At 36.3% G+C, this 119,286-nt stretch overlaps 17 protein-coding genes and 3 non-coding genes across 25 annotated transcripts; 6 read left to right on the top strand and 14 right to left on the bottom strand.

Moving 5' to 3' along the window:
• Nucleotides 1–2,130: 2,130 nt before the first annotated feature.
• LOC129795353 (UNC93-like protein) lies at nucleotides 2,131–44,961 on the top strand. Its single transcript, XM_055836575.1, has 9 exons — nucleotides 2,131–2,540; nucleotides 2,607–2,646; nucleotides 8,245–8,736; nucleotides 19,503–19,795; nucleotides 22,229–22,469; nucleotides 37,639–37,836; nucleotides 39,130–39,359; nucleotides 44,548–44,708; nucleotides 44,798–44,961. The coding sequence occupies exons 3-9, from the start codon at nucleotides 8,456–8,458 to the stop codon at nucleotides 44,900–44,902; spliced, it is 1,509 nt and encodes a 502-aa protein (XP_055692550.1). The 5' UTR covers nucleotides 2,131–2,540; nucleotides 2,607–2,646; nucleotides 8,245–8,455; the 3' UTR covers nucleotides 44,903–44,961.
• Nucleotides 44,962–44,977: 16 nt separating this feature from the next.
• On the bottom strand, nucleotides 44,978–45,049 carry Trnaw-cca (transfer RNA tryptophan (anticodon CCA)). The gene has a single exon. It is a non-coding gene; the product is annotated as a tRNA-Trp (tRNA).
• A 187-nt stretch (nucleotides 45,050–45,236) lies between these two features.
• Trnam-cau (transfer RNA methionine (anticodon CAU)) lies at nucleotides 45,237–45,308 on the bottom strand. Its single transcript has one exon. It is a non-coding gene; the product is annotated as a tRNA-Met (tRNA).
• A 1,046-nt stretch (nucleotides 45,309–46,354) lies between these two features.
• Trnam-cau (transfer RNA methionine (anticodon CAU)) lies at nucleotides 46,355–46,426 on the bottom strand. Its single transcript has one exon. It is a non-coding gene; the product is annotated as a tRNA-Met (tRNA).
• A 415-nt stretch (nucleotides 46,427–46,841) lies between these two features.
• LOC129795352 (transcription factor grauzone-like) lies at nucleotides 46,842–48,554 on the bottom strand. The gene has a single exon (XM_055836574.1). The coding sequence runs from the start codon at nucleotides 48,387–48,389 to the stop codon at nucleotides 46,851–46,853; it is 1,539 nt and encodes a 512-aa protein (XP_055692549.1). The 5' UTR covers nucleotides 48,390–48,554; the 3' UTR covers nucleotides 46,842–46,850.
• Nucleotides 48,555–48,758: 204 nt separating this feature from the next.
• On the bottom strand, nucleotides 48,759–50,641 carry LOC129795347 (transcription factor grauzone-like). Its single transcript, XM_055836568.1, has one exon. It carries the CDS (start codon nucleotides 50,549–50,551, stop codon nucleotides 48,860–48,862), a length of 1,692 nt encoding a protein of 563 aa, XP_055692543.1. The 5' UTR covers nucleotides 50,552–50,641; the 3' UTR covers nucleotides 48,759–48,859.
• A 502-nt stretch (nucleotides 50,642–51,143) lies between these two features.
• On the top strand, nucleotides 51,144–53,027 carry LOC129795348 (transcription factor grauzone-like). The gene has a single exon (XM_055836570.1). The coding sequence runs from the start codon at nucleotides 51,237–51,239 to the stop codon at nucleotides 52,923–52,925; it is 1,689 nt and encodes a 562-aa protein (XP_055692545.1). The 5' UTR covers nucleotides 51,144–51,236; the 3' UTR covers nucleotides 52,926–53,027.
• Nucleotides 53,028–53,353: 326 nt separating this feature from the next.
• LOC129795206 (zinc finger protein Xfin-like) lies at nucleotides 53,354–59,128 on the top strand. Its single transcript, XM_055836292.1, has 3 exons — nucleotides 53,354–55,082; nucleotides 55,160–55,210; nucleotides 57,491–59,128. Exons 1-3 carry the CDS (start codon nucleotides 53,424–53,426, stop codon nucleotides 59,120–59,122), a joined length of 3,342 nt encoding a protein of 1,113 aa, XP_055692267.1. The 5' UTR covers nucleotides 53,354–53,423; the 3' UTR covers nucleotides 59,123–59,128.
• Nucleotides 56,365–57,435, bottom strand: LOC129795371 (MICOS complex subunit MIC27). Its single transcript, XM_055836598.1, has 4 exons — nucleotides 57,366–57,435; nucleotides 57,081–57,218; nucleotides 56,849–57,015; nucleotides 56,365–56,785 (listed from the first exon to the last, which is right to left on the bottom strand). The coding sequence occupies exons 2-4, from the start codon at nucleotides 57,209–57,211 to the stop codon at nucleotides 56,421–56,423; spliced, it is 663 nt and encodes a 220-aa protein (XP_055692573.1). The 5' UTR covers nucleotides 57,212–57,218; nucleotides 57,366–57,435; the 3' UTR covers nucleotides 56,365–56,420.
• Nucleotides 59,129–59,356: 228 nt separating the features above from the next.
• On the bottom strand, nucleotides 59,357–61,246 carry LOC129795349 (transcription factor grauzone-like). The gene has a single exon (XM_055836571.1). It carries the CDS (start codon nucleotides 61,026–61,028, stop codon nucleotides 59,379–59,381), a length of 1,650 nt encoding a protein of 549 aa, XP_055692546.1. The 5' UTR covers nucleotides 61,029–61,246; the 3' UTR covers nucleotides 59,357–59,378.
• Nucleotides 61,247–63,950: 2,704 nt separating this feature from the next.
• On the top strand, nucleotides 63,951–69,640 carry LOC129795207 (transcription factor grauzone-like). The gene is made up of 4 exons (XM_055836293.1): nucleotides 63,951–65,597; nucleotides 65,993–66,187; nucleotides 66,251–67,288; nucleotides 69,224–69,640. The coding sequence occupies exons 1-4, from the start codon at nucleotides 64,026–64,028 to the stop codon at nucleotides 69,374–69,376; spliced, it is 2,958 nt and encodes a 985-aa protein (XP_055692268.1). The 5' UTR covers nucleotides 63,951–64,025; the 3' UTR covers nucleotides 69,377–69,640.
• On the top strand, nucleotides 69,407–74,567 carry LOC129795355 (uncharacterized). The gene is made up of 4 exons (XM_055836578.1): nucleotides 69,407–69,790; nucleotides 72,154–72,645; nucleotides 73,611–73,973; nucleotides 74,042–74,567. The coding sequence occupies exons 1-4, from the start codon at nucleotides 69,703–69,705 to the stop codon at nucleotides 74,467–74,469; spliced, it is 1,371 nt and encodes a 456-aa protein (XP_055692553.1). The 5' UTR covers nucleotides 69,407–69,702; the 3' UTR covers nucleotides 74,470–74,567.
• Nucleotides 74,568–75,182: 615 nt separating this feature from the next.
• On the bottom strand, nucleotides 75,183–76,314 carry LOC129795369 (uncharacterized). Its single transcript, XM_055836596.1, has 2 exons — nucleotides 75,766–76,314; nucleotides 75,183–75,436 (listed from the first exon to the last, which is right to left on the bottom strand). The coding sequence occupies exons 1-2, from the start codon at nucleotides 76,233–76,235 to the stop codon at nucleotides 75,229–75,231; spliced, it is 678 nt and encodes a 225-aa protein (XP_055692571.1). The 5' UTR covers nucleotides 76,236–76,314; the 3' UTR covers nucleotides 75,183–75,228.
• A 3,601-nt stretch (nucleotides 76,315–79,915) lies between these two features.
• LOC129795359 (salivary glue protein Sgs-3-like) lies at nucleotides 79,916–81,102 on the bottom strand. The gene has a single exon (XM_055836582.1). The coding sequence runs from the start codon at nucleotides 81,052–81,054 to the stop codon at nucleotides 80,038–80,040; it is 1,017 nt and encodes a 338-aa protein (XP_055692557.1). The 5' UTR covers nucleotides 81,055–81,102; the 3' UTR covers nucleotides 79,916–80,037.
• A 632-nt stretch (nucleotides 81,103–81,734) lies between these two features.
• Nucleotides 81,735–86,179, bottom strand: LOC129795332 (mucin-2-like). 4 transcript variants are annotated; one of them, XM_055836491.1, is made up of 3 exons: nucleotides 83,069–86,179; nucleotides 82,761–82,795; nucleotides 81,735–82,520 (listed from the first exon to the last, which is right to left on the bottom strand). In XM_055836491.1, exons 1-3 carry the CDS (start codon nucleotides 86,128–86,130, stop codon nucleotides 81,862–81,864), a joined length of 3,756 nt encoding a protein of 1,251 aa, XP_055692466.1. In that variant the 5' UTR covers nucleotides 86,131–86,179; the 3' UTR covers nucleotides 81,735–81,861. The 4 variants fall into 4 exon arrangements, with proteins under 4 accessions (XP_055692466.1, XP_055692465.1, XP_055692464.1 ...); XM_055836490.1 differs by having other exon boundaries at nucleotides 82,761–86,179; XM_055836489.1 differs by having other exon boundaries at nucleotides 82,551–86,179.
• A 979-nt stretch (nucleotides 86,180–87,158) lies between these two features.
• Nucleotides 87,159–89,508, bottom strand: LOC129795344 (mucin-2-like). Of its 3 annotated transcripts, none has more exons than XM_055836566.1 (4): nucleotides 88,803–89,508; nucleotides 88,691–88,744; nucleotides 88,192–88,629; nucleotides 87,159–88,059 (listed from the first exon to the last, which is right to left on the bottom strand). In XM_055836566.1, exons 1-4 carry the CDS (start codon nucleotides 89,227–89,229, stop codon nucleotides 87,173–87,175), a joined length of 1,806 nt encoding a protein of 601 aa, XP_055692541.1. In that variant the 5' UTR covers nucleotides 89,230–89,508; the 3' UTR covers nucleotides 87,159–87,172. The 3 variants fall into 3 exon arrangements, with proteins under 3 accessions (XP_055692541.1, XP_055692540.1, XP_055692539.1); XM_055836565.1 differs by having other exon boundaries at nucleotides 87,159–87,897; nucleotides 87,958–88,629; XM_055836564.1 differs by having other exon boundaries at nucleotides 87,159–88,629.
• A 4,529-nt stretch (nucleotides 89,509–94,037) lies between these two features.
• On the bottom strand, nucleotides 94,038–96,019 carry LOC129795364 (juvenile hormone acid O-methyltransferase-like). The gene has a single exon (XM_055836588.1). The coding sequence runs from the start codon at nucleotides 95,972–95,974 to the stop codon at nucleotides 95,114–95,116; it is 861 nt and encodes a 286-aa protein (XP_055692563.1). The 5' UTR covers nucleotides 95,975–96,019; the 3' UTR covers nucleotides 94,038–95,113.
• Nucleotides 96,020–99,033: 3,014 nt separating this feature from the next.
• On the bottom strand, nucleotides 99,034–99,891 carry LOC129795208 (juvenile hormone acid O-methyltransferase-like). The gene has a single exon (XM_055836295.1). It carries the CDS (start codon nucleotides 99,889–99,891, stop codon nucleotides 99,034–99,036), a length of 858 nt encoding a protein of 285 aa, XP_055692270.1.
• Nucleotides 99,892–107,657: 7,766 nt separating this feature from the next.
• LOC129795209 (juvenile hormone acid O-methyltransferase-like) lies at nucleotides 107,658–108,515 on the top strand. Its single transcript, XM_055836296.1, has one exon. The coding sequence runs from the start codon at nucleotides 107,658–107,660 to the stop codon at nucleotides 108,513–108,515; it is 858 nt and encodes a 285-aa protein (XP_055692271.1).
• Nucleotides 108,516–111,567: 3,052 nt separating this feature from the next.
• On the bottom strand, nucleotides 111,568–112,425 carry LOC129795210 (juvenile hormone acid O-methyltransferase-like). The gene has a single exon (XM_055836297.1). The coding sequence runs from the start codon at nucleotides 112,423–112,425 to the stop codon at nucleotides 111,568–111,570; it is 858 nt and encodes a 285-aa protein (XP_055692272.1).
• Between the last annotated feature and the right edge of the window lie 6,861 nt (nucleotides 112,426–119,286).

Here is a 119,286-nt window from a genome sequence, read left to right on the forward strand (position 1 = left end):
TAGTGCTTCCTTCCCTTTCTTTTCTTTCTACTCCACAGCTATTCCTTTCCTGCTCGGACGATTTGTGCAACTACGAGATGGAGCCAACATCAGCATCAGTGCCATCTGTAAGGCGGAGGGACAACAGTAACCACCAATGTCCATAGCTATGCGGGTCCACCAGCGAAAAATGTGCAGCTGCTAGCAGTCAGTGCCTGTGTTTGCGGAACTTCCTGTATGGGTCGGAGCCAAGATCACCAGTGCCATCTGTAGGCGGAGGGACAACGCTGAATATGGATCTGCACTGTGGATCATCAACGGCGAAAAAGTGCCAATGCTAGCAGCCAGCGCCTGCGATAGCGGAACTTCCCGTGCACCAACATCTCCGACAGGATCTTCCCTCCACCCAAACAGTCTATCGACTAGGTGTGGAGTAATCTTCCGAAAATTCTACATAAGTTGATGTAACTTGGATCAAATTGAATTTGTGAATAGTGCATGAAACATGTAAAAATTGTAGGAATGAAAATGAATAAATGAAATGAAAAAATGAAAATTTTTTATTAATTTCATTGCATTTTTTATATTATTAATTTCTTTAAGGACCTATAAAACGAAGAAACTTCAGAAACACCTTTCTTAAGAATTTTTCAAGAAAATATTTGAATTATCATTTTTTTGCTTTTTTATATTTTAGAATATTCTGTTACTTATTCACCCCTTAATACTTTAAGGGGGGTCTCTTGGGCAAATTGTTAGAAATGACATTTAATGTTTTCATTTTTCTTGCGGTTTTTCTTAAATTTTGTTTTCCGGCGTTGGCCACATTTAAAGACTTAATATTGAAGTGAAGAGTAAGAAAATCACTTTTCGTCATCTTATGTGCGACGCCATCTTGTGATTTTCCGACTCCACAGAACTGCCCTAAAACACAAAGGTAGGTTTTTCTCAGGATCTACTGAATGGATTTTGAAGGGGTAAAAAGCAAATGAAAGAGGTAGGATTAGTGAAGAATGTACCGGAACAGATTATTGAATTTAGAGACAGAAGTTGAGACAAGTCAATAACAATATTTATCTACTTTTCTCAGCTTTTGAGTCGAAATTCAAAAATTTGTTCCGGTACATTCTCCGCTAATGCTTCCTCTTTCATTTGCTTTTTACCCCATCAAAATCCATCCGATAGAACCTGAGAAAAACCTACTTTTGTGTTTTGAGGTAAAACTAAAGATGGCGTCACACCTAAGATGGCGGAAAGTGATTTTATTACTTTTAGTCTTTAAATGTGACAAAAACCGGAAAACCAAGTTTAAGAAAAACCCCAAGAAAAATAAAAACATTTAATTTCACCAGCCCTCAAAAGAGACCCCTCTTAATTCATCTTTCTTTAATTCTTCTCTTTAACAAAAACTAAACTTTTTCTCTGCTAAATGAGAAATTTTTCTCAACCAAAATAAACTTCTTAGACTAACAAAAAGGTCTTTAAAAAAGTTTGTTTGTTATGCATTTAATTGTTCAAAAAAAAGTTACAGTAAAAACGAGCCTTGACATAGGCATATAAACGAATAAAAAGTATCTTTTTTACCTGTTTTATGCGACGAATTTAATTTAAAAAAAAAGTTTTGTGTGCTTTAATCTAAAATAAATAAAGTGAAACGCAGAGAATTGCTATTTGATGGAGCTTTTATTAAAAGCTCACCATGCTATGTAGTTTATAGGCAAACACTGCACTGTGCCCTGTGGTGCCCTTGGTTACATACATAAATATTGTACCTATATTTATATAGAAATAACCATAACTTCGCAGCAGTAGCAGCAAACATGGACCATTGATGGTGATTGTGGGTGGACGGGAGGGGTGTTAATGAGGATGAAAATGGTGGCAATGAGGACCCGTTGTGGGTATTGCGGAAAAGGACATTTTTCCGTGCAATTTTCCATGTGACTTCACAGTTAATTACAAATCGCGCGAATGGTGTGAGATGAAGAAGTTTTCCCCGCAAACATATTTTACGCGGCACCTCGGTGACGGTCAAGCTGCGAATTGCTCAACATAAAAATGAAATAACTCGTTTCCACCGCGTGCGGGGAGGGCAACAAATAAACATGTTGAATAAAACTATGATTTGCATTTCGATGGTGTTGCCTCGAAGAGACGGGCGTCTTTGAGATTTTTCGAATTTATTAAATCTACTTTAATACAATTTAATTTTATTCAATTTACCACTGGCATTTCCTCCGCGAGTGCATTACAGTGAGTTGTTAAGAGACTTTTGTGTGAGATTTCTTCACTTCTTGAATATTTTCTGCTGATTTTTTTTATTCTTCGTCTTTGAAACTATTTTTTTTTTCAGTGGTGTTTGTGCTACATTTTGCGCAGTTTTTTCCTATCAAACGTCTTCAATACACTACAAAACGATCAACAAATTTTAATCAAAAGAGATTCTTTCATGAGAATTTAGTGGAAATTTTTTACCAACAAGAAATCCCTTTTTTTGTGCCAATTTAGTTTTTTTTTTAAAGTGAATTTCAAGGTGTTTAGGGATTTTTTTCGGAGCACGAGTAAGTGTGTGAGAAAACGTGGAAGATGTGGTGAACATAAAATCCAATCTCTACTGGATTTTGCAGCTGGGAAACCCTCTTGTGTAATTTTTTTCTTCCCAACAAGGTACGTTGGTAATTTCCAATATCAGCAAAATTATTTCCGCAAATGGAATTGGGAAAATATTGCCAACGAAAACTCCTTCACAACATACACAAAATGCATGTGCACAGATTCATAACAGAAGGATTGGTGGGAGGGGGAGCGAATGTTCTCCGGAAATGTGATTCAAGATTGCAAAAGTTGATTTGAAATTCAATATTCAATATTACACGACATATTTCGATGTTGTTTTCAACAACAAATTGATTGAAACTCATTCCGAGTACATTTGTTGGGAAAAGCGGGAAAAGCTCTTAAAAGAAAAGTACTTAAATAATTGGAAAGAATTTTACAAATTCTGCTATTTCATTATGTTTTTTAATTGTCCTTAAAAATAATATCTGTTCCATTAATAATATTGCATTGAGATGAAAAAGAAACAGATATTGAGGAAATTCTGCAAAGGGGCATTAATCTGTTAAAAAAAACATTCAAATATTCGAAATATTCAGATTTTGTAGAAATTCTTCATGAAATATCAGAAAACGTTCTGTTTGTAAGCTTTGTAAGCCAATTGTAATTGTAAGCTAACTCAGAACTGACGGAGAAGCATTTTCCATACCCTCTTGCGTTAGATTTTTTTTGACATGTCTATCATATTTTTTTCCGGTTAACATAACCTAACTTCTAATTTTCTTGCATAAAAAATGCGAGATTTATTAGAATATTAAAGAACAATTCCCCAAGGGGTTTTCTTTTTGATAATAAATCATTTTCTAGTCCAAGAAATCATTAAATTTCTAATTTTTAATCACAAAAGGTAAATTGAGGTTATGTTAACAAGAACATTTTTCTTCTCACCAGAAGCTAAAGTTTCTCGTGAGAAAAAGTTTTGCTTGACGAGAGAAAGAATAAATTCTACATGATTTGTCTATATGATGTGCTTAACCCTTTCGCGCTCTTTGGGTCAAATATGTTGACTGAAAATTAGAAATGCGTTAAACTTACCATAAAATGGAGCCATGAAAGACTCTTTCATTCAGCCTTATTCTCTGAGAGCAACCATAGAAAAAATATCATCATAAAAACATCGCATGTTTCACGTGGACGCGAAGGGGTTAACAAAATAGTACAATGCATAATGCACAGCTAAAAACACAAGTTGTTTACATTAGTCAGTCAAACAAAAACTTTCAGCCATTCAGCGTCCTAAAAAAACCTAATTTTCTTCCATTTCTTTACCACTGAAATAACATTTGGAATGTGATTGAGGTTATGTTTACCCCAAACATTCAAATGTTCTCCAATAAAAAACAAAATTACGCATTTTTCTTCAAATTTTGCATTAAAAACCACAAACGTAGACATTTTTATTGCCGTAAATGTGAAATTAATTAACTTAGGAGCTGAAAATAATTGAGGTTACAAAAAAATAATATAAACAAGACAGTTAGACAAATAAAAAAATTAGTAAGAGTTTGTAGACAGGAAGAGAATTTCACGTGAGGAATCTTTAATATCTTTTAGTGTTTTTATATTTCCAGTAAACAAGTTTTGCCAATAATTTGTTGAAGTATTGAGCTCAATATTGCATCAATGGAAGTCAGCACAGTTGGTCAACTGTTGATCAATCAAAGTGATAGACAATTATTGATCAATAAATAGTCAATCACATAAAATTAAAGTTGAACATGGATTTTTATTTTGGCGTAGAAAAATTGAATGCCAATTTGAAAAAGTAGATCAATCCATGATCAATATTGATTGAGTTGAAATTGTCTGTATATTGATAGTCAATATTTCTTGATCATTAATTGAGCATAAATTGATCAACTGATTGATAAAAGTAATTTTTAAGAACAATATTAGGTCAATAATTGATCAAACAATTGGTTGACTCAATCGATCCATCAATTATTGATCAACTTGATTGACTCAATTATGATTGAACCTTTATTGACTGAATAATTTGTTTACTGGGTTGTGATGAATTTTTAGCCGAAAAATTCAGTTCAAAAATTTCGAATTTAATTTTTTCTAGCAAAGTATTTATATTTCAAAGTTCTTTCTCCATAGAATCTTTAAGACAAGTCCCTAAGAAAGTTCTCATCTGCTTGTGCAATAATCCCTCAATATTTGAACAATTTCTTTGGCAAGTGAATTTCTTCACAAATACCGTTGAAGGGATAATAATTTCGTGCCAAAAAACGGATTTTCTCTCACCGAAATTCACGAAAAAAAATTCCATTAAATGGGAAAAAATGTCCCGTCATTCCAACACAATTTTCCACAACTATAGATCACTCGCTGTGTGTGAGGAGAACTATTGGCAGTGAGAAAAAAACGTTTGCGGGGGCGAAAAGGAGCATCGAAAAAAAAATTGATGACTCTGCCGGAAATATTATCGATGCGACGTGACTGCTATGCCTCGTCTCACCCACTTTATTTCCCAGGAGAGAATAAACAGATTGCAGGAAGATACAACATTCAGTAATAATTCACAAGGAAGGATTCAATTGACAGAGGGTTGGAAATTTATCTGTTTTTATGTCCTCAAAATGTTCTGAAAGACCTTTAAAGTTAATTTTGGGAAGATTTTTGAAATTTGGAATTTATGACGGTAAGTAAGGACCCCACGTTGTGGAGTACCCCGGGAGCCCCATGCTACTAAAATGTAGGCAAAATATTTTCAGACAATTTAATTCATTTTCTTTCCCACATTTTCCATGAAAGTTCACAAACTTTGCCAAACAGTGAATTTCAAGCAAATCGACTAGGAAAGAGCTTCAGTTATTCTTATCTCTCATTCCTGTACAAATGTAGCTTTTAATCCACTTTAATTCTCGAGTAAATGTGTATATATGAATTAGTAACGTTTCAATGAAAATGAGTATAAAGCAAAGAATTTCCTTTTCGTGTTGAATTATCCTTTTTTGCAGAACAATGCATTTCAATCTATTAAAATAATCCCATATAAGTCTGCAAGGTCTGACAAGACAAAGGTTCTTTTGCAAGAGAAAAAACTCCCCCAAGATTGAATCTTGTTGGATGAAGGAAGAAAAAGAGGAAACATTTGAAGTGAAAAATTAGTTTTGATGTAATTGCATTTGTGCAAACATTGCTGCTTCAGTGATAATGTTTTTCGTATCCGCAGAAACTAATTATCCCGTGTCCTTTGCAAAGGGATCCGTCCTACAGCACAGATACTTTACTTTACACACAATGAAGCATCTGCAGCATGACAAAGAAATTCTCCTTCTAAGCAGAAAGAGAGTCTCTTGTGAGACAATATGCAACAATTCACTTTACTTTTCCCTCAAGATCATGTTGGGGGTGGCGTGAGATATGAGTTTCTTTTGCAAAAGAATTCCGTGCGCACGGGGTGGGGGTTACTACAAAGCACCATCCCCAAATGAACTTTACAACGGCATTCATTGCACTTCACTCTGAGGAGGAAACTTTTGAACTTCTTGCTCATAAATTAGTGTTTTTTACAACCCTCTCGTTCGTATAAAGTGGATGTTTTGTGAGCTAGTAGTGCTTGTACTCCATTGTAAAGAATTGAGAGAAGACAACCATTATAGAGCTAAATTACTTTCTTGTGTATTTGACAAATGACAGTATTATCTGTTTGATTATCTCATTAGAAAAAGTCTCAAGATTAAGCAGATTAACTACACCGACGTGGCTTAATTAACGTATTTTATATATGCAGCCAAAAAATATCACTGTTTCATTAATTAATTAACAATAAATATTTAGTTGATTGAAGACAAAGAGCATATGCTTCACGCATAGAAAAACTTGTAAAAAACGCGATTTTTTCAATTTTATCTAATAAATTTTCATAAAAAATGGAAATTTTGAAAAAATAGTTTTTTAATGATTAAGAGAAAGCTTCAAAATGAATAAACTCCTTTCGTATTTTATTGTCATATAAGATTCAAAATCTCAATAAAAAATAATTTATTACCTATGTATATCAAATAATTCTATATTTCTTTAACTTATTTAATTTATATTTAAAATTAAATACAAAAATGATTAATTTTGAGCTTTTTTAAAGAGAAAGAAAATAAATAAATTACTGATTAATTGTAAAAAAAAAAGATGAGAAATGTTATTAAAAATGGTTTTGCTGTGGACGCCCAAGGCAGCATGAAGATAGGACAAAGTGTAACTGAGATAAATAAAGTTTGAAAAAAAAACTCGTTAGCATGGTTAAACCACGCCCTCAATATATTTCTCTTTTTAATAAAGCACTTGAGCATAAGCTTCAATCGATATATTACCTTTTATTAATTTTATTTGTGTAACTTTACCATGAAAATCTTGATAATTAATAGGATAATTTATTTCTTTCTCTCAACTATTTTTTTTTAATTATTCTAAATTTCTTTTTCTTTTGTTCTTCAATAATATCCCTTGAGACTCAAAAATGAATAAACTCCTTTTCGTTAATTAATTTATTTATTTATTCGTTTTTCTTGCAAACCTCAATGAATATAAATAGTATATAATTTTAATAATATAATCATGAAAATTAAGCGTAAAAAAAGATTATTCATCTTTAGGCAATTTTCAGATAAATTTTTAAAAAAAGAATCGAAAAGGGGACAAATGGGCCTTATTCAGCGACCAAGAAACTCTTGAAATCTTTGAATTTTGGACTGAAATTCCAAGATTTCAAGCGAATTTCAAGGGTTTCTTGGTCGCTGAATAAGACTCAATATTACAGATAATAATTTAAATAAATAAAAGTCAGATTAACTTTAGTAAAACTCGGTAAAATAATTATCAAAATATCAATAAACCACACCCCTAATTTCTTCCGATTAATTTGCAGCATGAGCATAAGCTTCAATTGATATTTTCTTTGGCTTTTCTATGAAAAGTGTGCAGCATGAGCATGAGCTCTAATTAATATTTTTTTTTAAATTTCATAATGAAAAATATTTCTTATTTTATTTAAAAACCTATCCATTGTATTTTTCACTCAAATTAATGAATAAACTCCTTTTATGCAAAATTTCCATGTAAATCTCAAGGAGTTTATTCATTTTAAGTAACAAAAATAATATAAAAAAACTAAAATAATTTTCAAAAATAAATATTTTCATCTTCTTTTCTTATTTAAAATTAAATCCCATCGGCAACAGTTAAGAAAGAATTTCCACAAAATGTTTAAGAAAATTCATTTTATGTTTGAAATTTATGCAGAAGAAGCTCAGAGCTGGAAAACTGATGACCGTTAATCTGTCTGACGCGCCCATTCATTTTGCTTTAATATGGTATGCGCCTCTTCTCGTTTTCGGGGACAAAACCAACCCCTCCTCGTCCTATGTATGAGAAGATATTTCCAGCGACAGCTATAACGATTCATCATGAGCTCTATTAGATGTACATTTTGTAGTTCCTCGTGCTCTTCTTGCTCTTCTCGGATGGAAATCCGTTTGGGAATTTGGGTCTTGTATGGTTGGGGGGGAAACGGACGACGACCGAAGCTTTGTCCCCGTCCCTGTGGCACCGACATGATATATAATTTATGGGCACAATTATTTGTCCGTCCGCATCACATCGCACATCTAAATTTTCATCATTTTCAATCTCTAAATTTTGCAGAGACAATCCTCCACGGTCAAGTGGGATACTTTGGGGTGTGCTTCAAGGAGGCACAAGGAAGGAATCTTCAGGAGGAAGGAGCAGGGGAAGAAAAGGGTCCCTTTTGAAGCACATAAAGCGTGCACAAAAACCACCAGGAGGGGTGCTAAAATCGTTGGCATAGTCGAAATAGCAGAAGGACAAAAAAAGAAGGGAGAGGAGCCCCATCAAAATGCCATCTAGAGAATTGAGCGATCCCCCGAATGGAGAGGCAAGTCGTGACGAGCATGCAACGGAAGTTATGCCCCCATTCTCGCCCCATGAGAATCTCCGCATCATCAAGAACGTGATAATATTAGGTTTCGCATTTATGGTGCACTTTACAGCATTCCATGGCACGTCGAATTTGCAGAGCTCAGTCAATTCGGACGCCTCCCTCGGTACCTTCACATTGGCTGCCATCTACGGGTCCCTCATCCTTTCCAACATCTTCCTGCCAGCAGCTGTTATTAGGTAAGTTGTGAAGCACTCCACCGTATCATCATCAATTGTTCCACCTATCCCCATTGTTAGTCACTTCTTATCGTCATTTAACCCACTCTGTAAAGAAGATAAATGATTTGGAGGGAAAATCCACATCCTTTTGCATCATCATTTTGCAAGAGTTCTCCCCAATGGATTTTCTATAGTGAAATGTCCTTAAATTTTAAGTCCACAAAGCGATGAAGGAGAAATAATGAAGATAAAATTCAAACCGAAAACATAACATCCTCAATGGAAAGGATTTTATGCATTATTCATTTTGGCGGGCGGAGGGAAGTTAATTGGAATAATTTTGCTTATAACAAACGATAAAAAGAAGGAAAAGAATTATTTAAAATTCATGAAAAACGTGGGAATTTTCCAGGAAAATCCCAGCATTAATGGACACAATAAAAATTTTATTTGAGCCAACGAATGCTCAATAATGATTGAGTCAATCAGATTGATCAATAATTGATCACTAATTACTTTACGGACCAAACTAATTTTTATTGACAATTCAATAAATGCTTAATTTTTACTCAATATATGCTCAATCATTTTTCATGCTAAATCATTGTTTTTTTTAAAGACTGATTAACAATTGAGCAATTATTGTCTACCAATCAGATTGATCTATAATTGATCATCAATGCAAAATTATATTGACTCAATATTGGGCTCAATAATCGATCAATTTTTAGGCAAATTTGGTTTACTGTGGTGGGCTCATTAGATTTAAATAAATCATAATTTCTATAAAAAAAAAGTCTTCAAGAAAAACTTTAAAATTATTTTAATACAAAATATACAAAATTAATATATTAATAGACCTCCTTCAATTATCTCCAAACTCTCCAAACATTTTTAAAAAAGAAGGTAATTAATTGTATTAGCATAAAGTTATGAAGTCATTAAATTCTAATTGCCGTGTTATGAAATTCATTAGTGCGATAATATTATTCTTTTAATGTTTTTGAAACTGCAGACTGCAGAGTGATTTTGTGACATAACAGCAACTCATTTGCAGCATTTTCTTCAAGAAGAAAAATATTTGGCGCCTTTATGAACTTCTTGGGAGTTGGAGGAAATTAAACCTTGCATGGATAAGTGCAAAAAGAGCTAAGAATTTCCTTTTTTTTCTTCTCTGGAAATAACCATTTTTTTCTTGGAAAATTGCTGTGAGAAGCATCACAAGAGAGAGTCTTCGTGCCAAATTACCCTTTTTTCGCTTTCCTCTCTTGCGATAGAGAAAATATCAAGAAAAATATACAATTTTCGAGGCCAAGAGGAGGCATTCAGCTCTTAAAATTCAATGTATCACACGATTTTTCAGGCTGTTTCAGGCTATCTATCGAGAGAAAAAAACAGGAGAGTAACGCAAAGCACCAGGATCAGGATGTTGCTATGTTGTGTTATATAGCTAATGCATATTCTTTGCATTTTTTATCAACTTTTCAGCCGCCTTTATCGAATTCATGAGACTCTCCCTCCACACGGAGATGTTCCCTATGGATGTAAATCAGCCGTTTTATTATGTAGATTTATCAGCTATATGTGTATTAACTTCCCATATAGAAAGTAGGTTATGTAAGTAGGTATAACTTCTTATCCTTCACGTCATTTTGCGGGAAAATATCCTGAGGATGGGGGGATAATCGTTTAGGGCGCAAATTAAATGCTCAAAGTTGCGGGAAAAATGAATCAATTTACTCCAACTCCAATATAGGAAAATTTAGAAAAAAAAACCTTTTTTAGATGGATTTTAAAAAGAAATAATTAGTATTGAAAGACAGAGAGGATAAAGTAAATGATTAGAGGAAATTTTATCCAAGAAATGTTAGCTGAAAAACCGTTGGAGAAATAAAATTTCAAACTCTTAAAAAATATTTATTATCATTGACAGGTCTACAAATAAATCGGTAGCCATCTCGAAAATAATGACTCATGTCATTTTAAATAATTTATAATTCTAAAAAAAAACGATTTTTGTTGAAAAAAATTAAATAACCAGAAAATCAATATATTAAAATTAACTAAAAAATATAAAAAAATAATAAATAACTAAAACTAATAGATTTGTAACATACTCTGTAGACCTGATGAAAGGGAATAAAGCCTTCGAAATGTTGGAAGGTTTTGAGAAGTTGCTAAAGGTCGTAAACCATGACCTTCCAGACTGATGAAAACGATTATTTATTTTATTAAATTTAATGCTCAAAATTTTGATAAAATTATTGGAAAATTTTTAATTAAATAACTGATTTAAAGAGAAGAAAAGAATTACAAAAACTATCCTCAAACTGAGCTCTCACACAAGACAATCTTCCTTACTTCTACAAAGAAGAATCATCCCAAAAATATTCTAAAATGTTTGCGAAATCCCCGCTAATCCTTCTTAAGAATGATAAATAATTAAATTATTATTTACCTTCATACCTTTTGTAAATTAGTTGGTATACCACAATCGTGGCATACCAAGTATTGTAATCATCGGAAAAACCGACCACCTCAGATCGGGCTCAAACTTGGTATGAGCAAGTTTTAGACTTCCCACATTACGAAAATGGTGGTGGAAAATTTTTGATCCGGCCGGCCGGCCGTCCTGCCGGCCGGCCGTCCTGCCGGTCGCCCAAACTTTGCCTTATATCTTAAGAACGGTAACAGATAGAGACTTCCGGTTTGAAGTTTTCTATAGAAATGTGGGTGTAAAATTTCATTTTTTCGCATTTTCAAAATTCAAAATGGCCGCCGTCCGCCATTTTGAAATACCGTGAACCACTTCCCTTATAGTTAGAGGTCTGAAATTTTAGTATGTTGTAGTGCTCAGTGAGATGTTTTCATCAACAATTCATACTTGACAATCGGTCAAGCCGTTTAGCAAATATGGCGGCCTAAAGCAAAAAGTGTTTTTTCAATATAACTCGAGAACGGCTTGACCGATTTTGACCATCTTGGTATCAAATGAAAAGTATTGAGAAGCCCTACAACAGTCTAGAACATTCCAAGTTTCAAAAACATCCGCAAGAGGCGCTAAAATCGAAAACAAAAATTGCCTAACTTTAAGGGGCAATATCTCCGAACATCTGTTATAGATTTCCTTTAAATTTTGATATGTTGTAGCCTGACTCAATATCTATCATCAGTCCGAAAATGAAGAAAATCTATGTCTCCGTTTAGAAGATATAGCCATTTGAAAAATTCTTGAATTTGAAAAGTTCTAAGAGCCATATCTCTTGAACAGTCTGTCCGATTTTGCTCAATTTGGTATCAAATTAAAGGTTTTGCAAAACTCTATAACTTTCCGAAACATCAGAAACCTCTAGAACCATTCCTTGTGGACAAAAAGTGCAAAAAACTGTTTTCGTAGAAGAAAAATCCGCCATTTTGTGTTCTGGAGGTGACCTTGAAATGTATCGCAATATACATCAGATTATAGCTTATTTTAATAGCTTTCCATAACTAGTCAAGAAATTTCTGTAGGTCTAATAGAACTTAAGATATAAGCATTTTAATCCGTCAAATTGCTAAATTTTACAAAAAATAGACTTTGCCTACTAATACTACTCACAAATTAAATTACAATGCATAGACTGACCCATCCGCGTTGTGGTATACCAACTCTAATAACTGGACGCGTTATGATTGACTTTTTAAGGGACTTACCCTCCTTCCCTCAAACATTTATCCAACTCCTCCACGTCCAATTTAAATCCAAATGAAATGTTAGACCCTAATCAAAGCTTTTCCAGAAGACAACGAGTGGAAACACGTGCATTCGTGGAAATTAATTTGTCTCTGGGGGCGGTGAAAATGCCTCATAAATCATGTTTTTACCTCCCTGAAACTTCTACACTTTGTGAATTTAATTGTTCCACCTTCTGTGACATGGTGGCATCATCCAGAGCGCTGAGAAATTCAAATTGAGACACTAAATTTATTACAAAAGTCTTTTCTTGTAAAACCATTTAAGCGCCATACCCGGTGTGTAGTGACCATGAGAAATGTTGAGGATGGAGTAAAAGTAGAATTGCATTTTAGCTGTGAGAGAGAACGTGTGGAATGATGTGGGTGGAAATTCCCAGAGCTGGAGACACTCAAGAGCTCAACTGAAAATGCGCTTTGATGGATTCTGCACGATTAAGTGGTGCACGTCAGTGAGCCCTTGTGACCCTCCTCGTCGCAGCATGAGCTACATGTTACGAAGGTCACAGTCACTCCGCATTTGCCATCTCATATTGGTCATTTATTCTGCAACACTTCACATCTCTTATCCCACCAGCAGAAAGGGGCTTATCATTGAGCTTTCACACACACACCCACTCTGTGAAAACTTAGCTTCTCATATCAGTAATGAGAAATATTTTGACTGCAGTTCATGAACAAAAGAGAGAAGAGTTTTGAGAGAAAAGTTTGAGAGCTTTAACAATGAGCCTTTAACATATCTGATTGAATTTCCCAATGAAGCTTTCATAAAAATCATGAATTTTATGAAACTGATGTCAAAAGTTAATTTCTTATCCGACTGAAGGTGATTAGAGAACTAATTTTGCTGTTTAAAGCAACTTTGCACGAAAACTCCACCAATTTGTCAGACCGTGGATGAAGTTTAATTGATTTATTCAATTAAATCGCAGCAAAAACCTTAATTTGAAATGCAAATAAATAAAAAGAAGAATTTAGAAGTCTCTCTGATTCTTTTCTGTCCCTACTTTTCTATTTTGTGGGTGGAGCTTCAGTGCAAAGTTGATTAAAACAGTCTATATCAGCTTTATTGGCCCATTAATAGTGAAGAGCTTCAATGTATTATTATGCCAATTTATGATTTCTTCATTAATTGATCAAGAAAAAAACGTTTTTTTTTAACGTAAAAAATTCTCCCAATGCGCTGAAGGAGTTTATTCACTTTTAGACCTGATTTAAAAATAGAAACTAGACAAGTAAAATATTGTAAAAAGTCCAAAAAAAGTTCAAAAATTTCTAATTATCCCGTGGAAAACTCGTAAAAGCTTCATAATGAAACTAAAATGAAAATTTCCCTTTTCAAAAAATCCATTTCATTGCAAGGTAAAAATGCTTTCAGCCTTTTCTTGCAACTCCAACAGATTTCTTTGTTAATCTTTCCATTTTTTAAGCAAACTCAGAAAGAGTTTTAGTTACAGAAGAATTTTTTTTTCAGGCAAAGAGTATAATAGTTAGGGCTTTAGTTAAGCTGAAGTTCCGACGAATAAACAACTTTTTTTTTGAATTGTATTACACTGCACATCATCCTTTTGAAAATCCCATTGAAGTGCAATTGAGCGAAATATGAATAGAGCTCGTTGAAAGACAAGCGAAAAAGAGAAGAAAAGGTGAAAAGTTTCAAAATTGAACGTGATATTGTGAATATTGAAGTAATATGAAATTTAGCGGAATTTCAACGCTGCAAAAATGAGATAAAATTACTTTTTGTCTCCTTCACAGCATGATAGTGCAAAAGTTTCAACAATTTTCTTATTTTCTGATAAAATTTTAGTAGTGGGAAGCTTCTTTTTGGAGTACCTATGTACATAGTTTGAGAATTTTTTGAGCATTTTTGCTTAAATCTCACACAGAATGTTCTTTGAGGTATAATGAAAAAAGGTTTCTCTAACTCTTCTGTACAAAAATTTTCGTTTTTTCTCTGTTTAATTTTAATTTCACATCCATTCTGAATGTCTGCAGGAGTTTGAAAGTTTTATGGCGTTAAGTGCAAGAAAGTGGCCATTTGGCACATTCTGCAAAAATCCCTAAAAGCATTTTTAACTCTCCAATATGCTTGAATTCACACCCCAATTCAAACCACATTAAACTTCTTTCAAATTTTAAGCTTTTTCACTGGGGTAAACATTAAATTTTATTTGTCCTCTCAATGTCCGGCAGAACTTGGATTTAAACAATTCTTCCCCATACTTATATAGTTTTTCTTGTTTTCCCGCAGGGAGGGAACAGTTAAAATCAATTTTCTGACTCTATAAGAATCAAATAAAAAACGAAATTTTTATTATATCCCGCTTTATCCTGAAACTTTTCGAATGCAATTTAATTGATTTACTCGCTTCTGTGGCTTTGAGTGAATGTGGGTGCTGAGTGGAAAATAATTTTCCGCACTCAAGTGCAGTGACTTTCCTTTAATTAATTAATTCTCCCAGACACACCTATAAACGTTCCACCACTCAAGTGAATTAAGTACACAGATCGGTTCTACTTAAGTATTATTTTACCTCCTTCCCCGTAAAATGAGCTTTCGTATTGATTGTGAGAGCTTCTCATGGTAAAATGAGTTTACAGATTTCTTAATTTAAACTATAATTGCATTGTTGTCTTAGCTTTCTTTTCTAATTTGGACTAACTCGGGTTTTGTCTTTACAATCTCTGTTAAATAAGAATTCTTTTTTCTCAAAAAAAAAATTCTTTCATCTCATAAAAATTCAATTAAATTCAATATTTTTTCTTTTGAATAAATTCATTTTATTATTGTTGAATTTAAAAATTCATTAATCTGTCTCCATTGTCGCCACAGTGGAGCTTTGAATGAGCATTTTTTAATTACCGGAAGTTGTTTGTGCTATTAGTGATATTTTCCACGTCACACCAAATGTGCATGGAATGTTTTTGGCAACCTCTGCATCATTCAATGTCCATTCACTCGATGCCAAAGAGATTAAATTATAAAAGTTCTTTTTTCGCCAGGGGGTATCCGACTCTTGTCACTCACGGTGCACTTCATGCCACTTTTTCATTGCCACTCTTGCCACTCTTGCCACTCGCGGTGCAGTCTCGCGGTACATTCTGGGCATAGTCGGTTACCCCCTGTTTTTCGCTGTTTTGCACCCTGTTGACGCATCGCTTTTTTTTCTGCTGTTGTTCATTTATTTTGGCACCCCCGCGCGTAAATGCGTATTTTATCATTGATTTTATTTGACAAGAGCAATTGTGGGGACATATAATTTTGATTTATTCTTTTGCAATTGACTAAAAACCATTTAGTTTGATGAAAAAAGATTCCGTGGAGTCCATAAAAATCACGCAGAATGTGCAATAAAATATTTGATTTCATCGACACAATTTTTTTCTGCTCTGACGTTCTTTTTTATCTCCAATTCCAGCAGAGTTTGCAGGAAAATCGAGCTATTTCAGTTAGGGGTGGGTTTGCTGTATATATTCTGTGCTATATACAATTTTTTGTGTTATCAAATTAATGATAGAGAATATTTGGAATTTTTATTGCTCTTTTTGGATATTTATAATAAAGTTTAACAAGAAGTGATTTTCCGACGTGTAGAGACAATAAAAATTTTCTGGGTTTTTCGTCAATTAAAAGGGGGGTTTTCACTCAGAAAAACTCACGTTTTTCAGAGCTTTCGACTCCGTTCGGAGCTTTCTTAAGTGGCTACAGAGAGAAGGAGTTTATTTACAAACATTTTCTACAAAAACAAGACAATTTTCCACTCATTCAAGCGTAGGGAAATTTTCCCTATCTCTGGGCGCGTCACAATTTGGCAGATCGAGAAGGAATCTCTAAATTAACAAAAAACAGAATTACTTAACATTAATAACAAGAAAACACCGGAAAATTTGAGGAAAAACCAGCTGGACGGAGCTAAACTACGTCAACAATTCACATCACAAAGAAGAAACTGTTAGTAACGGCAAATTTTTGAAATAAAATGGCTTCTCTCTGTAGCCACTGAAGGAGGCTCAGAATGGAGCCGAAAGCTCTGGAAAACATGAGTTTTTCCAGGCAAGAACCCCCATTTAACCGACGAAAAACCCGGAAAATCATTATAAAGTTTAACCTTTTTGCGTCCACGTGAAACATAGAAACATTGAAACATTCGCTCTTTTTATCGCAATATTTATTCTTCAAAAGCTTTCAGAAGAAATTTTTCAGGAAAAACGTATTTTTTCGTCTCTTCTGCGTAAATTTAATTCATTTGTAACCTTGAAAAACATTTAAATTCATAAAAATTTAGAAAATTAAAATGTTTCACGTTTAGGTCTACGTATGATCCAAATAACTCGAAAGGGTTAAAAAGTTTCTATTTTAGTCATTTTTGGAGCTTTTTTCAAAGAATTTTTGGATGTTTTATGAAAAATTTTCAAATAAGTTCTCTAAAGGGGCTAATTAACACAACTTTATTGTCGATTCTGTACTCTTCTTTCGTCCTTTTTGGTCGTATATTTTGTCTACTTCGCACTACTACAAGTCAACTAATCTCACCAATATCACATAAGGGTTGATTGGTTATTTTGTTAATATGCCAACAAGGGTAGGCCACCTGTGGGGTAATTTGTTTTCCAAAAACACCACACATTTAGGCACAATGACTGCGACGAAGGAGGGGGTAGTTAATCAATCAAGGTCCACACCAAACAGACTCCATGGTACAAGATGTACTTCAATATATTTTAATTGATAAGTCCAATCAATTTCATTTTCAGCACCAAACAAACCCCATGGGAGCCGCAAGTGTACAAGACACCGCCCCACACTACCCCACATCACCCTATTCTTCCCCCTCCCTCCGTATTATTGTGGGCTTTCAGCCGTGAAAGCTCAATGCGTGTGGGTGCGTTCACGCATCCATAAAAATTCCACATATAGCGGAGAAAAAGCTCCACTGAGGGAGGCACAGCCAAGAAGAAAAAAATCCCCGAGGAGTTCATCCAACTACAAATAACGCGGCACACCGGAAGCCTCCCTCCACCCATCCACCCCCACCAAGCAAAATTCATCGCTATAATGCGTGTTTTGTGTGAGATTAATGGCCCTTTTTGTTGCTCAAAATTGCGGATGATTTTGCACACTTCCCTCCAACCCTCGGCGGGGGTGGGAGGAAAAAAAGATCTCAAAGAAGCTTCTTTTTTTTTTGGTAAATTCAGTAACAACAAAAAAAGCTCCACATCGAAAATGTTAAATCTCTAAAATTAATTTTCTAACCTCGTCCCACGAATAAATTTATTTTTGAGTCCTTCGGAGGAGATTCAGATGGGTCCACTCACGTCAATCACGAAGCCATCGTCCCCATTAGGGGAGTGGGAGGAGACCCCAACCAACCAACCTTTTAAGTGTGACATTTAAGCCATCGATTTCACCTTTCTAATCACTTTCCCGCCGTGCAAAAAAAAAAGTATCAAAAGAACCTCATGCGAAAGGAATATAAATGGGCTTCAAGTGTGGACACAATGGTGGCGCAGGAGGATGGAGGAGTTTTGAATTTTTGATGTAGAGCACAAAAAAGAGACAAAAATACAAAATTATTCATGAGGATTCGCACGCGAAAAAGCTTCAAATTTATTGGGGTTTGTGTTGAAAGGGGGGATTTATTTGTTAAAAAGTTTGTCAAAGTTTGCAAGGAAATTTTTACGTTTTTGGTATCGTTAAAATCTTTTTAAAATTACATGGAAAAATGGTTTTGCTTTGTGGAAGATTTTTTTTCATTTTCAAATTGCTTATAAAGAAGTTTTCACAGGAAAGGAGATATTTTTTTTAAGAAAATCCAATAAAGATATTCAAGTTTGAAAAATTAATAAAAAAAATTTGAAAAAAAATGAAAATAAAAGCTAAAGAGGTTTTTTTACGTTTCTGAAAGTTCTTTTAAGATTTCTGGGGTATAATCATCCAAATATGTATTTAGCCTGATTTAATCTTTAAACTTTAAAATCTTGACTTTTAAAATTTAATTAGGACGAAAAAACAAAAGTTTCGCGTAGAAAACTTAAGTCTTTTTAAGAAAACTTTATTTTACTTCGAAAACTTAACTTTGATTAAAAAAAAAGCAAAGGCCCAGCTCAAAAAAAAGGCAACCTAATTCAGAAAACTTAAATGGATATAAAAACGTCGACCTGAGTTCTTATTCTTCTTCTGCACTTTAAATTTGTACGGCTGTTGAATTCCTTCTGGATCCATATAGACCTGAGTTATGAATTTTATTTTGGCATTAGCAGTGAATTTCACTTAAAGACAATATCGTTGAATTTTCTAACGTAACTTAATTAAATTCTAACTTAGAACTGAGGAGGGATTGTAAAAAGAATATGCTGGATGCTACTTATTCTTCCGTGAGCTTAAACCAAAGACCGTTATATCAGCAAATCCAATTGCAAAAACTACTGACAAAGACAATTATTCCATATTTTTATCCCAACAAACTCGATTTAAAATTATTTTCTCTTAATCTTTTCAACAATTATATTTTAGTAACAAATAGCTTGCACGATTTTACCAACTTTTCACAAATGATTTTTTTCTGTACCGTGGCACGAAGGTGATGTCGTACTGTAAGAACTTCTCTAAATATTGTGATATGTGAGAAAATGCCAGGAGAAAGATTTATTCCACCGTTTCTCAAATTCAAGACTCCATAAAAATTGCATATTATACTTTTCTTCTCCTAAAAGGAGCCCCTTCTCTTGTTTAACTTAGATATCTCGTGAAGTAAACGAATACATGTGATTTGAAAATAGAGAATTGTAGTTAAAGAGAAGGAAAATCGTAGGTAAAGATGCTCTAAAATAGTGAAAACTGAGCTTAAAAAGCAACAAAGGAAATGAAAATAATAAAAAATATGTGCAAAAGCAAGTAAATTATTGTTAAAGGGAATCATTCTAAATTTTTTATCCTGACCATTGAGCAGATTAACATTCACTATTGTCCTACGACATTGATATGGAAATATTCCTCATTAATTCCCAACGAATTTATTAAATGGCTTTTCTTTCTCTCTCTTTTGCAGATGGTTGGGATGCAAATGGACCATTGCTTTCTCCTTCATTGCCTACATGCCGTTTATTGCGAGCCAATTCTACCCACGTGCCTATACCCTCCTCCCAGCTGGGCTGGCGGTTGGTTTTGGCGGTGGCCCTCTGTGGTGTGCCAAGTGTACGTACCTCACCGTCGTGGCGGAGTCCTTCACGCGCTTTGGTGGCAATCGCGAGAAGACTGAGGTGGCCGTCGTGCGCTTCTTTGGGCTCTTCTTCGTCTTCTACCAAATGGCCCAGGTGTGGGGCAACTTAATTTCATCCTCAGGTAACTACCCCCATGAGAATCAGTCACCCTGCTCTCTGTGTGTTTTATCTCCCCCAAAGGAAGACGTCACCCCCATCCATCCACCCACTCACACATAAAAAAAATCTCCCCAAAAACGCAAAGTCAAGGACCGCAAAGTCCTCACAGAGTCATTCTCGTTCACAACATTTGTGTGGGGGTGGGATGAGTCAATTACAATTGTGTGCTCCTGCGTGAGTAGTAAATTGAAATGTGTGTACACCGTGACTCTTTTGGTGGCTTGACAAGGACACCACCAAAGGCTGGGTGTGTGTGTGAAAATGAGAAACACGTCCAAATTACTTTTTTTACTCATTCTTCTTCATCTCCGCCACCGCATTTCGGAGACTGTGAGTTCCATTTTCTCGCCTTCACAGCTTTTCTGAGGCACTCAAATGTATTTTGTGTGGCGGCGGGAAAGGCGAAACAATGTGGAAAAATGAGAATTAATATTAAAGAGCAAAAAAATAGGACGCAATGGACCAAAAGTTTATTATTTTAGTTTGTATACGATGGAACTTTAACTGGAGCAGAGGGAAAGAGCTCTTTTTGTATAATTTTTACACGGAATTTAATCAATTTCTTGATAAAATTGAGGTTATGTGCAAAGAGGCGTCCCCTTTGGCGAATGCAGCGCCACGCGGAGGCTAATTTGAAATTTAATTTACTCAAAAGAACGTTAAAAACAAGAAAATACTTTAGAAAGACGTTAAAAATACGAAATTCAGAACATTTATACACGTTCTTTTGCTTAAAATTTCCTTTAAACTCTCTACAAAGTTCCCTTCGTCCGGTAAAATAACCTAAAAAAATGAATAACCCCCCTTTTAGAATTCCCCAAAGTTCTTTATTTTTTTTTCGTCTCCCAAAAACTTTTCATATTTTCCCCTCGAAACTTCTTCCATTTATGCAACCGAGACCACAATCATCCACTTGCAGCAAAAAGTTTATCTTTCGTGGTACATACAAAATTTTTAAAGGATCCATGTTCCATAATCCAACAGCCAGAAGTCCTTTACAAACTCCCTTAAACTTTTGCATTTTCTTATACGAAGAATTTTTCCTCAAGCTCTCGTTTTTATTCATCACGGACAATTTTGCAACAACTTCTCGTATCCCAATTTTTTCCGCCTAATTCAACTTGAATTTACTTTTTCAAACAAAAAGGGGTGCTTATCTGGGAAAGGTTTGGGTTTTGTTTGGAAGAAGATTTTCGAATAATTATTTGAAGACTTTTTACAAATAATATCGGAAATTCTTGATGTATATCAAGGAATTAATTTAAAAAAAAATATTGAAGAATTATCTCTAAAATAAATTTTATTTCGTTCATTTTTGTGTTTCGTTCAGTTAATATTCGCTTAGTTCGTACGTTTCATTAATTTTGTAAGTTTCGTTCAGTTAAAATGCGTTTAGTTCATAAGTTTCCACTAATTTTTTGTTGTGTTTCGTACATCTGAAATGCGTTTCGTTAATTAATTAAAGTTTCGTTCATTAAAAAATCGCTTTTTTGGGAAATCATTAGAGATGATGACACCCCCTTCAGCAAATAAATAAATAAATAAAAACTCGTTTTGTTTCTTCAAAATACTTTCGTTAAATCAAAAATGTTTTTCGTTTAATTTATTTCAGTTTTGTTCATTTATTTATTTCATTTAAATAGCATTCGCTTCAAATGATTCTTTCGATTATTTAAATTTTATTTCTTGCACTTAAAATGCGTTTCGTTAATTTAATTAATGTTTCGTTCATTATTATTTTGTTTTGTTCATTCAAAATTGTTTCGTTTAATTGAAAATGCGTTTTCATTCTTCAAAAAGTTTCGTTGAGTTAAAAATGTTTTTCATTCACTTTATTTGTATGTTCGTTCATTTAAAAAGCGTTTCGTTCACTTAAAGTTCGTTAAATTCATTTAAAAAAACGTTTCGTTCATTTGTTTTTCGTTAAAATTAAATGGGTTTCTTTTAATTAAATATGTGTTCCATCCATTTTATTCACGTTTCGTTTGTCTTTTCATATCTTTGAATAGTGTATCGTTCATTTAAATTATGTTTCGTCCGAATATTTCAAAGTATTTCGCAACAGAATACGAATAAAAGGATATTTTTCTTCCAGTTACTTACCCCCTTGCTTTTGAATTCTTCCAGCGCATACGGATAACTTTCTTCCGCAAAAGTACAAGAAGAGGAAAATTTCGCATTCTAACACGAAGACTTTATTATATAATGAAAAATTCCTTGTTAATACGAATACTGTATCCATGCCCTTCCAGCCATATATGTATATTTTTTCTAGCGAAGGATAGAGAGGAAAAGCCCTTTCGTCTGGGAAGTTTTTCCGCCATCTAATGAAGCGCGATGTGGTTGAAATACAAAATTTTCTTCATTGCGTATTTTTCTTCTTCATTCCACGCAGTCTTGAGTCACTTGACGGGGGATTCCGGGGGCACATCCATCGCACCTAATTCATCTGAGCACCTCCGTGACGTGTCGGCAATTTGCGGCAGTAACTTCTGCCCCAGCACCGTGAGCGCCATGGAGAATGCCAATCTACGTCCACCTGAGCCACGGCACATCCACATCCTCTCCGGCATTTTCTTGGGGTGCATGATAGCAGCTTGCCTGGCGGTGACGTTTGGAGTGGATTCCCTGACGAGGTAAATTAATTCTGAGTCCTCTCCTCCATCCTTTTCCTGTCAATTTATTCCCCGCACAAACACCCACCTTCGCCCTTCCACCCTTTTGTGCCTCAACCTAATCTCTTAGCCTACAACACTTCCGCACATTTATTCTCAACCAAATTTTTCAAATGGTACAAAATGTGGGAAATTGTGCAAAAGAAAATCTCGAAAATTTATCCATTTTCTGCATGATAAAAACAAGTATGGAACGTATGGAATAATTAGCAGAAATATTCAGCAAAATTGTTCAATTTTGTGTGAAGAAATACAAATTGAATTTAACGGCAACATATTGCACGACATGAATGCTTCAGCGTTCATTTAAAAGCTTCAGAGAAAAAAAGAGCTTTGAATTGAACTCTTTTATTTCTTAATCGAACGCACGAAACGTTAAAATTTAATTGAATAAAATACAAATCATTAGATATCGAGGTAATTACTATAATGAATCGTTAGAAATTCAATTGAAGGAGTAAAAGTGAAGATTAACGTTAGAAACTATTATAAGTAAATAGACAAAAGTTGAGAATTCAAATAAACTCAAAATTTTAAAAGTTCAGGTACTAAAAAGCTCACTAACGTTGGAAATAGAGACTCCAGAAATTCTACAATCGTAAAAATTTTAGTAATTTATGTGTTGAAAAAGAAACGTTTGAAAATCAAGCGATTAACAACGAACTTTTCACCATTAAAAAATCAAAGAGTTAAAGGAGTTAATGTTCAAAACGTTAGAAATTTTTAAAAAAAATCGGTTAGTTCCGCTTCGAACTTTATAAAAATCTATCTTAAAATTCATTTTTAGGTTAAAACTTGAGAAAATTGAGGAATATGGAAAGAAGCGTCCCCTTTGGTGAACACAGCGCCACTTACAAGCTTGTTTGAAATATAATCAGGTTAAAAAAACGTTAAAAACATGAAATTAGTTCTGAAGAACGTTAAGAACACAAAATTGAGTATTTAGAACCTCAAAAATGATTAAAAATGATAATGTTAAAAATTCAGACATTTTTCCAATTCAAAGTCAAACATCGGGATAATTAAAAAGCCAATCGTTGGAAATAATAACTGTTTTAACATTTTTAACGTTAAAAATTTCAGGAAATACTTTTCAAGACTTTATTAATAGTTTTTCTCTTTTACTTTTCAAAATTATCCTCTCGAAATCATTTACGATAGGTTCTGAAAATTATGAAATTTTGAAAAAATTAACCCTTTAACGTCCAACGTGAAACATAAAAACATTGAAACATGCTCTCTTTTATCGCGATTTTTATTCTATGAATTTTTTTTAGAGGACTTTTCTCACTCAGAACGTCTTCTTTGACCCCTTATGCGTGAATTTGATGCATTTGTAACATGGAAAAACAATTACATTCATAAATTATTGAAAAAATAAAATGTTTCACGTTTGGGTCAGCGTATGACCCAAAAAACCTTAAAGGGTTAAGAAACATTCTTGTAATAGAGAAAATCTTTTAAACTCTTTGTTCTAAATAAGAGTAAATTCTCTCACTATAAATTTGGATTATTTTCCTATTTATTAGATCATTAGAATATTCTAAATAGATCATTAATTTTTTTTTGAATTTTGAACTTACGTTCACCAGGAAAGGACGCTTCCTGTGAACATAAGTTCAAAATTCAAAAAAGTTACAAAATACGTCGGAAAATTAAATTTAGACCATTAAAATGTTCTAAATTATATTCTTTTGCATCTACTGTATAAATCTTCATTTAAAATTGTATTTTTGCACAAATTGCATCTAGAAAATAACTTGACAATTTAATTTTGTTAAACTTCTAACAAAATTAAATTGTCAAAATTTATTTCATTTTTGGAAATTGTTGAATGTAGTATATTTATGCACAATTGGACAAAATCGGAAATAAAATGTACGGACAACCGATTGTGGGAAGTACTGGAAAATATGAAAACCCAAGAGCGAGACAAATTCTTGTCTTCATGCTCGTCTGTCCAGAGCAAGGCTGGAAGCTCCCATTCGCTTATTTTCCAATAATTTCTCTAGACTTCTCAGAGAAAAAAAAATTGATTCAGGAAGCAATAGAACATGTTCAAGAAGCTGGAGTGCGAGTTCTCGGTATTACGTTTGATGGAGCGCGAGAAAATTTAAAAGCCATGGAGAAAGGGTTCAAAGTTAATCTGAGGAACAAGAAGGAAAACTACAAAATTCAACTGGGCATGAATTCTCTAAGAGTGAAAAACTCCCGTGATAAACTTCTGAAGGCTTTTGCGCTTTAAAAGAAACGTGAAATCCGGGAAAATCTTACAGGAGTTTATCACATTGGAAGTTTTCCTCACCTTTCCCTGCAAAAAGCCTTCGGGAGTTTATCACGAGAGTTTTTCACTCTTAGCGAATACACTGGAGTCTGGGGATATCTATATCTTCCCAGACCTTTGTCATATGTTGAAGTTAATTCGCAACACATTCGCTACAAATTATTTGCTGGAAGGGAGGAAGATTATAGTTGGAAGTATGTATATATTTAGTGGATTCTCTGGAGACGAAGGACGGGGGACGGGGGTAAGAATGGGGTGCAATTTCACGGAGATAATTTGAATTTCCTCATGTATTTGTTAAATCCCTGTAAATTTGTGAGGTGGAAATGTTTTGTATGTAAAATATTTTGTGCATTCCGACTGCAAGGAGAGAAAAAAGCAAAATGTGAGTTTGGCAAAGTTATAGGAAGTGTTTTGCTTGGCCGGGAAGCAGCGGTGGGGAAAATTTAGGTATATATGTACCTGGATGGGTTATAAATCAGGCTCTGTGTGTTGTGGTTTGATATTAAGTGGTGTTGTTGATGTGGAAAAAGCGGAAAGTGAGAAATGGGGCACTCAACCATTAATATAAATTCTGCCATGACGCCACTTTTCCTCTATCCACGACCCCCCAACTGAATTTGTTTGCACGATTTTTTTTTGTTTGCATCACTTGTGTACACGCGACAGTTCACCCACACTGCTATGCTGGAGGGGTCACAATGTTTCGCTAAATGCTTGTCACAATCCATACAGATTAGAGGTGGTTTGCATTTCAAATGTAGAGAATCCTTGGGATACTTTAGTCAGTTGCGGAGTTTACTTTTTTACAAAAAAAAATCCTCTCAAGTTTTTTTTCTTCAGTTTTTCCAAAATTGAACTTTTTTTCTGTATAAAAATAGAAATACAAAATTAACCAAAAAGAAAGAGGCTATTCGAGGCTATATTTTAATCACCCAACCAACAACAAGCTGCCTAGCTCGAAGAGAGCAAAAATGAAACTTAAAATGGAGACCTAGAGAATTTTTTTTGATTGTTTTTGAAAAGTAAAATAAACTTCCCTCCTTCAAGTCTAAAAAACCTAAAAAAAATGTTTTTTTTTATAATTGCCCTTAAATTGATTCTTAGTAGGTAGTTATGAAGAAAATATCGTTTTTAAAATATTTAACTTAAATTAGATAAAAAAAAAATCCTTTCCGTAAATATGCTAGTTTGTTATATTTTGTTATATTCTGGTCTAATATTTACTGGTCATTACTATATTATTTATTTTACTCGGTTCTATTTTACTTCAATCTCTTCTTCTTAAGTCTATTTTAAATTCCTTAATTGCATTCTGTTCAATTCTGTCCGAATCTATTCTATTCTGTTATATTTTGTTATAATCTAGTCTAATATTTTCCGTATTTTCCATATTTTCTGTTCATTTTTATTTCTTTACTCGGTTCTATTTTACTTTATTATCTTCTCCTTCTAAAGTATATAATAATACTATAATAATAATAATACTTTATTTTCATTCCTACTCAATTACAATGTTCTTGTTACAAATTCAATTTGCGTTAATTACATGTAGATTTTTCGGAAGATTACTCCGCGCGAGTCCTAAGACTGTTTGGCTGGAGGGGAGAGTCCCGTCGGTGGCGATCATTGCACGGGAAGTTCCGCGATCACTTAGCGTACTGATGCTGGGCATTGGCGTTCGTTCGGCAGGCCACATAGTGTAGATCGGTTTTTACCAGCGTTGTCCCTCCGCCACCAGATGGCACTGTTGATCTTGGCTCCGACCCATATATATAGGAAGTTCCTCGAACGCAGGCACACTGTATGCAGCTGCACATTATCGCTGATTGACCGGCACACGACTACGGACACTGTCTACTTGTTGTCCTCCGCCTCACAGATGGCACTGTTAATGATGTTGGCTTCATCCCGTGTGTGCAGCAATCGTCCGAGCAGGAAAGGAATAGCTGTGGAGTAGAAAGGAAAGAAAGGGAAGGATTTTATATTCCTTAATTGCATTATGTTCTATTCTATCCGAATCTATTCTATTCTGTTATATTGTGTTATGTCCTATAATCACTCTTTTATATTCCTTTTAATTCATTCCTATTCTGTTCCTTTTATTCTAGTATATTCTACTTTAATCTGTACTCTTTAATTCTTTTGTAAATCACTCTGTTTCATACTGTTCTACGTTGTTCTAATCTATACTATTCTGTTATACTGTGTATTTTTTTCTTTTAATATTTTAAAAGTACAAAAATATCTTTAAAATGTACTGGTAAGCTGACCAAGCTTACGGGAGCTGTGTTTCTTTCAGTGTACCAATTTTGTCAGAGCAAACTAGAACGCAAATTAGTTTAAATACGCGCAAAGTCGGGAAAAGTCGAAAAGTCATCCCCTATGAAATGTTTGAAAGGCCATATCTCGAGAACGGATCCATAGATTTTCATAAATTTTTTTTTGTTTGAAAGGTCTTGAAGTCAGCTATAACATATCGAAAAATGAAAAAAATTTATGTCGCCATTTTCGAAAAATTCGAGTTCGAAATTTTCGAAAACTTTGTTTTCGATTTTAGCGCCTCTTGCGGACATTTTACGAAGTTGCAATGTTCTAGACATTTGTAGGGTTTCTCGAAACCTTTCATTTGCGCTTGAGTTGATCAAGATCGGACTTGTAGAACCCGAGATATGACATGCCAACTTTGGAAGGCTATATCTCGAGAACGGATCCATAGATTTTCTTCATTTTTGGCATGAAGCTAGATAATATGGTCAGCTACAACATATCAAAAAATGAAAAAAATTTATGTCGTCGTTTTCGAGATATTCATCGAAAACTCATCGAAAATTTTGTTTTTGATTTTTGGCCCCCTAGTGGTCACTTTTGAAACTTCGAATGTTCTAGAGAGTTGTAGGGTTTGTTGAGAGCTTTCATTTGAGCCCGGGTTGATCAAAATCGGTCAAGCCGTTTTCGAGTTATGGTCGATTTTCGATGAAAAATTGTGGCGGCCATATTGACTAAACGGCTTGGCCGATTTTCGAAAATGAGGTATCGTTGGAAAGGTATTGATGTCCCCTATAACATATAAAAATTTCAGATTTTTAGCTATTACAGGGGCCGAGATATAGGCAAAACAAAATTTTGAGGTTATTCAAAATGGCGGACGGAGGGGTGGGGAGTAAAATTTGACGTCATAATCGGATGTGTTGCGGTCGATATTTAAACTTTGCCGCTTACCGCAAGTCTCTATCTATCACCGTTCTCTTGCAAATTAGCTCTGAACTCCGGACGGACGGACGGCCGGACGGACGGCCGGCCGGCCGGAAAATTTTTTTTTGGCGCATACGTTTTTTGGAATGTGGGGACCCTAATTCGTGCTCATCCCAAGTTTGAGCCCGATCTGACGACTTTCGATTTTGCTCGGTACACAAAAGCTGTGTCTGAAAGAAACACAGCTAAAAATCGTTAAATTGTAAAACCTTATCAGAAAATTGAATTATAACCAAGAACCCTTCTGAGTTAATAGTAAAAACCACTTTAAAAAATATTGGAATTTGATTAAAATTACCACGATCTCCCCTATTTTTTGATGATTTAGTGGTAATTGGTATAATTTTATGTTCATGTTCAACATAAGGATCAATAGCATTCAACTAATGTAATCAATGAAATAACATCAAAGTGATGATGAATGATAACATTGAAGAGATAATCAATCAACTTGAACATTCACATTAATTCCTATTTAATACATAAATGAATTACGCTCATTTATTGCATAATATATATCCAATAGTACTGACTATTATCTAGCATTCTAATTGGATTGACACTCAAAATTAATTTCATTTATACGGCTATAAATTTAAAATCAGCAATAAATTCGTCACGACTGTTGCTATAAATGTTCTAGAAAATAAAAATAAAGCAAATTGTAATTAATTAAGGAATTAAATTTAATGCTTGAAATAAATACATATTTTGCGACAAATTCAGATAAATTTTATCAATAAAATTTTATTGGATTTTTCACGGTTATCAATGAGCGTTCAAATGTTCAAATGGAATTTTATTCATTTTTTTTACAGTTTATTCGTTTTATGTTTCAATTATAAAATTCATTTAACTGTAATTTATTTAACTGTAGAACTTTTTTTATGGTTGAAAAAAATTCACAAATCTTTTAGATGCCAAGAAAAATCATCCTCGATGCCCTGAAACTTCCAATAAAATTCCAGTCTTGATTTTCCAATAATTCTTCTTTAAACAGAGTAATTGACTTTATTTTAACTAAAGTTCTTTTAACCTTTGATGAAGAAATTTAACCTGCTGGCCGCCAAGACCTTGGAGCTTCCTTAGAGCGCCAAGGTGGGGTCGTTGAACGACCCCAAGAAGGAAGTCGATTTTCTCATAAACTATAAAACCGGGAACTGTCGGGTCACTACCTTTAGACTCCTTATATAGTCCTCTTGTCCCTTGCATCACAAATTCGCCACCCGGAAACACGCAGAAGAAGATATTAGGGAAAAACATTTTTCACTCCTTTTTCACACTTTCTTCGTGAGAAATTTGCCACGAAGTTGACCGCAACTGCTATTTTTTTTCACTACTTCCCCACATTCCCCTCACTTCCCGCACCGTGATAAATGGCAATATTTCTCGAATATTCTTTATTGTTTTGCACATTTATATGCTTCTAATTATGTTTTATGTTGTTTATGTTACTTATTCGCGATAATTCTGACACTGAGAAGGTAAAGTGAGAAAGTAAACACAACCCTTCAACCCCCTTCAACCATATGATTTATGATGTGACCAACTTCATTCTAAGAAATTTTCCGCAGCATGGCCGTTACACCAATTTTTGAATTCCCTTCTTCTACATTTTCCTTAATAACTTTTCTTGTGGTGGACGGATTGAGCTGAAATTTTTACACAACCTCCTCAGATAACCAAAGAACTTATTTCCAAAAGATGGGAATGGTATCTTTTATATTTATTAAGTTATAGCACGAAATATAGGGCTGGGGTCGTTCAACGACCCCGCTTGGCGGCCTAGAGGTTAATCAATTCATGGGATTTCGTTGATCCCAAATTGAAAATTAATTTCCTTCCTAATAAACTTTCTTTCTTATCTATATCCAATTATTTTCACCTTGTTTTAACAATATAATCCCCTATGAATTTAGGGGAGTGGTGGAGCTAATACCTGAATGACCTCAATCTGATATTTCGCGCTTTCTCTCCATAACTAAAGCCTCTCAACATGGGATTGTTTTTCCTTATATTTTCAAAATAATTCATGTTTTGGGATATATCGCGTAAACAAACCCCGCGAGCTTTTATCCACCCAATGCGATATTTGTGGAAATATTTCATCAGATTTTCGGATGTTGTTTAAAATTAATGCTCCACCGGCTCCACACGAGGTCATTCCCAATATTAGATGTTGACTTTCAATCCTCTTTCACTTCACCTTTTGGCGCTTTATCAGCTTTCCCCTTTTCGTGGGAAAATTCGTGATTTTCATCGTATCAGAAAAATTATTCACAAATATTTTGCTTTCTTTTTCGGCGGGTCAGAGTGCAAATTGTTGTGGTCATACCCTGAGGCTTGATTGTCTGACTCTGTGCTGAGAAAATTACCCAAAAAAAGCTCTCACGAAAGCTCACACAGAAAGTCAACTAGTCCGTGACGTGGTGTAGCAAAGTGCAATAAATTAAATGTTTCATGAATTATAACAACGTGAAGGAAACCAAGAAGATGAAGAAAAAAAAGAGAATCATTACTGCTATATACAACACCCCCCACCCACATGTACGTACATAGTACAATGAATTAGTAGGAAAAACCCCCAAAGAATAGTTGAGAGGGCGGACAAACAACTTTTTCCTCCCCAGATAGTTGGGGTTATATTTGCGGGGAGAAAGTTAAAGGAGAGAGGATCCTTCCATTAGTACGTCGGTTTTGGCCTTTCCTGACGGGGAGTTTGGGGGTTGTTTTGCCCACAACTTGCTCCACATATTTTTTTCCTTCTCTATAAGCTTCCTCTTGGTCACACACTGAATTGCTTTTCATCCTTAACTAAATATCCGCAATTTCAACGCATGGCATTCATAGGGTGGGATTGGTTGGGGTAGGACAAGAGGGTGGGGGGCGAGAAAGTGAAGGTTTTGATGGGAAAGTTCTGAGGGCGAGATAAATTGTTGAATCATAAAGTTACCTACTCACATATAAGAGCTTTTTTTTCTTTCCCTTTTCTACAATATTTATTCGTTGACTTTGAAAGTTACACGAATTGGAAATTCAATAAAATGATTGATTCAATGTAAAAATATTAGATTTTTACGACACTTTTCTGCTCTTCTTCAGCATAAAATAAATCCACACATATCGAGCACTTTGGATCTTTTTTTTTTTAATTTTTGGGAATATTTTATATTGAAATTGTTCAGAATTCGGTCAGAGGGGGATGATTAAAATGCAATTGTTTGGATTCAGCGACGTTTCGAAAATGTTTATATTCTTCTTCAGGCTCTAGGGAAAATACATCAAGTTGGACATTAGATGGCTTTTCTTCACGAAGGAAAAATTACAAGAATTAATTCAACTCACCTGCTCTCATTTCATAGAGAAAATTTTACGATTAAGAATTTTAAAAAAGAAAAATTTTAATAAATATAACAATTTATTTAAAAAAAAAAACTCTAGTGGCGTAATTTATTTTGGATTTTATAACTAAATTCCATTAGAATATCTCCTGGAGACCATTCCAATAAATTGGAAATTCCACATTTCCAATGGAAAGGTGATTTAGAATAGAATCCTTTCAAAATAAAAAAAAAAGGAATTTGATTAGAATTCTTTTGGATGTTCCAGAACTTCCAGTATGATTCTTTCTTAGAATTTACGTCTTGTACTTGTTGTAAACAGCTTTGAATACAATATTTATTAAGATAAACTAAAACTATATTTTAATCTTTTGACTGGAACGGCTCAAATTGATTCCAAAAATTGTAAAATCTATAATTCCATTGGAATTGACTGGAAAGCCTATTAGAAACATTTAATTTGTAATTGAATTCCAAGACATATTGGAAAGAAAAAGTATTAGAATAAAACAGCTGGAATTTTCGTGGAAATTCCAGAAGAGCTTCCAGTTGAACTCTTCATAAGTAATCTAAACGTTCCCAATAATGATTCGCCAAAATATTTTTTTTAATTTCAGAAATACTTCCAATAAAATTGTCTTGGAAAATTCTTTCTTCCACTGGAAAATCAAAATTTTATTCCATAATTTTCACATAATAATTAAATAACTGAGAATAATATTAGAAATTCTTAAGACATATCCAATGAATTTTCGGTGGAGAATCTGCATAAACTCCATATTTTCTCCCCAAATTACTCACCAAATTGGAATCAAGATTAAATCATTAAATGTTGAAAAATCATACAATTTTCAAAACCATTTGTTTTAACTTCCCCCACAGTCTCATGCTGGAGTATAATATTCTTAAAAGCTCCATAAACTATCTTGGATCACTTCTTGTCTTGGCAGTCGTTACATTTACGCGGATAAACTCATAAAAGTGCAGAGAATTTAATAAAAAACCATAAATCCCAAAGCATGATTTTGCATTTAAGTGAACACCCCCGTTGGCACATGGGAAAGTTGTTCGCTTTTTGCGGGGGAGTGGTGACATGAATTTCAACGAAATTTTATTACACCACCAACCCCCCTGTACTCCCCACACTGTGCCTGGAGCATATGTTGTGTGCTCAAAGTTATATTAGCGGCAGCATTCTGTTGGAAGGACCAAAAGGTCGTTGATATGGTGAATGTATTTAGGTGGAATTTATTGGAATTAATTAATTAAATTCAAGGGACGGAAAGTTCACCGGGGGCGGGGGGAGGAGCGAGAACATGAATTGATTTTCAATTGAGAACAGCCCGATTGATGGAAGTCAACGCAGTTCTCTTCCACCAAAAAGGGAAAATCGCATGAAAATCAAGTGGAGGAACTTTTCTCTTTTGCCCAGACAGCTAAAAGAGACGAAATTGTACGGAGAAAGAGGAGAAGGAGTAAATTATTCAACATTTCAACACAGAAAAGTCTTACACTAAATTCATCATCTCATGGCTTTAATTAAATTCTAAATTTAACACTTTCATCACACTTTTGAAATTGAGAAGAAAAGTAGAAGAATTTCTCAAATGAAGAATTTCACGAGAGAGTGAGAGAAACACTTATATCCTTTAACTCCTTTAAGAAGCATTTAAAGTAAATTATAGGATAAAGATTTCTCGAAGAGTATTTCGCAGAGAGCTTAAACATTGCAGAAATTCCTAGGAAAATTCCTTAAATTCTTCAGGAATTGGTGGGAAAACTAAGAGGATGGAAAACATGCTGAGAAAATAGAGCATTTGTGTGAGATAAAATTTGATAAATGGTGAAAACTTTCATTGTAAAATGCAGTGCTGCGTTTAATTTTATCTCTCTTCTCTCAATTGAATTTTTCCCACTAGTTGCAACTTAATGTGCAATAAATTATTCCCCAAAGCTTTCACTTTTTACTTAAAACTTTTATCTTTTTCGCATGTTTGGATAGAAATCTTCCGGAAAATCTGGAACAGTTTTAAGGAAAATATTGTTTTCTCTGGAAGTTAAATAAATCTAAAAGAAATATAATTCAGACAAATTTTTTGGTTGAGAAATTGCCAAGAGAAAATAAAAGATTTTTAAAAATATATCAAAAGCAATGGGGCAATGGGCAATTTATTTTAATTTTAAAATCTAAATTTTTAATTTGCAATGTTCTTTTAACTTTAAGCGAGATCCTAAAATTAATCTTAAGTACTTTGCAGACGTTTCATATGAATCTCTATTGGAAATATTAATTTTCTCCCCTGGAGAATTCGTAAAAACTCCAGTTTCTTTATAGATTAATGATTAAAAATGTGTTTTAATACCTTGGTAAACAAGAAAAAGCATTTTTTAGATTCCTACTGATTAGCCTAATGAATTTTCTGAGGAAATTTCTTGTTTCTCCACTGGAGACTTCGAAGAAAAGCACAACAAATACTCCACAACTTCTACAATTATTCTAAAAACTTAACGATTTTTTCAAAATAATAGAAGAAATTGATCTTAAAATCAATTTTAAGAGTTTTGCAGACATTTCATATGAATTTCCTGTGGAAAGCTTCCCTTTCTCCACTGGAGAATCTTTAAAAACTCCACAATTCTCTGTAATTATTTAAAGAATTCCCTAAAAAAATTCTTTCTAAATCCAGGACATTTTTAGAGATTCCCATAATTCTCCAAATTACTCCTTAATCCAAAAAATCATTTTAATGAATTTTCCTTTATTAAAAATTTTTCAATTAAACCCTTCACTGCAACAAAAAAAATCCTTTTCAAACAATTACTCTTATTTGCATTTTTTTTCCTCGGAGTAATTACTTAAAAGGAGAAGGAATTTAATTCTCTCGCAAAAAAAGCACCTCTTATGCTGCTACAACAATGCGCAAAAAGAAATATTCACAAATTTCTTACAATTTATCGCCATCGTCAAGCTTTTTTTTTCCCTTTAAAAAAAGCGGGAAAATATAAAACTTCCCTTCTGTCCATATATTTGTAACTTTTTGCCGCATGCTGGAAAATGTTTGCTATATAGAGAAAACTCGCCTATTATGGGCCAAACACAATGGAGAGAGGGGGGAGCAGGCTCTTAAAGCATGTGGGGGTGGGTGTTGGAAAAGAAATGGGCATAAAATGCTCTTGATAATAGCGGAGAGAATGAGAAAGAGAAATCTCTTCTTGTTCCATTGATAACGTCTTTTATTGTTCTTGATGAGACTCTCACACCACCCCCATGAAAGATTCATCTGGGAAAGACTTTTGCAATTTTGCTTTTATTTGCACAAGAAATGGCTTCTGATATCATAATTTAATACATCACAGAGAGCAAGTAAAAGTACAAGCAAATGTTGGAAGAGAGGACTCTTTTCCATGGAAAAAATGTCTTTTGCATTTGACTTCAATCAATTTTTTATTTATAGAATATTTTCTCTTCGATTTAAAGAAAGGAAACTAAGCTCTGAAGGAGTTCTTGTAGAGTCTTCTCTATGCAGCAATCCTTTGTTGTACAAAAGCTGCATTGACTTTTCTTCTTTCTGACCATTTTCCATATACGCACAAGGAAAAGTCAAAGCATTTTCCATCAAAGCTTGTCACAGAAGAAGATTATTTCGAGGAAATCCTTCACATGACACAAAGAACCTTCATTGGGGGTGGATCGTGGGTGGGCAGGCATAGAGGAAAAATGCTGTGAGTTGGAGAATTTTCAATCTTCTCCGGGAGCACCATCATTCCTGCTGATTCTTCACACATACGCACCCACGCCCCTTTATCACTTACATTGCCTGGGTGGGGTGATAAAAGAAATTACCCCGTAATGTTCTCGTCAACTATTTTGTACGTCAGAGTTTAAATGCCTCCAAGGGATTCCTCCTCGCCCCCCCGAACGTCTTCCTTCAGCGCATAATCAACTTGATAATCTTTCGAAATGGCAAACAGAGAGGAAGGTCGTTTGAATGGAAAGTCGTTTGATGCGGCAAATGGGAATTTTTTCGCATCATTCTCACGATGGGTGAAGAGGCAAAGAAGAAACCACGAGCGTCAAGGAAAATGTTTTATTGCACATTTTCCCACATAGTCGTTGGGAAATGAGTCTCCGTGGAGGCTTTCTGGAGGGGGGATCTCAAATTGAAGAATTGAAATTTGAATTTATTACGTTGGGTTTAGGATTAGTAGGGTGTGGAAGTTTTATATGGATTATATTATTCTATTGCAATGGAGAGAAAGATAGAAGGAAAAAGAAAGAATCAGAATGTGCATTAAAGACAACTCCCTCAGTAATCTCGACCCTGATCCCTTTAGGATTAAAGTTCTAACATTTGGTACAATACGACGAATCTTCGTGTCGGTTCGCCAAACCCGAAGCACTCCAAAGTTCGTTTTAAGATTATTTTTTGAACTTCGGATCGAACGATCGGACACGAAAATTCACTGCACAAACTTTGCATGTGAAATTCCTCATTCATCTATTGGTTCTGAACAGACGGAGGTGAATTTTGATTGACGTCTTCGCGAGGAGCATATTTTTGTCACTTGAGGGAGGATTTTTCGCGCCGACATAACCACAAAGCTAATTTTTTTGTGCAAAAGTGAGAAACATGGGAAAAATGCATTGCAGTGCCCCCGGGGGGTTTCCCTTGTGCTCTTAATGCATTTCCCAGACGAAAATCAGCACAATTCTGTCTTGTGTCACAAAATGTGTATTGAGGTTATGTTAGGTGGTGGATTTTCCCCAGGCGCAAATACTCCGCCAAGTGTCAAAAAAAAAGCTCGAGGAAAATTTTTTGACACTTGAAGGAGTATTTGCGCCAGGGAAAAATCCACCACTTAACATAACCACAATTCGCATTTTGTGACAAAAAAAAACAGAATTATGCTGATTTATGACTGGAAAGTGATTTTAGGAGTATACTGGAAGCCTTCCGAGGCACTGCAATGCATTTTTTCATATATTTCTCACTTTTTTGCATAAAAAAATTAGCTTTGAGGTTATGTTGGCGCGAAAAATCCTCCCCCAAGTGTCAAAAATATGCTTCTCGCGAAGACGTCAACCAAAATTCACCTCCGTCTGTTCAGAGCAATTGAAGCCTTGAAAATTCCCTTTAAACTCCTTTAGGCGGAAAGCTTTCATGAGGAATTTCTTTAAGGAAATATTTCCTCGATTAAGCTGCTAAAATAAAGAGAAGAATTTGATATTAAAATGTGTACGGTATACCACCTAATTCTTTATGCGTAGATAAATGGAATTTCCGGAGGGAAATATTATGCAGCATTTTCCATTTTTCAAATTTCCATCCGTTACACGTTATCAATTTTAATTTATCTATCGACCAATAATTTAACTTTCAATTTAAAAATTTATCGATGCACCAATCAGAATGTGGAAAAATGGGAAAAATACAGCCACTGCTGTATCCCTTCCATGGTGGCGGAATACAAAAAAAATGAAAATTAAGTCTTGGTGCAGTAATGACTTTTTGTTGTGTTAAAAAAAAACTTCATTCTCTCTGTGTTGATGCAGAAAACTAATCCTTGCAACTCCAGTACAACACAGTGCAGAATTTTACATCATCATCATTTTGCAAGGGGTGAAAATATGGGTGGAAAATTATGTCTTTTTCTTCTATGAAAAAATTTGCTGTAATTATGAAATTTATCTCTAAACTTCTCAAAGCTTCTCATTCAGCAAATAATTCTGATATTCTTTAACAATTACGAATAGTAAGAAAATATTCTGATTATTCTCTTGAAATATTCTCAATAAATTTTCAAATCTTCTCAAAATCTGAGGAATATTTTTTTTTTTAATTTTTTTCAAAAATTCTTTAATTCTCTTCAATTATTATCAAAACTTTCAACAATATGTTGACATTTTACCTTATGTTCCCAAAAAAAAAAAAGAATATTCGTTGTTTTCTGCTAGAATATTTTCCACATAACTGCCCCTTTGTAATTCCCATGGATTATTATCATTCACGGTGAATCTCACACAGATCTCATTGCATCCTATGCATGCGGTGGAAATGGAAAAAGGTTGATGACTGGAGAAAGAAGAAGGAAGGAAATGAGCGTAGAATATGAAATTAGAACGAGAAATTACCTTCCTTTTCCTAAGGAAAAAAAATGAGAAAACTTTTGAAAAACTATATAGCACGTCTCATTGCTAAATATTGCATAAAAATTCAATTTTTCTTCTTTTTCTGCTCTATCTTTAAAGATACGAAAAGAAGCGTCGTGGTGCCGCAGCGGGATTGTCAGGCTTCAAACTCCTTGCTGTGACACTGAGACAGCTCAAGGAGCGCTACCAGATTCTTCTGTTGCCAATAACAGCCTTCATTGGAGCGGAGCAAGCTTTTATCGCAGTGGACTTTACGGCGTCTTTTGTGGCATGTGGGTGGGGTATCTCAAAGATTGGGTAAGTATATATTTTGTTTTTCATTTAATTCAATTCAAACATTGAGCTTTCCCAGATGAAGAATTTGGGATAAACGAATTTTTAAAGTTTTAGTGAAGAAAGAAGAAAAAATATTAATTTTGTGCAGCCAATTTATCATACTTTTTGGCAAGAGAAACTGCATGGTTTTTCGTCCGAATTTTTGACCACTTTTCCCAACTCTTCCTGTGCATTTTTCAATCAAATTGTTGCTTCTGAAAGTTGAGTAATTTATCAGTCTTGGAGTGAAGGTTTCACGAAGAAGAAAATTGCTTTAGCTTCATATGAAACTAAACTTGGAAAATTTTCTTTGAGAAGAAAAGAAAAATTATTTAAATTAACTTAAAAAAAAAGTTGAGAACCCTTCTTAATAAAATCTTCTTATAGAATAATTTTTTATTCGATTAGTTATTTGCCCTTTACACCCAGTTAATCAGTTAAATGGTAATTTATGTTAATCTTTTCCTATTTTTAAATTTAATATCCTGCCAATGAAAATAACTCGATTAAATAAGGCTTTAATTATTGTAATACAGACATTACAAATGAATTTTCAGTGAGATTAAAATCAATTAAATTTAATTAAATCCAATAAAAATGCGGCGAATTGTAAAAGCCCCAAATCCAATTTGAAAATTCTTTCGGCTTGAAAATATTTTATAATTAAAATACGAATTTATTTATTTACTGTTTAGCTCTGAAATTAAAGGGATAATTTGAACAAAAATCTATTTGGAAGAATTTAGGAGAGACTGGAGTCCAATTAGTCAAGAAATATTATTTGATAGATTAATTAAATATTTGAAAATTATAAAAAAAAAATCATTTTAGAACCTTTAACTTGTTTTTGAAACTTGACTACCTCAGCACATCCTTTCCTTGTTTTATAAAGTTCAAATCTTTTTAGGTTGATACTTTTGAAATTCATGCTTTGGCTTCTTGAAGTAAAGAGAATATTTGTTTCAAAAGAGAATCTTTATTGACCCTTTCAGCCCAATCTTATTCAAAGTTTTTAATAAACAAAAAAAAATCCTTTGAGAAAGTTCTGAGCTTCTAATCTGTTAGCAAACATGAATTAAATAATTTATTTTTATTTTTTTAACCCCTCTAAAATGAGAATTTGTTATAAATTTCTTTCCTTCCGTCCCATTCATTTTATAAATTTTACGTGTGCAAACATATGCAATAAAGGACTCCATTCATTCCGCTTCGAGAGCTTCTTTGGCACTGAAATGAAATTCTTTGCTTTTAAAAGAAAAATTCTCATATCGGTAGGTATGCGATGATTTTCTTCGGAGTGGCAAATGCAGTGGGTTCCGCTCTTGCTGGTGCTCTCACCAAACTCACCGGACGCCTCCCTGTGCTCATGGGGAATCTCCTCCTGCACACCATCCTCATCATTTGGATGCAACTGTGGCATCCGACTCCCTCCGCGGGATTCGTTTACTGTACCATGGCAGCACTGTGGGGTCTTGCTGATGGTGTGTGGCTGGTTCAAGTGAATGGTAAGTTGTAGTTTTTTCGGTGGTGGGGGATGTTCTCTCTCTTCTTCCCCTCATTTGTTACTTATCTACCCCTCAATTGTGCCACCCTTCTACCTTTTTCCCAAAAGGGGAGTGTTCTCAAGATGCGCCCCACTCGTAAAAGTTTGAACGAAAGTGGTGGGGAGAATGTTTAAGAACTGGAAGAAAATTGAAACTCTTCAGCATTGTTCCTATCCCCACCATTTTCTATGATTTTCCTTACCTTTTTCATCAGATAATCCATCGAAAGAAATTATTTCCTTCAAATCTGGAATTAAATTTGAAGGAAAATGAAAAGAATCTGAACTAAAATGTGACAATATTGTACTGATTTTGACGAGAAATTTTAGTCTGGCTTGCTTTTAAAAAAAAAAGAAGTTCAAACTTAAAGAAAAAATTGTATAAATAAAAAGAGAAATAAATTAGATCTTAATATTTGCAAAAATCACATTTTTCTTTACAGTTCAGGTTCAAAAATATTCTATAAAATTAATTTTCCGTTAAAAAGAAATTTCAAAAATATTCCAATATTCCATTACCCCTATTTTTAGCAAGGATACTTTCCTCTATTCCAGATGGGGAAACTAAGAGGATGGTGGGGATATGTTCATGCGTGCTTAGAAATTCTTAAAATTCCAGTTCTCAGAAACTACCCCATTGCTCATTCCACAAATTTCCCCTTTCCCTGGAAATCTGGAGAAGTTTCCAATGGGCGGGGAATTCGCTGGAATAAGCGCATGCGCAAAGAAATGTTCTTTTTCCAGTTTTCCAGTTTTCAGCAAGGATAAGAACCATATTGCCATTAGAATGTCTCAGGAATGGAATACTGGAAGTTGTTCTTAGAATACACCTTTTTTCAGTTAAGAAATACATTTCCCCTTAAGTAGGAGTTTTGTTCCTAAATCCTTCATTTCAAATTAAACGGCTGTTGAATGATTAATAAAATAATTGGCTTTTCAATTTCATTTAGAATAAATAATTAGTTATTAAATCTTTATATAAAGCTTAGGCAATATTGTCGTTGAAATCAGCATTATATCATAGAAATTTTTGTTTTTATTATAATTTTGAATCAAATAATTAGAATTAATTAATTAATTTTTTAAGAATTATAAAAGGATTCTTTCAACATTTCTATTGACTTTAACCCTTTTATGTCCACGTGAGAAACATAGAAACAGTGAAATATGAGGTCTTCTTATCGCGATATTTATTCTATGGATGCCCCCAGAAAACATTTACCCGTCAGAATGTTGTTTTTATCCTCTTTTACGTAAACTCAAATCATTTCTAACTTGGAAAAAACATTAAATTTTTTAAAATTCGGTAGAATAAAATGTTTCAAGTTTGGATCTACGTAAGAACGCGAACGGGTTAAAGGCCTGAAATTACCATAAACAAATTTTATTTGTATAAAATTCAAATGAAAAATGTTAATGAAAGAGTTTTAGAATTTCAACGTAAAATTTCAAGAACTTTTTGTTTGAGAATTGATCATTTCAGACAATTTTGAAATCAGACTTCGCGAAAATTTCGAAACAAAACCGTATGAATTAACTAATATTGACAAATATTTGGGAGTAATTCCAGGAATTAAATATTCTTCTTGATTGAAAGAATTTCTTTAGAATTCAAAGAATTGATTATTTCTCCAACAAGATAAACTCCTCTTGCTGTTGAACTGACCATTTATTTCTTTGTGGCTCCAATTACCCCTTAATTTGTCCTTAAACTGCAATTTTTATATATTTTTAAACACATTAAAATGATTTATTTTGGGCTTAAATAAATTTAAATTATTTTACTAAAATATCTAAATGAATTTAATCTAGTCTTGAACTTCAAATAGAAACCTCAAACTCTGTCCATAAGCCTTTTGGAGGCAACAAAAAGCCTTAAAACAATAAGAAAAAAAACAAACAATTAAAAATATTTTTTTCAGCAGAACTAACTTGATTAAAAAATTCACGAAATTAATTAACTTTCAATCAATTTCTTTGCCTAAGAATTTTTCCTTCCAGAACAAAAGAAGTCTCATAAATCCAGGGCCCTGGTGTAAAGCCTTGTGCAGTACAATTTTATGCTTTTACACCGGCGCCCCCGGCTCATGGAGGCGGAAATATTTTGAACTAAATTATGTTCTTTGAAACGCTGAAACTATTGAAACATATACCCACCAAAAAAACACAATATGACATTTCCGCGGAAAGTCGTTAGAAAATTCCATCAAATTAAATATTTTATTTTTATGAAATAAAATTATAAATAAATTGAACGTAAATTAATTAATAAGTAATAATATCCCATCTCAAGTGCCAGAATTTCCATTTTTAGACATTACGGGAGAATTAGGGGGGAAAATTCAAAGAATTCTGGTAAATTTTTTGGTCACTTCTGTTTTCTAATAATGAAGTGATTCTTATATGTTCTGGCGGTTCTGACTACAAGAATTTTTATCTCTTGATTTCATCCCAAAGAGTCAGAACTTCCATATTCTCGACAATCAGATGTTCTTAATGAAAAAATTGTTTTTTTTAAAGTTAGATTTATGGTCACTTTACAGTACCACTTTCTTTTCCATTCACCCAATAATTCTTCAGACGAATAAAATCATTCCAAAATCAAGAATCAATCCTTTTTTTCGCGACAAATATACTAATTATTCTTAAAGCGTTCTTTTCTTCTTCAAAATATCTTTTAAAAAAATCTTTATTAAAATAAAATTATTCTAAAATGAAGAATAAATTCCATTTTTTTCGCAACAAATTTACTAATTATTCTTAATAGGTTCTTTCCTTCTTCAAAATATCTTTTAAAAAATCTTCAAAAGAATAAAATCATTCTAAAATCAAGAATAAATTCTATTTTTTTCACAACAAATATACTAATTATTCTTAAGAGGTTATTTCCTTCTTCAAAACATCTTTAAAAAAATCTTTAAAAGAATAAAATCATTCTAATATTAAGAATAAATTGTATTTTTTTCGCGACAAATATACTAATTATTCTTAAAGCGTTCTTTTTTTCTTCAACATATCTAAAAAAAATCTATATTAGAATAAAATCATAAATTCTTGAATTAGGAATGATTAAGCTGTGTTTCTTTTAGGCACAGCTTTTGTGTACCGAGAAAAATCGAAAGTCGTCAGATCGTGCTCAAACTTGGAACGAGCACGAATTAGTGTCCGCACATTCCAAAAAACGTATGTGCCAAACATATTTTTCCGGGCGTCTGTAGTACAAAGCTAAATTGCGAGAGAACGTTGATAGATAGTGACTTGCGGTCAACGGAAAAGTTAAAATATCGACTGAAAGACATCCGATTATGAAGTCAAATCAACCCCCCCCCACACCTCCGTCCGCCATTTTGAATAACCCCAAATTTTGTTTTCGCTATATCTTAGCCCCTATTATAGCTAGAGGTCTGAAATTTTGATATGTTGACAAGCCGTTTAGTCAATATGGCCGCCACAATTTTTTATTAATATATTTGTCAAGAAAAAAATAGAATTAATTCTTGATTTTATTCTTTTAAAATTTTTTTAAAGATATTTTGAAGAAGAAAAGAACGCTTTAAGAATAATTAGTAAATTTGTTGCGAAAAAAATGGAATTTATTCTTGATTTTAGAATAATTTTATTTTAATACCTAAGATTTTTTTTCAAGATATTTTGAAGAAGAAAAGAACGCTTTAAGAATAATTAGTATATTTGTGGAGAAAAAAAAAGAAAAAATTCTTGATTTTAGAATAATTTTGTTCTAATAAAGATTTTTTTAAAGAAATTTGGAAGAAGGAAAGAACCTTTTAAGAATAATTAGTATATTTGTCGCGAAAAAATACAATTTATTCTTGATATTAGAATGATTTTATTCTTTTAAAGATTTTTTGAAAGATATTTTGAAGAAGGAAAGAACCTTTTAAGAATAATTAATAAGTTTGTTGCGAAAAAAATGGAATTTATTCTTGATTTTAGAATATTTTTATTCTTTTCAAGGTTTTTTTTTTAAAGATATTTTGAAGAAAAAAAGAACGCTTTAAGAATCGCGAAAAAAACAGAATTTATTCTTGATTTTAGAATGATTTTGTTCTAATAAAGATTTTTTTAAAAGATATTTTGAAGAAGAAAAGAACGCTTTAAGAATAATTAGTATATTTGTCGCGAAAAAAAAGAATTAATTCTTAATTTTTGAATATTTTAATTCTTTTCAAGGTTTTTTTTTTAAAGATATTTTGAAGAAAAAAGAACGCTTTAAGAATCGCGAAAAATATAGAATTTATTCTTGATTTTAGAATGATTTTATTCTTTTGAAGATTTTTTAAAAGATATTTTGAAGAAGGAAAGAACCTATTAAGAATAATTAGTAAATTTGTTGCGAAAAAAATGGAATTTATTCTTCATTTTAGAATAATTTTATTTTAATAAAGATTTTTTTAAAAGATATTTTGAAGAAGAAAAGAACGCTTTAAGAATAATTAGTATATTTGTCGCGAAAAAAAGGATTGATTCTTGATTTTGGAATGATTTTATTCGTCTGAAGAATTATTGGGTGAATGGAAAAGAAAGTGGTACTGTAAAGTGACCATAAATCTAACTTTAAAAAAAAACAATTTTTTCATTAAGAACATCTGATTGTCGAGAATATGGAAGTTCTGACTCTTTGGGATAAAATCAAGAGATAAAAATTCTTGTAGTCAGAACCGCCAGAACATATAAGAATCACTTCATTATTAGAAAACAGAAGTGACCAAAAAATTTACCAGAATTCTTTGAATTTTCCCCCCTAATTCTCCCGTAATGTCTAAAAATGGAAATTCTGGCACTTGAGATGGGATATTATTACTTATTAATTAATTTACGTTCAATTTATTTATAATTTTATTTCATAAAAATAAAATATTTAATTTGATGGAATTTTCCAACGACTTTCCGCGGAAATGTCATATTGTGTTTTTTTGGTGGGTATATGTTTCAATAGTTTCAGCGTTTCAAAGAACATAGTTTAGTTCAAAATATTTCCGCCTCCATGAGCCGAGGTCGCCGGCGTCTGAAGATGGAATTTGCGATATCTCGGGGCCCTGCATAAATCACATGAAAAATGAACTTTTCCTTTGAAAACTCTTCTTAATTCGAGTACTAATGATTGTGTCTCTGCTTTCTGTGTGTCCTAGCTCTCAGTGGGATACTTTTTCCGGGAAAAGAAGAAGCGGCTTTTAGCAATTTTCGCCTTTGGGAAGCAACTGGATCAGTTGTGACGTACACCCTCAGCCCCTACCTCTGTTCCCGAACGAAGCTTTACATCCTCCTTGTTCTTATGTTTGTCGGAATGTCGGTGAGTTCTTAAAAAAAATCCTTTTTTCCTTTTAAAGAAATCTTTTAATTGATTTTATATTTTATTTTCTCTTCTCCTCCACCAAAAAGGGCTTTGCGAGCATCGAAGTGATGGAGAGGAAGCAAAAAAAGAATCCACCCAATGAGAAAGCTTTCGAATTGGTGGCAGCAAATGATGAAAATGAGAAAATTTAGTGAAAAATTGTAAATTTTGTTCAAGAAAATACAAGAAAATCAATAAAAGTTGAAAAAAAGTTTTTGAAAAAAAATTGACCCCGACGTGATTTGAACACGCAACCTTCTGATCTGGAGTCAGACGCGCTACCGTTGCGCCACGGAGTCCATACGGGGGCTTTCACATTAGCACATAACACTCCGCGTGTGCGCCAAAATTGAGATCAAGGTCATTTTTTCACATACAAAATTATCCTCTGCTGCCCATTCTATTGCAAAAAATCCACAAAGAATTTTCAAAATTTATTTGCAAAAGAAAATATGGTGGAAAAAGGAAATAAAAAAGAAAAAAAGTTAGCAGAGCGTAGTTTCGATCTACGGACCTCTGGGTTATGGGCCCAGCACGCTTCCACTGCGCCACTCTGCTCTGAATGCACACCAAGCTAATTTTCTTCCTAAGGCACGAGGGCAGCGCTCAGGTGGGAATTTCATGTTATTTCAAAGAATTTCGTCAGAAATATTATTTTTATTCAATTAAATTTTTTTTAAATTAAAAGAAAATTTTATTTATTTCTCAAAATGTGAAGAAATATGGGATTTTTGGGGTAATTTATGGTGAAAAATAATTATTTATTCCCAGGAAATTTATTAATTATTCCGTTATTATTTTATTTGAATGGGAGACTGACACAAGAGCTTTTACAGACTTGTACAGAAAAATAGAGACATGGAAGAAAAATGTTTTTGATTCATTTTTTTGTCTCTAAAAATAAAAAAAAATCAAATATTAATATTAGTTAATTAATTTATTAATTTATTTATTATCTAATAAAATAAGAATTCTAACCCTGATATGCCAAGAATGTTTTCTTTTAATATTTTCATAAAATTCATTTTGTGGTAAATTTCAAAGAAATTCAATACTTAATTGAACTTTTCTACACATACAGATGTAAAGAATTAAGAGAATTAATCACGATATGTTAGAAAGATTTAATTTTTTGACGATTTAATAAATCGAATTGGCCACGGTGGCCAGCAAATTCCTACAAGTATTAAAGAAGATTTTTTTACAAGTTTTTATTCAATCGGTTTAGCAGATTTTTTGTGATGTTTTTTTTTGTATTTCTGGCAATTTATTGTGAATTCAAAAAATGGCACGAAAGGGTTAATCTATCCTTACTTTTGTTATCGCGTGTTCCTATTTTTTCGTTTCTTCCACAATTAGTCCTTATTATTTATTCTCAATGTTTTCTTTACCCTGCAAAATTAATAAACGCCTACGGAAATAAAATAAAACATAAATAATTTAATTAAGAACGTAATTTTATTTAAAAATAATTCGTTACATTTTTTATTTGAAAAATAAAACATTTATTTACATTGAAAACATTAAAAATGAAAAGAAGGTTTTTTTCTATACCAAAATAAATTTTCTTTTTAAAATCTCTTTGCACAAAAAGATGAAAAAGTTAGCAGAGCGTAGTTTCGATCTACGGACCTCTGGGTTATGGGCCCAGCACGCTTCCACTGCGCCACTCTGCTCATGGTTAAAGCTCAATCGAATTTTTTCATTTGCCCAGGGGTGGATTTTCCAAAAGTAAATTCTCAAATTAATTTATTATTTCAATGAAAACAATTATTCTTTTTTATAAAACAATTTTCATAATTTTATTTGGTATTTTATAAATGATAGAAAATAAGAAAGTTCAACAGAGCAGGGGAATTATGTAGCTTTTTATGCTTTCTTGTATTAGGAGAGCTTTTAACACTTCATGGCAGAAGAATTTGACCAACAAAATTGGGTTAATTTTAGTGGGAAATAGTGAAGAAGCATAAGCTGCAGCCTTCAAGATTTAAAAAAAAATATCCCAAAAATATTAATAAAAATTTATTCCAAAGAATTTAATTTGCTTAAAATTCCACCACGTAAAAACTTGTTAAATAAAACAAAAGTATCCTTAAAGATTTATTCTGACTTTGTTTCAGGCTTAACAAAAACATCTTTTGCCATTTTCTTCTGCTTTTCCGCCTCCCACTCAACCGGATGCGACACCTTTATGTGCCGGAAGTAGTTGGCATTGCTGTTGAATTGCTTAGAGCAGTAGCGACATTCATAGAGTACTTGCCCAGTGTGGGAGGCCATATGCTCCTTCAGGGACACCCGACTGCGGAAAATTCCTTCACACAAGCTACATTGGAATGTTTTCCGTTTTGTATGATTGTACTTTATATGCTCACTCAGTGCTTGTTGATTTGCCGATACATGGGTGCAGAAGGAACACGCTAAGGAGCCTGATGTATTATGACGACGCATATGCTTCCTCATGGCTATACGATGTTTAAACATTTTCCCACACACTGTACATGGGATTGTGGGCTTTATCATTGTACTATGCTCCAGTACGTGCTTCTCGAAGAGACTCTTTGTGCGAAAAACTTTGGCGCAAATATCGCAAACGGACACGCAAGCATTCTCATGCACACGACGTACATGCTGCACAAGGATGGTTTTTAGGGCAAATGCTTGTCCGCATGTTTCGCAAATATGCTTCTTCTGTTCTGGGGCAATGTGGACGAGCATGTGGGCCGTGAGAGCTCCAACGAGGGCAAAACGTTTGGGGCATTTATCGCAGCAGTATTGACGCTCCTCAATGGGCGTATGCTGCAACCTTTTATGCGTTATTAAGCTATATTCAGTCTTGTAGAACTTTAAGCATTCGCTGCATTGATGCCTGACTGGGTTTATGTGATTATTCATGTGATCCTGGAGCTTCTTGGGGGAATTTAGCTTCTTACCACAGCACACAATGTACCCACGACCGTTATGCTCATTGCGGAAGTGAGCTTGAACATCTGCGAAAGTTGGAAAGGGGATATTGCACAGGATACAGTCCATTTTGTAGAATTCCTGAACAGCTGCACTGATCCTATCATCAGTAGCCTTATCTGTTGGTTGTTTGACTTTCTCAGTCTTCTTTGCAGGTACATTTGAAGGGTTTTCGAGGAGCTTCCGTGGTTTCCTTCCTCGTTTCTTGGGCTTAGCAACAGGTGGATCATCCTTAACATCCAACGTATCTTCACACGTATCACTGAAGCCTCCTTCTATTGGATCTATTGGTGAACATTCTTCCTTAACTTCCGTTGAAATGAATTCCGGATTAGTTGGGATGGCAGTGAAGGTGATATCAGACTTCTGCTCATCATCATGCAACTGATACGCACCAAAAGCATCAATTAAACGACCTTCATTTTGCTGGACTTTAGTTAGTAGTGACTGGAACTTCTGGATAGTCTCTATGCAGCTGATGCAGAAATTCTTTGGCCAGTTGTCAAGAGGTGAGATGCTAATCCCAATGAGATTTCTTACGGTGTCAATGATCTCCGGACCGGTGTAGTCTTCAGCGAATACGTTGAAGTATGTTGATCCCTCAATCAGACAAATACGGCAGATGTTACTGGAACTGATGGAAAATGTTTCTTCTTCCTTGATTTCCGTGTGCTCCATCTTCTAAGGATACTACAGTCCTGACTACAAATGAACTACAACCAAGCTGCAACTGTTCTCGTTCAACTTCTACGTTTATTGCAGGAAACTTTTGTTCCAATCGCTTTTTGTTTTGTTGTGAAAATAGATAAATGAAGACATGTTGAGAATGTAAACATTCTTTTGCTTGATGCGAGCGCAATAACGGGCAATGGCTGCAATCATAACTGTCACTTTTTGAGCTTTTAAGCCGGAGTTGTTCCTTAAATTTTAAGACTTTCACCTTGTCCAGAAAGTCAGGTGTTTGATTAACTTACCTGTAATAACTTTAATCTGATCAGCAAAGTATCCTGAACAGGACAACTCCTTTAATGAATCAGATATCTCTTATTAAAGACTTACTCACTTTATTCATTTTAGTTAGAATTTTATAATCTAATTTTTGTTTTAAGGACCAGTTAGTAGGAGCAATTATGAGCTTCATTAGTAGTTCATTCCTGTGTTGTTTCCTGCGTCTGATCCTTCGCAACGGCTGCCTTCTGATATGGCTGGGCTGCAAGTCTCTTCTCCCTCTCAGCTTGCCATTCAACAGGATGTACTTTCTGCTTGTGGCTGTAGTAGTTGGAACTATTGTTGAATTGCTTTGCACAGTAGGCACATTCGTAGAGAAATTTTCCAGTATGGGAGGCCATATGTTCCTTCAGATTTTCCCTTTTCTTGAAGATCTTTTCACAGAGGCTGCATTCATAGAGTTTCCTCTCCATATGATTGAGCTTAATGTGTTCCCGCAGTGCCTGCTGATTAGCAGATACATGACGACAGATGTGGCATTCCAGGGAACCGGAAGTGTTATGCCGCCGTAGATGACGCTTCATTGCCAGGCGATATGTGAAGAGTTTCCCACAGACTGGACAGGGAACATTTGGCTTCAATTCATTCCTGTGCTCCATCATGTGCTTCTTAAAGAGAAACTTATCCCTGTACACCTTGGCGCAAATGTCGCATATGGAAATGCACGCATTCTCATGGACGCGGCGTATGTGGCTTACGAGCATGTTGGCAAGAGCAAAGGCCTGTCCACACGTCTTACAGACATGTTTCTTATCTTCCTTCTCAACGTGGACAATCATATGCCGCCGTAGCGCTCCGACCAGGGCAAAACGTCGCTGGCATATATCACAGCTGAACTTTCGCTCCTCCATGGGAGTATGCTGCAACTTCTTATGCATCAGTAGGGTATCTTCACTCTTGTAGTTCTTCTGACACAACGTGCATTCGTGCTTTGACGGGCTCTTGTGGTTATTCATGTGGATCTGTAGCTTCTTGGGGGAGTTAAGCTTCTTTCCGCAGCATACAACATACCCACGACGCAAATGCTCAATCCGGAAGTGCTTCTGGAGATCAGCAAAACGTACATAGTTTACATGACATAGTTCACATTCCATTTTATAGAAGGTATGAATGGCTGCATCGACCTCCTCACTAACAACCATCTTACGCTTCCTGTCGCGATATTTTACTTTGGATTTTGTTGCGTCTTCTACCTCCGGAGATGGCTCCTCCTTCAATCCTTTCACTGCCTCCAGCGTTGTCTTCCGTTTCCTGCCACGTTTTTTTAATTCTCCATGCTTTAACTGTTCTCGCGGAGGAGTCTTTGATAATCTTTTTGAACTCCTCAAAAGACGCTTTATGGAATCCCCTGGCTTTGCTTCATCTTCTTCTTCATTCTTCACTTCAACGTCTTCTGCTTCAAAAGGATGATAACTGTCATCGCTGCTGGCATCAGTGTCTTCTTCTTTTATGAGAAACTTCAACAATCCTTCATCCTTGACATCTTCACCGCTTCCCGATGAAAGAAACACAGCCGTTCCAACATGCGGGGTAATGTCCTTGTTCTCTTCACTGTGCGCCTCCCCGAAGACTCTCCTCAGACGTCCAGCACTTTCGTGGGCTGTCCTCTGGAATTCCTGGAAATCTTCAATCCTGTTCATGCATCTCGTGCAGATGGTTTTTGGCCAATTATCAGCAGGATCGATTGAGATTCCAATGAGAATCCTCAAGGAGGAAATTATCTCCTGATCATTATCGTTAAAGACGTTCCTGTACGATGAGTTCTGGATCAAGCAAAGGCGACACAAAATGGTGGAGCTGGTAAATTCCTCCTTAACGTCTTTATGCTCCATTTGTAATTGAATTTCCTTATTAATCTTCAAGATTACTTTTTCTTAAGAACTCTCTTTAGCTGAAGAAACAAAATATACATACGTAAACAGACTGATAGCGCTACGTTGTGGACAGTAGAAGAATTGAATCTTTCTTTGAGTTTTTTGTAAGCAACTTGAAGTTTGTACACTTTTTAAATATATACTTTTCCTTCCCGGAACGGTATGATGTGTGCCCGGAAAGTATTATAAGTGCCTGGAAATTCAGCAGGATGACTGCCAATTGCATCACGAAGAATCTAAGGAATCTTAGGAACTTCCTTTTCATCAACCGGCTGATCCTTGTGTCATCTTTGGGTTAAAATCTGAGTCTATAAAAATGCTTCCGACTCTTGAAAATTAAGGCTCTAGGGATTTCTTATAAATAAATCTAATGAAAATTATGCTCCAGAACAGGGAGAGCATAATAAATGCCATGTTTGAATATTTGTTATAATTTTATTAATTTTAACAGAAATAAACGAATTCCAGTACAATTTTTTGTCTTTTGCAAAAAGCTCAAAGAAAGTTTTAATTCTTCTACTGCCCACAACGTAGCGCTATCGGTGTGTTTACGTATGTATATTTTGTTTCTTCAGCTAAAGAAAGTTCTTAAGAAGAAGTAATCTTGAAGATTAATAAGGAAATTCGGGAAATTCCATTACAAATGGAGAATGAAGACGTTAAGAAGGAATTTACCAGCTCCACCATTTTGTGTCGCCTTTGCTTGATCCAAAACTCATCATACAGGAACGTTTTTAACGATGATGATCAGGAGATAATTTCCTCCTTAAGGAATCTCATTGGAATCTCAATTGATCCTGCTGATAATTGGCCCAAAACCATCTGCACGAGATGCATGAACAGGATTGAAGACTTCCAGGAATTCCAGAGGACAGCCCACGAAAGTGCCGGACGTCTGAGAAGAGTCTTCGGGGAGGCGCATAGTGAAGAAAAGAAGGACATTACCCTGCATATTGGAACAGCTGTGTTCCTTTCATCGGGAACCGGTGAAGAGGTCAAGGATGAAGGATTACTGAAGGATCCCATAAAAGAAGAAGACACTGATGCCAGCAGCGATGAAAGTAATCGTCCTTTTGATGCAGAAGACGTTGAAGTAAAGAATGAAGAAGATGAAGAAAAGCCAGGAGATTCCATAAAGCGTCTTTTAAGGAGTTCAAAAAGATTATCAAAGACTCCTCCGCGAGAACAGTTAAAGCATGGAGAATTAAAAAAACGTGGCAGGAAACGGAAGACAACGCTGGAGGCAACGGAAGGATTGAAGGAGGAGCCATCTCCGAAGGTAGAAGCCGCAACAAAATCCAAAGTAAAATATCGCGACAGGAAGCGTAAGATGGTTGTTAGTGAGGAGGTCGATGCAGCCATTCATACCTTTTATAAAATGGAATGTGAACTGTGTCATGTACAGTATGTACGTTTTGCTGATCTCCAAAAGCACTTCCGGATTGAGCATTTGCGTCGTGGGTATGTTGTATGCTGCGGAAAGAAGCTTAACTCCCCCAAGAAGCTACAGATCCACATGAATAACCACAAGAGCCCGTCAAAGCACGAATGCACATTGTGTCAGAAGAACTACAAGAGTGAAGATACCCTGTTGATGCATAAGAAGTTGCAGCATACTCCCATGGAGGAGCGAAAGTTCAGCTGTGATATATGCCAGCGACGTTTTGCCCTGGTCGGTGCGCTACGGCGGCATATGATTGTCCACGTTGCGAAGGAAGATAAGAAGCATGTCTGTAAGACGTGTGGACAGGCCTTTGCTCTTGCCAACATGCTCGTAAGTCACATACGCCGCGTCCATGAGAATGCGTGCATTTCCATATGCGACATTTGCGCCAAGGTGTACAGGCATAAGTATCTCTTTGAGAAGCACATGATGGAGCACAGAAATGAATTGAAGCCAAATGTCCCCTGTCCAGTCTGTGGGAAACTCTTCACCTATCGCCTGGCAATGAAGCGTCATCTACGGCGGCATAACACTTCCGGTTCCCTGGAATGCCACATCTGTCGTCATGTATCTGCTAATCAGCAGGCACTGCGGGAACACATAAAGCTCAATCATATGGAGAGGAAACTCTATGAATGCAGCCTCTGTGAAAGGATCTTCAGGACGAGGAAAGCTCTGAAGGAACATATGGCCTCCCACACGGGAAAGTTTCTCTATGAATGTGCCTACTGTGCGAAGCAATTCAACAATAATGCCAACTACTACAGCCACAAGAAAAACGTTCATCCTGTTGAGTGGCAAGCTGAGAGGGAGAAGAGACTTGCAGCCCAGCCATATCAGAAGGCAGCCGTTGCTAAAGATCAGACGCAGGAAACAACACAGGAATGAACTACTAATGAAGCTCCTAATTGCTCCTACTAACTGGTCTTTAAAACAAAAAATTGAATTATAAAATTCTAACTAAAATGAATAAAGTGAATAAGTCCTTAATAAGAGATATCTGATTCATTAAAGGAGTTGTCCTTTTAAGGAAACACCTCCTTATCACCCATGGATCAGCCGGGTGATAAAAAGGAGGTTCCTAAGATCCCTTAGAAACGTCCTGATGCAATTGGCAGTCATCCTGCTGAACTTCCAGGCACTTATGATACTTTCCGGGCATACATCATACCGTTCCGGGAAGAAAAAAATGTATTGAAAATTGTACAAACTTCAGGTTGTTAAAAGTGGCGCAATTTCTCTCAATGTTTTTCTTTTAACCGCTTGTGGCGCTGAATTCGCTATGAAGGGAAAGTGCCGAACATTTTTGACGTCAAACAGCTGATTTTTGCATTGAATTCATTCAAAAATAAATTATTCTTTTACAAATTAAATGCAAAATTAAAAATGGAAACTGAGTGGATAAAGGAAGAACTAACAGTAAGCAGTATAATTTGTCGTCTCTGCCTCATTCAGGATGCAGAATATCAGGAAATCTTCACTGAAGGATCGGATATTCCGGAGATTCTTTTCAGCTTGATGGGAATCTCTGTGTCGGAGTTCGATAACTGGCCCAAGAGGATCTGTATGAGATGCCTGAGTAAGATTAAGGACTTTCAGGATCTTGCCACGGAAGCTCGGAAGAATGAAGGACGCCTGATAACGGTTTTTGGGGAGTATGAGCTGGGTAAGGCAGAGCAGGACCTACTTTCTCTTTCCCCGATATTTATGGAGTCTGTCAAGGATGAAGATGTTAAGGAAAATTGTCCGGAGGAAGAATCTCAAGAACGTGAAGAAGAGGAAGGAAAAAAGTTTGAAGATGAAGATCAGGAAGAAGAAGACAAAGAATCCGTTGAAGAAGATCCTCCAGAGCCTCCAGATGATGATGATTGTTGGTCACCACCCAGTTGTAGTGATATTGAATCAGAAGTTAGTGATTTGAGTGAAGCAGAACTTGAGGAAATGAAGAAGAGAAAACCACCAACCAGATCTCAGAAAATCTCCGAAGATCCCTCCAAAAGCAATCAGGAAGATCCAAAAACATCCACAAAGGAGAAAGGACCAAAACAGAAGAGAAGACCACCCCAAAAGTTCGTTATGACGAAGCAAACAAAAGAGAAAATTCGAACTTTCTTCAAGATGGAGTGCCCTATTTGTAAGACAACCCACGCATCATTTACCGCCATTAAGATGCATTTTAAGCGTGAGCACGATTGCCCCGGGTACATCATATGCTGCAAAGGACGCCTAAAGTCACATAAGATGCTTGCAGTTCACATGCGAAAGCATCTGGACCCTCTACGCCTGGAGTGTCCGGATTGCAGGAAAGTCTTCAATTCACATGAAAATCTCCGGATTCACAGGCTCAATAAGCACACTCCCGAGGAAGAGATGGAATTTGTCTGCGATAAATGCTCAAAACGCTTTGCAACAAAATACAGCTTGACAAGTCACATGATGATGCATATGTCGCGCGAGGAGAAGAAGCACGTGTGCAGCACATGCGGTGCAGCTTTCGCCCGGAGCTACATCCTCAAAAGTCACATTGAGCGCGTTCATGGCGATCCCACGATGATGGTGTGTGAGATCTGTGCTAAATCCTATACGACGCGATACAACTTTGAACGGCATATGCTGCGGCACAAAGGGAAGCTCAAAAAAACAATTCCTTGCAGCATATGCGGCAAGCTCTTCCTTACGCGCAGTCAAATGAAGACTCACCTCCGACGCCATGATACTTCCACCGCTACGGCGTGCCACCTCTGCAGTCATGTATCAGTTAATGGGCAAGCTCTTAAGGAGCATATAACGAAGAATCATATGCCGGTCGTTAATAAGTACAAGTGCACAATGTGCGAGAGAGATTTCAAAAGGAAAGTTCATCTTCGGGAGCATATAGCCATTCATACGGGGGAAATGCTCTACAAGTGCGATTTCTGTCCGAGGCAGTTCTACAATGGGGGCTTCCTCTATCAGCACCGGAAGGCCGTTCATCCCAAAGAATGGGCAGAGAAGCAAGCCCAAAAGGGACGTGCTGTGAAAAATCCAAAGGGAAGAGCAAGAAAGGTGCGCAAAAACAGCGAAGAATAAAAGTGTTTTCATTGAGAAAATTTGTTTTTTATTAATTTTATTGATTACAACAGAATCTTCAAAGGATAAAGATATTGTTAAAAAAAACAAAGATTGTAAGAAGAAAATAGTTTACAAAATTCAAAATGGCCACTGAATGAAATTTTGGCAAGTGGATTTATTCTGCCAACTTCAGAGCTCTCAAAATTTAATAAATCAATTATTGGTCAAACTTTAATCAAATAGGGGTCAATTTTTGCTGAATTATGTATTTTCATCGGTTTTTCTTTTGAAAATTTATCAAATTCTGGAAACGTTTTGAGTAAAATTTTGCTCATTTTTGAGCAAAGATTTCCCAATACATAGTTTCGTTCATAATTTTGTCTTGAAATTTTTCACTATTTAGCTAAAATCGTCAAATGAATTATTTTTGATGATTTTCTAACATAAAGAAACATTTTAATCAAATATTTGGTAATTTTTGATAAAACTTTGATCAAATATTGGCTCAATTTTCAAAAACTAAGGAACCGTCTTTTTAATTTTTAAAATTCACAATAGTTTTCCTCAAAATTTTGTTTACAAATTTGACCAATTTTTTGCTCAATTTTTTGTCAATAAATTATTTTTGTCGATCTCTAAGCTTCATACATTTTTTAATCAAATATTGAGCAATTTTTGCTCCAAAACTACACCATTTCAAAAATTGTTTACATTTGAGCTCTATTGAAATCGATTTCTACAAATTCTGAGTTCTAACACATCAAATAATCTATTTTTGGTGATTTAATGAATCTTTGTTTAAATATTGGACAATTTTTTATTCAATTTTCATTCAAACATCGCTGGTTAATTGAGTCAAATGCAATCGATCGAATTTCTTTCAATTTTTTCCCTGAAATTTTGCTTTTTCAATGATTTGTTTTCTTTAAAAAAATTATCGAATTCTAGGAGCGTTTTGAGAAAGATTTTACGCGAATTTTTCCATTCAAAATTCGTCAAAGTTGTCTCAATTTCCATTCAAATTCAGCGTCCTTGATAATTCACAAAAGTAGGCCAAATATTGAGCAATTCTTGTACAATCATTCATCGCATTTCTGCAATAACCTCCCTCAATTTAGGCTCAACGTTTGATCAATTTTTGCTCAATTCTCAAATTAATCGGGTTAATCAATAACTTTTGGTGATATTTAGACTTTAGAAAATCAGCCCTCAATTTTGGCTCAACGTTTGGTCAAATTTCACCCAATTTTGCTTCCAAAAAAGACAACAAATCAAAAAGTTTTTAATTCGCTTTATATTGACTACAATTTATACAATTGTCCGCCCCCTGGACTATTTGTCCGGGAAGACGGTTTTCTTGGCTGAAGTGGCCAGTCCCGAGAGACTCTCCTTCAGCTCATCCAGGCTTGTGGGGATCTTGGGAAGATTTATCTGCTCATCACCCGGTTTGACGCCATAAGCGAAGTTTATTGCGATTGTTGAGTACTTCTTGGCCTCTGCCAGTCCCTGCTGGGTCACCTTCTCAGCCTCCTTGGGGTAGCAAATGGCTGCAATTGCTCCAGCTCCCAGTGAGCCGTAGAAGAGGCGCCGGAAGATGCCTCCGCGAAGGCCAAAGATGAATCCCGTCAACCCACCAATTGCCACAGCTCCAATACGTGGGATCGTATTCTGTTCCTCATTCAGATAATTCCGGATGACTAGATGGGAGAAAAGATGATTTTTTTATGCAAATCTCAGCGAGTTCTGGAAGAGATTCTTACAGAGAGTTTGATCCTTGGCCCTGTCGTAGGCATCAGAAATCTGTTTCTTGTTATCACTGACCAACTTGGCTGCTTCACACACTTCCACCCTCACCACACGGATAGCCCCCTCAATGTCAGACTTGTAGGAAGCCGAAGAAGGCTCACAGTGCTTGCAAGCATCCTTCCTGGAAGGGACGAAACAAACTTGAGAAAAAATCCTTCCAAGACTCTTTGATTTATTTGAAATTACTTGACTTGATCGTGGAGGGATGCATAGAGGGGCAGCTCAGATGGTTTGCAGATAAATGGTGAGGACAGTTTATCCGCTTTGGGAGCCTCAGAACTCCCAGAGGAAGCAGCCACAGGAGTTGCCGCAAACATTTCCTCTCTGCAAAATATTCAAAGGAAAATACTCAAAATCTCCCCAAAAAACTCTTCCGGAAATATCGAATTTTGCACAAAATATTCCAAAAATGTTTTTCTTCTAAATAAATGTGCAAATTTTGATGAAAATAGTGAAAATTTTGAGAAAAACCTGAGATTTTCTGGGAATTGTGCAACTTTTTCCTGCAAAACTGTCAAAAGAAGTTGGTGGCGCTGCTATCGGTAAGGAGAATTTCATCAATTTGTCAGAAGAATCTGAGCTTCCAGATTTCTTAGGACTCCACGGATTTTCCGCATTTCCTGCCCAGAATGGAAGATTTGCTGAACATTAAGGAAGAATTTACAGCATCCAGTATTCTCTGTCGTCTCTGCCTCATCCAGAATTCATCATACTTTGAGGTATTTGAGGATGATGCCTCATCTGAGATTGCTGAAACACTGACAAATCTCATTGGGATCCCCATAAATCCCCTCGACAACTGGCCAAAGAGCATTTGTATGGGCTGTTTTCAAAAAATCCATGACTTCCAGACATTGGCCGTTAAAGCCCGCGAGAATGAGTTTCGTCTCTCTGAGGTTTTTGGGGAATACAAACCGGAAGTTAAATTGCCCCAGAAAAGCGCGCCAGTTCATGTAAAACTAGAGGAGAATGATGGAGAAATCAAAGAGGAAGACAGCGAGGGGATTAGTGATCGTGAATCTCCAGAACAGGCAATTAAAGAAGAATCTGACGGTGAAACTTCAGCTCCTTCCGGTTCTTCCGAAATCCCTGAGAAACGCATCACCAGGAGCAGAATTAGCAGAAAAAAAGTTCAAAGAAAACGTGGGAGAAAGAGAAAAGCATCCCTGGAGGAAAAAGAAGAAGATGTGGATGAAGAAGAGAATCAATCGGAAGTACCGGAAGTTGATGAAGATGGAAGGAAGCGAAAAGACACCCGAAGGTTGCGAGATGAGAAGATTGATGAAGAAATTCATGCCTTCTTCAAGATGGAATGCGTTCTGTGCAACATCCCGTTTCCGCGCTTTGCAGACGTTCAGGTGCACTTCCGGAAGGAGCATAAGCGTCGTGGGTACGTTGTGTGCTGCGGGAAGAAACTCCTGCGTCCCATGAAGCTCTATGAGCATATGCAGGATCACGTAAATCCCACAAAGCATCAATGCAGCATCTGCCAGAAGTATTACAAATCCGATCAGGGGCTCCGTGTGCACAAGAAGCTGCAGCATACACCCCCAGAGCTCCGGAAGTTCCGTTGTGACAAATGCCCACAGAGTTTTGCCCTAATCTCTGCTCTCACCGCCCATATGATCAGCCACATGGCACCGGAGGAGAAGACGCATAAATGTGATGCCTGCGGGCAAGCCTTTGCACTGAAAACCATCCTCGTGCAGCATGTGCGTCGTGTGCATGAGAATGCATGCGTCAAGGTGTGCGAGATCTGCGCCAAAGTCTTCCGCTCAAAGGATACCTTCGAGAAGCACATGGGGGAGCATATGAACGTTCAACCGAATGTCCCATGCACCATATGCGGGAAGCTGTTCAAGCATCGTCTAGCCATGCAGCGACATCGCTACCGGCACAACACTTCCGGTTCCCTCGAATGTCCCATCTGTCAGCGTGTTGCGGCAAATCGACAAGCGCTGCATGAGCACATAAAGCATAATCACCGGGAGCGTAAAACCTTCCAGTGCAGCATATGCGAGAGAATCTTCAAAAGTCGCGTCTCTCTTAAAGAGCATATGGCCTCCCACACGGGACAGGTACTCTATCAATGCCTCTTCTGCCCCAAACAGTTCAACAGCAATGCCAACTACTTCCGACACAATAAAATGTCCCATCCGGTTGAGTGGGAGGCTGAAAAGGAGAAGAGACGTGCTGAGAGGATAAATGCAGAGATGAAGGATAAATAAAAATTTAAAAACTAAAAAAACGATTTTTTTTTGAAAATTGGGTCAATATTTGATTGAAGTTTGGTCAAAAATTACCAAAACTGATTAAAAATTATAAATATTGACGAAAAATTGAGCAAAAATTGGTCAAACTTCAAGACAAAATTTTGAGGAAATCAGGAAATCAACTGAGAAAGCTTTCATCAAAATTCCCTCAATATTTCATCAATTTTTCATCAAATAAACAAAAAACGATTTTTTTCTTCAAAAATATCCTTTAATCAGCTTTAACTTCGGGTTTAAGGAAAACCTGCTGAGCTAATCTCTTCTCACGCTCAGCTTTATGCTCCGCAGGATGAGCATTCTTCTTGTGGTGGAAGTAGTTGGCATTGCTGTTGAACTGTTTTGAGCAGTAGTTGCATTCATAGAGCACCTGCCCTGTATGCGTGGCCATGTGCTCCTTCAGGGAGATCCTGCTGCGGAAGTTACGCCCACAGAGGCCACACTGGAAGCTTTTGCGCTCTCTGTGATTGTTCTTAATGTGCTCCTGCAGTGCCTGCTGATTGGCTGCCACACGCTGACAAATTGGACACTCCAGTGAGCCGGAAGTGTTATGCCGACGCCTGTGACGCTGCATCGCGACGAGGTAGGTGAACATTTTCCCACACACAGTGCACGGAATTGTGGGTTTGAGTTGATTGTTGTGCTCCAGCATATGCTTCTCGAAGATATTCTTGCACCGGAAGACCTTTGCACAGATCTCGCAAACCTGTACGTGGGCATTTTCATGCACACGACGCACATGCTGCACGAGAATTGTTGCAAGTGCAAATGCTTGTCCGCATGTGCTGCACACGTGCTTCTTCTCCTCTGCCGGCATATGCGTGATCATATGCGCTGTAAGTGCATGAGCTAGTGCAAAGCGTTTTGGGCATTTTTTGCAGAAGAACTTTCGTTCCTCAACTGGAGTATGCTGCAGCTTCCGGTGCATAAGCATACTATCGTGTGTTTTGTACCACTTCTCACATACAGGGCATTGATGTTTTGTGGGATTTACATGAACATTCATATGCTCATGAAGCTTCATGGGGCGATTTAGTTTCTTCCCGCAGCACACAACGTACCCACGACGCTTATGCTCTTTCCGGAAATGCACCTGAACGTCTGTAAAACGCGGAAATGGGATGTTGCACAGAACGCATTCCATCTTGAAGAAGGCATGAATTTCTTCATCAATCTTCTCATCTCTGCTCTTCCTGTCTTTTGTACTCTTGGTTCGTTCTTCAACATCCTCTTCCGGATGTTTTGCTTCTTTGGAACTATCAGTGTCTTCTTTATCTTCTTTTTCAAGCAAAGGAATCTTTTTTTCAACTTCCTTTGGTTTCCTTCCTCTTTTCTTGGGAATCTTTGCCTCTCTTTCCGTTCTAGTTGATCTGGACGGTTTAATTTCAATTTTAGGGATGTTCTTGCAGCTTCCTCGTGTTATTCTCCTTGGAAGTTCCTCAAGTACTTCTTCTTTTGAATCTGAACAATCTGATTCATCAAAATTGAAGCCTTCATTGGCTCCTGCGTCACTTTCTTCATCTTTAACAGAATTCCCGGAAAATTTTCTTTCCGGTTGACTTATCTTCTCTTCCTCATAATCCTGGATTTGATAATCTCCATAGATTTCTCTGAGATTCCTCTCATTCTCTCGGGCTACCTTAATGAGCTCCTGAAATGCCCGGATCTTCTCTGTGCAGTTCATACAGAGAGTTTTGGGCCAGTTATCCTGTGGGGAGATTTGAATACCAATGAGATTCTCCAGGACGTGCAGAATGGCCGTTTCCTCATCAAAAATATCTGAATATGTGGAATCCTTAACCAGGCAGAGGCGACAGATGATCCTGGCTTCCTTGTACTCTTTCTTTACTCCCGGAAAAGGCATGATGAGAGTTCAGGAAAACATTAAAAACAATGTGTTTGGATGGAATTTTCAGTTAGAGAATCTTGTCTCCAATTTTTTATTGAATTGTTAAGGTTTTAGACTGATTTGTGTTCCTCCGTTCTCCTTTATTCTATAAATTAAATGCAAAAATGAAGAAAATTCGTCACTTGCCTTGCCACAACATTTGTCGTACGCTTTTTTGACATTTTGCAGTGTCAACCCCATAAAGAGTGTCCATGGACAATCCAATGGATTGTCCATGGATTCGTCCCATGTGTCCCATGGAAATTTCTTGTTTTTTTCTTATATTCTGTCCTACGACAAAATAAGACATCCTCAAAGACATTTTCATGACTTCCGAGTCTTGCTTTCGTACGACAGATTTTGGACAGATCATAGGACTTGTCACTTATTTCCGGTTAGGATTTGTCCAATGTTTACAAAATTTTTTATTGGACACGTCAGGGGACAGTCCATGGACAGCCTATACAAAGAACATAGGACATATCCAGTGTTTAGAAAATTTTTAGAAGACGAGTCAGTGGACAATCCATATGAATAGCATAGGACAGATCCGTGTAGAGTAAAAATCTAGCAGACACCTCAGAGGACAATCCATGGGACAGTCTATACAAAGAGCATAAGACATATCCAGTGTGCAAAATTTTCAGTGGATACATCAATGGACAGTCCATACGAATAGCATAGGACAGGTCCGTATTTAGAAAAGTTCTAGCGGACGCGTCGTAGGACATTTCATACGAATAGCTTAGGATATGTCCAATTTTTTTCTATTTTTTTTTTACTAAAAAACGCTTTGAATTATTTTTTTATTTTTTTATTTAAAAATTATATATATAAATCTTACATGTATGATACTTTGTCCTTCGGCGGTTGAACTCTGACGTCCTGGGTCTTTGAGATGTTCTGCAACTCCTGTATTCCAAGACACGGGATGCTCTGCAATTTCTGTTTTCCAAGACACGGGATGCTCTCCTACTTCTGTTTTCCAAGGCACGGTCTGAAAAGACAAATAATTTTATGAATATTAAGTAAAATCTTCAAAATAAAATGAGATATAATCAATCAATGATAAGTACCTTTTCTTTTCTCCATTCCCTTCGTCATAAATGCTGATAGTTCTCTTTGGCGAGCTTTTGTAACGTGGGAGTATCCGTAAGATAGTTGTCCGGGAATGCCGGGAACATGTAGCTGTAAGAATATTACAGAATATAAGAAAAAAACAAGAAAAGTCCATGGGACACATGGGACGAATCCATTGACAATCCATTGGGTTGTCCATGGACACTCTTTTTGGGGAGCCTGGGAGAGTCCGGAGAATAGAAGTTGTCCGGGAACATGTAGCATGAAAAGACAAATCAATGAATAATAATGGAATAATAGAAAAATTTGTCAAATATTACATACATAATATTTACTACTACTACCCCGACTACTTCTACTACATACTACTGCTACTACTACTGCTATTACTACTACTACTACTACTATTTACAGAAGAGCGCTCTTTAATTAAAATACTTCTCTTTTTACCTGCTTTTATTCGAAAAAAATCTCTCACCTGGACTTGTCGAAACACGTAACCTGTAAAAAAGAAAATTTCTATTTTCGCGTACAATTATATAAATTGCAACTTAATTTCTTATACACATCGTTTAACTATATCCTAATTAGTGTATAATGTACTTACTTTGCTATTTTTCCGGATATTTTTCCCATTTTTCCATTTTCCAACGCTGCTACACACGCACTCTTCACAGAACAAAGACATTTGAACAAACGTAAGACATATCGATGGAAGCATATGTCGAAAGTCCAATGAAAATAGTTGGACTGGCATTAGATATATGAAATTTTAACGTCCTATGATATTCCTTTGGATTAGCTTTGGACGTCTGAATTAGACGTCTTAAGAGATATCGTAGTACAAGATATTATACAATCGTGGGATATATCCCAATCGAATGTTCAATGATGAACTAATGGACTGGCATTGGATACGTCTAACGTAAACTTTCCTCTGAAATTCCTTTGGACTAGCATAGGACGTTTGAATTAGATGTGCTAAGATAAATCGTAAGATTAAACGTTCGACCATCGTTGGACATATCTCAAACAAATGTCCAATAATAAACCAATGGACTGGCATTGGATATGTCCAATTAGAATGTCCTATAAATTTTCCTTCGACTAGCATTGGATGTCTGATTAAAGTGTCCTGAGGTAAACTGTAGGATTAAACATTAGACTATGGTTGAATATATCTCAATCGAATGTCCAATGGTAATCTATTGGACTGGCATTAGATACGTCCAATTAGAATGTCCTATGAAATTACCTTGGAGTAGCATTGGACGTTTGATTATGGTGTCCTAACATACATCGTAGGATTAAACATTAAACTACTGTTAGACATATCACAATCGAATGTCCAATGATAATCCATTGGACTGGCATTGGAAACGTTCAATTAGAATGTCCTATGAAATTACCTTGGAGTAGCATTGGACGTTTGATTATGGTGTCCTAACATACATCGTAGGATTAAACATTAAACTACTGTTAGACATATCACAATCGAATGTCCAATGATAATCCATTGGACTGGCATTGGAAACGTTCAATGTAAACGGAAATTGGACTCATATAGGACAAGTGAAGGACACGTCCCAAGAAAAATCATTAGACTAGATATAAGACTGTAATTGGACATATCCCAAACGAATGTCCAATGATAATCCTTTGGACTTTCATTGGATATGTTCGCTGAAAAAAGATCACATTGGATTGCTGTTAGACATGTCCATAGACATGTCTACAATAATAGGACAACTCTTTATGGGGAAAAAATCAATTAACCTCAATTTTTTGACAGTTAATTTGTTTATTTACATTAATTGACAGAAAAACATTGAAGAAGCAGAAAGAATTCGCTCTTTCCTGAATTTCCTGGATAGTTTCTGTGGAACGGCAAAAATGGACTTCCTGGACATAAAGGAAGAACTTAAATTATCCAGCTCAATCTGTCGCCTCTGTCTAGTCCAGAATTCAACGTACTACAGCATCTTTGAGGCAGATCACGATTGTCCGGAAATAGCTGATACCCTGAGGAATCTCATTGGGATTACCATCTCCCCACTCGATAATTGGCCTAAATGTGTCTGTACGGCGTGTGTGGAAAAAATCCAGGACTTCCGCCTACTGCTGGCTAAGATAAAAGACAACGAAGCCCGTTTAGTGGAATTCTTTGGTGAATATCAACTTCTTGATGTCCCAAAAGACACTCCCCCTGACCACAGAAGTTTTCCGGAAGATGTGAAGATTGAAGCACAGGAATGCCCGGAGAGTGATGCTGGAAGTGAATGTGCTTCATTGGCGAGTATAAAGGAGGAGGAGGAAGAAGCCAGTTTGCCGAAGAAGTCTGAAAAGCCCAAAAGACGCTCAAGGAGGAAGAAACCAACAAAAACGAGAGGACGAAAACGCAGAGCATCAACGGAGTCAGACGAAGAGGAGGAGAGTTCTGAAGATCAACTCATTGACGTTTCAATGACAATCGGGGATTTTGAAGTTCTTACGCAGGAACGGAAAGAGGAGAAACGTCTTCGAGATGAGAAGATTGATGCAGAGATTCATTCCTTCTTCAAGATGGAATGTAATCTGTGTCAGTTGAAATTCCCGCGCTTTGCCGACGTACAGAGTCACTTCCGGGCTGAGCACAAATGCCGCGGATACGTCATATGCTGCGGCAAGAAGCTTAATCGTCCAATGAAGCTCTATGAGCATATGAATGATCATGTTAACCCAACGACGCATACGTGTTCCGTGTGCCTGAAGAACTACAAGACGCAGTATGGGCTGCAGGTGCACAAGAAGCTGCGGCATACGCCACCGGAAGAGCGTGAATTCCGCTGTGATCAGTGCACACAGAGTTTCGTCCAAATGTCCCGCCTAAAAGCCCACATGATAACGCATATGCCGGCAGAGGAGAAGAAGCACGTATGCAGCACATGCGGCAGAGCATTTGCCCTTGCATCAATTCTCGTGCAGCATGTGCGTCGTGTGCATGAAAATTCATGTGTATCAGTGTGTGAGGTTTGTGCTAAGATTTTCCGGTGTAAGAATCTCTTCAAGCAGCATGTGGCTGAGCATACGAGTCAAAATGAACCGCGTGTCCCGTGTACGGTGTGTGGGAAGATGTTTAAGCATCGTATTGCCATGAGGAAGCATATGCAGCGACACAATACATCGGGTCCACTTGAGTGTCCCATTTGTCAGCGAATGGCCCCCAATAAACCCGCCCTGACGGAGCATATAAAGTACAAGCATAAAGCACAGAGGGTGCACAAATGCACCCTCTGTGAGAGATCCTTCAAAACTGCATTGTCGCTGAAGGAGCATATGGCCTCCCACACGGGACAGGTACTCTATCAATGCCTCTTCTGCCCCAAACAGTTCAACAGCAATGCCAACTACTTTCGCCATCACAAAATGTCGCATCCACTTGAGTGGGAGGCGGAGAAAGAGAAGAAACGCGCTGAACGTGCTGGATGAGACGTTGCATCGTTCAAATTAGTCCAAACAACTACAAATGGATAAGTTTGCTTCAAGATGGTGGCACAATTTCCACTTATTCTGGTCATTTTTAACTTATTTTCTTCTTCTTTTCTCAGTTTGAATGTTTGTATAAAGTCATCTTCTCATTATTTTCACTCTTTTATCAATTTTTATCATAAAAATCATTAAATTAATGCAATAAATGCGATTTTTTAAAGAAAAAATATGTTTTTTCCTTCAAAGAAGCATAAGCTTCACAAAGAATTCCTTACAAAATAAGTTAAGGCGAAATTCAAAGTAACATTGCCAGCCGGGATGGTAACATAACCTCAATTAATCACCTGAATCAAAATAAACAAACATTCTTCGAGTAAAAATAGTGAAAAATGGTAGAAAATTCAGGGATAATTTATCTTAAAATTGAAGACACTGCCAAGGAATATCCTGACCAACGGCTTTCTTCAACTTCCGGGAGGCAGATTTGTCGATTTTGCCAGGAAAATTGTGATGAGTTCATTGATTTATTTGAAGATAAAAATGGGACGGAAGTTATGTTATTTTTGAGTAGAATTTGCGATTTAACGGTAATTTACCTGAGTTTCCCAGCTCCAGGAGGGAAGACTGATGCATTTCCTTCTATTTCCCAGATTGATTTCATTGAATCCTGGCCACGAAGTGCTTGCTTGGTGTGTGTGGAGAAGATTTCCAGTTTCCGGGAGTTCTGTGAGACAATCCGAGAGAATGAAAATACCCTCAGAAGGAGCTTTGACAATGCAGATGAAGTTGATGATGTCAAAGAGGAGGAAGAAGCTTTGCTTGAGGAACTTCCGGTGGATTTAAAAGCTGAACAGAAACCTCCAGATGGGGATAAAGAGGAAGAGGAGGAAGAGCTACAGGAGCGTCACGATGATCAATTGATCAGTGAATTCTTCCCACTTAGCTGTGATTTGTGCCAGGAGACCTTCCGGCGTGTTAGTGAGCTTCGGCTGCACTTCCGGCGTCAGCACAACCGTCGGTGGTACATTGTGTGCTGTCAGGTGAAGCATCGGCAGAAGGGAGGCATAATGGAGCACCTCATGTACCACACGAATCCCAATAAATTCAAATGCCCCCACTGTCGGAGGCAGTTTATGACCCAAAGTGCCCTCACGAATCACATTGAGAATCGCCACAATCCCGCAAAGCGCATCCTCGAATGCTTTTTCTGCCACAAAATCTTCGCCATCAAAGCCATCCTCAAGTTTCACATCCGGAAGCAGCATATGCAGCGTCCGGGTACAGCCAAGAGCAAAGTAGCATCTGCACCGCGGAAGGAAGACAAGCCAATGCGATGCATGTGTGAGGTTTGTGGGCAAATCTTTGATCAAACAAAGAGCCTTCAGCGTCACGCCAAGAGGCATGCTCCTGCCCAAACAGTGGAGCAACTACAGGAAGGCTCCATGATGCAGCCTATGCTGCGACGCTTCAAGTGCACCCAGTGCGGATGTTCGTACAAAAAGAGGCAGACACTGAAGGCGCACGAGAAGAAGCACAATGCCTACGGGACGTACCGCTGTGAGCACTGCGGGAAGGTCTCACCCACGCCCACAGCCCTTTACAAGCACATCAAGGACTCCCACATCCTCCAGCGAGACTTTGTCTGCCACATTTGCCACAAAGGCTTCAAAAGGAAAATCGTTCTCAAGGTAAGAAAAAAGTTTATTTAATTCAATTTATTCCGTTAAAAAAGACTTTAAAAAAATAGAGAAAAATTAGAATTTATAAGAAAGATAGAAAATTTGAAAAAATAAGGTAAAGTGGTCAATTATAGGGTGTGTCGAAGCTTATAGTTAACCCTTTGAGGATCATTGATACGTTAGTTTTCTTCTTTTTTTTTTTTTTTTTTAAATTTTCGTTTCAGAAACAAAATTCTCGAATATTTTTCACTCTGAAACGTTCTAAGCCAAAGAATTTCACAAGAGATTTGAGAAAGTTTAAAAAAAAAAATTAGAGAAATTAAATATGTCGAAGCCCTTAGTTAACCCTTTGGGGGCCATGATCTATAGTTCTTCTTTGTGAAATTGTTTATGTGAAAAACTACTAGAACTTGCTGGACTTTAACGTTTTAACACATTGCGTACCCTTTAACTCCTTTACGTGACAAACTAAAATTTCACTCATGTAAAATTCCATTAAAAAAACTGCTAGAATTTGGAGGTCTTCAACGTATTACTACAAAAACAAATACTCATTGAAGATTTTAAAACCATCGAAATGATAAAAGCGATGAAATATATGAAAATATGAAAACTGCAAGAAAAAGGGGAAATCTGCAATAAAAAGCAAAAATTTGCAAAAAATACAAGAAAAGCTTTCAATTAAAATCTTTTCAATTTTAAATCTAGAGAGTGAAAAAAATGCTAGAATTTTCCGGTTGTGAACGGCCTTGGAGATACAAATAAGAAATTTAAAAAAACATATTGCAAAACGATAAATTCTAGCAGTTTTTATGAGATTGCAAAACTTTGCTGGGATATTTTAAATCGTTAAAACACATTAAAACGCTTATCAAATAGCTCTTAAATGGAACGTATAAATAGGAAGGAAACTGGTAGAATTCTGCTAGAACGGTTTTAGACATTAACCCATTAAGGTTTTTTGGGTCATACGCTGACCCAAACGTGAAACATTTTATTTTTTCAATTATTTATGAATGTAATTGTTTTTCCATGTTACAAATGCATCAAATTCACGCATAAGGGGTCAAAAAAGACGTTCTGAGTGAGAAAAGTCCTCTAAAAAAATTCATAGAATAAAAATCGCGATAAAAGAGCGCATGTTTCAATGTTTTTATGTTTCACGTTGGACGTTAAAGTGTTAATAAGTCTTGAGAGAATTTTATTATTTTTTTTTCTAAATTGAGAAGATAAATTTAACATGTAAACACAGATACAAATTAGAATATTGCTGATCGTGAGATTCTAGCAGTTTTATTTTTTTAGTTGACAATAAACTTATTATTCGAAATTTTTAATTCGTTAGAACATCTTTAAACATTTATTTGACAGTTATTTTATGTAAAATCTGAAGAGGAAGAAAACTGCTAGAATTTTTTGATCCGTAACGATCTTAGACATCATTAAGTATTCAGGGAATTTTATTAAAATTTTCTCTAAATAGAGAAGGTAAATTTAACATGTAAACACAGATAAAAATAAGAATGAGGAAATTCTAGCAGTTTTTCATTTTATTAGAGGACCAGAAATCTTTTCCTTTGATGTTTTTAATTCGTTAGAACATCTTTAAACATTTATTTGACAGTTGTTTTATGTAAAATCTGAAGAGGAAGAAAACTGCTAGAATTCCCCCTTTCTGAGGATTCTGAAAGCATCCAAGAGGTTCTCAAAGTGTTAATTAAAAGCCTTTCTAACAAAATCCATCTTTTCTAGAAGAACTGTAGCATTTCTTTAAAATTTTATTTTGTTTTTAGAAATCTACAAGAAATTGAGAATGAATAAAAAGAAATTTGTCAGAATTTTCAGTTCAATCACCCACCTCTGTAATAAATTTAACGAATTTTTTTTAAATGAGAAATTTCTCTTCTAAAATGAGATTAATTTTATTTCTCATATTCTTCCCAGGAGCATGTTGCCATTCACACGGGCGAATATCTCTACTCGTGCGACTTCTGCCCAAAACAATTCCGCGCTGGGGCCAATAAGAGCCTCCACATGCGTCGGGAACATCCTGAACTCCGTGCCACGGCCAGTCGTGTCCCAAAGGAGGCTCAGTAGTGGCCCGGAAAAGGGGGGGAGGATGACACAGCCGCCGGGAGGCTACTTATCGCCAAGAGAGGGAGATGCGAGAGAGCTAAATGCGAGAGAGAATCTCAAAGCAATGACGTCGACGACGCTCTCAGTCAAAGGTCAACTGATTCTTACTTGCGATACCATCGAATCTCACACAGTCGGGGCTGTTTTGTGGGTTCTGCAGTCGCATTCCAGCATCAATCTCAGTGCCTTCTCCCAAAAGGAATAAAATTTCAATCAAAGCCAAAAGTGTTGCATTTTCTTTGGGGGGCGTTTGTGTTGTGTGTTTGCTGCAGTTCCTTTGGGATTAAATGGGGGAAAGAATGAAGAAGATCTGTGCCCTTTTCTTGGTGAGCTGTCTCCTCATTTGTCAGCAAATCAACTGCGAGGACACTGAAGGTGACGAATTTTTCTTCAAAATAATTAATTTCTTTATTGAATTAAAAGATTTTGTAGAGAATTAATTTTCAAATAAATTAGTTCAAAAAGTGATGAAATTTAACGATTTTTTTTGAGAATTTGGAAGCTTTTAAAGATGTTAAAAATTAAGGGAAATATGTGGGGTAAAGTGAGTCAGCTGAAAGAACAGAAGAGCGCAGAAAAGTGTTGAGAAATCTTTATTTTGCAAAATGGAAAATTTAGTTTGTAATACGTGGTTTGATAGATACTTTTTTTTGGCTTAATAATCTGTGAATAATTAAATTATATATGCGAGAGGGCGTTAAAAATATTTTTACATGTAAAAAATTATGTTAAAAGTACATAATTTCTTTAAAAAAAAAAGCAAAAAAGCAGCAGAGATAAAAATAAACTTTTTTTTTGAAATGGAATAAAATCTTTTAGTTCTTGATTCATTTTTCAGGACGGGAAAATACACCGGAAATATTCTTTTACGCAATGAAAATACTCGGTTGGATAGAAAATTACATTCAAATGTCTCAAATTATTTTTTTCTTTAATTTTATACTGCAAATATAAGAAAAGTTTCTCAAAAAAGATATTTAGATTTTTTTCATTCATTCAGAGTCCTTAAAATGCTTAAAAAAAATTTTTATACACAACGTAATATATTCCTGACGGGTCAGAAAAAAAATACCTGAAATTATTTTTCTACGTAGTATACTTAGTATGTAATTAATAATTGTCAATTGGGCGTAAAAGACCCGACTGGTAAAAAATATTTCTACGTTAAAATTTTAAAATTTTTCTAAAGTTTCTGAAAGGATTTATGAGTTTTTCAAAGAATTTAGAATCCGTTTTCTACTAAAATATTAATTTAAAATATTAGGGGAGACCGGGGTAAAAAGAGTCATTTTCGAATTTTCAAATGCCAATTTCTCCCAAGTTATAAATCGGAAAAATCGGAAAAAATTAGGGTGGAAAGCCCTATACACCTACAATTTTTGACAGTAATTTGGAGGTTATGTGATCAGTACTTTGGGAGATAAAAAAGAAAATAAATTTTTGGCCCATTTCCCAAACTTTTGCGTATTGAGAAAAACGAGTTTTCCGAAGTTTTCCTTCAGCAATTTTCCAATCTGATAATTTTTCTCACTAGCTGGGTTACTTCAGAAAACGTTGCCAAGGTGTATTTTTCAATAACTTTTAATGATTTTTCTGTAAAATTATTTGAATCAAAACATACCCCTTGGGGTAGATCGGGTCAACCCATGTAAATCATATGGGAGTTCGAAATTTTCGACATATTTTCTATCCATTTGTTGCAAAATGGCGTGATTGAGAAAATCGCAAAATTCTCTGTTTTAGTGCATATAAAAGTGAAATTCCTTGTCGCGGATCAAAAGGTGAGAAGTTTAGCTATCAACTACTATCAATCTCTCAGGCGGAAAATCATTGGAAATGTCGGAAAATTCGACCGACTTTATTTAGCCAACTGGTGACTATATTTACCCGCCGCGTTTAAAAAAAGTCAGAAGCGGAAGGGTTTAGGAAAAGCTCGAAAACTCATATTTCCCGGGGAGATAGAGAAAAGTGGTCTGAGACAAAGTTGTAGGCAAGGGAATTTCCTATAAGAATGACCTATTGAGGAAATTTTCTTGTCCTTGGGGAATCCTGCAGATAAGGATTTATGCAAATTGACTTTTTTTACCCCGGTCTCCCCTACATACCTAATATTTCACAGTTGAGTGATTGACAGCGTGAAAAATCTAATTAGAAAGTTCTTCTAGTGTATTCAATAAGTGTAGATATTATTTATACGCTGTAAAAAATATCACAAACCCCGCGTGTAATAATATTACATGGCTGGCAATATTTCGGATATTTTTATACACTAGTATTTTTTTTAAAGAATAAATAAGAAAATATATTAAAATCATTGAGTTTGTGCTGTGTATAAAAAGTATTTTAAGACACGTCGTATAATATGACCCGATTAAAAAAATGTAATTTGGAAGGAAAAAAAAGAGAATAAAAAATGCGAATTGTTGATTATTCTTTGAAGATTTTAGTATTAGAATAGGGAAAATATTAGTAGATAGTCCAGTCGGGTAATGATTAATTTTTTACATTGTCGTGTAGAAAATTATTTTAAATAGGGGAGATCGGGGCTTCTTACGAATTCACACGTTGTTAATTGAATGAAATACGGATAAAGAAATATTTTTTGACGCGACGAATAATTAAAAAAATTAAAGTGTTTAAAGGCCTAGAATGTGTTAAGAACTAAATAGATTTTTTTTTAATTTAATAAATAATTAAAAATATAAAATTTCTGTTTAATTTTCTTCCTTCAAATTAAGATGAGAAGGAGACAGAGACGTCGACTCCGGTAACGGGGGACAATGCCAAAGTGGCCGAAAGTAGGCTCTCAGCAACAATATTCGCCATGGTTGAGCACTACAAGCAACCAGATCCAATTGGTCTGCCGGGAGCTCCTGTACCGGACCCCATGAAGATCCCACCGATTAAGAAAACCCTCACAATGACAACGCTTCAGATGGAGAATATTCTGGCTTATGGGCTGTCCAAGTTTCGCATAAAGTTCGTTAATGTTGACCTGAAGGAGATGAAGGTCTTCGCGGGGGTTCAGGTGGACAAGATGACCCTCGTGGGGAATTATACGCTCCATTCGCTCTTTAGTCGTTCCTCGGGGCCCTTCACGGTTGTCCTGAAGGATGTCTTCACGGTGGGCAATGTAACGTTGGGCGTGGAGAGAGATGGGAAGATGCGGACGCAGGATATTCAAATGGATAGCACCTTTGCGGATATGTCGATGGATTTCCAGAATTTGGGTTTGTCTTATGAATTTTATGCTTTTTATGTTCATTTTTTATTGAGCTTTAAGCAATTTTTGGATAATTGTGTGATATTTGAGCGAAAATTGGTGGATTATTGACCAATAATTGGTTGGATATTTGATTGTAAATTGGTGCAATATTGACCAATAATTGGTCAAATATTTAGCAAAAGTCGTTGAAATATTGACCAATAATTTTTTGAATATTGAGCAAATAATTTGTGATATATTGATCAATAATTGTTCGAATATTTGCTCAGAAATTGGTGGAATATTGACCCATAATTGGTTAGATATTTTATGGAAAATTGATGGAATATTGACAAATAATTGGTTAGATATTTGATCGAAAATTGGTGGAATATTGACAAATAATTGGTCGAATGTTTGATCGTAAATAATTGGTCGAATATTGAGCAAAAGTTTGCTGGATTATTAATCAATAATATTTGTTGTTCAAACTTCAATCAATATCTCAACAATTCAATCTAAAATCTTGATTTCCAAGAAACGTTTGTTCAAAGCGATTTCCATCCTTTTCCTCAAGATATTATTGAACAGGCTTTACTTTATTAATCAATATTTGTTCAATTCTCGCTCAAATCTTGATAAAAATTTGAGCGATTATTGATTCTATACAGATTGAATTATTGAATTTACAAAATTCACTTTATTCACGTTTTACTAAAATAGTTTTGTTCAAAACCTTCTGCATCTCTTTCGAAAGGCTTCATACGAAAGCAGTTTTATTTAATTGGTCAACATTTCCTCAATTTTTGCTCAAATATTTATAAAAGTTGGAGCAGACATGAAGCTCAGAAGATTTACTAAGAATAAAATTCTCTGAAACTTGTTTTCTAAGCGATCTCCAGCTTTTTTTGAAGACTTGACGTCTTAACTTTTAAAAGTGATTAAGAGCAGTCGCCATCTTTTTTTTTTAAATTCCTTTCGTTCTTTAAGGCTTCATGGGAGCGGTTTTTCAGAGTGTCGTAAACTCTGCGCCGAATCTCGTCTTTGACGCCATGAAGCCGTTTATGCTGAAGGAAGCCTATGAGAAGATAACAACGGAAGTTGATTCTCATCTTGACAAGGCCATTGGTGACAATGTCCTGCCCAACTCAATTGCCCCTCTTGACATGGCCATAGCTGAGGGAAGGAAGAAGATTCGACAGTTGGGGTATGATCCATTCAAAGTGCGTGACTACAATCATACAGTTGGGATGTTTAGTATGGAAATGACGAGAACGTGGATTGTTGGAGTATCGTCATTCTATCGTGTTGGGAATATCACTGTATCCATGGTGAATAACACCGTAACGATCAGTAAGAACTTCTTCTGGCTTGCGAGCTTCTAAGAATTTAGCCTTAGCCGCTGCGTTCTTCCTTTGCAGAAACTCAGGTGGGCACACAGCAGATTAAGGGGTCAACACAGTGGGAACTATCTGTGGGGAATGGGATGATTTCGCGGACAGGAAGGGCACAGTTTACCGTTGAACACATCAAGATGACAACGGCTATGAGTCAATCACTTGACGTACGAAATCGTCCCGTTATAAAGGATCTACAAATTGAACTTGGCAACATACAGGTGCGAACTGAAGGAGCCGGTACGCTTGATTATCTCATTGAATTTGCAGTGAATATTCTTCCGAATTTGTTGCGATACCAAATAATGGATGCAATTGAGAATCCTGCCAAGACGAGAATTCAGGAGGAATTAAATAAGATTGATGTGGAGAAGTTTATCAGGCAGAAATTGCCGGAGTTTGAGAAGATGGGCCTCAAAATGGACTTTGACTTCAATTTCCCAACGGCTTGATTAAGGAGACCAGTTAAAAAATGTTTTCTTTAGCGTTTTTAGTGGACATTTTATCGAATTTTTTAGTCAATAAAGACAGTTTTTACAAGATTACAAAATGGCGGTGTTTTTCTATTCTAACCTTAAAAAATGGCATCTTTTCTTTCTTTGTCAAAAATGGTCGAAAAAGTTGAAGTAAAAGTCAAACTATTAGTAGCAAAGGAGACTTTAGGAGCACAGAATTTCCGGAAGCGTCAATTAAAACAATTATCTCTGGAGCTTTTGGCTGGATTAAGACGCGGGTTCCTTGCCGACGCTTCCGGAAGGAGTTCTGTGCTCCTAAATAAAGTCTCCTTTGTTGTTATTTTTCGTCGGAGAAACTTGTCTCACTATCTGTAGCGTCTCAAAAAATATGGCGGCTAAATTTTTGATTCTAACCTACAAAAAAAGAATCCTTTTTCATAACGAATCGAACTGGTCGAAATCTGATTACTAAAAATCTTTTAAACACGCAAAATGGATCAAATTATTGATTTTTCATTGAATAATATCGGATATTGCATGAGCGTCTAGTCATCTGTTTACTTACTCAACTCCCCAATCGGCTTATCTGGCCAAAGAACTCCTATCAATTCGTCATAATCTCGCACAGACAAGAGACTCGGACACTTGTTCCCAATATCTCGGCGGGGAAGAACACGGACAGGAAGTTGTGATAATAAATTCAATTGAGATTAAATTTCTAAAATCATTTATTGAAACCAAGCGGAGATGCGTTTTTTAGGAGGCAGCGCAGGAATTCGTCCAATCGTGTGGGAAGACGCAAACCTGCCATTTGACGTCAAAGCACAAATTCGGGGAGCAATCCACGAGAACGGGCGTTCCTTCACCTTTGCACTGATAGAACTTTGTTGGATCCGATGAGGGCCAGTGTCGATTGGCGCTCAAATCGCTTCCAGTGCATGTGGGAATTTGGCAGGTTTCATAGCTGGAAATGATGAGGTTAAGATTAAATAACTTTCCTAACTTAGAATTTTTAATTCGTTTTGTTTTTTAAATTAAAATCGTTAAAAATTAATAATTTTCTTTTAATATAAATTCAAAATGGCTGCCTTTTCACCTCATTGAGCGCAATTGAGATATCTTAAATCTACAAAAATTCTACAAGCCAATATGGCAAACGAGTTAACCAATTTGACGCGAATGAAAACTCAAAGGAAACCCCATAAATGTCTAAAGGAACACCCGAACCGAATCATTACAATTTCCTACAGTTTAAAAAATATTACGTTAGAAAGTCGTTGTAGAACTCCTTACCCGCTTGTTAGATGACTCTCAGGTGATGCTCCGGGGCATTGTGTATTGGCAATAGGCTGACAGACGCCATTTTGCGTGGGAGCATGGCCTTCGGGGCAGTCAACGGTGAAGCACTGAGGCACTCCAGTGGGTGGATGGACGACAATTTGATCCCGGCCGCAGCGCAATTCAATGCAAACCGGTGGATCAACTGACAGATCAGCTGCAAAGCCTTCATCGCACTTTAGCGGCGTATTGCTCTCTCCCGGTGGCAGCGGAGCCCCTGGAGTTAGGCACATTAGGTGCTCTTCATTGAATTCCGTCTCAGCCGGGCATTCACGCAGAACTGCCTCCCCTACGGCTACACATTCCCAAAAATGCCGAATACTGCCCTGAACGGCAAAACCACGGCCAAATTCATCCGGATTCCTACACGGTGGACGTGCCAAAGCGATCGATGCAGCAGCCGCGATCACGAGCAATTTCAACATGATTTTTCCGTTTTTTTTTGCACTTTTTCGCGGCACTTTTAACGGCTTTTAACTGTTTAACGTCGCAATGAAAACTGAATTGATCTGACCGACTTGGTGTGTCTTTTATATGCCCAAAAAAGCGAAATTGTTAAGCGTTGCAATAAAAGAAATCTTATCAGTGTATTGTTGGAGCTTTTATGGCCACCATCAGAATCAGAATCGTCTTCGAATTTCCCTCCATGCAATATAATCATAAACAAATTAAAAGAAACGACCACAATTGCGCGTTTGAGTCGTGTGACAAAAAAAGGCGGGATTTAAGGGTAATTTTTTTCTAGGTTCAGGGAAGCGTCGAGACGCTCGGAAAAATGCTACAATGAAAGCCATATTTGGAAAATTTCCATTACACATCTGTAGAAACTTTCAATTGTGTCTGAAGGTAGACGAAATGAAGAATTACTTTCTTCAAATCAAAACAAAACAGAGTTCAAAATAAAATCAAAAAAATAAAAACAAAATTGAATAAATCAGATTGACCAATGATTGATCAATAATTGATAAATCAATTGAGCCTGTCAATCGATTGATCAATAATTGGTCAATTATTGGTCAATCGCAATTCAATTCCGATTGCTCAATAATTGATCATATATGGGTACCTATATTGACTCAGTATTGATTGATTCATTATTGAATCAATCAATCAATACTCAGTCAATAATGAGTCAATATTGATAGTATCAATATTGAAATGGAACTAGTCTTGTCAAAATGTATTGTTGAGTGTTTCTTGCCTTGCCTGGAGAGAGATTATGTAACTTTCTGAGTGCTGGGTGACCTATAAGAAATGTACACAGCTACCTAGAACTCGGAGAGTTACATAATACGCCCTCAGAGAAAATTTTGAATTGAGTAAAAACTAAAATTGATTCTCAATTAATTCCTCATCAATAAATGACCAAAAAATGTGATTTTCCCGAAGATTTTCTGCATAGTAGTTCAATGGACTTATCTTAATATATAGAGCTTTAATGTTTGTCTGTCTGTGGCACATGAACTCCTCCGAAACAGCTGGGCCGAAAATATTTTTTCTATTGCATAAGAATAATCTTTAGAGTAGGAACTTTTTAACTAGGTAATACTTCCGAGTAGACAAAGTATAAATATTTGACTTTCTATATTTGCTACAAAAAGCTTTAATAGCTCATTTCTCGGTGATATTTCAACAAGTAAGTATTTTATTTAGTTCTTGAGTACCCTCAGAAGTCTGCCAGGAGCGTCTTCCAGCAGATGAGTCATCAATTGAAGCTTCTCCTCCTCAAGTTTTCCTTCTGATTATCGCATTGTCGCAATTTCTCTCTGAAAATTTTACTTTTCCACTTCAACGGTTTTATCGTACACAGATAACGTTAGAAAAAATAGTTTTTTCTTGAATTTCTTGATCTAAAAAATTACCTTTAAGTGGAAAAATCATCACAAAATATAAAAATAGAACTGACCAAAAGATTTTTTGTGGGTTTTCTGAAAGAAAAAAAATTGTTTTCTACTCAAAGAAACTATTATGTACCTTTAGGCCCTTTAACGTTAATTATGTAAATAAAATAAAATATTTCTGTTAGAATGAGATGGAGAAGAATAAGAAAAGACGGTAAAAAAATTTTATAATTGTCCGTTAATTTAATTGAATTAAGTTAATTGAAAAACTCAATGAAAATTAAGAATATTTGAAAGAAATATTTTCTTTTGCTTTTACGCTTTTAGAATAAATATTAGTAAAAATTTTGAAAAGATTCTCAAAAAATTGAAAAAAAGAGATTTTTTTATTCTTTAAATATATTTTTATACAACTAAAATTCTTTTTAACTTTTTTTTTTAAATTCGATTAGCATTTCTTATCTCTCACAAAGGAAAGGAAGTGGCAATAAAGGCCACATAATGGATAGATAATTGGGCTGCAAAGTCGAATTTTTGATCAATTGATGTGTTTTTTTTTCTTGTAGTACGTTGACCATGTCGCTGAAAACAACGTCATTTATGGATTCTTGAAAAGTTTCATTTTTTATGATTTCAGGAAGAAACAATAAACAAGCGTAAAGAGCACGTTTTCAGATAAAATCTCGAGGAGAGAGTCTTACGGAATATAAGTTAAATGGAGAAATATTTTTTTTAACAGTTCGGAACGGAATTATATTTTTTTTTAATCCTTGGAGGATCGAGGTTTCTAACCTTAAAACTTGGACCTTAACTTCTCTCCAAGGGAAATGTTTATCCAAGTTTTCTTTCGCCTGTCTTGATATAATAGAATTTCCCTACACACAGATGCAGAATATATTTCAAGAAATATGTATGTTAAATATATTTGTATAATGTAGCGATTTAAAAAATCGATTTGACCACGGTGGCCAGCAAAGTCCTCCAATAGTTAATGACATAAGTTATTGTGATTTTTATGCTTATTTTTGAATTTTTGAATACAAAATCACACCGATGAGGCATTTGAAAATGCTTCGTACATTGAAAAAGACAAAAAATATACATTTGTGACGTTAGTAAGTGCTTGCGTTTATTGGGCAATTCTTTGCCGGTTTTTCATAAATTATCCCGAAGTTTTAAGTGTTTTTGGCGGTTCTCGATATTCTTTTTTCTTGTTTTTTAAACGTTTATGCACATTCTGTTTGCTTGGTTGAATAGAGAATTTTCCAGTACAATAGAGGATAATCTCCTTTTAAAATATTTTTGAGTATTTCTGACTTAAAATTTCTTTGCAGTTTTTTTTTTTACTGCTTTTGAAGATTTTAAAGTATTCTCAGATATATAATTTCAAATACATAATAGAATTTGGATTGAAAATTAAACTACCGATTTAAGCCAACGATATTGAAAAACATTGTGAAGTAAAAATTTTATTTGATTTTAATTTATTTTTTGAATGAAGACTACTTTGAATTGAGAAATTACTTGCCCCTTAAAAAGGAAGTTTATTTTATTTTTATTTATTTATTTTTAAATACGGGTTTAATCTCGAAGATGATTTCCTCGAGGTCATTTTTAGCATTAAATTTTATTCAATTTTACGTTAGAATTAGATTTATTTAATTTAAAGTCTTTATTTTCTAGTTCTTAACGTTCTATTAATATTTTTAGAAAAATTTTTAAATTTTTTTTTTAAAATTATGTTTCTTTATACAAAAAAAATCTGCAAAAGAACCTAGAAAATTTATTTCTAAAATAATTTAAAACGTGAAAATATCTGATAGAGATAAAAAGAATTCTAGAAAGTTCTTTTTTTTTAAGGTTAACTAATAATAAGTAATTTGGGCATTAATCCCAACTAATAAAACAAATATTGATTTATGATCTCTAATAAATCAATCTTGTCAATTTATTTTCAAAATGATCTCACCATTAAGACGTCAAAGCGCAATTAAATTGAGGAAATGCTTGAGCCTTATTAGTGATGGGATATTGGCCGTTGTTGTCGCATGGATTGTTCACGTTTAGTACCCCCTCGTGGAATTTTTTCTTATCTTGTTGTGAAATAAGAAGACAGAAAAATGCCCAAAAAGGTACAAAAATCGCCAATTATCTCATCATTAAACCCTTCTATCTGACGAATCTTGGACTTTCCTCGCAATCTCGTGCGGCGGTGGCTGTAAAACGGCGTAAAGATTGTTAAGAAGATTGTATAAAATTGTGCGTGAGTTCAAGAGTCTTCTATTTTCTTATTTTCTTGTATAAAATAAAGCTTTATCACCATGCTGCTATTAATTTGTATTTTTTTTTAAATTTATTTTATAAAAAGGATTTTTCTTTTTCAAAATCATTTTTTAACATTCCCACAGGGGTTGAACCATTCATCGGGAGTAACGCACATCTGCCGGGAAAAGCTGAAACAGTGCGTTGGGCTGTTGCAGTTGTTAGTCATAAGAACTGCAGAGTTGATGCATGTGTAGTACTGCCCGGGATCCAGAGAAGGAAGTCTGGTTTTATTCTGATACAGCTCATTATTGCAAACAGGACGCTGACAACTCTGATCTCCTTCAGTTAGACGGGATTCATCGGCACCTGGGCACAGGGCGAATTGGGATTTCGTTGTAGTTTCCGTTGGGGCTGATGTTGTTGGATCAGGAGTTATTTCTTCCGTTGTCGTGGTTTCCTTCTGTGTTGTTGTCGTGGTTGTTGTAGAACTTTCTGTTGTAGACTGCGTTGGAACGTCTGATGTTTCAAGCGTTGTATCATCTGGAGGATCTTCAGGATTTTGCGTAGTTACCTCAGTAGTAGTTGTTGTTGTTGATTCGGTTGTTGTAGGAGTTGTTACTTCTGGAGTAGTTGTAGGAACTGTTGTTTCTGGAGCAGTCTCCGTTGTCGTTGCTTCAGGAGTTGTTTCTGGAGCCGTTTCCGTTGTCGTTGTTTCAATGGTAGTTGACTCAGGAGACGTTACTGGTGCAGTTGTAGGTGGATCAGTTGGTTTAGGTGTCGGTTGTGGATTAATAGGACACTCCGGTTCAATGTCAATCACTTCACACGGATCTTCATCATCGTACGCACTCGATGGGGGTTCCATGAAAGGTGTCTCCTCCCACATTTGCAACGGTACACACGTTTGCCACCATTCATTGAAGAAAGTTTCCTTCGGACACTGTCTTGCGGTTGCTTGACGCCAATTTGTGCACTCCCAGAAAACATTATTCACCTCACCGTGACGCCAGAGACGCGAGAATTCATAGCGTGTTCGACATCCAGGCTTACCGTCGGATTCATGGGATTCTCCCACGCAAGTAACCGCTATGACTAAAACCACTTGCACTAATCTCAATAAATTGGAGTTCTTTCGCATTTTTTTTCTTCTTCCTTCACTTTCAATGAGCTGCTTAAGACTAATCTCAAAATGGGAACTCACAACGGCTTTAAGTATTATCGCAGCAACTTCTTACGCCCCTTTCGTCGCACCTGGAGGGTCTTATGGGGGCGAACATCGTGTGGTTATCTCGGACAATTAGGTGATACAAATGGTTTATTGATTGTGGGTGGGTGTAAATCTTCTTCCAGAGAAAAGCTTACATGTTGTGTGACGATAACAGCTCTGATACCTACATATATAGCGATTAAAGGGAATTGCATAATAAATTCCTTTGAATTGTAAAGAATTCCCCAAAGGCGGGCTCTTATAATAATTCCAAAGATTCTAAATCCCTAAAAATTTATCTTTTTACGTGTATTACTTCCTCTCAAACTCTTGTCATGCCGATCGCACGTCTTTGTCAAGGCTACGCAGCTACTGTGCAGATAAGAAAATTCACAAGATCACCACAAAAAAACAACTTCGCGCCATTTTTTTTTACAAATATAATTTTTATTGTTAAAATTATTTGAAAATAAATACATTAAAAAAAATTGATTGATTCGTAAACCTCAATTCTTGCGCCAAAAGTCACGTTCTCATTTCATGAGCATTTTACCTACTTTATTGAACCTTTATTACCTCAGCCCAAAATTCTTCTTTCATAAACAATTCAATTAAATAATCACAAAATGTTCATAAATTTATTTACAGCATAATAATGTTTTTTTTTACAACTTTGATTTCAAAATATTGCTTTTCTCTTAACGTCTTTCCCCCAAAAAATTTCACCTAATAAATGAATCACGCAGGTAAGACGCCATCGCATGGATTGTTCCACTGATATGGATGAACGCAGACTTTGTATTGTGTACTGAAGCATGTTCCGCCAGGACATTCCTTCTGCACAGGAACACCAGGAGCAACACATTGATAGAAGATACTCGGTTGCCTGCTGGGAAGATGTTCGTTATTTCGCCATTCTTCTTCAGTGCAGAGTGGCTGAGAGCAGGAGTGACTTCCAGGTGCACCACTACTTGGAGCAGCTCCAGGACACAGCTGGATTATGCTAGGAGGATTAGGAGTGGTTGTTGGGGCAGGACTTGTTGGCTCTGTTGTCTTAACTTCTTCTGTTGTTGTGTTCTCTGGTGGATTTGTAGGGCTATCAGTTGTTGTGGGAGCATCCGTTAACCCTTCAGTAGTTTCTGGAGGATTTGTGGGGCCTGCAGTCGTTTCTGGAGGATTTGTGGGGCTTGCAGTCGTTTCTGGAGGATTTGTTTGGGCTTCAGTTGTTGTTGGAGCATCCGTTAACCCTTCAGTAGTTTCTGGAGGATTTGTGGGGCCTGCAGTAGTTTCTGGAGGATTTGTGGGGCCTGCAGTCGTTTCTGGTGGATTTGTAGGGCTATCAGTTGTTGTGGGAGCATCCGTTAACCCTTCAGTAGTTTCTGGAGGATTTGTGGGGCCTGCAGTCGTTTCTGGTGGATTTGTGGGGCCTGCAGTCGTTTCTGGAGGATTTGTTTGGGCTTCAGTTGTTGTGGGAGCATCCGTTAACCCTTCAGTAGTTTCTGGAGGATTTGTGGGGCCTGCAGTCGTTTCTGGAGGATTTGTAGGGCCTGTAGTCGTTTCTGGAGGATTTGTAGGGCCTGCAGTCGTTTCTGGAGGATTTGTGGGGCCTGCAGTAGTTTCTGGAGGATTTGTGGGGCCTGCAGTCGTTTCTGGAGGATTTGTTTGGGCTTCAGTTGTTGTTGGAGCATCCGTTAACCCTTCAGTAGTTTCTGGGGGATTTGTGGGGCCTGCAGTAGTTTCTGGAGGATTTGTGGGGCCTGCAGTCGTTTCTGGTGGATTTGTGGGGCCTGCAGTCGTTTCTGGAGGATTTGTTTGGGCTTCAGTTGTTGTGGGAGCATCCGTTAACCCTTCAGTAGTTTCTGGAGGATTTGTGGGGCCTGCAGTCGTTTCTGGTGGATTTGTGGGGCCTGCAGTCGTTTCTGGAGGATTTGTTTGGGCTTCAGTTGTTGTTGGAGCATCAGTTAAACCTTCAGTAGTTTCTGGAGGATTTGTAGGGCCTGCAGTCGTTTCTGGAGGATTTGTGGGGCCTGTAGTCGTTTCTGGAGGATTTGTGGGGCCTGCAGTCGTTTCTGGAGGATTTGTTTGGGCTTCAGTTGTTGTTGGAGCATCAGTTAAACCTTCAGTAGTTTCTGGAGGATTTGTGGGGCCAGCAGTCGTTTCTGGAGTATTTGTGGGGCTTGCAGTTGTTTCTGGTGGATTTGTGGGGCCTGTAGTCGTTTCTGGAGGATTTGTGGGGCCTGCAGTCGTTTCTGGAGGATTTGTGGGGCCTGCAGTAGTTTCTGGAGGATTTGTAGGGCCTGCAGTCGTTTCTGGAGGATTTGTGGGGCCTGTAGTCGTTTCTGGAGGATTTGTGGGGCCTGCAGTCGTTTCTGGAGGATTTGTGGGGCCTGCAGTCGTTTCTGGAGGATTTGTTTGGGCTTCAGTTGTTGTTGGAGCATCAGTTAAACCTTCAGTAGTTTCTGGAGGATTTGTGGGGCCTGCAGTCGTTTCTGGAGGATTTGTGGGGCCTGCAGTTGTTTCTGGAGGATTTGTGGGGGCTGCAGTCGTTTCTGGAGGATTTGTTTGGGCTTCAGTTGTTGTTGGAGCATCCGTTAACCCTTCAGTAGTTTCTGGAGGATTTGTGGGGCCTGCAGTCGTTTCTGGAGGATTTGTTTGGGCTTCAGTTGTTGTTGGAGCATCCGTTAACCCTTCAGTAGTTTCTGGAGGATTTGTGGGGCCTGTAGTTGTTTCTGGAGGATTTGTGGGGGCTGCAGTCGTTTCTGGAGGATTTGTTTGGGCTTCAGTTGTTGTAGGAGCATCCGTTAACCCTTCAGTAGTTTCTGGAGGATTTGTGGGGCCTGCAGTCGTTTCTGGAGGATTTGTTTGGGCTTCAGTTGTTGTTGGAGCATCCGTTAACCCTTCAGTAGTTTCTGGAGGATTTGTGGGGCCTGCAGTAGTTTCTGGAGGATTTGTGGGGCCTGCAGTCGTTTCTGGAGGATTTGTTTGGGCTTCAGTTGTTGTTGGAGCATCCGTTAACCCTTCAGTAGTTTCTGGAGGATTTGTGGGGCCTGCAGTAGTTTCTGGAGGATTTGTGGGGCCTGCAGTCGTTTCTGGAGGATTTGTTTGGGCTTCAGTTGTTGTTGGAGCATCCGTTAACCCTTCAGTAGTTTCTGGAGGATTTGTGGGGCCTGCAGTAGTTTCTGGAGGATTTGTGGGGCCTGCAGTCGTTTCTGGAGGATTTGTTTGGGCTTCAGTTGTTGTTGGAGCATCCGTTAACCCTTCAGTAGTTTCTGGAGGATTTGTGGGGCCTGCAGTAGTTTCTGGAGGATTTGTGGGGCCTGCAGTCGTTTCTGGAGGATTTGTTTGGGCTTCAGTTGTTGTTGGAACATCAGTTAACCCTTCAGTAGTTTCTGGAGGATTTGTGGGGCCTGCAGTCGTTTCTGGAGGATTTGTTTGGGCTTCAGTTGTTGTTGGAGCATCAGTTAACCCTTCAGTAGTTTCTGGAGGATTTGTGGGGCCTGCAGTAGTTTCTGGAGGATTTGTGGGGCCTGCAGTCGTTTCTGGAGGATTTGTTTGGGCTTCAGTTGTTGTTGGAGCATCCGTTAACCCTTCAGTAGTTTCTGGAGGATTTGTGGGGCCTGCAGTAGTTTCTGGAGGATTTGTGGGGCCTGCAGTCGTTTCTGGAGGATTTGTTTGGGCTTCAGTTGTTGTTGGAGCATCCGTTAACCCTTCAGTAGTTTCTGGAGGATTTGTGGGGCCTGCAGTAGTTTCTGGAGGATTTGTGGGGCCTGCAGTCGTTTCTGGAGGATTTGTTTGGGCTTCAGTTGTTGTTGGAGCATCCGTTAACCCTTCAGTAGTTTCTGGAGGATTTGTGGGGCCTGCAGTAGTTTCTGGAGGATTTGTGGGGCCTGCAGTCGTTTCTGGAGGATTTGTTTGGGCTTCAGTTGTTGTTGGAACATCAGTTAACCCTTCAGTAGTTTCTGGAGGATTTGTGGGGCCTGCAGTCGTTTCTGGAGGATTTGTTTGGGCTTCAGTTGTTGTTGGAGCATCAGTTAACCCTTCAGTAGTTTCTGGAGGATTTGTGGGGCCTGCAGTAGTTTCTGGAGGATTTGTGGGGCCTGCAGTCGTTTCTGGAGGATTTGTTTGGGCTTCAGTTGTTGTTGGAGCATCCGTTAACCCTTCAGTAGTTTCTGGAGGATTTGTGGGGCCTGCAGTAGTTTCTGGTGGATTTGTGGGGCCTGCAGTAGTTTCTGGAGGATTTGTTTGTGCTTCAGTTGTTGTTGGAGTATCCGTTAAGCCTTCAGTAGTTTCTGGAGGATTTGTGGGGCCTGCAGTAGTTTCTGGTGGATTTGTAGGGCCTGCAGTAGTTTCTGGAGGATTTGTTTGCGCTTCAGTTGTTGTTGGAGTATCCGTTAACCCTTCAGTAGTTTCTGTTGGATTTGTGGGGCCTGCAGTAGTTTCTGGAGGATTTGTGGGGCCTGTAGTAGTAGCAATTTCTTCAGTTGTGGATGTCTCAGGTGCAGTTGTAGGCTCTACGGTTGTTATATCTTCCGTTGTTGTTGAACTTGGCACCGTTGACCATTCACTCGTGGTCGTTTCTTCTGAATTCGACGAACTGGACTCCGTCGAGGATTCAGTCGTTTCTTCAGTTGTGTCCGTTGGCTGTGGTGTGCTTGTGGGTGGATTATTCTCATCTGGTTTACACTGTGGCGGGAAAATTATTTCTTTGCACATTGTTTCATCACTAGTATATGCACTTGTTGGTGGATCATAGAAGGGTGTCTCTTGGAAACGATTGGCGGGCACACACGTTTGCCATGCTTCCTGGAAGAGTGTTCCAGGTGGACATGCAATAACACGCGATTCACCCCACATTGTGCAGTTGAAGAACACAGAATTATCTAGACGATTCCGCCAAAAACGTTTAAATTCATATCTTGTCATACATCCGGGTCTTCCGTCGTTTTGGCACAGAACAACCCCCACGAAAATTGATAGGAAAACTGTGAGGAATATAGCACCTTTCATTGTTTCTTTGCGAATTTTCTTGCTTTATTTCTTTCACGACACTAACGTATGGCTAATCCGTGAAGAGGGCTTTTATACTTTCCCCCCATTTGCTTGGGGAACATCTTATCAGCCTTTTCGGATATAATACTATCACATCAAGAGGAGACTCATAAAAATTATTTCTTATCGACACACAATTCTTAATTGTTCTCTCCCACTCTAATGTCTCTTTTCATTGCTTTTACCTCAAATTACCTCATGTATCAAATTGTTTTTTAAGAATGAGAGGAGTCACAGATGATTGTGCAAACAAATTGTATGGAAAATTATTCCAAGGAAGTGCAAAAAAAATTGACGCCTACACAGGAAATCCCCTAATGAATTGTTTCAACATTCCAAGGGTACCATCCACCTTATTTTTTGCACCTTCCACGAAAAGACAATCAACTTTATTTTGCAAAATAATCTTTATTTATTTTTTTTTATTTTTTATTTGACTACAACAAACATCTAGAAAGGAACTAGAACAAAAATTAGAGACTAGAATAAAGGTTTAGAGACCTTTCTTCTTGGAACCCCATTTCTTCATCTTAAGACGCATTTCTTTGCCATCCCTGCAAAAGGAAGTTGAGCATTTGCGAATTTTATATTTGGGCAATTAACTAATTTATAGGCGCTCGTCTTAGTTATCTCCCGGTGACACGGTGACATCATATGGAGGCACAATAAAAGATTCATTGACAACGTCGTCGCGTCTTTGAACTCTGCGTGTGAAGGAATCCCATCAAACTGCGGAATTGCAAGGTAGATAAAAAATGCTCCGAAATACCTCGATGAATGCCTAATTTCACTGTGAACGATAAGATAGTGAGGAGTCATCGAGCAATCAACCATGTATACACCCCCTATCGGATTTTCTTCTATCACATTATCACATTGATAAAGGAGATGAAGGAAAAACAACAAAATTTATTTAAAAATTTCATTTTTTTTTAATTTACAAAAGAAAATTTAAATGTACAGAAAAAACCGCTATTTCAGCGCTTATTGCTCCATGTGATTAGTGCCTGCAGTAGTTTCTCCAGCTTCTTGCAGGCGTACACGCCTGCTTTCCGTAGTCGAAGCATTCACCGCGACGGCATTCCCCAATACGTACGTTACCATTGCCGGGACCGCAGTAGAAGTAGGTCGTAGGATCACGTCTGGGTTCCATGTCGTTGCGATGATGCGGTGGACGGCATTCAGGACGTCGGTCGCAATCAATCGGCCCAGGTGCGTATTGCTCAGGCATTGCTCCGGGACATTCTCCCAAACTTGCAGGGGGTGTTGGTTGCGTTGGCTCCGTTGTACCAGGTGGGCAGGTTGGGCAAGTTGGGGGGCATGTTGGACAATCTGGATTTTCTGGTGGTGTCTGTGTACTTGGAGGTGTGGATATTGTTGTGGTTTCCTCAGGAGTTGTGGTTGTTTCAGTTGGTGGCTCAGTTGTTGTTGTGGGTTCTTCTGTAGTTGTTGTTGTTGGCTGAGTAGTTGTTGGTTTTTTAGTTGTTGTTTTCTCAGTCGTGGTTGTAGTTGTTTCTGGAGTTGTTCTTGTAGGTCTAGTTCTAGTTGGTCTTTCAGTTGTTTCAGGGGTTGTAGTTTCAGGAGTTGTAGTTGTTGTAGGTTTGGGAGTTCTCGTTGTTGTAGGTCTATGAGTTGTAGTTGTTGTAGGTGTTGTTGGTCTTTCCGTTGTTTGAGACGGTGTGGTTTCAGGAGTTGTCGTTGTAGGTTTAGGTGTCGTTGTATCAGGTGTTGTAGGTCTTTCCGTTGTTTGAGACGGTGTGGGTTCAGGAGTTGTCGTTGTATCAGGTGTTGTTGGTCTTTCCGTTGTTTGAGAGGGTGTAGTTTCAGGAGTAGTCGTTGTAGGCTTAGGGTGTTTTGTTGTAGTAGGTTTGGGTGTCGTTGTTTCAGGTGTTGTTGTTTCCGGTGTAGTAGTTTCCGGAGTTGTTGTAGGTTTGGGAGTTCTCGTTGTTGTAGGTCTATGAGTTGTAGTTGTTGTAGGTGTTGTTGGTCTTTCCGTTGTTTGAGACGGTGTGGTTTCAGGAGTTGTCGTTGTATCAGGTGTTGTTGGTCTTTCCGTTGTTTGAGACGGTGTGGGTTCAGGAGTTGTCGTTGTATCAGGTGTTGTTGGTCTTTCCGTTGTTTGAGACGGTGTGGGTTCAGGAGTTGTCGTTGTATCAGGTGTTGTTGGTCTTTCCGTTGTTTGAGACGGTGTGGGTTCAGGAGTTGTCGTTGTATCAGGTGTTGTTGGTCTTTCCGTTGTTTGAGACGGTGTGGGTTCAGGAGTAGTTGTCGTTGGCTGAGGAGTCGTTGGCTGAGGAGTCGTTGTTGGCTCAGGAGTAGTTGTTGTTTGCGGCCTTGGAGTTCTTGTTGTTGTTTCTTCAGGAGTTGTCGTACTAGGTGTAGCAGGAGTGGTTGTTACATGAGGAGGTGTTGGTGTATGTGTTGTTGTATCTGGAGTTGTTCCCGTTGGATCAGTGCCTATAAAACAACAAAAGTTTTATACTCAAACTTAATACATAAATATTTCATATTTTCTTACTTGTTTCAGTTGTAAAATCAGGAGTTGTTCCAGTTGGATCTATAGGTGTTGTGTCTAAAGAAAAGAAATGAATTTAATGATTTTAAAATAAATCAGAACTTACTCATCTTACCTGTAGGATAGTCTGGTGTTGTGGTTTCAACTGGTGGTTGTGTTGTAGGAGGCGGACAGACGCCTGTATCAATTGGTTCGCACTGATCTTCATTGTCTTCACCAGCTCTCGTTGGTGGTTCACTGTACGGTGTCCATTCCCACATGGATTGAGGCAGGCACGTTTGCCAGGAATCCTGGAAAAGTGTTCCAGGTGGACATGGGAATTTCTCAGCAGGATGGCCCCAAACACGGCATTCCCAGTAGTAGCCTGCATCGTAATTATTCCTCCAGCGTCGTGTAAATTCAAACCGAATGAGACAGGCTGGCTGCCCATCGTGTTGGGCCATCATTTGTACATCCTGCAGATGGCATTGTCCTGCAACTAGGGCCACTATCACAGAAAATAGAACAATGAGCACCGATGAAACACTTTTTCGGTTCACCATTTTGGGCACTTTTTCTTCACTTTATGATCGTGAGCCGAGGGTGCATTGTTCTTTTTATACAACGGACCAACTTACGCCTTATCAAAAGCGGAGAGTTTGATTTGAGAAAATCTCTGGAATTATTATTTTTTAATGAATGACCAATTATCGCGCCAAAGGTGTGACATATAGGCTTAATAAATTGGACGTGAGCACCGTTTATTTGTGGGCGAAATTGCCAATGATAAGGCCCCAAGAAAAGACGCGCGAATGCTTTTATGATTTGTCAGAAAAGCTCCAATTTAAACCCCATACCCCATTATTCTCTAAGCCCCACTTCCTATTGCATAAAAAATAAAATAATAATAATAATAATAATATAATTTATTCATCTCAATATTATAACATATTTGAGAGACTCTGGGAATCTCGAGCCTTATTGGCTGTTTGGACCCCTTCCCCTTTCATCTATTTATTCATACACACTTATCCCACATATTTCGACATCATCAGAGTCTTCACGGTATCAAAGAAATCACTCAACAATAACAGTCTGACATTACACATTTCCACTGGACATATCAAATCACTAACGTTATTAACAATTAATGGAGCGAGGTAGTTCATAGATCTCTTGAAGAGTTCTGAATTTGGCCTAGGGACGATCTGACGTGTCCCCCTCCTTGTCATGTGCTCTGAAAAGTAGAAGGAGTGACCGACACCACGTCTTGTATAGATTTCCACGATTCTATAGACGTATAGATGTTGCAGGGGGAGAATGCTCCACTGCACAAACAGGCACTTGGTATGATCCAGGCGCCTGGCAAAAGACATGGCACGAATCGCTCCCTTCTGCGCCACCATAAGAGGCCTCCTGTGCACTTCACATGCGGCTCCCCAGAATTGAAGTCCATATCGCAGCCTTGACTCTCCAATTGCGAAATAAAATGCTCTCAGAAGCTCCGGCGAACATAACGACCTCAAGGCAAACACCTGCCGGACCAGCGACCTAATGCTGCGCACAACTCCATCTATGTGGGCGCTCCACCTTAGGGAGTCATCTATAACAATGCCCAGGTATTTAAATTCCTTGACATTGTGAATAGGAATGCAGTCGCCATCACACCTCTGGCAACGCAAGCCGCAATCAGGAGAATGACAGATCAAATTCGGCTGGTCACTCGTTCCAAACCACATTGCAGCTGTCTTGCTGCTGACGAGAAGTCCATGGTAATCCATCCACCTTCTTATTTCAATAAAGTCCGAATCAATCATTCTAACAATTCCGTTCACTGATGGGCCCGTGTACAATAGTGCCACATCATCGGCATATGCCGTCATTCTGGCCCACAGGCTGCGGTCAAGCAGATTGTTAAGATAGATGAGAAATAGGAGCGGCCCTAACACCGATCCCTGAGGCACACCCGTTTCGCAAGTCCTCGGGCTACTCAACGTGTGCTGGCCCAACGCAACTCTTTGTCGACGGCCCAGTAAATAAGACCTCATCCATTCCAATGGGGCACCTCGAAATCCGGCTTCTTCCATTTTGTCAAGTAGTAGATCCTGTCTTACAGAATCAAATGCTTTTGTTACATCCAGGAATACAACAGCAGCCTTTCTCCCTTTCGCAACATTCAATTCTGTATGCAGTAATCCAAGCAGCCGAGCGATGGCGTCCTCACATCCCATACCGCGCCTGAAGCCAAATTGATTCCGCGAGAAAAAGCCATGCAGTGTGAGAAAGTCAACAATTCTACTATGTACCGCCCTCTCCATAATTTTCGACGCTGCCGAGATCAAAGAGATAGGTCTATAGTTATTCAATTGATCCCTGTCGCCCTTCTTGTGTATTGGGATCACAACTGCTGTCTTCAGAATGCGAGGAAAAACTGCCGTCGTAAATGACCAGTTAATTAAGTGGGTGAGTATGCCAGCAATGTTGAGCGAGGTCCTCTTGTATATTCGATTGGATACTCCATCCAAACCTGGGGCTGACTGGGTTTTGAGGCCTCCGATAATCCCTAGCACCTCGCGCTCGGTTACTGGACGGAGGAAAAAACTCGCGTCTATATGAAAGTCCGGCCAGGGAGCAACGACATCCCTGACCCGACCAGCCGTGAGGTCCTCCACAATGCTGACAAAGAAGTCATTGAGCTCCTCAGCCTGTTCGTCGCGCTCAATCAGCCGCTGTCCCTTTCGTGATATTATTTCTTCTATTCCTCTCCTCTCAGACTCGCGACCTGCCACTTCATTCAAAATCTCCCAGCATCTCTTGTAGTCCTTTCCCGCGTTTTGGAGTCTGGATGAGTAATATTCATTCTTAGAGTCAGCCACTATCTTGCTTACTTGGCTTGCAAATTTTTTACTATAAGATGCCAACCTTCGATCGCCAGGATGTTTGCGCGCCAATTCAATGAGTCTATTCTTTCTGTGAATGACTGTGCATAATGCCCTAGAGATCCACGGTTTTATTGGTGTGTTTCGTCGTCTCCTACGTCCAGCATTTGAGCTTTTGCAGTCTTCAACCATGCGCTCCAATCGTTTGAGGAAAACTTCGAATGCACAGTCAATATTATCAGCTTCATGAACGTCGTGCCATGATTCCTCCTTTAGTTTAGAATTAAGCTGCGCAAAATCTATTTTACTGGACGGATTACCAAGTGATCTCAATGTTCCACCACGCCTCCGTTCTTGCGCTGAGCATTCACATACAATTCTCATTGTCACCATATAATGATCAGTAACCGATGTGTGCAGAACCGAAGTATTGTTAGTTATTCTAAGTCTTGGGTTGTTTCTGTAGAATACATGATCGATGCACGTTGAGGATTGTCCACTAGCTCTTGTAGGTTCTTGAACCAGCGAACTCATTCCGTGCGTAGACATAAGACTTTCATAATCATCGGTGGTTGAAGACCGTTTAAGCAGATCGATGTTAATGTCACCCATTACATACAGGTTAGCATAATTCATACGCTGTAGCATGTCATCCAATTCCGCGAGAAACGCCGGAATCGAGAACCTATGTCTCCGGTACAAGCACATAAGAGCAGCGCTCACTCCCGCCCTCTCAACAGTCACCAACACGCCATCAGCACTAGTAAATTTAACTTCACAATTTTTACTTTTGAGATCCTTGTGCACATAAACAATTACTCCCCCCGATCTATATGTTTCACAGCTAAAATACTGCTCATAGTTTCTTATTGTGTACATATGCAAATCACTACCGTCCGACCATACCTCAGTTAAGCACATGATATCTGGTCTCAAATTATTTGACTCCAGATTCACCAGGAATTCACTCATATTTCGCCCGATGCTTCTAATATTCTGCAAAACCACATCAATAGTCCAGGTAATAGGTATTCCTTTACATTTTATGGGATGACTTAGATCGCTGGGTCGGGCTCCGATAACGGTTGCGTCTCCGCACAAATCTCCTGCTCTCGGTCCATGATCGGAGGCTGGTCCGGAGTCAAGTGAGCCGCCCGCTGAGGATCTCGGTTCATCCGAGCCAGCTCCATCCGTCCCGCCGGAGCGCTCACGGCCGGAGGCCTCCCCTGCGGGCGCAGAATCTGAAAATCCTTGATCAGAATTCCCAATGGCCAAAAGGATCCTGCCGTTACTGATTCATATACATCAGAAGGTATTCCCAGTCTAAATGATGCCCGGCTACGATGCGGGGGGGTTTGTAGCACCGTGCGTCCACACATCGACCCAGAGATTGGTCAACAAACTCCAAAATCCGATGCGGCTCGGTCTGAGGTCGAAATCCCGTAACGAACACCCATCTCATTCTCACCAACGGCTCAGCCACAAAGTCAGCCGCAACAGCAGAGGTGCACTTAGTGAGTGGTGTTAAGCGAATCTCATCCCTATGATCAGCATCAGTTGATCGTTTTACGACACCTCGACCCTGGGGGCCCCTCATCTCAGATGCCTGCCCATCATCCTTGGAGCACCGTCCCTCCGAGAGCACGCCATCACTCCTCGGCCCCTCAAATACATCCTCCGCATCATCATGGCCAGGCCCGTCAATGAAGGAAACTCGCTTTTGAGGACGCGTCAAGAGCCGTCCAGGCTGGGTGAGCGGAAGACCCGACTCTACCGCCACAAGGGAGCTCCCAGGCCCCTGCGTTGGTCCCTCGCTGATCCTGCGCCAAGGAAAAAAAAAAGAAAAAAATCCCAAAGAAAGTATTGTAGGTCCGGGGTTTTCTCAGGGCAAACAGTTCACAATGGCAAGAGCTTTCGCTGGTGTGAACTGATAAGGTAGAGTTGAAGTTCAGCCTTAATTACGAAGCAATTTATGTAGTCTCTGACGCCATTGATAATCTGCTGATATTGTAAAGTTTTAACCACTATCAGGTGTACTTTATTGGGTCAATAAAATACGCAAAGAGTTTATTTATAGTCTCCAACATTTCATTATCAATTCTAAGAAGTGATTTTTAAGGGAATAGTTAATGGATTTATTGGCACTACTTAAGTTGATTAGTTCTTCCGCGGCGTTAATGGGTGCACACAAGTGGCTCAGCAACAGTGTTGATTGGCATTCTATCTAACAATTCATTGATTAATTTCTCTTCTAATGCTGCGGAATTCTTTAAAATTTGTTTATTCTTTTACAATTTTTGGCGGTAAAAAATTAATTTTTGGCGGTAAAAAATTAATTTTTGGCGGTATTTTAAAATAATAAAACAAAAACTAATATAAAATTAAAGATAAACTTTAAATCAAATTAAGAAATTAATGAAACGAAATTGCAAAAAGCAGGAGAGAGCGATCTAACTTGAACAAGTTCTTTTATAAGTAGAATAATGAAGAGATTTTTTTGCACAAGAAAATATTTTTATTTTTAATTTTATTCAATACATTTATTGAATCCCATTTGTAATATAATTAATAAAGTAAATTAACTAATACTCAAACAATTATTTATAGAATGCGGCTGTCCTTCCCTTTTAAAATATTTCCCTAGAAGCTTTTTCTTCAATTTCCAAAGCAAAAAATTAATAAAGAAAAGCTCTATAACTTGCATAGATATAGGCGAAAAAGTTAAAGATGTGATTTTTCTGTTTAATAAAATCATTAATTTTTTTTTATATGTTTGAGAGTCACATGAAAGAGCTTAAACCCCTGCTTCAACCTCTGGATTGTCCCACAACCTCTCATACTTTAATCTCTTATGTAAATCATATAAATTCTCTTCAAAGAATCAATGTTTTCCAATAAAACTTTCAAAGAAAAGAGCTTGAAGAAAACTCATAAATAAAATAGAATATTTATTTTTTTTATATATTTTTTTAAAATTGTTTTGTAATAAAATCATTGCAAATATTATGAAGATATTTTAAATACACTACCCTCAAAAAGTTTCTGGGTAAGCAAAAATTGGGCAAATTTCAAAGCACTATATTTCCGTCTGTGGTTAACCGATTTTCAAAAATTTAACAGTTTTGGAAAGGTACATTTCTCACCTTTCCAAAACTGGTAAATTTTTGAAAATCGGTCAACCCGTTATTTTTTGGCAACCATTTTGGTGAACATGGTAAAAGCGTTTTTTTTGTCACGATTTCTCAAATTTTTACTTTGACCTCTTGCATCTCGGCCGATAATGCACTGATTTGAATAAATAAATTGTCGTTGGAAAGGTAATTTAATTTCCTTTCCAAATCTGATAAATTTTTGGAAATCGGTTGACTAAATTCGGAGATATAGCCACTTGAAATTTTCCTTAAAAAATACCCCGTTTTTGCTTGTCCAGAAACTTTTAGAGGGTAGTGTATGTTATAATTTTTACATAGGGAGCAAAGAAAGGTAAAATAATCTGAAAAAGAGTTGCAGGGTGGAAATTTCCCTACAGAAATGAGTTAGAACCATTCATGTTTCTCACAAGAAATTATTAAATTTTAGGCTTTTTTTCCCTTTTCCCATATAAAATAAGATAGGTATTTGGCTTCTCAATCTTATTGGTGTTATCACGGTAATCTCCAACATTGAATTGATCAAAAACTTGAAGACGTTCCTGGAATATTTCTTCCTCTTCTTCTGCGGACACTTCTCTGGAGAATTTATTTGGTATTGACCTCAAGAAATTTTCTTTCTGCTCATCATTCGCATATTTAAAAGGACAGTATCTCAATTCTGCTCTTGTTTCCGTGAATCCAGCTTTTTGCATGAATTCCAAACCTTTGCATTTGGCTTCGGTAATGTTGGTGTAGGGAAAGCCATAGAATTCCTGCCATCCTGCAAAGCAATCCTTCCAACGAGGATTTTCACAGACAGAAATGAGAGCATTCAGAACTGGTGTATCCGCCACAATGGCCAGGAAGCAATCCCCACCTGGCTTGAGGAGGCTGTAGATATTATCCATGGCTCGTTGCTGATCAGCCACCCACTGGAGGCAGAAGAAAGACGTTACGTGGTCAAAGGTGCTCAACTTCTTCTTCATTTCATCGCTGATCTCACTGCCAATGTCAAGAACTTCGCAGGAAACTCGCTCAAAGCCAGAAAATTCTTTCCGTTGCAGCTCAACCATTTGGGGGGAAATGTCCGAAACGACGAGACGGGTGAAATTGGGCGGCAAAAGGGGGTAAATTGACTCACGAACTGTATTCCCAGGACCACTCCCAACATCCAGAACTGAATCCTTCCCATCTGCACGCCAATTTAACCACCCAGAAAATTCATCCATTAAATTCTTCGTCACTTTCACACTAAACTCATTACCTCCTTTGTATGCTTTAGCATTTACAAAAGACATCTCGTTATCTTTAAAGGCAGTTGTGCTTCGTCTCAGAGATTAAATTCAACTGAATGTTTTTCTTATCATTTCATTCTGATGTTGGAATTTTTTTCACAGTGTGTTCAGGTTTATTAATTTAAAAAAAATGTTGCAAATTTTTCCCACCCAATTTACATATGTACTTGTATGTGTTTTCATGGATTTCCTACAATAATTCTAAAAAAAATCAAACATTTTTCTCTTACAATTAAAACAAATTTGTAACATACCTTGTAGGCTCGAGAAACTGTTAGGCCTGTTCTGAGAAACTGCTTAAGGTTGTGAATCATGCCCTCCCACACTAATTTATTGTATCCAAATCACAATCATAGATTATTTAAAGAAAAAAATAAAAATTGTAAAATGATAAGAGTGCTTATCGGTCAAGTAGAATGAGAGTGATAGAGCATGGAGGATATTGCAAATTAAAAGAATGTTTCTAACGTTTTCTATTTGAATTTCTTTTATTCTGATAAAGAAAAAAATTAGTAGAAAGTTTTGATCAGAAAAGAATTTTCTTCGTTTCCATCGCTGAACCTTCATTTAATTCGATTGGATGGACGGCCAAAAAGATATTTGATACACAAACTTCTACAGAGAATCTTTGCCAAAAAAATAAATTAATTAAGTTAATGAAATTTATTAAATACAGAGAGAGTTCTTAAAAATTATTTTATATCCTTAATTTTATTTATTCAATCAAATCCAAATTTCTTGAACATTTTTCTGCCTTTAAAGACATTTTTTTCTACATTTACAAAATTTTCGCCTTTTGTGCGTGAAGAAGAGACCTTCACAGTGGTGGTGGTGATGGCCAAAAAAAAAGAACAACAATGAGTGAGAAGTTGTAAAAGAATGACTCGAAAATGATGCTTTCGAAGAACGAGGCGGGCATGGAGTCTAACAAAACTTTTATGATCCCTTCTTCGATGCCTTAATTGACTTTGGCCAAGTCTTAGCAGGAGATCCAATTACCACAACCATTCCTTGCAGCGAGTAGAACCCTCCCAAAAAAAATTCTTCTTCAATAAGTCTTTGATTTCTGAATAATTAAAAAACAGATTTTATTCTAACTACAGAAAGTCGGTGATTTTTGTATTAATTAACCCAATGTGCTTGAAAGGTTGAATTCATGTAAATTTTAGAAAATCCTCTAGAAAAATTGATTTTCAAAATTGATTTTCAATCAATTTTCAATCAATTTTTGTGCCAAAGAGAACCCAAAATTATTTCTTTTAATGAATCCATTCATTTATTTCGTGATAATGAAATACTTTTATGCGTTTTTCATAACCTCAATGTAATTAAAGCTAAAGGAGTTTACTTGTTCCTATATGAAAAAGTCCCTCATTCGAATAAACAAGCAAGCAATGCGTTAAATTTTAGAGAATAAAAAAAGAAATTTCTTGAAAGATTTAATATTTTTCATCCAGCAATGATTTTCCAAAAAAGCGAACAATGACGTCACAATTGTGTTTGTCTCGTATCGGTTTTTCACAGCTAATCTCAATTGAAAATATCTTTTGGGGAATTTTAAATTTCTTTTTTTAACACTCGTTCAAAACAAAGATTAAGGCAAACTCCTTTTCGTGAAATTTTCATTAGAGGTCCAACATTTTTTCTTTTATTCTTTTTATTTATTTTTATTTTATTTATTTCCTTTTTTAATTTATTTTTATGTTGAAATGAAAGGATTTTAAGCGCTTTTTATGCCGTTAAAGAAGCAAAAAAAAAATAATCAAAGATGCGCTAACCCAATGAGCGTATCAGGGTTAAATATTCTGAATTCTTTTTATTAAATTTTGAAGAATTTCTTTTGCTTTAATTTGTAAAATCTCCCTAAATTTCGTCAAAATTCTTCAAAGAAAAATTTCTCAAGAAATTCCTTCATCTTGGACATTCTGCGGACTTTCTCCTTGAAAGAAATTTTTCACATAAAAAATGTCCCTTCAAATAGAAACTGTCCCTTCGTCGGAATGGGCGGAATATGCAAATTGACCGTGTCCAACAATAAACTGACCTCCTCGTCAAAAAATCACTGACCTCTCCCGCCTCAAAAAAAAGGTCACAAAAATTTGAAAATTCATAAAAAAAAATCCAAAGAATAATATTTTTTTTACAACGCATTTATTGAGAACTTTTTGGGTCTCTACAGTCGACCCAAATAAACTAGAATACTTCGGAATGCGTGCGTCGCACAGAAATGAGTCAATAAATGTGAAAGAAAAAAATTTACAAGAAAAAGAGAAAGAAAAAAAAGAACGTCTTTTGAGGGACGCGTTTTGGGGTAGAAAAAAAATCACGAAGAGAGACCTTCGAGGCGGTAAAGTGAAGAAGAAAAAAAAAGGTCCGTAATTGGCGTCGTAAAGGAATGACCAGGAGAATAATGTGTTCGAGGAAGAGGCGCGTGGAGAATCTCCTGCGCTCCTCGTGCTGGAAGACAACATGAAGACAACACTCGGCAGGGATGGAGGCAGAAACGGGGAAATTTATAATTTGCTCTGGTCTCGATGGCTCAATTGAGTGTTGGCCAGAAACTTGCGGGAGATCGCACTGAAAATGCTGTGCTGGACGGGCAAACTGGGGAGGGTGGAAAATTATTTGTCTTTTAGTGAAGAATTTAAGAAAAAAAAACCTCTCAAATTGACCATGAAAAACCCATTTTCGGTGACATACTGTGGCTGCGATGGTTATGCTTTGGTTATGCTAGAGATGATGAAATTCATTCTCATTGCATTGGGTAGTTGAGGTATTTTTTTCTTCTTTTTGCTAATTCGACAAGCCACACAATTCCCCGAAAAAATGGTAAAAAAAATGTTTTTTTTTTCAAATTAAAAGGCAATAAGTTCTACTGATAGATTTTTATTGATTTTCCAACTAATTCTATTACTTTATCAACCCAGATGTGACAAGATTGGATTGTTTAATTTAGGACTACAACATAAATTGCATAATTAGATTTTATGTTCAAAAACAAATCGAATAAATTTGCATAGTGAAGAACCTTTGAACTTCAGACCAAATTTAAAGAATATTAATTAAGCTTCTAAATGACCTTTCTTTCCATACAAAATGAGCAAAGTGGCTGGCTTCTCAATTCTACCACAATTATCACGATACTCTCCAATGTTGAAGGCATCAAAAACACTCACACGTTCCCGGAAAATCATTTCTCTTTCTTCCTCTGAGATATCCCGCGATAATCCATCAGGCATTGCTCTTAGAAAATTTTCTTTTTCCCAATCTGAAGCAATATTGAACATTTGTTGCCTCAATTCGGCTCTCATTTCAATGAATCCTGCTTCCTTCAGTAGCTTTAAGCCCTTTTCTTTAGCTTCATCTAATTTGAGATAGGGAAAGGCATAGAAATCTCGCCATCCTGCAAAGCAATTCTTCCACTGAGGCTTTTCACAGACGGAAATAAGAGCATCCAGAACTGGTGTATCCGCTACGATGGCCAGGAAGCAATCCCCGCCTGGCTTCAGGAGACTGTAGATATTATCCATGGCTCGTTGCTGATCAGCCACCCACATGAGGCAGAAGAAAGACGTCACGTGGTCAAAGGTGCTCAACTTCTTCTTCATTTCATCGCTGATCTTACTGCCAATGTCAAGAACTTCGCAGGAAACTCGCTTGAAGCCAGAAAATTCTTTCCGTTGCAGCTCAACCATTTGCGGGGAAATGTCCGAAAGAACGAGACGGGTGAAATTGGGCGGCAAAAGGGGGTAAATTGACTCACGAACTGTATTCCCAGGACCACTCCCAACATCCAGCACTGAATCTCTTCTATCTGCACGCCAATTTATCCATTGAGAAAATTCATTCATGAGAACTTTTGTGAAAATCTTTGTGCAATTATTTCCTTCGGAATAAGCTTCAGCGTTCACAAATGACATCGTTCTTGGTCTTTACGGTTAAACACTAAATTTTTAAATATTTTTAACTACCTTTACAGCCCTAGACGCGTCTTCGGTTACCTTCTCACCTCAACTGAGGCTCTAATCATAAAAGCTTCAGATATTATTCCATGTTGATTTTTTTTTGATAATTTTTTTGTATAATAGTACGTATGTACTTTATATCGGACCACCTGGTTAATTCGAATGATTACATTGTTAGATTACAAGTCTCATGCAACACTATGCAACAACGGGAAATGTTAAGCTAACTATAATTTCTTTTCACTTAGGAATAGATAAAAAATCTACTAAAAAGTTCAGTCTCATTGGGGAATTTTTTTTTATACATAAATCAGCAATATTTTATTGGCGTTATCGCTGCAATTGAAAGAGTTTTTCCAATAAAAATTCAATAATTTACGTTTCCTTATTATTTCAACATTCAAGAGGAACAGTAGCACGTGCTCAATGATAAGACTTTATCATACGTGGGCGTGATAATTGATTTTTTAACCCATTTCTTCCATTTGCAACATTTAGGAGAATATTTTGTAAAACTTCTTCTATCTTATAATTATTCCAATAATTTCTAACGAACAAATTAAGATCAATTTTAGCCATGAAAAAAAAATTACCTAAATGTGTTGCAAATTTCACACACAAGACCTCAAAACTTTCTTCACCTTCACCCCTTTTCGCGGAATGCTGAAAAATTTTTTGCAAAAGAGTTTTTAATATAAACAACCCCAATATTCCTTTTGAGGCTGTAAAAATGTTTCACCAAAAACCCCTTTTTGCCTGAAGGTTTCTTCACGTGAAAAATGTTCTTGGTACAATTTGCCCTCGAATTATGTAATGACCTTCGAGAATTTTTGCCAATAAAACGCTTCTTTTTGCAAAAGAAATTTTACTATTTTGCAATCCTTTTACGTAGGTCTGCGCAATCCTTTTTGCACAAACTCCCTTAGAAATTTATGCATGGGTTGTAAAGTAAAAGGGATAGGGGTTGCTGGAACAATGGTGGAAGGGCAAAACATTGTAAAAGATTTTGCCTTCTTGCACAAATTCTTCTTATTGCAAAAATTTAGTCACTAAAATTGCTCTCCATGAAAGTCAGGAAGCCGACAGAGCGAGGTCATTCGTCAACCCTCTCTGCCTGTGACCCTTTACCTTATTTCTACCTCCTTCTCCTTAGAAGAATATTCCCTTCTCCAGCAACCATTAGAGGTAACGATTCCTTCTTCTTGAACACGTGGACGGTGAGGCAAAAGAAGTTCGTGAAAAAAAGATCCCGGTTTGGGAAGGAAGATAACTGTTTCCAAATGACGCGGAGGTTTTTCTGCATGACTTTCCCATCTTCAATCTGTCTTGGTATGATCCCGCGTGTCACCCTTCTAAATTTGAAAAGACGCGTCTGCCAACCCTTCATCTTACTCTTAGCTAACTGTTCATATAGCCAAGGGGTGGTTATCTGGCAACTATTTGAGAGTTTTTGAAGAATTTTTTAACGAAGATTTTATGAAAAATTTTAATATTTTACAGATTATTGACGAATTTTCTTCTTTTTATTGTAATTTGTTTTTCTTTTGCAGAGTTTCTTGTAATGAAATTACGGGTGACATTCACTAGTCAGACAGACTTAAGATTCCTTAAGACTTAAGTTTTCTTAAGATTATTTCAGTTTTTTTTTAAGATCATAAGAAATCTTATGAAAACTTAAGATATTTTTAAGAAAACTTAAAGGATCTTTTAAAAAGTTTTTAAAGTTTTTAAAAGTTTTTTTTTTAAGTTTTTAAAGTAAGGGGTTCAAGCGAAACTTAAGATTTCTACAGTCAGGCTGAATCGGGCTAAATGAATATTTTTTTGATTTTCTTCAGGCATAGAAATTTAAAAATCAAAAAATATAAGAATTGTCCTCGATTTCCTTAAGAAATCTTAAATTTTTACTTAAGAAACCCTAAGGTTTTTCTAAGAAATCTTAAGAAAATCTTAAGAATCTTTAAAAAAAATCTTTTTAAAAAACTTGAAGAATCATTAGAAAACTGAAAGAATCTTAAGAAAACTTTAAGATTCTTAAGTAAACTTAAGTTTTTCGTAAAGAAACTTAAGTCTGCCTGGCTAGTGAATTTCACCTTACATTTATATCTGCGTTTCTTTTTCATTTAAATTACGTTTCCTTCATTTCAATTAAGTTTTCTTTAGAAAACATTGCATTTCGTTCGCTTTCAATGGTGTTTTGTTAAATATCACGAACTTGTATTTTCCATTACATTTTCGTTTTATTTCTTCTGAATTTCATTCATTTTTAGTTCGTTTCGTTAATTAAAATTCCTTTCGTTAAATTTATATGATTCTTGTTATTGAATTATTTAATAATTGAATAATTGTCTTACATTCAATAGAATTCTATTAAGTTTAATTCAAAATATAAAACGTTTCGTTAAAAATTGTTTCTTCGTTAAAAAATTATGTTTCTATTATTTTTTCATTTTGTTAAAACTCAATTTATTATAACGAAACACAATATCTTTTGACGAAGCGTCATTTAAATGAACGAAACACAACTCTAATAAAAACAAACACAGTAACTGAACGAAACTTTACTTCTTTTAACGAAACAGAGTTTAAATGAATGAATCCTTATTAAAAATTAACGAAACCTAATTTAATTGAAAACAATTGCATTAATGAAACGCTTTGTTTAACTAAATTACGTTTCCTTTCCAATTTTTCCGAATATTTCCTTAAAAAATGCGAATTTTTGCTCAATTTTTATTCTGATAACCACCCCCTCCGTATTGTTCACAATCCCAGCAACGAAAACAAGATGAAAAAATCACCCTTCGGAAGAAAACCCTTTTTTTGCCCGCAATTGCGTCGTATATTATGTACTTTTGAGGAATCTAACGGAACACATCCCTATCTCAATCCGTCAATCTCAAACGAAAGGAAAGGATTTTTTGGTAATGAAGAAGAAACCTCAGTGGCGCGCCATTCAATTGCCGCAGCAACACCATCAGGTGCGGAGGAGACGGAAAAGGACAATTTCCTCTCAATTTTTTTCACCCCTTTTTTCTCACACAAAAATAATTTTTATTGAGGCACCGATTCTCTTCCTCTTCCCTCAAATCTTTAGAGACTTTTTTTTTACTCTTTAGTTACAAGAAGGAGAATTTTGAGAGATTCCGGGGATCGTCTATAAATAAAAGTTTTAACTGTAAACGAGAAGAAGGGTTGTTTTTGTATCAAAATCTCTTCCTCTCGCTTTTAAGGGATTTTTTTTACCGGTTTTTAATTTCTCTTTTGAAAGAAAATAAAGAAAAATGTTAGAGGAAGAAGACCACAGGAAGTCCATGAGACAGCGAATTAGATTTAAGATTTTATTAGGAAGTAAATATTAGGTGATTAGAATACGTATCCTGAAAATATTTCTTGAATTTATTCATTTTACAAGTCCAGTTTTTTAATTTTTACGTAGATAAAATTTACTGGAAAATTCATTTGCAAGAAAGCATTCGAAACTTAAAAAAATAAAAGAAGTCTCTATTCATCCTCGAAAAAGCTATTTAATTAAATCGTAATTAATGTTACCGAAGTAATATTTATTTTCAATGCTCTTTCATTTTCCGGACAAATTGCAAAATAATCTGTGAGAGGATTCCTTCTAAAGTGAACCACATTCATTTGATATGCTTTTAATTGGCTGCATCGAAACAGGAAGTGCCACCTATACATAGCACTTGATCCCACCTCCGGAACAAGTCAATTGTCCTGCTGATTGTCATTTAATTTACCGCAAGAAGGCTGAAAAAAGAGCCTCAAAGATGATTTATTGGGAGCAAATTTGAAGACAATCTCCTTGGTGTGCGGAAAGACCTCAAGAAGGAGGCAAAAACAGAGAGCAAAAAGAGAGCAAAAAAAGTCCATGGCGAGGAAAGTAAACAACTTGTGATGGACTTGAGACGTTTTCTAAGTAATTGGTTTACCAAAATGTAACACAACACGCCGCAAGAGTAGTGTGTTGAATGTCACAAGAGTTTTCTACCTGCTTTTGTCGTGAGTTTTTTTTCTTCTGGGCTACCTTAAGAAAGCCGAGGAGGAAGTCTTTTGTTGCCATCTAATCTGGTGCATATAAACAGGTCCGCACAAAAGATGGTTGATGGTGTATGAAGAGGATCTCTTCTATATTTATATCTTAGTCGAAATGAAGACTTTTTTCTCCTCAAGAGGTTTTGCAGTGAATTTTAAGTCAAGATATTTCGAAATTTTATATGGGGGTGGTTTGTTTATTTTTTCTGTTTAAAAAAGTTTATCAAAAAATATTTTCTTTATGCTGAAAAAAGTCAAATATTTCCGGATTTAACATTTATAAGATTTAGAAGAATTTCATCATTTCTAAGATTTCTAAGATTTTTAACATTTCTAAGATTTCTAAGATGTCTAATAGATATCAAAGATTTCTAAGATTTCTAAGATGTCTAATAGATATCAAAGATTTCTAAGATTTAGAGGATATTTCTAAGGTTTCTAAGATTTCTAAGATTTAGAGGATATTTCTAAGGTTTCTAAGATTTATAAGATTTAGAGGATATTTCTAAGGTTTCTAAGATTTATAAGATTTAGAGAATATTTCTAAGGTTTCTAAGATTTATAAGATTTAGAGGATATTTCTAAGGTTTCTAAGATTTCTAAGATTTAGAGGATATTTCTAAGGTTTCTAAGATTTATAAGATTTAGAGGATATTTCTAAGGTTTCTAAGATTTATAAGATTTAGAGGATATTTCTAAGGTTTCTAAGATTTATAAGATTTAGAGGATATTTCTAAGGTTTCTAAGATTTATAAGATTTAGAGGATATTTCTAAGGTTTCTAAGATTTATAAGATTTAGAGGATATTTCTAAGGTTTCTAAGATTTATAAGATTTAGAGGATATTTCTAAGGTTTCTAAGATTTATAAGATTTAGAGGATATTTCTAAGGTTTCTAAGATTTATAAGATTTAGAGGATATTTCTAAGGTTTCTAAGATTTATAAGATTTAGAGGATATTTCTAAGGTTTCTAAGATTTATAAGATTTAGAGGATATTTCTAAGGTTTCTAAGATTTATAAGATTTAGGAGAACTTTAAGATTTCTAAGATATCTTACAGATTTCTAAGATTTCTAAGGTTTCTAATTTTTATAAGATTTAGGAGAACTTTAAGATTTCTAATATTTTTAAAATTTCTAAGATTTCCAAGATTTTCAAGATTTCCAAGATTTCTAAGCTTTCTAAGATTTATAATATTTCTAGGATTTCTAGGTTTTCTAAGATTTTTAAAATTTTAGAAAATTTATAATATTTAGAAGAATTTTATGCTTTAAAGGATTTCAAGAATACTTGAATTTCAAAGTTTTTCTGTTATGAAAGAATATTAAAAAAATATTTTAATGAAAATTCTTAATATTATTTAAGGATTTCTCAAAGTGTTTAAGGACTTTATCAAACAAATTATCATTATTTTGTGTGCGGAATATCTTGCTCATTGTTACCTTTTACATTTTCAAAAACCCTTCAAGCAAAAGCGACAAAATTCAATAGAGAGAATGCCTTTTAAAAGGATTGTTCGACACAGAATCAAGAGGTTCAAAAATGTATTTTTTCAATTTTTAAAATTTCCCACAAATCCTCCAAAAGAAATCCTCCATTTTTTCCCATATATATTTTACATTGTAAAAAAAATTGAGAGAAGTTCATTGATGAATTCACAACAAAAAAGCCACACAGAAAATTATTATCTGACCATCTTCCCTCCGAAATTCCCACACATTTTTGGCGCTCTGTGAGAAAACAAAAATGACATGAAGAAGGGCGATGGAGAGGAAGCCGAGGGTGGGCCACCTGTTGCACTTCCTCGTCCCAAGGAAGATTTCTCAAGAAGTTTTATTCTCTTTCGCCATTCATTCATCAAAAGATGAGCAGACCTCTTCTACTTATGTATATAGCAAGCCATGGTCAGCAACTTCCGCTGCGCAAGACTGCGTGCGACTGCAATGATGTCGGTCGCAAGGAGAAAGTGCGCAGAGTTTAACCCTCCTGTGGCACAGAAGAAGAATCTTCCTCCCCTTGAGTAAGAAAAGCCATCGACCGAGACGAGAAATCAGGAACTCTCTCCCCTAAATTTTTCTAATAAGTAAAAGAAATCACCAGCCCTATCCTTGCCCCTATCGCTTTGGTTCTTGAGGTGCAGCTGTCTTCAATCACATTCCCATTGCAAGCGCAGCACCATTCCCCTCTTCTTAATATTTTTGGGTGATTTTTATTCATTCAAATGGGGTGGGCAAGCATTGTGTACATTACATAGTACTTGGATGCCTTGAGGTCTTGTTGCTTGAGGTGCAAAAGAGAGTGAAGAAAACCGTTACGGAGATTCGCATGTTCTTGGCCAACAGGTCACGCTAAAGCGAATAAATTCGTTACAATGGGCAGAGGAAATGATTTTCTGGGCAAATAATGTGGGGACTGCATTCAAACGAATGTTGGAAATTTTACTTATTTTGTTGATTTTTTTTAATCGCAATGTTTCACAATTTTATGGCTTTTTGTTTCCAAAAATTGAAAAAATTTTGCTTAATCTAAGAAGAATCTATTCAATAATGTTATGCAGAAATTGCATAACAATTTCAGCAGTTTTTCATTCACTCAGTGAATTCATTTATTCCATCAAAGATTTTTTATTCTATAAGAAACTTATTTAGTCTACACGAAAATTAATTATTTCTTTTTCATTCTTTATTCTGTATGCATTTTTTTACTAAGAAAGTTTTTAGTTTGTCAGCAAATGAATTATTATGTAAGCTAAATAGTTTGGGTAATTTTTTAATTAAATTCTTTTCTTGTATATTTATTTATTCTGTTAGCAAATTTTCTATTTGTCAGCAAACCCTTTTATTTTGTCAGCAATGTGAACAAATTACTTATTCTGTTAGCAAAATAGGTTATTCTCTTAGAACAACGCTTAATCGATCAGCAAATTAATATATTCTGTCACCAAAAAAATATTCTGTCAACAATAATATTTTATTCAATTTTTTTTTGAAAATTCGCAAAGATCTACATTCTCTCAGTGAATTCATTTATTCCATCAAAAATTATATTTATTCTATATAAATTCCATAAATTAGTTTAAAACATTATTGGCGTGGATTCTGATAAAAATCTTTTCTTTTCTAACAACTTAAAAAATTGTAAGATTTTGACAGTTGGTGCTTTTAAATCGTACCATTGTCGTTCTATATAAGAAAATCAAAGACTTTGTTGTTCGAGAAAACAGTCAGAAAGAACTTTAAAGAGCTCTGGAATAGTAAATTTTCTACAAAAATCCGATTAAAGAAAACAAAATGTGAAAATCTTATAAGATTTTTCCCATGAATACCAAAACTCTGTAAATGAAGAATTAAAAAAAAAGAAGATATTTATAACAAAATCTACACCAACTGTCTTATAATTTGCCAACATGCTAAAATTTAAAGTGTCTGAACTCCCAAAATGATCCTATTAACCCCAGATAACGATATCTAAGTCATTAACTCAAATTAATTCAGCAAAAAATGAACGTGTTTTTATTCCTATTTGCCATTTAAGTGAATGTAGAGTTAGCTTCGGTTATATAATCAAATTAGTATTTCTTTAGTCTTAGATTGTCTTCAGCAGTGTCAAGTTCTGTTCATTTTAAAGCTTCTCCACGATAAATTAAAAAATACTTTCTCATTATCGTTTCAAAAATGTCTTTCAAGAAGGCAGAAGAATACAAGAAAGCAAATAATTTCCATGTTAAGTTCACAAAAGTTCTCATGAATGAATTTTCTGGGTGGTTAAATTGGCGTGCAGATGGAAGGGATTCAGTGCTGGATGTTGGGAGTGGTCCTGGGAATACAGTTCGTGAGTCAATTTACCCCCTTTTGCCGCCCAACTTCACCCGTCTCGTCCTTTCGGACATTTCCCCCCAAATGGTTGAGCTGCAACGCAAAGAATTTTCTGGCTTTGAGCGAGTTTCCTGCGAAGTTATTGACATTGGCAGTGAGATCAGCGATGAAATGAAGAAGAAGTTGGGCAACTTTGACCACGTGACGTCTTTCTTCTGCCTCATGTGGGTGGCTGATCAGCAACGGGCCATGGATAACATCTTTGAGCTCCTCAAACCAGGCGGGGATTCCTTTTTGGTTATTGTGGCGGATGGCCCATTTGTCGATACTTTGGTGTCAATTTGTGAAAAGCCCCGTTGGAAGGATTGCTTTACAGGATGGCGAGATTTTTATGCTTTTCCCTACATTGAGCTCGATGGAGCCATGAGCAAAGGTCTTGGATTTATGGAGAATGCAGGATTCATTGACACAAAAGCTGAGCTCAGATACAACAGTATTCAATTTGCCAATGATGAGCAGAAGGAGAATTTCTTGAGGTCAATGCCAAATAAATTCTCCAAAGAAGTTTCTGCAGAAGAAGAGGAAGAAATATTCCAGGACCGTCTTAAATTTGTTGATAAATTCAATTTTGGAAACTATCGAGATAACAGTGGAAGAATTATCAAGCCATCTGCTTATCTTATCTTGTATGGTAAGAAACCTTTAGGATCTGATTAAAAATTATAAAAGAAGGTGTAAAAGAGGTGCTAAAAAAATGTGAAAAATATTGTCGATAAAATAATAAAAATTATATTTCTTATGGCAAAAAATGTGTCTTGGATAGACGTTTTATAGCACCGTAGTGTACTACATCTATAAGGACCAAATACTAAGGTGTATGGAAAAAATCTTTAAATAAAATTCATTATTATTAATTACAACAAAAAATAGTTTTCCTTAGAAATACCTTCTTGCTAAATTTCGATATTTAACAGTATTTTTTTTATGGTACAAAAGTGTGTCTCAGCTACGAAATCTTTTTTTTTATCTGAGAATTTTAAAAATATAACAGCCGAAGGAGTATTGACAGAAAGGAAACTTTCCTATAGAATTATAAGGCTAAATCTGCCTGTTTTCTTATGAAAATTCATTATATTTTATAGCAAAAAAATGTGTCTTGGCTAAAGAAAATCTTATTTTAAATTAATTTAAAAAAAAAAATAAAAATTGCTGAGAATTCTTCATTTCAAAGACTTTAATTAGTATTATAAAAGCAATCTCAAGGATCAGAGACACTGAGAGAGACAATTCAGACACCCCTTTGAGCATAAAAGGATCTACGGTAGAGTGGCGATTGCCCTTCTTCGTCTTTTGTTCTTCTGCGTTAAGAAATCTCATCTTCCCCCTTTTGACGTGGTTCCTTTTCCCTAAAAAAATAAAGAATTGAATCACATCGTGGCGCTCACACGACCGAAAACTTCCAAACCAGGTGACGTCTTCCGGGCCCCTTCTCTTTAAAGTTCAGTTTGAGCTCTGTAAGTTATATTTCTTCTTCACGAACCCCTCATTTAGAAGCAAATTTTATCGATGAATTTCTTCGTGTACACACAATGTGACGAAGAAGGGGCAATATAATGCGTTCTCACAGGCAAAAAGGGGAAGTTATTCAATGAGAGTACGACACCGCGCGACCCCTGACCAGATGCTAAAGGAATTTTCATCATTTAAGGGTAGAAATAAAAAAAAATAAAAGCAAATTTTTCCCACAGATACTTTTTGCACCCCTCTTTGGATGTAATTTAGGGTGCATGGCAAAAGTGTATTGAACTCCATTTGGTCATGAGAAATTCCCGCACACATGAGGAATTGCCACACGTGAAATTCCCGAACTGTGAGTCCCATTTTCCCCTATAAAAAAGGCAGGAAACACTGACCATGGTACAAGGGATGATAATTAACTGATTTCCGGACCTCCTTCTCACTTTCAACATTAATTTCCTTTAAAGAAAAACCAAACAGATTCCTCAAGGAAGGACAGGCAGGTCAGAAAGAAAAAAAATCTCATTTTCAACTTTTAAAAAGGACGCGCAAGAGTGACTTTTGGGGGCAGGAAGCGAAGCGTTAATTTGCATTTGCACAGTGCTAAACACTTGATGGCTGTGAGAAAGAATTGAAATTATAATGAGATTAATATTTACAGCCAAAAGAGGCACATTCAGCGTGTTTTGTGACCAAATGGTGGGTCCTAATTCTGTGACAAACAACGTCGTCTCCACCATAAAGAATTTCTCTCTCAAAAGGAGGGACCATCCGGTGTGGGAAACAATTTCGGGGCAATTTCTCATGTCAGCGCATCGAGAGATGTGAATTTTGTATTGAAGATCACATTTTATATGAGAAGCATCTTCCTTTTGAAGTGTAATAAGTTTCAACGATGAAGGGGATTTTATTTATTGAACAGAACAAAACAGAGAATTAGTTTTGTTGGATATTTTTTAAAGTTCACTAGAAGGTCTAAATTGTTAGAGAAACAAATTTTCTTTTTTTTTAATTTTATTAAATTCTTAGCTTTGAAGATGTTGAAATTTTCAAAAAAAAATTAACTAGCTAAGACACATTTTTGTGACAGGGTGAAATTCATAAGTCAGACTACTTTTAGTGAATTGAATCATGAAAGAAATAAAGTCAGTTCGTTATAACTTATTAAGTTAAATACACCTTAAAACTTAATATTTTTTAAGAAAAACTAAAGAAAACTTAAGATTCCTTAAATTTTTAAATTAAGTAATAAATTATTATTATTATTCTTTAAGTATTTGTTATGTAGGGTTAGGGGGAGTGTGTGACTCACCTGGGAATTAGATTCAGGCTAGATTAATCCCAACCCTTTGTCGCCGAATATGCCGAGTGGTAGTAGGCGCGGGGATACTCAGGATCTTCTTCTTGTTCACTTAAATTCACTTATAGTCCAATAAATTTCAACTTATTTCACGAGCACTTAAAAACGTGGTAGAATTGTCCATAGAGAATTGCCAAGTGTCATTATATGTCAATCCGATACAACAGCGCCATCTAACAGTATTTAAAAATTAAACTTAAGATTTCTTAAGTCACGCTGAATTAGGCTAAATGCATATTTTTTATGATTTTTAGGAATTTCAATGTCTTAAGGCGATCAAGAGCATTTTTTTAAACTTAGGAAATAGTGTGATCGTCTTAAGACATTTAGCTTAATTTAGCCTGATTTAAGAAATCTTAAGTTTTCGTTAAAAAAACTGAAGTAATCTTAAGTTTTCTTAACTCTTCTTAAGTTATTCTTAAGGATTCTTAGGAAAACTTAAACCTGTCTGACTTAGTGAATTCCATCCATAGAATAAGTGCTATTAAGCATCGAAATTTCGCAACCACGAAGCCGGTTTTGAAAAAGATCTTTTTATTTTTTGAATTATTGAATTTTATTTTAACATTTTTTTTCATTAATATATATTTTTTTGATTCTTTTGGTTCTAATACCCTAGACACTACTATGCTATAAAAACAACCCTTTAATTCTAAAAAAAAATCAACTGAAAAGGTCCTAAAACTTTAGGCGTATCAAAATGACTTGAACAGCTTTTTTTTTATAAAAATATTTCACGAATTAAATAAATAAACTGACAATGATGTGTCAGGATTACATCAAAGACACATTATTTGCCATAAAAATATCATTTTTTTATCGACAAGATTTAATTTATTCGTAATTTTTCACATTTTTTTAGCACCTCTTTTACACATTCTTTTAAAATTTTTAATCAGATCCTAAAGGTTTCTTACCATACAAGATAAGATAGGCACTTGGTTTGATAATTCTTCCACTGTTATCTCTATAATTTCCAAAATTAAATTGATCAAGAAATTCAAGACGTTCCTGGAATATTTCTTCCTCTTCTTCTGCAGAAACTTCTTTGGAGAATTTATTTGGCATTGACCTCAAGAAATTCTCCTTCTGCTCATCATTGGCAAATTGAATACTGTTGTATCTGAGCTCAGCTTTTGTGTCAATGAATCCTGCTTTCTCCATAAATCCAAGACCTTTGCTCATGGCTCCATCGAGCTCAATGTAAGGAAAAGCATAAAAATCCTGCCATCCTGCAAAGCAATCATTCCACCGAGGATTTTCACAAATTGACACCAAAGTATCGATCATTGGGCAATCCGCCACGATGGCCAGGAAGCAATCCCCGCCTGGCTTGAGGAGACTGTAGATGTTGTCCATGGCCCGTTGCTGATCAGCCACCCACATGAGGCAGAAGAAAGACGTCACGTGGTCAAAGTTGCCCAACTTCTTCTCCATTTCATCGCTGATCTCACTGCCAATGTCAAGAACTTCGCAGGAAACTCGCTCAAAGCCAGAAAATTCTTTCCGTTGCAGCTCCACCATTTGAGGGGAAATGTCCGAAAGGACGAGACGGGTGAAATTGGGCGGCAAAACGGGGTAAATTGACTCACGAACTGTATTCCCAGGACCACTCCCAACATCCAACACTGAATCCCTTCCATCAGCACGCCAATTTATCCATTGAGAAAATTCATTCATGAGAACTTTTGTGAACTTCACATTGAAATTATTTGCTTTCTTGTATTCTTCTGCCTTCTTGAAAGACATTTTTGAAAAGTTTATGATAAAATTGTTTTAATTTATCGTGGAGAAGCTTTAAAATGAATAGAACTTGTCATTACTGATGGCAAATGAAGACTAAATAAATATCATTTAACTTTTCATACATAAATAGTCTCAACATCCAATTAATTGGCAAGGACAAATGAAAACTCTTCACCTTTGGCTGAATTAATTTGAGTTAATTACTTAGATATCATCATCTGGTGTGATATGATCGTTTTGGGAAGTCAGACACTTTAAATTCTAGCTTGTTGGCGAGTTATAAGACAATTGGCGTAGATTCTAATATAAATCTCTTCATTTCTTTCTTTACAATTCGACAATTACAAGATTTTTGGTATTCTGGGAAAAATCTTAAAAAATTTTGACATTTTATTTCTTTCCTAAATCGAATTTTTGAAGGAAATTTACCTTTCCAGAGCTCTTTAAAGGTCTTTTTGACTGTTCTCTCGAGCAGGAAAGTCTTAGTTTTTCTTTTATAGAACGAAAATGACACGATTTGAAAGTACCAACTGTCAGAATCTTAAAACAACTTTTAAGTTGTTAAAAACGAAAACTTTTATCAGAATCCACACCATGAAGAAAAAAAATGAGGAAATGTTTCTTTTTTTTTGGGGCGCATATAGCCCAAGTTGTTGAGCGCCTCCAAATCCCTCCATATTACTAGTTAGTTTTTTTTTTTAATTGAAGAAACCTCCCAAATAACCTTTCAACTACCTTTTCAATTAAAAGTGAATCATTTCCAGATAAATCACTCCAGAAAAAAACCTTCCTAAAGAGGAAAAGCCTATAATAAATTTTTCCCGAAGGGTGCGTCTATAAATTTTAATTTTATTCCCCATTGAAAATATCACGAGCAAACCTCCAAAATCTTCCTTGAACTGATCAATCAATTGATATAATTTAAATGCATTTAGTTTATTGATCTGCATTTCCAGACACGCTCTTTTCTCAAAAGAAAAAAAAAACATTCTGTGTCCGTGAATAATTTTATTGATTTTGGGAACTACCTCCGAGATGAGAAGGAGCTTCCCAAAAATGTCTTGTGTGACAATAAAATTAATTTATAATAAATCTGTTCTCTTTGGATGAAATCTTTTGAAGGGGCCATTCGTGAGAGTTTTGAAAGCGGAAGAGTGATGACTTTTTGTTCTTCTCGTCAACATTTTCCAATAATATCCTTTTGTGATCAATAGAATCATATTTCTTCTCCCTTATTTTTAACTATGAGACTCATGCGCTCCTTCTTACATTGACCTGATCCTGCGGGGAAGCGCCTCCTTTCACCTTCCTTACGCATCTGGGTCACACGATTTTTGTTTTTCAGGCCATGGGAAGAGTTGTTGTGTGCTCATCTCAAATCCCACAGTTTGTATTAAAATATTTCTCATCTCGCCTCTTCATGCAGAAGGTATTGTGTTGACGCTTCTCTTCAACAATTGTAGCCTTAATGCCCAAGAAAAGGAAAAATTCGGGTAAAGGCAGCTCAAAGAAGGACGGGAAAAAAGACACACAAAATGCAGAGAAATTCAAGTGAAGATCGTGAGAATATTATCCATTTTCTCCTCTTTTATTTTTGGATCGAATTTCTTGCATTTTGTGTGTGAGAAAACACTGAGAGATTTTTGAGGGAGCACAGAGGCTAATTCTCTGGCGTTTCTGACTAAAGAAATTTATTCCATCGTCATTCAGTTGAATTTGCATAAAGTCAGCAAAAATTTCATTGAGTATGTGTCACGCGGACATTTCCGGTGGAGGGGCGAAAAATGTGTGAGTAAAATTGACGCGCGAATGATCGTCACAACGAGCCCACCGCAGTCGTCAAGCGGACTCCCACACATGGTCAGTCATTTACGCGAACTCCCCTCGTCGAAAAAAAAATTTCAATGAGCTGCGCAATTCTCCAAACGTAGAAATTACTTCACATGCGGAGACCCCATCAATGGGACTGCACAAGAGCACGACAGACGCGTGGAAGCGTCGAGCAGAGCACTCGAATTTTCCCACGATCCTCTCACTCGCGCGATCACACTTGATCACTCTCGCTTTGTGCCTCTGTTTGTTTGCAACAACGCTATAAAATGAGCTTTATGTGAGTTTGTTCGTACATAGTATGTTTGCATGTGTGTGTGGGGAAAGGGGTTCATAAGTTTTAAGATTCTGATGATATCCAGGAATTTGAAGTCCATGTGTGTTTCTGGTCAGAATATGTTGATAAAACTGAGATCCTTTTCATTCTAACAAGAGTTTGTTAGAATTCTAGAAGTCTACAAAATTTTTTAGCTAAGTTTTCTCTTTCACGAAAAAACTAAGGCGATATGAATAAAGCCTTTATAGTAGCAGTAGTAGTAGTAGTAAGTTTTCTCTTGATTTCCAGGCCCAGAAATTTTCTCTAGATTTTTTTCTAGCTTTAGACCTCAGGATTTAGATACTTGTGTCTAGATAAAGGGGATCATAAATTTTGGGATTTTGATGATATCCAGGAATTTGAAGTCCATGCACGTTTCTGGCTAGAATATGTAGGTTAAACTGAGATCCTTTTCATTCTAATGAGAGTTAGTTGAGATGTAGGAAGTCTAGAAGAATTTTTGATGAATTTTCTCTTGATTTCTAGACCCAGAAATTTTCTCTATAATTTTTTTTTTCTAGTTTTATACCTCAAGATTTAGATACTTGTGCCTAGATAAAATTCCTAACTAGGTTTTTTTTTGTATATAGGAAATCAAAATTTTTATATTTTTTTAAGCAACTAGTTATCTATTCTAACAGGACAAAAAATCTAGATTCATTTTCTAGACACGGAAATCTAGGTAAAAATTTTTATCAAGACCTTAAAAATTTGAATCTTTTCTTAGCCAAAAACAAAAATCTAAATAAACTTTCTAGCCACAAAAATGGCTTAGTTAATATTTTTGACTACATATTTTATAGAAATCATTTTTCCTCTTAGTCCTCAAACGGGGACGATTTATTCAGCCACTCAATACACAATCGGGCTCCTTCTTCTTCACGTCATCAGGGGCGGCGTCTCTTGTTGTCGCGATGCTCTGCATTCGCTGTCGCCGTCGCAGCACTTCCTTCTGAAGCTCAAGATCCCGCGTCGTCGTTGATAACTCCCTTCTCCTTGCACCCAGGCCCGTACACAGATGGCCGGGTGATTCCAATTGCCGTGTGACGCAATTGACGACGTCACTAGATTCGCAGGGGATGCTTCTACCCCACGGGAAGGCACAATCGCTGGATCACGGGATGCCCAAGTTGAATTTCTTCGGCTCGGTGAGACTCTCCAATTTGACGGGGAGTGAGCCGGCTTGGGTGATGAATCACTGTCGTCACAGACGCTCTTCCACCTCTGCTGAACTCCCGAATTGTCAGGGAGTAAGTCGTGACACGAATTGCAGGTCACGAAAGGCTCCGGATGAAATCCCTCGCCTTGACAGTGCTCCCTAATTTGGCTGGGAGGCTGTCGTCACCGATGGTGGATCACTGCTGCTTCTGATGAGCTTCAAACTCCGCAGAACTCTCTGAATTGCCTGAGAGTGAGTCGTGTCCCAAGTTGTGGATCACGAGGGGCTCCGGATAAAATCCCTCGCCCTGGCGGAACTCCCAAATTTTGACGGGGAGTGTGCAGTGGCACGGTAATTGCCAATGGACGCCAATTGCAGCAAATCCCTCCGTCCTTCTGACTCCTCGCCGCGACAGGCGGCGTATCTCCTCCACTTCACGGGTGGCACACTTCACAAGATGGCCACGGGGGCCCAAGGGGATTTCGCCCCTGCTGGTACGTCCGACTCGCACGGAAAATTAGGTCTTTTCCTGCCGGTCTCCCAAGGTGTACTAAACTTTTTCTCTGTCAAGAAGAAGAAGGCATATTAACTTGCCCCACCCCAAAACCCACACAACACATACACATACAAAAGATCATCGGCGTAAGTTGGGTTTTGGAGACTTGTTTGAATTGATCGTTACTTCTCCCCTAATGACAAATTTTCAAATTTTGTGCACGTTACAATTTGTATCTGGAAGATTTATCCAGAATTTTCTTTCTAGCTAGAAAATTATTCAGATGATGCCCAGATAAAATTTCTAAATAGGTTTCTGTGTCTAGGGAATACAAAAAAAAAAACAATTTCTACATTCATCCAATTTCACTTGCTTATTGCAATTAAGCAGCAATATTATTTATTCTAAGTAGAAAAGAAATCTTAATAAGTTTCCTAGATATAAAAACTTTAACTAGACCTTAAATATCTCCAATATTTCTAGCTAGATTTTCGTGTCCTTAAAGGTTTAATGGATTTTTTTTATTAATCAGTTTTAGAAATTTAAGACTTCTTGTTTTATTTGATTTGTGATGCTTTTTCTACTTAATTTCCCACACGTTTCATATTTAATTACAGAAACTTTTAAAATTGAATATTTACAAATTTTTCAGTTAATTTTTAAACGATTTTCAAATCTGTTTTAAATGTTTTTTTTTTTTTTAATTTTAGTTTAGGCAATTTTTTTCTTTGATTCCAGACATATTTTCCATTCTATTTCTTATCTAATTTGCAAAATTTCAACCTAAAATCATTTGTAAATTCTTTACCGTTTAAGAAACATTTTTTTACGATTTTGACGTTAATTCTAACGCTAATTTTGATGTACTTTTTATCTCATTTTTTTATGCATTAAATTCTAAAATTCTCCATAAAGGTTTAACAGTTTAAAAAATTACTTTAAAATGACCCAAAATTTAGGCTTTTCCTTAAATAAATATTCAAAATTTTTCCGTTTAGAATGAAAAAAGAATTAATCAAAGAAGATTTTTTTTCAGTTGATAAACCCTCAACTTCCCGTCACGTTGATACAGTTTTAACACAGTTCCGAGTGAAAGATAAAATTTTAATAATCCCACGATACGGAAGAGAATATCTTCACACCCTGACTCATTCCTACAACTACATATGTTGTGAGGACGATCAATGGGGGGGAAGTACCCTCACAGCTCGGATATCCGATGAGTTTTTTTCTTCTTCCATCGTCTCATGGCATGAGAACCTCCAGCTCTCTGGGAGAAATCCTTAAGGCTGAAAGAGTTGCACACAGGTGTTGGATCCTCCTGCTGAACTGTGGGAATGTTCGTCGCAGGTAAACCATTCCGTGCGAAGGGTGAGCAAATATAGCGACTCAATAAGAGGGAAATTTTTATATATATTTATTTTGAAATTGTATTTCCTGCTTCATTTTTTTGTTTAACTATTTAGGGATGTCTGAGAGCAAAAAATGCTTCTCATTCGTAATTTTTGAAATTTTGTCTCTCGAAAAAGGTTTAAATTAAATCACTTTTTGGGAGGTTTTCTCATCTGAGAGAGTTTTAGTTAAATTGAGATGGATGAGCAAAGCTGCCCAAATATATAATTGCAATCGTCCATTGATCTACAGAATATTGGATTGAGAAAAAGGGAACGGAAGTAATTCTTTGTCAGCTCATCTGCATGATTAACAAGCAGATTAATTCAGCTCTTAGTTTTGCACAACATCAGAGCTCTTCTCTGTCCGATCCCGCGCAAATCAATCAAGATGAGATCACTTCAGCTCCCTGATCATGAGGCCAATCCCTGTGGCCGGCAATGAGCTTCTCACCCCAACTGCGGCATCCCATTTCCCCTGGATTCGCTGTGTGGGAAAATTTTTATCGACGCGATCAACCGCGTGGTCTGCATGTAATTTCCTCGAGTCGATCAACGTCATTCTCCCACAGATGGGTTCACCACACCAACATTAAATGTTGTGTGGAGAGGGGGATATATATGTGAAGGTCGAGGCTGCAAGTTAGTGGCATAAAAATTCTATGCTGCCGTGGTAGTGTTGTGAATGTGTTGGAATTTCTCACTGAGAGAGCATTTTTATGCTTCTGTATGGATCACTTTTGTACACATTCCTCATTCCTTAACATTTTGCCGCCACGGCGCGTTTATTCCTCAACCAAGGGCAGGAAGTTTATTAAAAAGAATTAGCGGAATTTGCTGAAATTCAGCATTTTTTTTTAAATTAACTTTGAAAAGACTTCGGATTGGGGGAAAAATGTAAAATTTGCAAAGTTAATTAAGGAAATCAATGTAGTTTTTCCGACGTTTTCATCAAGAATTTTAAATCCTCTCTATGCTAGCCACTGAAGAAGGCTCCGAGCGGGGCCGAAAGCTCTGGGAAGATTCTGAGTTTCTTTAGGTAGGGAGTTTCAACTGCCGACGAAGAACCCGGATTTAAAATTATTAATTAAGGAAAGTTAGAAAAGAATAAGAAAGTAAGAAAGTTTCATGAAAAAATACGTTTAATTAGAAGAGAAAGTCTTTTAGGGATTCTAACCTCAATGTTCAAAATCAAACTGAAAAAATATTTCGAAAAATAAACAGAAAAAAAAACATTTGAAAAGCTGTTTGAAGTCCAATAGTAAAACGAGTAAAAAAGTGTCTGAATTTGAATCAAAAATGAGTCTAAATTTGAATTAAAAAGCGCCCTAATTTGAATTCAAAAGGGGTTTAAAATTAAAAATGGAGGACATGCTTGGAAGCATGTCAAAACAAACAAATAGAGCGTCTGAAATACTTGAATTAAAACAGAAAATTATCTAAAATCAACTAAGGACAATATCAGAAATCTAAAAGAAAAGAAGTGTCTGAAAACTATCAGGACAAAATGTCTGAAAAATTGTCTGAAACTATACGAAAACAAATGTTAAAAAAAAATTAAACTGATTCACGTTTTAAATCAGCTAGACAGGATGTCTGAAATTGATTAGAAAAATGCATTAGAACCATTAGAACCTTATTAGAAAAGTGTCTTAAATTCAAATTGAAAATC

The sequence above is a fragment of the Lutzomyia longipalpis genome, chromosome 4, assembly GCF_024334085.1.
Source record: "Lutzomyia longipalpis isolate SR_M1_2022 chromosome 4, ASM2433408v1".
Taxonomy (NCBI): Eukaryota; Metazoa; Arthropoda; class Insecta; order Diptera; family Psychodidae; genus Lutzomyia; species Lutzomyia longipalpis.

Bases quoted from the DNA above. Each gene is read 5' to 3' on its own strand.
- LOC129795369 (XM_055836596.1), bottom strand. From the start codon at position 76,235: ATGTTGAAATTGCTCGTGATCGCGGCTGCTGCATCGATCGCTTTGGCA. The intron at 75,437-75,765 runs GTAAGGAGTTCT...CATCATTTCCAG, and splicing joins GAGAGTCATCTAACAAGCGG to CTATGAAACCTGCCAAATTC.
- LOC129795332 (XM_055836488.1), bottom strand. From the start codon at position 86,130: ATGAAAGGTGCTATATTCCTCACAGTTTTCCTATCAATTTTCGTGGGG.
- LOC129795353 (XM_055836575.1), top strand. From the start codon at position 8,456: ATGCCATCTAGAGAATTGAGCGATCCCCCGAATGGAGAGGCAAGTCGT. The intron at 22,470-37,638 runs GTAAATTAATTC...CTATCTTTAAAG, and splicing joins GGAGTGGATTCCCTGACGAG to ATACGAAAAGAAGCGTCGTG. The intron at 37,837-39,129 runs GTAAGTATATAT...TCATATCGGTAG, and splicing joins TGGGGTATCTCAAAGATTGG to GTATGCGATGATTTTCTTCG.
- LOC129795209 (XM_055836296.1), top strand. From the start codon at position 107,658: ATGTCTTTCAAGAAGGCAGAAGAATACAAGAAAGCAAATAATTTCCAT.
- LOC129795349 (XM_055836571.1), bottom strand. From the start codon at position 61,028: ATGCCTTTTCCGGGAGTAAAGAAAGAGTACAAGGAAGCCAGGATCATC.
- LOC129795371 (XM_055836598.1), bottom strand. From the start codon at position 57,211: ATGTTTGCGGCAACTCCTGTGGCTGCTTCCTCTGGGAGTTCTGAGGCT. The intron at 57,016-57,080 runs GTAATTTCAAAT...CGTCCCTTCCAG, and splicing joins TCCCTCCACGATCAAGTCAA to GAAGGATGCTTGCAAGCACT. The intron at 56,786-56,848 runs GTAAGAATCTCT...TCTCCCATCTAG, and splicing joins GGCCAAGGATCAAACTCTCT to TCATCCGGAATTATCTGAAT.
- LOC129795352 (XM_055836574.1), bottom strand. From the start codon at position 48,389: ATGGAGCACACGGAAATCAAGGAAGAAGAAACATTTTCCATCAGTTCC.
- LOC129795348 (XM_055836570.1), top strand. From the start codon at position 51,237: ATGGAGAATGAAGACGTTAAGAAGGAATTTACCAGCTCCACCATTTTG.
- LOC129795206 (XM_055836292.1), top strand. From the start codon at position 53,424: ATGGAAACTGAGTGGATAAAGGAAGAACTAACAGTAAGCAGTATAATT. The intron at 55,083-55,159 runs GTGCGCAAAAAC...TGATTACAACAG, and splicing joins CAAAGGGAAGAGCAAGAAAG to AATCTTCAAAGGATAAAGAT. The intron at 55,211-57,490 runs AAATAGTTTACA...CAGATTTCTTAG, and splicing joins AAACAAAGATTGTAAGAAGA to GACTCCACGGATTTTCCGCA.
- LOC129795359 (XM_055836582.1), bottom strand. From the start codon at position 81,054: ATGCGAAAGAACTCCAATTTATTGAGATTAGTGCAAGTGGTTTTAGTC.
- LOC129795347 (XM_055836568.1), bottom strand. From the start codon at position 50,551: ATGGAGCATAAAGACGTTAAGGAGGAATTTACCAGCTCCACCATTTTG.
- LOC129795210 (XM_055836297.1), bottom strand. From the start codon at position 112,425: ATGTCTTTCAAGAAGGCAGAAGAATACAAGAAAGCAAATAATTTCAAT.
- LOC129795207 (XM_055836293.1), top strand. From the start codon at position 64,026: ATGGACTTCCTGGACATAAAGGAAGAACTTAAATTATCCAGCTCAATC. The intron at 65,598-65,992 runs TGAGACGTTGCA...TAGTGAAAAATG, and splicing joins AACGCGCTGAACGTGCTGGA to GTAGAAAATTCAGGGATAAT. The intron at 67,289-69,223 runs GTAAGAAAAAAG...TATTCTTCCCAG, and splicing joins AAAGGAAAATCGTTCTCAAG to GAGCATGTTGCCATTCACAC.
- LOC129795364 (XM_055836588.1), bottom strand. From the start codon at position 95,974: ATGTCTTTTGTAAATGCTAAAGCATACAAAGGAGGTAATGAGTTTAGT.
- LOC129795355 (XM_055836578.1), top strand. From the start codon at position 69,703: ATGGGGGAAAGAATGAAGAAGATCTGTGCCCTTTTCTTGGTGAGCTGT. The intron at 69,791-72,153 runs GTGACGAATTTT...CTTCAAATTAAG, and splicing joins CAACTGCGAGGACACTGAAG to ATGAGAAGGAGACAGAGACG. The intron at 72,646-73,610 runs GTTTGTCTTATG...TCGTTCTTTAAG, and splicing joins GATGGATTTCCAGAATTTGG to GCTTCATGGGAGCGGTTTTT.
- LOC129795208 (XM_055836295.1), bottom strand. From the start codon at position 99,891: ATGTCATTTGTGAACGCTGAAGCTTATTCCGAAGGAAATAATTGCACA.
- LOC129795344 (XM_055836564.1), bottom strand. From the start codon at position 89,229: ATGGTGAACCGAAAAAGTGTTTCATCGGTGCTCATTGTTCTATTTTCT. The intron at 88,745-88,802 runs GTAAGATGAGTA...TCTTTTCTTTAG, and splicing joins AACACCAGACTATCCTACAG to ACACAACACCTATAGATCCA. The intron at 88,630-88,690 runs GTAAGAAAATAT...GTTGTTTTATAG, and splicing joins TGATTTTACAACTGAAACAA to GCACTGATCCAACGGGAACA.